A 125,497-nucleotide genomic window follows, 5' to 3' on the forward strand; every position below is an offset into this window, starting at 1 on the left:
GCTATGCTCTTGCTAAGGAAGCTTTGCATGTGGTTAGCCTAATTAAATCTGAGTACAGACTCATCCCAAAAGCAGCAGTCAAACTCCTAGCATGCTCCTAGCTACATCTTCTCCCTTCGTTCTTTATGCGAGTACTAGCACGTGGGAGTGCATGGAGAGCTGGATGAACGAGCCATTGGGAAAGTAGTCTTTTTTACCCTTTTCTTTGGGGGGATGGGCCTAAATGTGCTAGAGTTGGTGCAGAAGAGATGGCAGGAACACAGGACGATGAGATATCTCTGGCAGTGCCAGCCTGCACTTAGGTCACGTTAAAGCAAGACCACAGCCTGAAAAGAGGAGGAGACAGACTCAAAGACAAATTTCAGAAGTGATGAAAAGTAAGTCTCCAAGGGACCCAGAAGGGATTTACTGCATCACACAAAGACTGAAAGTTGCTGAGGAAAGAGACTTATATTAGAAAGAAAACAAGTGGAGAGACTCACTGCAGTGGTACAGTGGGCAGGGGAGTGCTGCATGTGTGTCCCCTTCATCAGGACTGGAATTTAAGTCAGAGCATGAGACTTTTCCCTAGAGCGACCAGGGCTGGCAGGAGCCAAGACTAGCTGCCAGCATGAAATCTAGACAGAAGCAACTTTAAATTGAAAATCTCCCATATTTTTTTTAGAAGGACTGGAATAGACACTCATACAGTTGTACCGCAGCTGTCTTGGCACTACAGGTGACTTGTTCCGGAAGGTCACTTCTAAACTGTTTATGTGACCAAGAGTACATTTCCCCTTGAAACACATGGAGAGAGAGAGCGCTGCAAATTAAACAAAGCTTGTCATATGCAAGAATGATAAAGCCTTCACCAGCTCCACACTGACATTTAATTTTAGCAGTATCACAGGAGGGACTCTGCTGTGCTCTCTGTACTCCAAAGGACATTATCACAACAACAACAACCCATCATGTTTTAAAATGGCTTTCAAAGTAATTAGTTAAATATTTAAAAAGGATGAAAGTGTTTCTCTACCAAAGAAGAAAGCATCAAGTTTTTCTAATTTAAATAATTAATTTTTTTTGGACTATCACCAGACTGTTTCCAAGGGAATTCTTGCTGGATGACTCCTGTTAACATTGTCAATTTGGTGAAGATGAAATAGTATTATTACTATTACTAAGATCTTGCAATAATAATAATTAAGAAAAAACTTGGGGTTCAAAATAGTTCCCTAATCTATGGCATTAATAGTTTGATCCAAATCTACGGGAGCTAATCAAAGAATTTCTAACAGCATATTAGTTAATGATGTGTCTTTCAAAATGTCAGAGAAATGACTACGTAAGCCTATTTTCTGCAAAAAAGAGAACTGCAAGTTCATATGCAACGTATTCTGCTATCAAATATTAAAAAAGAATATCTACAAGTTTCAGGACAATTTACATGATAGGATGAAACCTTTACATGTGAAGGAAAAGAAGTCAAGTATCACATTGAAGATAATATTGGATACTGGTATGGGTTAGATTTCTTTTTATTCATTTTTCCTCTTGTACCCGCATACAAACATCAACAAGTAGAGGACACTCAATTGCAAGACAAAACTGTTTTTAAATGGAGTCATGTGAAGTCAGTTGGGTTTTTTCCTCACATTTCTCAGTGACCTTTCTTGTAGCTGCATTTTTCTCTTGTACTGCGTTCCCATTTGCCTCTCAGTGCACATTTCATTCATCTTTAGTCCGCAGGCATTCTAGATAAGGCTCTGCAACCTCAGAGGCTGTCTTCAGGTGTTATTTTAAGAAGATACTGTCTGCCTGTTTTACCAGCTGATAAACAATTCAAGAACATGGTTTAGCAGCCAGGATCAAAATTTGTACTGAACTGAAAGGCTGCTCACCTTTGTGAGTCAAGGGGGTGGAAGGCACCAGCAGAAGAGACAGAGAGGAGAAGCCAGGAGACAAAGCAATGCCAGCAGTTCCCGCAGCTCTGCCTATGTGGCGCCAGACATGCTGCACCCACTGCTGGCTTCACACGTGCATGGAGAGGTATCAGAAAAAAGAGGAAAGCAGATTCTTCATCTCATTCTAACTAGGAGAAGTGACCCAGAGGAAAAAACATTTTTATTTACCAAAACAGTCATCGATTTATTGCACAGCTTTTCTTTCTAGAGTGTGTTTTTTCACCTTTCCTTAAATTTTAGCACCTTTTCTTTGAGCTGCAATCCAGCAGAGAATCCATGTGCAAGTGTGCTCAGCTTTGAACGTACACACAGCCCAGATGGTTTATAGGCTCAGGATCTTTAAAATGGAAACCCTTGTTTCAAAACACTCCCTGTAAAGAAAAACCCCAAACCTCTACAGAAGAGTCAGCAATGTCTTCTGCAGCAGCAGTTACCCCCTTCAGTCGCCTGCCACCCAAAGGATCCCAGTGGTGGGTAGGGAAAGCATTCAGGTCTGTGCTGTCCTACGAGCTTTTTCTAGTCCCTCAATTATATCCATATTCACGCAGCTTCTGTGACTGCAGCCTCCAGGGGCTGCACGAGCACATGTTCCTGTGCAGAGTTTAGACATAAGGGGGATGGCATGGACATTGGCAGCTTGGCCTTGCAGCTCCACCTTCATGCAACAGTATGCTCTAGCATGGGCCTGACCCCTTTGGCAGCATTCAGGGAGAGCCTGTTCTGCGCAGATCTACACTCGCAGAGTGCACAGCGGCAGCTTGTCCACCTGCCGTCATGGCACAAGGCACAGGGCAGAGGAAGCCCATGCAGATGCACTGGACATGGGGGCTCCTGAGCGCCCACCACAGCAAGCCTGCCCCCAGCTTGCTTGTCTTCCCACAGCAAAACCCAGTGCATAACTAGTGCATGCCCTTGGGCACAGGCACACTGCAGTCCTCACCTGCATGGAAATGATGGCAACCACCATGGAAAGGGAGCCCAAGGATACCCTGCGCCCACTTGCATAGGGGTTGCACCATGTTACGAGCTAGGTGTGCAGCTCATGTCTGCATGGGTCTCCCTCATGCCAGATCCTCTCCTGGTAGAGAATGAGGTGGACTGGTATCTACACTGAGGTCATCGGTCAGGTCTGCACTGCAATCATTTTTGAGTCCAAACACAGTAGACTCTGCCGTCTTGTCACCTTTTCTATAGCAACCTTCAGTCACTACAAACACCAGTAATACCATTTTAATTTTCTGTTTACTAGTGATGTCCCCAGCTATTTGCCATTATTGATGGCAATGTAGATAATTGAAAAATAATGGATATTTTAAAATATTTCAAATAGGCCAAATAAAAGCTATTCAAAATCTGGTATTGAGGAATCAAGATATCTCTGCAAAATACTAAGAAGACATCCGGCTGCAGTATGCATCCAGCTCAGTCTTTTCCCTAGGCTCTTGTCTAGCATTATGTTTGTGTTTGATTTTATTCATTTCAGTAGTCCTACTCTACCTAGTCAGGCTGTTAACATAAGTTAACAATGCATGCAAAGTATTTGCTAAAGTGCAGGGCTAGATTCCCACCAGGAGATTTTGCAGAAACGGTGGAGGATTCTTACAGCTCTTGCAAGCAAAGGCAGGGTTAGGCCATGCACATACAGCAAAATTCAGGTGCCTCCCCCCAAAAATTGTCATCACTGTTTACTCCGCACCATTTCTGAAGTAATGACATTTGGCTGCCCTGGTTAATGTTTTCTAGAGGACGCTTTGCTTTCATAATGCTATTTAACAGTATAAATAAGAGGGAGCTGCTGGGTAGTCAGGGTGAAGACAGCAGGATCCTTGGAAGCTGTTGTAAGTAGTGATTTTTTTGTTTCCTATAGAGACTTGAAAAACGTATCCTTTTGATGCATGGAATTGATTTCACGTCTTTTCTAGAGCTGTATCTTATATTGAAATCTGTCTTAGCAATTGTTCCAGGAATAAACAGGCTTGTTTGGCCACCTGGGTATAAAGGACATTGCCACCACAATTTAGGCATGGAGTTGCCTGTACGTTAGGTGGCTGGCAGGGAAATTAAAAATCTAGTGGCCAGAATGAGGTGTCTAGTTCCCTTGCAGGGAAACAACATGATGTCTGAAGCTCCCAAATCCTACACACCTAAAGGTGAGCCTTTCTCGGATGTACCTCCTGGCTGTCTCTGCTACAGAAGATCAGCTGTGCTCCATTCAGACCCAGAGGACGGGTGCTTGGAGCTCTTTTTTGATACACTGATGATTCGTTTTAAGTAATCCTGCTGATTTTTATATTCAAGGCCTACAGGAAAGATATTTGCTTAGGGAATGGGGGATGTGAGATCCACTGTTGGAGGGTGCACTGCCCAGGTGAGCGCTTCACACACCAAGCTGTCTTGCAGAAGACAGATGATACTGGAAACAGCTCTGATTTTAGCCCTGTTTCCTAAGGAAACAGAGTTATGCAACCCTACCACCTGTGTGCTTTGCCAGTGTCTGTCTGTCATGCACCCTCTTCCCTTCTACCAAGGTGTTTTGGACTTACTGACTACATTCAAGCAAATTTGGCAAAGGGCTCAATGTTTCATAGAAACTAACTTCCTAGAAGTTCCACACAGTTTGACAGAAGAGCTTCCTCCATGCAGGGAAAAACAATTCACCCATATAGTCATATAAACTTCTAGAGGACACTGTAAACTTGGCTTCCATGTTTCTGCTGCGCAAGGAATTACTTTTAACGAAACAGTCATGGCTGTCAGGTTCTTTATTGAACCCAGAGCCCTTGGCTTGTGCTTACCATCTTCTCAGGGGACTCAGGCACAGAGACATCAAAACTCTGACTCATGGGAGAAGTAGAGAAGTAACTGTCTAGCTAATCAGACTGGAAAAGCCCCTGAGCGTGTCCAGGCACGTAAAATGAATCACCTAGATTGTTTTCAGGCCAGCCAGGAAAACACAGGTGCATTTGTGGTGCTCCTCCAAGCAGGCAGTCCTGACTTTCTGCATTACTTTCTCAAACACAGATGTAGTGATTCAAGTCTTTCTTTTCTTACTTTTTGTTTGTTTAGGGTTTTTTTTTGTTTTAGGTTTTTTTTTTTTTTTTTTTTTTTTTGGAATATGGCCATGAGTAGCTATGATTAGTTGAGCAAACACCGCTGGTGGCAGTGGGGCCATGTCTTGATGTGCCCTGTGTGCTCACAGAGTGCAGCTTTCACGAAAAAGACCTCTTCAGTTTGCATCGTTTGGACACAATCGAGAGGGAAGCAGCACCCTCTGGTGAGCACACGTACAGACTTGCAGACAGCCTTTCTCTTTCATGCCTGCATATGTTTTTGAGCACGGCAGTTTCCATGTTATCTAATATGAGTTAAAGGTAAGGACCCCTTAAAGGAATATGGCATATATATTTGCCTCCTAGGATACTCTACAGGCTGAAAATTTTCTTCAGAAGTGTCTCCCCAAATCACAGAGATAAAAGTCAGCCCTAAAGTGGACAACTTAGCTATAGCCACAAAGAAACAATTTCTGTCAGTCAGAAAACTTAGTCCAGCCCACTTCCTGGTCATCTGGTGGAATTATTTTAAGGCAAATCCAGCTAATCCCAGTTTTCTCTGTTTTCTTTCTAGAATATACTGTCAGAAATAAGCACTGCCATTCTGGGTTGTGTGATAGGGAAGATGTAATAAATTCAGCAAATGTTATCACCAGATCCATTACATATAAATTGCTTGAAGTGTAACTATCCTCCAAGTCTTGGCATGTTCTTGCCATTGTCTGGTTTGATTGAAAGCTCTTCATGAAAGCAACCATTTCTTGAAAATTACAAACATATTGTCATTGCATAACATAGACAAAGAAAGCAAATAAGGCAGAGAGCTGAACTGGCTTCCTTTCAGGCTATTCAGCACGTCAGTGTAGAGTTAAAATTCAAGAGCACTTTGCTTCTACTCCTGTGTTTATGGGTAATCTGACAGATTGCCTCTTAGCAAAATGTTCTTATGGAGGTGGTATGAGTAAAGGTCTTAAGATAGGAAGCTATCTTCAAAATTAGTCTCTTCAGACAAGGAATTGCTTAAGCACTTTTTAGCACAGTCCTCTGCTGTTTACTTTTTAATAAATTGTTAGCAAGCATGCTTGGTGGGAAAATCCCTTAGTAATGAAGACCATAGGAGAATCTGGACCTTGTGCTTCATACTGAAGTGGTGTCTATTGTTGATTTATCACTGGCTGATCTTCTATTAACCTAACAGTGATAGTAATATCAAGTAAAGCAGTAAATATCAAGTTTAAAGCAACAGCTCCCTGTCTTACTCTAGTTTCAAGGATACAAATTCCACTGTAACTTATAATAAACTTTATGGTTCAAGGAGAAGCCTAAAAGAGTGACCCGCCTGTATCTTCAAGACTTAAACAACAAAAAAGATCTCTAGAAACAGCAGCTGCTGAGTCTTTCATAATCTCAGGATTTTTAAATCAACTATTATCAAGATTTTTGTGAGGGTTGACTCATGAGTCTTGAATGTTAGTGATTTGCCAACAGTGAGTAACAGATGGATGATTCAGATTCAGATTGTATTTAATTATCTGTGAATTCAGAGCTATAATAAAATGAAATTAATTCCGTGAAAGTACATAAATCAACTACAAAATGCAAACATGTCATAACTACATAGAGCAAAAATACAAAGATAATAAAAAAAAACTCCAGAAAAACTGTAACCAATATTTTAGCAAAGTTCTTACTGCAAAACCATGCCTTACTCATTAGTTATAATTTTGAAGCCAGGTCAGTTAAATTTCATGTCTACTCTGCATTCCAAATAAATAGAAATTGGCACTTTTATATGTAATAGAAAATTCCATCTATATGCTGTGTTTTGTTATAAGCATAAAATGTGATGAGATAGGGAACAGGTGGTGACTTCTGTTTAAAATGAAATATTTCTTTCTTCAGTATTCATGTTTTTCTTAATAAATTATGACTACAGCTGAGTAAATAGTTCACAGTGAACAATTTATCCAGAGGCAGCTTCTGAATCGGCCTGGTGGATATGTGGAAATAGATTAAGCTTAGCTCTGATGCTTTTGTTTGGGAGCTGATTTCTTTTCAAAGTCTGACTAATACATTGGCTCACTGATAGCTGGTTTTAAATATTCAGAACTAGAGCTCTTATGTTGAGTTACAAGTGGCTAGATATATTGAGAAATATAATTTCAATGTCAGAATCAGAGGAGGAGGTAAAATTATAATTTGAAACTACTATGCACAGAAACTGAAAATGTAGTTACCAAGAACACTAGCAGTTCTTGCACTTGTCAATAACACTGCAACCAAAATGTGAGTAGGCCTGCCTTTTAGAAATACTTACGTCAGTTATGTAAATGTTTGAATATTTGACTATAGCTCGGAAATATTTTGTTATTCTTATGCAGGTCCAGTTGTAGCTGGATATTCAAATACTAATACAAACTTCTCCCTCTGATGTTATGGAAAAAGCAGGACCATGGTTGAAGTTCTTCCTGATGACAGTCTTTCAAGTTGAATATTGCCAGAACAGAAAGATACTATTGGTTTTATATAGCCCTTCTTGTATAATTTTTAGCAAATGTGGATCGTTATCTCCCAAAACACTTTGCAAATCTCTCACCATTTGTATGCCCCAGGTTCTTCTTCAGCAATGAGGCCCACAGGGACATTCACATCCACATTACATTTCCAAGCTCCCTGCATAAAAGCTAATACAGTGTCTGCTCTGCAAAGGAATGCAGATACCACAGCCAAAAGCAATAGGTTAGGGTAGGCGTATTGTCCTTTGACTAGTAGAGCATCTGATTAAAAATAAGACCCTGTTTTTGTTATTGGCATCAACTCCTTTAGCATCATTCAAAATGAACCTGTTCCAGTGGTTTGATTTGTCTACTAGGCGAGCACATTATTCAAGGTTCTTAGTGTTACATCGCTTGTTTTCAGAAAGAGTACCTGTTCCTTAGAGACATAGGGCTTTATATTTTGCTTGTTACTAAAAAGCAGCCAAACCACTTGGCCTCCCTTGAAATAGAGTGCCTTGTCCGTCTGACCAAAAGCTTATTTAAGAGCTCATCCACAAATTAAGTTTGGATGTAGCTAGTGATTGCTGCCTACCTGCATGACTTTCCTCTCTTTCCCTTTACTCTCAAACAGGCAGACTTCTATGATCTAACAGAATCCCATCTAACAAATGGTGTGTTTTCCAACAGGACGTCCTCCCTGTTCTCTGGCCTGCTGAGGATTCTGTGTATTCAGCTATTCTATGCCGAATTTTGCCTGGCAGTCAGGCTCCCAAGTAGATGTTCAGTGTGAGGCTGGCAGAGAGAGCTGGGGGAGACTTGCTGGGAGGCCTGGGGAAGTACAAAACCACCTGGCAAGATCTGGGGAATGGGGAAATGAGCACAAGTGAAACTTTTGCAAAATCTCTTGTTCAGTGGGAATGAGAAAATATGTATTGCAAGTTGATTTGTTTACCTTAGTAATAGATTCTCTCTTTTTTCCAGAGCACTGTAATTCAAGAAGATGAAGACCACATTTTACATGTGTTTGCTACTGGTTGGGCTTCACGCTACTGCCCGTAGTGAGCTCCCTCCCAACCACGATGGACATGATCCAAACGAATCCAAGCACCACGCACATCATGCAGGTGAAGTGATGGCTTGCCTCAAACTAGTGCCAAACAATGCTGACTTTGCATTTCAATTTTTTAAAGAGGTTACACTGGAGACACCTAATAAGAACATTTTCTTCTCTCCTGTAAGCATCTCCACTGCCTTTGCAATGCTGGCCTTTGGTGCTAGATCGACCACTCAGACTCAGATCCTGGAAGGACTCGCCTTTAACCTTACAGAGATGCATGAGAAAGAGATACACGAAGGCTTCCACCATCTCATCCACATGCTGAGCCATCCTGAGAGTGAGGTCCAGCTCGACATGGGGAATGCCATGTTTCTAACAGAGAAGCTGAAACCACTAAAAAAGTTTTTAGATGATGCCAAAGCTCTGTATCAAATGGATGCTTTTACTGCTGACTTCAACAATCCTGCAGAGGCTGAGAAGCAAATCAATGATTATATAGAGAGGAGAACACATGGGAAAATTACTAGTTTGGTCAAGGACATAGATCCACAGACCGTAATGCTTCTGGCAAGCTTCATTTTCTTTAAAGGTAATTCAAGTCATCCAGTGTTCTTGTTCACATTATTCATCCTATCAAATGATTTAATCTATCATCTTCCTCATTTGGAAGTTACTCTGAGGAGAATTTCAAATGCTCTTCGTTGGGGCAGAAAAAACAATGTCCAGCTTTCCACTCTTGACATGCCAGAGCAGCAAATTGCCACGGGGCAGGAGAGCAGGCAGGGACTCTCTCATTCCCAGAAGGCAACCAGGGAGCAGACTTTGCTGCTGCTCGGAGATGCATCCTCCCGTGCAGCCTCAGCTTGCTTTTTAGGGTTTAGCCAAAACTCTGGTTGCTCCACGTTCTTTTAATTTTCAGCAAAGGCACTGAGACAAATGAATGACCTAATCCTTTTAATGTCTGTCTTTAAAGGAGTGCATGATTGAATGGATTGAATGGTCTAATTTACTGTATCCCACATATTCCTTTTTTTTTCTATTGAAGTCCTTGAAATGTATACACACTACCATATCTATATGCAGAAGATAGTAGTGATGGGCAGGGAAGTGTGTTTTAAGGAACAAAGTGGAAGCACTGAATTTTTGATGTGGATTAGGTGTGCTGTTAACACTAACACAGTAGAACTCAGATAGGAGATCCTAGGTTAATTTTATCCTCAGATTAAGACTTACCATTAAAATCAATAGAAATCAGGCATATACATTATATGAGTGCACAGTTGATGTCAGGTAAGCCCTCAAATGACTTAAAAACAGGCCACTTAGATCACCTGAATAATGGTAAGAAGTACAAAGAAAATGCCTAATTTTTTCATTACTGACATCTGAAAAATAAAGTGAAATTGGCATCTAACACATTCTTTTGATCAGATAAAGGATTCGTGCCTTACTGTGACACACATTTTAATAAAGTAAGTAAGTTTGAGAGTTCTGATTTTAACAAATGAAGGAATAGGTAAATGTTACTTGTTATATAAAACTCCATTTATGATGGGATGGGACATGGGATGTTCAGTTGCATTCTTTTCTCTATCAGGCAAGTGGGAAAAGCCTTTTAAGCCAGAGCTCACTGAAGAGAGAGAGTTCTTTGTGGATGAGGAAACAACTGTGAAAGTCCCTATGATGCACCAAACGGGCATATTTGACTTCTATTTTGATGAGAAGCTGCCTTGCACTGTAGTACGGCTTCATTACAATGGGAGTGCTACAGCATTTCTAGTTCTGCCAGAAAAGGAAAAAATGAAACATCTAGAGCAAACTCTGGTCAAGGAAACTGTCCGTGAATGGTCAGAAAATCTCCTCCAGAGGTAATCTTCTGCCAACCTGCTGCAGTGGCTCCTAGATTTATAGTCTCTTTTCTTTTTTTTTTCTTTTTTTTTTTTTTTGGAATGCAAACACTACAAAATCACCTGGATTCTGGGAACAGAGTGGGTTATTTTTGGCTTTTGCACCCTAGCTGTAAAAATCTTGTGACTGGCTGGTATTTGACTATTCTGTTGTTGATGCAAAAGTTGGAGTGACTTCTGGCTGCCTGTGCCAGAGCAGAGACCTGATGGGCTCTCGGGAGCACAGAGTAGCAAACTTGTATTGGGGTTTCTAAAATAGTCCATTGACTGAGTGGGAAGGTGGCAATTTTAAAGTAAATCTCCAGTACTGAGGTTTTAGCTGTGTTTTACCTCACATTTGTCACTGACACACCATTACTCAGACATATATCTAAACCTAAAAAAAGGTAACTTAAACAGTTTGTAGTAATGCACATGTATGTAATATGTCATAACCAAATAGCTTCTTTTCAGGGACAGCAGTACACAGCAGTTATTAGGACAGGCTAGTGATTAATTGTGGGTTTCCAGATTTTCTGGCACTTTGTTTTTGAAACCATAAAGGTCTAATGAGGTTCTGATAATTCTTACCATTGACACTAACATCAGCTAACGCATTTTATGACCTTGCTTGTCTGGGAGGGAGGAGATCTTAGCACCAGTAGACAAATAATGTCAAGTCAATATGTGCACAATTTACCAAGCTCTTCCCTGATTCACAGTAATAAGTCTGTGCAGTTTGCACCCATGATTCTTGACACATCATTATAGAAATGACACTACAGATAATAAAGGCATACTATGTAGCAAATTAGATAGGACCTAAGAATGTGATACCTCAAATATCAAAAATAAAAACATGCAATTCTCAGCCGCAAAATCAGGAAAATCTTCATCTAAGTTAATCTTTGGTGCAAGTTCCATTAAGAACAACATAGAAATAAGACCTCTATGTGAAAGACTGTGAGAACAAAACGGCAATTTCAATTCTAGTATTATGGTGATACCAATGTTAATAAACTTAGTCCTGTTATCTTCTAGTGCACTGGGCAGCATTGCATAAAAGCTGCAGCAGCAGGTTTGGATCCTGTCCACTCTCTGCTCAGCCCAAATTATCTCAGGGAGAGACAGCAGAAGACTTGAGTTACCTAAAGGGTAATTACTACAACAGGGGACTATTAGGCCCCTAGGATCCCCAGACAGTGCACAAAGAGATATGCAAACAGCATACTCAGATCAAGCAGCCTATATATAGGCAGGAGATGGTGAAAATACCATGAGCAGCAACTCAGAAGATGCAGTTTGATCTCAGGAGCTGGGCAAAACAGATCCTTCAGCCCAGGGTTACTCCAAGCACTGGTGTGGGTGAAGGAGGTCATGCAGTATTTGATAAAGTGCAGGACAGGGAAATCAAGGCCCTTCCTACAGAGACAGCTTGTCTCCACCTCAGGGGCTTGTCTCCACCAGGGCTAAAGCAAGGCCTGGGCAAAGGTGGAGGAGTGCAGCAGCACCTGCAGAGAGAGAGCCAGGGCAACAGCAAGGAGGGAAGGGAGCCGGCATTTCTGCTCCATCTGCTGCTCACTGCCAAAGGCAGACTTGATCATGGCCAGTCAGTGGGAGAAAGATGACTGGAGGAAAAATTAGGAGAATATAAACAACTGACTACACCAAGGTGCAAACAGCACTTACCACCCCAGCAGATCCCTTTCTCTGCCCTTTTGCCACCAGTTCGCTCTGCCCCCCTGCACCCTCACACCCTGCCATCCCTGCACACAGACACCACAGCACATCTCAGAGACCTGTGGGGAGGATCACGCTGCCCAGGGCAACTCTGGGGGGTGGTGCAGAAACCCGTCATGCCCTGGGAGCAGCAGACTGCCTCCACAGGGTGACCAAAGTTGCAGGTGGTGGGGACAGACCCATGTGGGGCAATGACAGGGCCGTGCCAGAACTAAAGCTTTGCTTTGAAGTGCTTATGTTTGTTCCATTTTTCCCCCAAGCAGAGCCTGTCTGTACCCCATTTCTGGTCCCCTCTTCCTTGAAAGGTCTGGGCTGTTGCCTCTCTGCCTTATCTTTCTGTGTTTGCACAACAGGGCTCATGTTATTGCCCTCTGCAGAGTGCTCCAAGATTTACTAAAGAAAATGCCAGATAAATATTGGTATTATTATGAATAATAATGTCTGTATCTCTATGAGAAGCACTAGCAATTGGATTATGTTTACTGTACATTCAGGACTATCCTGGGGTTTAACAGTCAAAAGAATTAAACAGCTTTCCCACTATCATTTACCTTGATGAAAGACCTTTCTTACCGCTGTATGTGCTTCTTTTCTTTCAAACAGGACGATAAGCCTGTACTTGCCCAAATTTTCTATCTCCGGAAGCTATGAGATAAAGAACACCCTTAACAAGATGGGAATTACTGATGTGTTCACTGACCGGGCAGATCTGTCTGGCATCACCGGAGCCCCAGAGCTGAAAGTTTCCAAAGTAAGTCTGCATTCGCAAGCCCTCTCCTGTCCTCTCACGAACATGCAGCATAAACCCATCCATGACAGGTGTTCAGAAACACCAGGCAAAAATAGTTTCTGGCTTCATGGACTGCCTGCTGCTGGGGGCCAGGTTCACCCTGGTGCAAGTCTGTGAATTTATACCTGAGAGGAATCCAGCCCTCAGTGAGTGTGGAGTTCAGATTAGTTTGCTGCACATCTTTTTTTCCAAAAGTGCTACCAGCTGAAGTCTTGCGGGGTATATCTGAAAAATGAGAGGGAAAGCAACCTACCTGTTCATCAGGAGAAGCAGCTAATGTTATTGGGAAGGCCATAGTGCCCATCCTCTCACCCCAGAGATTTAATTTTGGCAGTGCACAGCTGGCTTCCCATGTGGAAGACCCTGTGCCACCAGGAGCGCTGGGGGTGGCAGCCAGGGTGCCCCAAGACCCACATGTTTCTGGCTCCTGAGGGCAGGCTGGTGAGCACAGCACCCTGGCAAGCCAGAGGAGTGCAGCGGGCCAGGCGCAGGGACTGCCAGCACCTCCCACGCCCCAGAGCAAATAGGAGGAAGTGGTGAGAGGAGCAGCAAGTAGAAAAGGGAGAATCTCGAGATTAGAGGATGAAATCTGGATAAAGAGGCTCTTCTTCTTTTCTTAACCTGTTTCTGGAATTCAGTAGAGTATCATTTTTAGTGGCAGCTTATCAGTATTTGCCGAAATCATCTCTTTACTTCCTCTTCAGGTGACTCCTTTCCTCAGATGCAACAAGGCAAATAAAGGCATTAACTCAATGCAAAATGCATGCTGTTCTTCTCCACTTATTTGTCTCAGACAGCATGACTAGCCCTCAGATACTACAAAAGTATTTTGCCACCCTTCAGTGCAGGGTAGATTTCACTGATGATCTCTTACAAGCAGAGCTTCTGTCCTCCATCGAAACTCTGGGACAGAGGACAAACATGTGGAACGTTTTTGCTGAGGAGATTTGCGTAGATCCATCTTGGTTTTCCTTTGAGGCAGCCACAACTACAACAACAAAGCTCACTTCTCTGTCCACTGCCCCTACCCACTCCTCCGCAGTCGATCCTTTAAAGCAGGGCTACTTTAAAAGCAATCTGGTTCATCTCTCAGCTGCCTATTCTGGGTCCAGAACTACTGTGGGTATTTTCTTTCTTCCTAGGTTATTCATAAGACTGCGCTGGATGTTGACGAGAGAGGTACTGAGGCGGCAGCAGCAACTGCTGCTGAAATAATGACCATTTCTCTTCCTCCAACTATTGAATTCAACCATCCCTTCTTCATGCTGATTTTTGATAGAGCTACAAACAGTACACTCTTCATAGCAAAAATAGTTAACCCCACTGAACATTAGCTGAAGTTATGTATGAATTCTGATTGTTATTTCTGATTAAAGAAAATGTGAAACTGCCTGATGTGAATTATTTCTGTTTGTACCAGTTTAGTGTAAAGTTCTTCTTTACCAAACTTCTTCATTCCATGCTGTTATCAAAAATTGTTGGTAGTGACCATGACACCAGCTTAAGAGGACACAAAGAAAATCGAATCTGCTCCTCAACCCGAAGAGTTGCAAGCAGATATTGCCAATTAGACATCCTTAGATAGCCTCTGTGAGTAGCTGACTTATCACACATGCATCCATCAGTGGTCAGAAGGAGAATGTAGCTGGATGGGCTGGTGAAGTATTATGGATGGCAGTTATACAAGACCTGAACTGCTGTGGGCTGAAATTCGTGGAAAACAAGTAATGAGGATCTAGCAAACTGTAGGTGTTTCAAGTGCCATCCTTTTACAGTCACCGAGGGTTAATAGGGAGCACCCAGAAAGCCAAGTTGCCTCACCAGCGCATGGTGGCAGGCACTGAGTTGGAGTTTCGGGCAGCGCAAGGGCTGGCTGGTGACTGCTTCCAACAGACCTGCCTTGGCAGCAGTACCATTGCCCTTTCTTCCTCGCAGCTATGTTTTTTTGGAAATAGATGAAATAGTGTCACAACACCCATCCCAGCAGGAATCTCAGAGGGAACAGTAAATGGCTTGGGAGGCTCACACAGCCTCAGTCCTTGTGTGCCGTCTGTGAAGAGCGACTGCGATTTCATCAGTCTTGTGCATGTGTAAGAGAGAGCAAAGTACTGTCTCCCCTTTCACAGGCCAAAGCAAAACAATGAATTGGTCTCAAAGCCACCTTTCTACTCTATCTTCCTTGTAAAAAACTCATGTTAACTCTCACACGCGCTGGTTGACAGCATTTTTTTGACTAAACACACATAATCTCTGGATAGATACGTGTATGAACAACTCTGGGATTCCTGCCATCGACACTTATAAGAGATGCACATGTGCTACATCATCTTCCTGGCTCCTTCCTGCACTTGCTTCCATCTGTTTGGATGGCTCTGTGGCACAGATCTCTAACATGCATGCAGCCATAATTCATAAGGCAACCTATCTGACAGCACAGCTTTCTTGTCTTCCTGAAAGTCAACAGCACAGTGCAGCACTGATATACGGTCAATCTCTTAGCCATTATCACTCCTACTGTTAACTGTTGCTGGAGAACTGGCTTTCAGAAAAACGACAGTAAAAACTAGTGATGAGAGAGGTCAGTGAGGTGAGATCCTCAGCTATGTATTTCTTGAATTCCCTGGAGTAACACCAATTTGCACCTGTTGCAAAACTGATCTATTTGATTTTAGTGGAGTGGCTCTAGCTTTATATCAAGATATGTGGTAGAAACAGAGGTCCCAGATGCACAGTTATCTGTGGCAGCGACAAGAGTAAATATTGCTACCTCCCTTGTAAACCATTTTGGAGTAGATCAAGACATATATATATAAATACTGCATAATAGGAGGAAGATGGTGCCCATGTGGGCACCATTTCTGGGAGAGATTTGAAGATCAAGAGACTCCCTCATATCAGTTAAATCAGCTTTTACAGAACAGAAAGCCATATTTTTGGGAGGAAACTCCTTTCTTTCATGCCCTCAGTATCCTCATGCTCTCATAAACATATGAACCATTCAAAAGCAGGATGTAGGAATTCCAGTTTTTCTCAAGTATTGCTGGAGAATGATCCCACAGTGCTGTCTGATGGAAATACAGGGGAGAACTGGAGCTCCACATCATGTTCTCTCACTGGTGAGTCCATCAGCTAATCCCTTGTGCTGTATCTCCTATATGATCTCTGCACACATCAGAAAAAGGTTGGAGGGGTTGCAGGGACAGCAGGAGATATGATATCTCTGCACTGGCCATAGGAAGACAGAGCAACGGCAATGAAGGGTGTCTGCCATCCCCACAGGGGATTTCCTGCCAATGTCAAGATCAGCATTCAGGAGCCATCTGCCAGACTCGCTTCATCAGGCAACAGCTCCTGGTTTATTGACATCTTGCCATGATTTTCCACTGCAGAATTTGCCAGAGACAGTGCTGAAACAGAGGCAGGCACCACACTTAGCACAAAAGAGCAACAGACAGTTTGCTCCCTGCCTACATCCATGCTGTGCTGTGCTATTTGTTATGTGGCCCATTCTCATCTCTCTCCTCCGCATCCCCCAAGTCCTACTCTTCTAGCCCTGCTCTCATTGCAGCAAGGAAAACCAAATAGATTTTCCTTATTAAGCTTGCTCTTTGCATTTCCTCTCTGCACCAGATCTTTTTCACAGCTTCCCACTCTCCCTCCTGCAAGCAAATATTTTATCCCTCCCACCTGCTCGGCACTGTTCATGCGGGAGAGGACGCTGCCAGCTCAGCTGTAGCACCGTCTTGTCCTCCTCCCTGTGCCAGGTGCACTCACCCAGCAAGACAGACAGACAGACAGACAGATAGATAGATAGATAGAGGCTACAGAGCCACGCTGCCTCCTGCAGATTGTCACTTGGGCACCCATGGCATGGAGATGCTGGGCATAAAGGTAGGGCTTCAGGCTATGTTCTTTACTGAGCTGTTGCAATTTGGTGCAATGAGCAATGCATGGGTGTGAACGAGCCAAAGTGATGCATCTTGGGAGTGATGAAGGACCAGGCTGATTAGGCACAGACACAGCTGACACAGTTATGGCCTGTGGGGATGGGACTCACAACTGTGCTTGTGGCAATCCAAGCTTTTGGCAAAAAGGAAGAGAGAAAGCATGGGCACCTGGCAAGACAGAAGGCCCCATTTCATTCCCTGCTCCAGTGGCCATGACATCTGTCGTACCCCAGCAGGTAGCCAGTCCTGAGACAGCAACATCCCTCCTGAGCACATGCCCTGGAAAGAGGCATTTTGGATACAGTTTGCTCTACTCTTGCATTTGTCCAAGGCTGTACCTTTACTTTCCACCCCACTGTCCTTCAACACACCTACAAAGAGGAGTCAAGAGAGAAATCCCCACATTTACACTTCAGGCAGGTGAAATCTGGTAGTTCTTGTTCAGTCAGCATGCAGAGGAGAAGGAGATGGGTCAGCATAGGCATTAACTCAGCAAAGACAGCGTTGCTATTGCTTGTAACATGCTACCTGCTTAAGCTTGTTAGCTTATTAAGCTAACAACACAGGCCTCAGGTCTCAGTACTTGTCAGGTTTTGCTTGGACTTGTCTTGACCTGCCTGGGGCTTTGTTTTAGCTTGTTTAGCTGTAACAGTAATTATCCAACAATCAAGTGACTACTACCTAATTTATTTAAATTTTACTTTAGCTTTATACAAGTGTATGGTATAACACATATATTGTTATATATGTGTATTTCTGTGACTAATAGGTATTAATAAAGAGTAGTTATTCTACATAGAATGAACTATCTAAGGTTCTAGAATAAAATATAAAGAAGCAAATGCATGGTGAGATGATAGCAGAGGACTTGGAAGTAGAGGCACGGGATGATACTGGAGGTCTCAGGACTGTAAACAACTCAGCAGTTCCCAGTCACCAAAGGAATGTAGTCTTGGGAGCTGGATAAAACCAGTTTTGGGGATAACTAAGTGAACAGAGATGAAATATCCATCATATGTAAAACACACCATAGACAGTAAATTCAGATGTAATGTGGATCTGCAAACTAATGAAAAAAAAAAGCAAGGTGTAGAGCATGTTAGAAAAAGGCATAAAAATGATCCAAGCAGACCCCGGAGCAAAGAGGTTGAAACCATCAACACCATACTCTTCCTGGCAAAGGACTGATGACTTTCCATACCTCCCCTGCCCTCCAGACTGAAACCTTTGACCTGAGGACCCAGCAGGGCAGTGGAAGGGTGAGCGTAACACCAGAGAAAAGGGTGCATACTAGAAAGGGTGTTTATATTAATTTTAACTGTACATAATTTGAACTATAAGTCTTGGTATTGAAAGCAGATTAATAATAATTCTTAGACAAGACAATGTTAAGATTCTAAATATACTAATGGTAAATTTTCATCTTTGTATACAAGGCACATCTTTTTCCCCATAACATGGTTTTGAGTCTAAGAAATTGGTGGGAATTCAAGCAACCTACTCCATTACTTGGAGGCAACAAATGGGAAACATCAGCAAGCTAGTCCCCAACATGCCTGAGTATAGCCAAAGGGCAGAGCAGCTCTATGGCTTTCTTGTTCTCTATATGCAGTATGAAAATACACCTTACACACGGTAATTTCTGAAATGAACAGATTTGGAGCAGGAACACTGCCAGAGCCTTGGCCTTGCAAGAAGAGAGAGTGCTGACAGAAAACACAATGAGATTCACAGATGTGAACCAAACATGACTAAAATCTCTCTTTCTCTCAATCATCCATAATTACCCCAGGATGGTTAGAAATTTAGAGATACCGAGCAAGGTCCCAAGACTGCAGAAAATTGGAGCTTTCAGCACAAAGACACCCAAAGACACCAGCACCCACTAACCCACAATTGTCTGTGATCTTCCACATGTTTTAATGAAACCTTTTCTAATTCCAGCAGCTCCCTCAGTTACATGAAGTCAGAAGGGCATAAATACCACAGTGAAGTACCAGTGACCGCAAACTTGCCCAGCTGGTCTCTCTGGCAAAAGGGAAAGGTAGTGCACGAAGTAGCCCAAGGCACCCTGGGGCTGTGGTGCTGAAATTCTTCTTTTGGCAGTAAACAGGAGGAGATAGGCACCCATGGACTGATAGGGGATGAAAGGGAAAGTGCTGGAGGGAGTTGAGCAAAGAGACATCCCTGGCTGGCAGCCAAGTGTCCATTGCCCTAGGAGGACCTGTCTTCTTGGTAAGCTGGCTGCAGGATTTCCAGCTCTTCCCTGCAGGCTGTCCAGAACTGAGGGGAAAATCAGCATGGGGTCAGTCACATCACGGAGGGGTGAGACTGGGATGGCCATGGGGAGGAGAACCCCCCATTACCACAGCTCCCTACCCAGGTGCAAGGCAACATGAGCCAGGAATGAGGCAGCCACCTTCCAGAGCCAGGGAAGGGGAGAGGACCAAAATAGCATTTGCACCCTGAGACCTTCCAGTTGACAAGCTGAGAGACTTCTCTCCATTTTGTGAAGGTGGTCAGAGAAAACCTGTCCAAATGACAGTATTTTGAACTACTTCTTCAGTCTAGAAGCTGAGGAAAGCTGTATAAAAGGCTTCTTATGACTTCTTTTTCTTTGCCTTCTTATCTTATCTAATACACTGATACTGTTATTCAGTCACTAGGTATTTAGCAACTTGACCAAAAACACTTATTTTACTTTGCTGAATAGTCATAAGAAATAAGATTTCATCATTGTTTATTCTGTTTTATCTTTGGTAAGTGAGCCAGTCAGTGACAAATCAGTGCAATGTATCAGCATGTCACTGTTCACTGAAGTGGGAAGATATCTCACCAGGAGTAGACGAAATCACAGCTGAAGACTCTAGTAGATTGTTTTCTTCATGGTTACATGGAAAAAATATTTTAAAGTGAATATTTCAAACATTAAATGACTACAGCTACACAGAATGATCTGTGACAAAACCTCTGTGTGCTCATTCACATGTATCAAAGTTAACACACTCAAGTCCAGCTTCTAACTAGAACTGAAGCCAAAAAAAATACCATGTTCACCAACTAAGTTTAAAAGGCCATGTTTAGACACTGATAGCAAAGAGCATTTCTAAGGACAGGTTGTTGTAGGCTAGGTGTGAATGTGGCTGTGTGAGTTACTAGTTCCAGGAGTGCAACATGAGATTTTTGGTTGAGTTTGTGAGTGTTCTTCAGGCAATAGGAAAATATGGATTTGAAGTACTTTTTTTCAGCTTGATCTATTTATATCTATTATTTTCTATCCATGAGTTCACTATTTTTTTTTTTTTTTTACACAGAGAATGAATAAAGAAGCTATTTGCCTGCTAAATGACATAGCTGAGAGATATTCAGACTGTCCAGCATGTTGAGATAGTTGGCCTCAAAGCAGGAGAGATAACTGTTTAACTAATGTAACATGCTTGGCCACAGGTAAAAGTCTAATGTGACTTAATATTTACATACCAGCTTAAGCTTTGACCAAAGCTTTAGCGATTTTCTTCTAGAAGAATTTATGTTTCCTATATTCCTTAACTATATCCTCAGTGGATATAGTAGTAGAGAAGGATATACTTCTGGAGCCTGAGTCATACTGAACAGTAAGGGTGATCCTGTCCCAAGCTAGCTCATAGCCATCAGTCAGAAAAACCTGGCTGACTCAGCAGCCTTTCCTAATAAGCAGATCTTGTGCATAGTCTTCATCATGAAGAATTTATCTAGTCACAGGAGAAAAACTTCCTAATGATTCCAGGTTTTAGTGAAATACAAATGTCAGGTTCAAGAAACACAGGGCATGTTTAACCGGGCAGCTAGAGAAGTGCTCCGCCTCCCCGGTTAGTGTGGGGAGAGTGAGTGGCTGTGCTCAGCCTGCTCTGTCCCCAGTAACCCGGGACTGGCGTGGCTGCGCATGGGCCTCCTTGGGTCGAGAAACCATAGGGGTGTCCCTACAATGAAGACTGGGAATAAACAAGAGCTCTGGTGGATGCAGCCTTGGGTCTGTGGCTCACAACCTCGGCCAACTAAGCAGGGTGCCACCAGGCCGTGATGTACGAGCCCCGGTGACCGCACCACCGTGCCCGTGCCAGCCTTCCCCGAGTAGCACAGATGCAGATAGCAGAGGAAAGGAGAGACTCCCATGAAGCTGGAAGTACTAAGTCAGGAGTAAACGTGTTTGGTGCCACCCTCGGAGTCATGATTGCCCCTGCAGGAGAAGTGTCGACTTTCAAACATCCCCTTTAACCTGATTTGAGCAAAAGCAGATATTTAGGATACGTGACAACCAGAAGCACCAAATCATTGCAGAATTAAAACCAGACGCTTCAAGAGAGCCAGTGCATTTTGTCTCAGCTTAATTTTCTGCCTATCATACGTATCAAATTAAAACCCATGCCTCTTACAGGGCATTTGTCAACAATTGCTCTTTAAAGTGCTTCAAGAAGAGGCCAGTCCTAGTCCCCATGTAGATAGGAAGTGACAGGGCCAAAGCCATACAGCAGGGTAGCACAAAATCTGGACATTTTTTAGATCACTGTCATCATATTCTCCCAGTGGTTTATAACAGAGACCTGTCCCCAGCACAGATGAATCTCTGACTAGATTATAGGAGAAACAGTGGGCATTAGCAGCTGGCTCCCTCCTGGCTGCATCTGCCCACAGCTGAGCAGAGCTTGTGTAGCTTGTCATGCCAACAAGCTCTCGTGGAGTAAAGTGTGCTCCACCAAGGGATACTTTCTTCTCGCTCCCTTCCCCACTTTGCTCTCGGGGGGTTGCAGTTTACCAGCACTTGCTGCCTGCACAAACCCTGGCCAACAGATGAAGGGACAGAGTCCGGGTCCTGTCAGCTCCACAGCCATTTGCTCCAGATGGGCTGAAACCTCTGCCCTGCCCAGGCTTTGGAAGGGTTTCCTCTGTACCAAGGTGTGCACTGGGAAGGCCCTTAACTGGGCTGCTGTGTTTGTAAGAGGAGGAGCATAATGGAGGTTAGGGTCAATAACACTGTACTTTAAACTCATTCATGTTTACCACACATGGTCTTCAAGAGCATTCAGGGTCTGTGTTTTACAGCTGGAATAACTGAGGCAGAGATGGCTATTCTGGGCACCTGCTGTGGTGCTTACACTCCAGAGAACAACAAAAGATTCGGATCATCTGTTCTCCAGCCTGCCTGCCCTAAGCAGTGAATTTATGCTGTCTCCCAGGAGGGCCTTGGTTATACAGGAAAATAGGATTTAGCAGCCTTGGTTCATTCGCTACAGCCTTGCTGAATTGTTCTCCTGAAATACAGCACCACAGCTTGCACATTGGATGCAGCTGGAGGGATCTGCTCCAAGGCCACATGGCCTGTCAGAGATGAGCAGGCTGCAGCTCCCATTCCAGCTGCTGAGCTCCCTAACTAGCCTTATTTCCAAATGGAAGTCTGTAACACCTTCCCTCATCACCGAATCTCTACCATTATTTTTATTTAGGCACCAATCAATGGTGATTGTCTCTCTTGCATTAAACTCTTTGCTTTCAGGTCTGATTTTAATGTCTCTTAAAAGTTCTCATCCAAAGTTGTCCTTGCATTTAGTTATGTTCAGTGCCCTTGTATCTCTTTCCTGCAGATGTACTCTACAGATGTAGTCTCACACAACTACACACACTCAGCTTGGTTGCGTGTTTTGCAGTTACAAAAATATTAGTTATTGCAAGTAAACAAATTTACTGTATAGGAAATTGTGGCTAAGACACCTTCAATGCATGGTGGAGATCATTCTATAAGAAAATGCTTTGTTAGCTTGTATCTTTTTTTTTTCAGCCTTCCAGGATAAATTTAAGATAACCCTAATGTTTGCTTTGCAGCTAGTATGCTGACCTTGCATATCTCTCCCACCCCCATGCTCTCTTTTTTGATTTGAAACTGAGAGATAAAACTCCTTTGCACAGCTTATTTTTCTTTTCAGCAGAACTGAAAATGAGAAGACACATTTATACTTCGTGAGTGCTTAGGACCGAATTTCCAGCCAGGCTGCAACTTTTGTTTTTGCAACCTCATCTGTTCAAGCTTGTTTGCCTGCAGGATTTCAGTATGACACTGCAGACTGGCCTTGACACCTGCATCTATCACGTCTGCTTGAATCAGATGTGCTGTTGCCAACATAAGCTGCAGCACGTGCATAACTAATTACTAAATTGGTCCTTGCCTGAGCAAATACAGTTATCCCCACAGCCTGCTCAGCAGAGGAATGCAGTTATGTCATTATACAGCTGCTTCATACGGAGATGGTATACACCAGTTCCTCTGAGCAGCACAAGCTGTACTGTTACAAGCACAGCTGTACTGGTATAATTGCTCCTACACAGGGTCTCTTGCTGGCTCGGCTCTCTCTCAGTGAGAAGTGGAAACCCATAACACCAGAGCTGGTCTGGGCACAACTAGGATGAGAGCTGATCTGGTAAGTCAGGTAAGTATGAGCATCACACAAACAAGAGCAGGGGACAATATGTCTGCCCCTGCAGTGCTAGCTTGCAGGGGGAGCTGTGAATTTTTGCATGGCTTCACAAGTTAAAAGTTTGGTAAAAAATACAGGATCAGTTGCAGTAATTTGCAAAAATGCTTATCTTTGATGAATAAATCCACCTTTATATTACAATTGTATGTACAGAAGAACAATGTTCTGCTATGAGCTAAAGGATTATTTTAAAGCAATATAGTCCTAGAATGAAAATTTTCTGTACAGAAATTTTATTCCAATGTAAAACATTCTTTTTCATTTGTCACTTGGCAAAGAGTTTAAGGTCAACCAAAAAGTCACTCTTATGCTAGAGTAAAAGTCCACACAAAGATTTAGGGTAGAAAAATTTTTCCATCATAGTTCTACTGGATTGTTTCCTCATGTAGACAGCCCTATGCCAGTTAAATTATACTGACACAATGATAAAACATATCCATATTGAAAAGACTTAAGTTAATTTTCCTCTTTTTATAATTGCAATGGTCTGTATTTTGCAGGTTTGTTTCTTCAGAGAGGAAAAATGTCAGTTCTGTCTTTTAATGTTCTCCTTTAGTGCTTCTGATGTGTCTGCCAGAGGACTTCCACCTTCTGCAGCCCACCATGTTACGCATTACCCAGGAAGAATAATTTTATTAGGTATGTAATAGCAGGAGTTTGAACATTTAAGCTTTTTTTAAGCATTTAGTGCTCACATACGGTCCACATTACTCACATACAGGTCTGAGAAGGAGTTGTGACGTGGCCTCCAGAGCGTGTTAGAAGTACAGAGCACAAACTCACTTGCTTACACAATCTAAACAGTATGGAGTACAGACAATCTGAAGTATTACCAGATCTGATCTACTACAAATGCTAAAGTATGTCCAATGACTACATTCTCACTAGGAAGCGTCTACAGAACACCATCGGGCCCAAGCTTAGATCTTCCAATAAGGACATGATGCAGCCAAGGTATGACAGCTATGGTCAAGCTGAAGACAGGAGTTCGGGTGGCAAGTGTATGAATTATGATTCTCACTATACCAAAATATGTTCTGCAGTGCTCTCCTCCCTTGATAGATAGTCCTGAATTTCATGCTGTTACTGTACTGGCTTTTTCAAGAGCACTTGTTTTCTTGCTGGTCAGAGAGAGCAGAGTCTTGTTAAATATAGTCACTCAGCCAATAAAATGTAGTTGAAATACCATTTTCACCCTCCTTTTATCTTCTAGTAAACAGAAATGTTGGCTGACAAGAAGTCTGACCACAGGACTGGCTTTCCTTTAGAAGGACAATGGCTGGAGTTTGAAGACACCACTGCTCACTGAAAAATAATGGATGATGAATTGTAATTTAAACCTCCTGTCAATGCAAATGCTTTTATGGTCATTACAATGCCAAAATGAAAAATGAATACCCTCATCAAAGGCAAATTATATGATGCATAAATCTCACATTCATTCTATCATTAGCCACTGACTGTGGTTACTATCATTCAATACACAGTGGCTTCATTGGGATCCAAAAATTGTTTCCTTATACAGGGAGCAAAATAGGTGCTTTCAGTCAAAAATGACTAAGAAAGAATAAACTGAAGACTCTAGATGAGACCTTCTGGGAGGTAGGAAGGATGCTTTGGATGTCTTCAGTGGCTTATTCTGATCTGGCCACAGACACTAACAGGGAGTGTCTGAAGTTAGACTGTTCCCATGCTAGAAACACCACTCCATTTAAAGAATATATAATACAGTGTATTACAGGCTCTTAGAACCTTCATTGCAAAATCATGGCTGCAGGAGACTGGGAATCTTTTCAAGAAACAGCACATAGAGCAATGCTGGATACACTGACTATGGTAGTAGCATAGAAAAGCAAGATTAACCTATATCCATGGATCTTTACAGATGCCCTGATGGTAAAGGTGCCTTAAGCTGGCCCATGATTCATGTCCTCTGGGATCACAGCCTCCTACCCTAAGTGAGTTAGCATTCAAAGAGACTGGGCTGCCAACACTAACAACATGGCAAAGTGCACTCACTAGCCAAGGAACAGAGCCTTCAATGGCCAGTTTTGCTTCATAAAGTCAAAAAGTCTTGGGTCAGAAGCAACCAGTTTGATTATCTGTTCTGGCTATCTCTATGGCAGAAGCTGCAGAATTTCACTGACTCATGTCTTCATCAGCTCATACATTCAGTATGAGAATACTAAGCATAATACAAAATTCCAAGAGTGATCATTACCAATCTGCTCTAAATGTGAAACTCTTTGACTTTGGTGTGTTACTGCAGGAATCCCCTCTACTAACATCTTGATGTACTAGCTGCTTGGATTAGTCTCAGAGAGCACCTTATACAACATCTCAGTTCAAGCATGGGCAAAATAAGAGAAGGACAGTGATGCACAGAGCTGCCCTGAGACTTTGCAGCTTCTCTCAGCGTGTTACGGCTCAGAGATGTTTGCCAGGAAACACCGAGGCGCTACAGAGGCTGAAGGACCTGTGAAAATTCAGATAGTGACACAGCCTCTTCTCCTGGGCTAGGATCTCTAGCTAGCCTCTAGTGCTGCCAATTGGCCAGGCTGAAATTAGGAGCAGTTTCTTCATGGGGAAAGTTTTAAGTACTGAAAAAGTGACAACCGCTATATTGTATCACTAAGAAATGTAGTTGTGATCTAAAGAAGTGAGTTTGGGTGGTGTGGGCTTTGGTGGTCCTACCATCACTGAAGCACTGGTAGAAGAGACACGGAAGCACAGAATACTTCAGGCTGGAAGAGATCTCTGAAGATCATTCGGTCCAACTCTTCACTCAAAGAAGTGCCAACATATAGCAGCTTGCTTAGGGCCTTGTCTAGCCAGGTTTTGAGTGTCTCCAAGTATGGATACTATTTCTGAGTTCTGTTCAATAAAGTCTCAGCTTTCTACTACCTTGACTGTTTCACTCTTCTTCTTCCCTCCTTCCACTTGTCCTATCACCACCTAGGGTGTAGATAAATGCATTAAAACTATTCAGCTTGCACATATCACACTGCTGTTTGTTATCAAGTAGGTGAATATTAAGATTGCTTTTACCTCCAACACACTGATGGGCTTAACTTACCAGCACAAGTATAAATATACAAAAGCTAAAACATGTAACTTTATTTGCATATAAAAATAGTTCTATGATCTACAGAATCGGTGAAACCTGATTCCCGTAGTGTCTCTCTGGTTTCCGTGATGACTAGCAAAGACAAGCTCATCAGCTCCTCCCCCAGTGCAGGCTGTAAAAGGCTCTCTGTCCTAGGGCAGGTGATTCAACTTCAGGACATTGGTCTGAATTTGGTATAGTTATGGTTTGGGTTTTTTTTGGTCAAATTTGGATGCAAATAGCAAATACTTTCAAAATGTATAAAGGGAAATGGGGGAGAGGGGGAAGAGAGAGAGAGACAATGAGGATGAGACAGAGAAAATATGATCTCACTTTCCTTAAGAAAACAAATTGAAAATGACTTGATCACAGTTGCAAGGTTGGATGGCACTTGGGCAAGAAAATATATGGAGCTGGGAAGACCAACCAAGTGCTGTAGTTCTTTAAAGGGAGCCTGTCAAAAGAACCAGGAAACTTCCACACAGTTCCTGCTAGAAAGGAAAGAGATTCACACATTCTCTCCATTTCCCAAATATATTTTTTTTCTGATAAAAAATGTTATTCCCACTAGCAATCTATGTGCACCCTTAAAATTTTTTCTTTCAAGAAATGAGTAAGGTTGCTAAGTGACATTAGCACTTAAATCAAGGAAATGAATAATTAACACTTCACATCTGGCACGGCCCACATATTAAATGTAATATAATATTGAGATATAAAGAAAAATCAAATTTAATCCAGACACAGCTTACAGACAGGGGTTATGGTCCATATAAGTATTTCACTATTCAAATATCTATTATTTTTCCATTTACACTCACAAAAACTATACTGCTATCATATGGCAACTTCATGTAGTGTCTGAGGAAAATTTTCTCATCTTCCTATAGATTTCTTTATTTGCCTTTCCTTCTCTACTTCATTTTTATTGTTTGCAGGCAAACTCAGACACCATCTTTAAAAATCTCAAAAGTGGGACTGGTCACAAGATTAGCAAATGGAGGTATGAAGAGAAGCACATGGATATTGACTTGTCTCATTGAAGCCCAGGTTTCATAAAGCGAGTAAGTAGAAGTTTAACTTTACACAAACATACTATGTCCTATGTGAAACAGCACATGCATAAATACTATGTGAAAGCACAGCCAGGCGGATACATACTCTCTCTATGAAGCTAAAAGTTGCCTTTGAATAACCATTGCATGCAGCCTACTTGAAGCCCACACTCTGGCAGTACCAGACTGATGAGGTTACTGTATTTGATGCCCAGGTTAAAAATAAACAACAACGACAACAACAAAAGCAAAAAAGCAAAAAAAAAAAAAAAACTCAAATCCAAAAAACAAAACAGAATAAAGAAAAAAAAACCAAAAAACAAAAACAAACAAAAAACATTAAAAGAAACCCAAAGCAAAACGGAAAAGACAGCTGTTTGCTATCCATTCTGACCAGCATGGCTAATGCCAGTTTGCACACATTTGATACTTTGACTCAGTAAATCACAGCACATTTCACAAGTGCAGGAGAGCATCTTTTGCCCCTCTTTTACAGAGGCCAAAGGGCACAGATTTTTTGTTTGCACCAAGTAATTGCTTCAGGCCAGACAGTCAAAGAGTGCAAATCATAGGAACCCAACTTGATTCTGCAACAGCAAGAAGATCCATGCACAGTGCATGTAAACATGGAATTTGAATAAGGAATAGTGGAAAAATACATTGCATTCCAAGTTCACATGATCAGAAGTCATTGATGCAAATATTTTCTGCAGCTTTGCAGATAAAATTATGACTTCTTTTTTACGCTAGACATACCAATCTCTAAGATGCTTTGTAACTCCTATCTTTGAAAATGATTATTTTAGGAACTTAAGATAGAAATGCACTTGCATTTCACATCAGCTGGAGAAACTTTGAGATGCCCTCCCAGAAGGACAGAAATATCTTGCAGTGAGGGTTGTTCAGGTTTGTTTTCTCCTGCCTGCTGGAGTGCTGCTTCAAAACACAAATGGCGTAAGACACAGAGAAGGGCAGAAGTCCAAAACATACAAAATTCTACTTCTTCCCATTTGGGAAATAAAGGTTCTGATGACACCTGCTGGCTCCATGGGGACAAACACCAGCCAGCACCTGCTCCAGGTCTGGAATGCTTACATGTAAAAAAGCAGGTCAAATAAATTATTGAGAATAGAACTATTGCTTTGCTATCAGTCAGTGAATCATAGGAAACAAGGCAGGGAGTGACTTTAAAAGCTCATTTACTCTGTTCCCTGGAATGAAGCATGTTTCATTCTATTTCCCTCATTCCCGACAGATGTTTGTTTAACCTATTATTGAAAACTCCTAGTATTTCTCTAGACACACTATTCCAGTGTTCCATCATCTTCACATTCCCTATAAAGTCTTCCACACTAAGATATCCTATTAACAAACAATTATCATTTTAATTATGCAGTTCAAGGACAATTAGACTATGCTTGACTACGAAGTTGAAAATATAGAGGAGATATTTCAGCCCTGTGTTATGAAATCCTACTGTTTTATTGCTTTGTCCATCTGGTATTACTAAGCACAATAACCCACTCAACCCACCCCAGGTGAGGTGCTGAAATACATACATTTCAAAGATGCTTTCCCAGCAGGAATCCTCCTAATGCAGTACAAATAATTGCACAAACCCAGCTCTCTAGGTAAACAGTCAGGCCTATAAACAGTGCAGGTATGGCGCCATCAAGCTGTTTGTAGCCAGCTGATTTCAATTATTATAAGCACCATTTGAGTGTGAGAAGCAGCAGCCACCTTGATGAATCACCTGACAAACTAAGTATGTTCAAGAGATTGCATAAAGACTATAACTGTTGTAACTGTTAGAACACATTAGTTTATATTTTATGAGTAATTTCATTGTGATATTTTGTAGAAAAATAATACAAAGCCTTACAGTTCCTCTCTATTTATCTCCTGCATTATTCCTGGTACACTTCTACTTTTAGCCTAAGAAAGGTGTGAAAGGTTAGATCACGTTTAGCTAATAGGATACCCAGCCTCAAATATTTTCCTAAATTAACACTTTTTACCTTAATTCTTCTCATCAGACTCTGGACTGGACAGAATTTCTGGCTGAGCTCAAACAGCTACATCAAGCCAAAGGTAAATATCATGTGTCTACCTGTGAGAAACCAAATGGGTAGCAAATAGCTAAAATAATTATAAAAAAATCACAGGCCATTGAGTGAAATGTATTTATTTGGTTACTACTGGGAGAGGCCCTTGTTTGATGCATAACAAGGACCACAATTCTAAATATTTCTCATTGGGATCCTGGTACAAAGACACTTTACTATATCACCAGCTTCATTCCTAGAACTCTCTCTCCTGTTCCTGGGATCATGCCCAATATACAGTCATTTGAGGCTGAGCTGTGGCTGTGTTACACACCAACATGGTGTATGAAACAGTGGCATTACCTAAACAAGCACAAAAGTTGTAGGTTAAGGACCTTGTAATTGGAAGGAACTATAATTAGCATAGGGAACCTATGAAAAGTTCAAATACAAAATACTAAGATGCCCAGTTGCTCCACTCTGACTGAAGCCCTCCTAGAACAGACTGAAGTTGCTAAGGAAAATAGTATTACTTTGGGGAGAGCAAAAGCAGCCTCTGCAGTGGAGGTGTTGTCAGCCCCAAACAAAGAACTGCAAAAGGATAAAAGAAGTTTGTAACAGCGATCCTCTGAATATGTGGAAGCAGGAGAAGCTGTGTCTGCCTCTGCAGGGTCCAGCTCCATGCACCCAAGACTCACAAGACCTCTGGCCAACAGATGGGTGAGAACCTGGACTACATGTCACGGCTCAGTTTTGCAGTTGTACCTGCATCCAAAAAGCTTGTTTGTTAGAGGAACAAGTCTTTATTTCAACTGCTGACTTCTCAGCTGCCTATTGCCCAGGCTTAGCACTGTGTCAACATTGTACTGGCAAAAACTAGCAAAGATGCAACTGGGCAACAATATATGTGTATTGCTACTGCTTATTTTGGTTGCAGGGGTGGTTTTGCCTTAAACTGATGAAGAATGCAATTTTGCCAGGGTGACACACTGGTAATCCTCTCCTAGTAAATCATTCATAGAATAGGTATAGTTTGGCAGAGTGTTACCCATATGTTGTGTGGTATTTTACTGCTCAGAAAACTCTGCTGAATCCATGGGGCTACTGACAACATAAATAGTATTTGGTGGGAGGAATAAATTACTCCCAATAATGTTACTCCCAATAGTGTGAGAGGGATACTCTCAGCAAGGTGTCACCAACCACGAAAAACTAGCATGGGCTTCGTGAGCGACTATGGAGGAAAACAATTCTCTCAAAACTCTGTATACAACCTAATATATCTTAAGCAGCCTCCTTTTCCTTCCAGATAAAAGATGTGTTTTATATCATGCACAAAAGATTTAACTGAGCTATTCAAAGATTTTAGGATCTCTTTAAACTCTTTTTTTCACCATCATCTATACATACTACTTCATTTTTTGAGTATCAAATATCAGTGTTGTTACCAGCTTGACTCAGGCAGAGGTTCCAGTGCCAACCATGCATGTCAGAGTCCTGGAGTGAGGACTAGGATGAGGCTCAGTGCTAATAACAATGCTAATTTTGATGAGAAAGCGCAGCAGCTGGGTATGTTTGATATATACCAGGCTTTCCTTGCATTGTCTCCTTGGGCCTCACCCCAATACAACAGTGAGCAGAACATGCACAGATTTAGCACCACATTGCAGTAATGCATTTTTTTCTCCCATATCAGATGCAAATTTCTTCCATGCAACGATTAGAAATTGGAATTCTAAATCCAGTTGAATTGACCACAAAAAAATATAGACTAGAAACTAGAAGAAAATATCTAGTCACCAGAGAAATGAAGTTCTGGAGGCATGACAATGGACCTTTTTATGTTCGGAGAAGGGGTTGTATGATGCTAGGATGTAGCCTTAACTCAGTTACCCAGTCTTACATTCCCCTGTCTTTTAATACAGTGTCTATACTTGGGGCCTATTATGACAAGGATTGTTTCTAAAAGGTAAAACATTTTTAAAAGATTTAAATCCCTAAAACAAGACTGAAGCAGAGTTTAGGTGCCTAACACCAGTGACCCTTCACTTCTATGTTGAACCTCTCAAGCGCCTAAAACGCAGAAGTGCCCTCCAGTAACCTGGCCCTGGAACGCCTCATTCTTCAGCTGGTGCCAGAACTGCTGCCCCTGTGGCTGGACCCAGCAGCACAGCTCCACCACCTCAACCCAGCGCTCAAGCAGGCGTTGCTCCGGAGCACCGCCACCACCGACTGATAGGAGCAGCCTCCACAGCAGGTACAGCAGCAACAACTGCTTTCTTCAGACAACACAGTTTCTGGAGAATGTGCTGGCTCTAGTCTCTCTTCTAAGAGGACTGGCCTAATTGCAGGGCTAGGGTGCTGGAAACATCCCTACAAATGCACTGTATCTGCTTGGTGCCTCCCTTTTCCTTCCCCTTCCCCCTGCCTCATTAAATACTGATCTATTCTTTTGAAAGTCACATATTTAGACAGGATTGGATACTGCTTCTGACATGAAGCAGCTTAGAATCTGCCTGTAAAATACTTCTCACAGATGATTGAATATGTGGGTCCAAATCCTGTCAGAATGAGGAAGGGCTGGTGCAAAGAGTTTACTGTTCTCCGGTTTCTCATGAAAGATATAAATTATTTACTGGAATATATCCCTCCCTCATTATGCCATTTATGGGAAACACAACACTCAGTGTTTATAAATCAGTTAATTTATAACAGAAAAAACAGATTATTACTCTTTGGAATAGCAAATATTTGTTGCAGACCTATATGGGGCAGTCACCTTCATCAGTTTTTTAGAAGTAGTTGAATGAGAAATGTAACAGAGGAGCTACCTAATTGGTAAGACAAGTTTTACATTATGTCATATTGCAGAGGGGAGGATTTTTGTATTTATCAGATATTCTCTAGATGCAATGTTTAATTTAAGCAGTACTAGATTTTAACCAGCATTCTAACATTTTAGATTTTTCTCATGCTATGATGTCTTTGAAAGAAAAACACATTTGAGCAAGAAACTTCTTACTTTGAGATCTTAGGCTACAATTATTCCTTAAAGTAAAACCAGTACTGACTTCTTTGTTTCTACCGCTGTATTTTGCTTATATATTTATTAATGAACTGTCTATTCTGCTTGTAAAGTGTCATTTCTAAAGTTAGTAATAAGTTTCACTGAAGTCTAAAATTACAAGCCTTTCTATATGTGCAAAAATATCTTTCTATTATTGCCAAAACTGTTTTTCCTCATCCCAGATGACATGCTGTTTTTCTAACTCTGTTATTAATAATGAATGACAAAGTTCCTCTAATTCTAACTTTGAAGTGTTGCAATCCTCAATTTGCAGTGAATCTTTAGTGTAATTGTGAGGTTCTTATTCCTGTGATGTTCATAACACACCCAAATCATTAGTATTTGTGTAGTCTTGAGGAGGCAGGAATTTTTCGTTGAGCATTCAATTGTGTGGCATGTAGCTGTAAATAAGGATTTCTGGGTTTGTCCTGTACTTTCAGTCTGAAATCTATTTGTGTGAGGAAGGCAGAGCCATCTGGAAGGCAGCTCATCACATTCCCCATTTGGTTCCCTGACATCTCCAGGTATGGGATTTGGTGGGCCTCCTGAGCCAAGTGCCATAGCCAAGTACCCACACCTCTCAAAAAGAGATGCAACAGTGATATCTGCCAAATGCAACACTGCCAGATACTGCAGAACATTTGCACGAGCCACAGAAAAGGAAGGGAAAAGCTGGTTCTCTGCCATGTCTATTGAGTGGCTAGGCCCAATGCTCTGTCAGGAGGACTCTAGCTATTGGAGCAAGCCTTTCCTCCGTAACATAGTACTATAAAAGGCAAAAATCTCCCAGTCCCTGTCTCTTTGCTAAAGCTGACCCTGCCTGTGTCTCTTTGAAGGAGGGAGGAACCTCTCTGAAGGAGAGAGGATTCCCTTGAACCAACCCCTCACACATACACATTTTCAGATCCAGTGGAGGTCATTTGTTGCCAAGACAGGTACAGGACTCTGGCAGGAACAGCACAGCACTCCCTTTCCACAGAAGTGGGTCTACCTAAGGAGCAGAGGTACCTTGCAGTTACTATAATGGCTCTTACCTGCCTTGCTGTGCTGTCAGGCAAGGGAAAATAACTACCCCAGTCCTGCAGATTTTGTTGGTGCATCGTTCGGCCAGTGAGGCAGGAGCCAAATTCAGGTAAAACCGTTGCCTATTCCAGCCCTGCAGAATCAGACCTCCCAGGTGCCACAAAGACCCCTGCACGGGATCTGAGCAGTGGGGCCACTGTCTGGAGCTGAGAGAGTTGTTCAAGTGAGATTTGGGGATTACCTCAAATGCAGGATAAACAAGTATGAAGATTTTCATGCTCTGCATCTTCAGCCACTAAGGACATTGGGAATCTCACTGAGAATAAAGCAAGAATTATAGGAAAAAAATATTCACAACTGTAGTAAACTGTGTATTTTACTATGTTCCCTGGCTGACATGCACTTGGGATGAGGCGTAACATTCAAGGATTTCACTGTCTCTTAAGTCATTACAGCCCATCTGTGTTACACCAAGTACAGAATGTGACCTCTTATTTCAAAAGAAAATATCACATCACCTGACTGCCAAATACAACCTGTGACTTCGCACCCAAATGGACTTACATCAATATACTTTTTCAGGACTAACTCTGACAGCCTGAATCAGGCAACTCTTACATTCAGTTGACCTCTGAGTAAATGGCAATCAAATAAAGCCAGGTTTCCCCTCTGCCAAATCATAAATTATACAATGACCATAATTTGCTGTTACAGATCCTTAACTAGAAAGTAGTTAATAGTTGCCATGTGTTTTCTAGATAGTTAAATCACTTACTACTTTAATGATGGTCCATATAATCCATCTTTCCATCTCTTGTATCTGTTCTCATGGCATTGCTATGCAAAAGCGTTCCATGCAGGCTTGGTGGTCTTGAACATCCTGTTTAATTTACAATGGGAAAGTGCCTCTCCAAATATTGTGGCCATTCAAGATTTTTCCCTAAGTGAAATTCTACACTACACTGTATAGGAGATAAATTCATGTATTGTTTTTTAATGTTTCATCTACATTTTTGTATAATGTCTGAAGTCCATGCTTAAAGGACAGCGGGCTCTGTGAAAGAGAAAGACGAGCACCTTTGCAGGTTATGACTGAAATGTGCAAATTTACACGAGTGAAGTTTGATGCTGAAGTTTCCCTAAGGCCTTCTGGAAAATGTGTCCAGTTCTCTCTGAAGGTTTTGTTGGAGAGACCAGACCTCATATTAATTGTGTGCAGAAACCATAACTTATTTAAAATACTTTATTTTTATGCACAGAAAAACTGTTTCACCCTCATGCTATTTGACATTGAAACACGGTATTTTCAGGTAGGAAATGGCACTGACAAACCTGCTTCGGCATTTGCTGAACAGAGAAGTTTAAGAGAACAGGGAATCCTATGATGTGTGGTCAGGGAGAATGATCTGCATGGAATATTAAACAACGCATATCAGAAAGATGAAAAGAGAAATTAAATGATGACGGGCAAGCATTCTTCATAATGATATTGCATTCTCTGTCCTGGGTCTCATAAACTTTTCAGTGCTTGGTAAGTATAGGTAGTAATATGGAATTTCATGTGGACTTACTAGAAAAAGATATATGAACCAGGCTGTTGACAAGAGCACAGTAACAGGTACAGCATCTTGCTCTATGTAGATACTGAGGTTAGAACTTCAGACTTGCTCTCTTGTCGAGCTAGAGGCTGCCTCTGTTGATCCAGCCACATATTAGGATGATACCAATAGGGATTCCAGTTAAAGGTGGCTGGGCATGATATCGGCCATAAGGTTTCCTTGCGTTTTATTGCGTACAAAACCTAGTATGTCTTAGCAATATTTATCTAGGCTCCTGCAGAACTTCTGACACTGCTTTTGGCAGTGGACTGCCAATCAGGTTCACCAAAAAAAATTTCCTGTGCCTAAATTCTTCCTGGTTCTCCAGGCTCACAACAGTACACTCCCTCACAGCTTATACACAAAGCTGCAGATGTTTTATTGTTACTAAACATGAACAAGATAGTTGTTGGCCCTTGTAATTTATCATTTCTGCAACAAAACCTAGTGACTGCAGTCTGACTTGTGTATAAAACACACAGATATTTAAGCGTCTGGTTTTAAATAGACAATTTTTAACATAATGTACTTTAACACTCAAAAAGTAGATTGTTTTCTGTTTTGGCTTTTATCAGACTCAAAAATAAGGTAGTTTTTGTGCTTTTCTTAAATGTTTTTTTCTAAGGAGTTGAATTGAATCATGTTGATATGGCATACCATTAATATAAAACCGGTAAGGTAAAAAATATTAGAGAGAAGCATTTCTAGAAAAAGGATGGAAACAATTTGAGTCTGGCAGGCTGCAAGCATTATGAAGGAACAGATGGAGCCCATGAGAATGTGCAACCATGATTAAGACACCTAACATGGGGAACCCAATGCACCCACCAGTGCCAATGAAGTGGAAAAAGGGAGCTACTACGGGTCTCTCGGCTCCTCAACGTATCACCATCTGCATTTTCTAGGAATAGTCTGTTTCAGAGTTCTCCAGGGAAAACATCATTTTCCAACACAATTTGCCTAGAGATCTTCTGCTTACAGATGACATCAGTTTCACATGGAGTGAGACACGTGTCCAACAAATAGATTCACCAGCTCTGAGCTAGATATCTTACTTGAAAGTCCAAGTTTGATTTTGTTATAGAATTACAAGTTAGAACAGGACAATCACTGAAATTCTTCTGGAATGAACTACTCATAGCATATAGCTCTATGCAGCAGATCACAACGTTTCTTTCAGATCCACTTACTAATGTTGGAAACTTCTCTCTCCCACTGATTTAAATTTGACTGTTTAGGTAAGAACTAGGTCTTATAGTGTCTACACTGAAGAGGCAGAAAGACCACCTTGCTACATCCATGACCTTTTGCATTGTGACAAAAAGTCACTGCAAACAAAAGTCACTGATGGTGTTTTTTCCCCCCATTTTCTTTACTAGGAAGAAAGCTCACTACTGGATACCAACATGAAAACAGGAATTTATCTACTTTTCTTATGTGAAGTATGTGTTGAAATCAGTAAGGCTGACATCAAACCTAAAATTCCAAAGGAAGAAAAAGAAGAGAATTTCTTACAAAGAAATAAAGATGTCAATATTTCTGAGGAGTGGGATCAGCATGAAAATGTCTCTAAACCTTTTGAAAAGCAAGTCCTTGAAGAGTTCACTCTTTACAACTTCACTGAAAAGACTGCGAATTTTGGATTTAATCTCTATCGAAAAATTGCAATGACACATGACAAAAATGTGGTCTTCTCTCCCCTCTCTGTATCAGCTCTTATGGCTACATACATGTTTGCAGCCAAAGGGGAAACACACAGACAAATTGTAAAAGGCCTAAACCTCCATGCTTTGAATGACAGAGAGAATCAGCATTATTTACCAGCCTTGTTTAAACAACTGAAAGATAACATCACAACGAATGAAGAACTACTTCTTGTGCAAGGTACTCTTTCTTTTATCCAAAAGGACTTCAGGCTCAGGGAGTCTTTCATCAATTTGTCTAAACAGTACTTTGATATGGAATTCCTGAGTGTGGACTTTCAAAACACCACACAGGCAAAATTTGTTATAAATCAAAATATTAACAAAAGGACCAAAGGAAAGATCCCAGAGCTTTTTGAAGACCTTGACCGCCATAATAAACTGCTGCTTGTGGACTACGTGTTCTTTAAAGGTAACTACTAATTTTATTTTGCAAAATGATTATTTATGAGAAGAAACAGCACTCTGACTTCAGTTATATTAGAGGAAGTTTAAATGAATTCAGATGTCCTGTTTTGCCTCCATCTCCACAGAGATTTACTTTCTTCTTCTATTATGTTTATCTAATAGTAAATGATTTTTTTATGATAGAGAACCCCAAATCTTCTATGCTTTCAGGGTGATGGAAAGAAACAGCCAAGACATGCAGAACGTGTTCTGTAGATGGGGGGTCCTCTAGTGTCAAATATGCTATGCCCCTCTTCCTGCCGTCGAGTTTTGACTGCTGGCTTAGCAGACAGACAAGGGACTCACAAAGGAGGTCCTGCTTATGGCAACGAGCAATATCTCACATTTTACTCCAAAACAGATAGCCATACAGAAGCCAGTGACACCTGATCAGGTAAAAAGCAAAGAAGAGGAGCTAGAATGACCAAGGGAAAAAGAGGAATGCTGTGCAAAGAACCCACAACCACAGCCATTATGCGTGGAAGCAGTCCAAAGCAGTCAGCAGATACCATCCAAGGAAATTCTGCCAAAATAAAAACACACACAAGAGAACAAAGTAAATTGTAGCCATACAGCCTCCCTAGGGATGAAATTTATTCTTTTGGATTTATAAGTATGCAGTTTGACAAATGCCAAGGTTCCTTTCCCTGGCAGAAAATCAGAGAAGACAGATAAATGGTTGTGGCTGAGTTTGAAAGCAAACGTAGAGATCAGTATCATTAATACAGAAGAGGTCACATTCCAGAGCACCTTTTAAGACAGTTCACTGCAAAAGATTGTGTCCTAAAAACAGGATGTTGAACAGCTGGTAGAGATTTTTAGATAAGGTGGCATGTTAATAAAAGACGGATGTTCATATGGCATTCAATAAACAAAAGGGATATCAGTTCTGAACTTGACTGGCAACTAATCAGCCTCAGAAAAGAGATTTTCCTGCTTTCCTTGGCAAATGAAGTAGTTTATTTTGTGCATTACTGTTTTTTCCTGAGGTAAAAGAAAGTAATGCATATATACATTAAATATATACGCATAAATATACTGCAGTTGTCATCCACTTATCCCAAACGCAACTGATAACCACTTCAACTAGCTACAAGAAGGATTCTATGCATTTTTAAGGGCTTCTGAATATTGTTCTGAATCAGTCCGAATGCACATAATTATTTCATTTCTTTCTTTTCTCAGGCAAATGGCTCTATCCGTTTAATTCTAAATTCACAGAAATTGAGACTTTCCACATAAACAAATACAGAAGTGTACAGGTACCCATGATGTTCAAGTCTGATAAAGTTACCTCAACTTTTGATGAGAATTTAAGATGCAATGTGATAAAGCTTCCCTACAAAGGGAAAGCCCACATGCTGGTTGTCATCCCAGAAAAGGAGGCAGATTACATTTCACTTGAAGACCATTTGACCACAGAGCTTGTGGAAGCATGGCTTAGAAATATGAAGACCAGGTATTGCTTCTTGTTCTTTGACATCTGTTGGCTTTAATGTCTTTTATGCCTATTGCAGCAAAGCCAGAAAGCAAAATACAGATTAGTTGGTTTTCCTAACTCATTTAATAAACTGGCATCTCTGTGGCATTAAGTATCTACAGTGGAAAGGCCATTTTATGATCTACCCATACCTATGGGCAACTGTGGTATGAAAACTTCTACTATTAGTGCATCACTTAAGTCTGTGATTCATCTCACTAAGAAATGTCTATGTCTCTGAAGGCACAGTCAATTTAGTCTTTCCAAATTCTTCCTTAAGGCGCTAAAGCTCCCTAAATTTAGCACTTCCAGGCAAACTGCAAAATAAACCAATATATACAGTGTATTTATGAAACCTTTCCTATCAGTGGAAACCCAGTGTAACAGGATAAATTTAAACATGAAAATGTAAAAATAAATTTTTCCTGTGAAATAAGATTCCCGAAGTGACAACCCTTTCCACTGGTTAATAAATTAGTGTCACCCTGGTATCAGGGCACTGGAAGTGCTGGTGGAAATACACAGAGAAAAAATGATTTCTATCATCTTTGGCAACTGACAAGTCAGAAATGATATTCTGCCAATCTCCAGCAGAGACTCTTTAGTTTTTGCCCCTAGTGGAGGACATTTGGATAAAGTTTAATCCCTGAGTAGTCTGCAATCAGCAGTCATCTGCTACCTAGTCTAAGCTTTCGTTGATTTGTTTTTTAAACAGAAAAGTGGATATTTCATTTCCCAAGTTCAAACTGGAACAAAAATACAAAATGAAGAAATTGCTTCAAGCTCTAGGAATTAAAAATCTCTTCACACATGCAGCAGATCTTAGTCATCTCACAGATCAAGAATATGTAAAAGTTTCACAGGTAAGCTTTCTAAAATTATTTGCTATTTGGCTTGTAATAACGTCTAATAGGCCCAGCCAGATAACACATCATATAAAGATATAGTGACACTACTAGGAAAGGACTTCCTCTGCAAAGTATATGGAATGTACACGCTTTAAGCACAGTATGGATCCCACTTCAAGGATGAGGTGTGTATAAGTAAGGGGCAGTTACGTTTCATATGTGCTCAACACCTTTCTTAGACTCGCCCATCACAGGAAGAAAGTCTTACCTCAAGAAGCACATAGTTTACAGAGAAGAAAAAAAAAATTAAACAGAAACTGAAAAAGAAAAGCACTGTAAATGACAGTCATTGTAAATGACAGAGTAGGATTGATAACCTAGGACCAAAACTCTGAGAGAGACTTTTTTTCAGAAAGAATACTTCTAAACTACTGCTGTTGTTGCTACACGTCTTCCTACACCAACTTATTACAGAACCCTTTGACTGTGATTTGCCAAAACTGCTAACCGGTGCTGTCATAAACAGTTCCATACACATTTTGAAAAACTCTAAACCCTGAACTAGAGTTGTTCAAAATTGTGCTGGTTATGTAGTCTTAAAAAAAAAAAAAAAAAAAAAAAAAAAAAAAAACCTTTCTGAGAAAATGTAACATCCTAAGGAAAAACATTAAAAGGATAAAATTGCAGTGAGGTTCAGTTTATTAAAAACTTCTAGAAAGTACAATGACAATCTGCAGCACTTTCCTCCCTTCCCTTTTATTATATAATTATTCTTTGCTGTTTCTCAACAGTTAATTCCGATACTACAAACCAATCATGCTTCAACAGTAGCTGCTAACTGACATTAGAAGCAATATATACATCAGTTGACAAAGTGCCAGAGGAATAACCTTTCCCTGTGAATCATGCTAGCCTGCTTTATTACTTCAGCATATTTAGCACAGCGCTTGACACTGGCAAGTCCTTCGAGTGTCTTGACGTAAAGTCATTTCTAGAATTAAGAGTTCTGGAGTCAGGAATCAGTTAGCTGACCAGACAGTTCACCAACAGAGACCCAAACACAGGGGATGTTCTCAGAGATATGTGCAGGCTAAAAGAGCAAAAAGGGAAAAGAATCTGACCTTGCCAGACTGTCTCAGAGTGAGTTCTGTGGGAAAGGACAGTCTTCAGCCCAAACCAGGATTGTACCCCAAAGCTGTACATACTAATAAATTTTAGAATTAAAAATATAGAGGAATAAAACAAGACTGCTGCATGTATCTAAGCTGCCACAGAATGAACAGTGAATGCTATATCCAGCCATTCAGTGTTTGTGATTAATGAAAATGCACCTCCCACTTTTGAGACAGACTTGGGAGTGCATGCTAGGTGTAAAAGAGGAGCACTATATAAGTGCAATAGCTGCTTCATGTTACCAGCTGCAAGAATAATACCTCTAAGTGATGTCTATGCTCAGAAACATGGAAAAATCACAGTGATACCACTAGAACTAGCATCTGCGCTGTAAGTATTGTGGTCATATAGCTGTATCAACTCATCTGCTTCTGAGGTAGACAGCATATGGGTCTAGGTCTACCAGTAATAGACAGTGCTAGATTGCACAGACCTGCCTATTTTAATCTCTAATAGGGGCTGACTTCAGCTGAACGTCTGGGACTTTGAGAAACATTCTTCATGTCAGCATTTATTTCTGCCATTTATATTATTTTTATATTGCACTTTAGGTTGTCCAAAAGGCAGTAATTGAAGTGGATGAAAAAGGAACTGAGGCAACAGCAGCTACTGGGTCAGAAATAACTGCATTCTCAGTACCTCCTGTCATTAAAGTGGATCGACCATTCCTTTTTATGATTTTTGAAGAAACTTTTAGCACATTACTGTTCATGGGCAGGGTGGTTGATCCAACAGAAATGTGAATAAAGGTAATAGTTTCTGTTCCATGGTATATAACAGGCTTTATTTTTATTTTCTTCAAACTGTTAATTTACATTAGAACAAGAAGACAGTGAAGTATGAAAATGTGAAAAGCTCTTTTGCATCTCAAACTAGTAGTAGGTCCTCCTATTAATATTTTATTAATGCCCAAGTCACAAGCTTGCTTCACTAAGATACTAAGTGACAGAAATCTGTTCAAAAGTTACAAGTTATTTTCTGAGTTTCCTGAAGTCCCTTCTAGCAGCCATCTATGAGTAAGTATAAAATCAGATTCTGGGGTAAATTTAAAATATTGTATTGTACCATATACAGGTATTGTATTTATATATGCGAGATCGGCAAAATATCAGAGTTCAAATGCATTCATCTTTTATACATTTAATTCTCCACTGAAAAAGGAATCCATCACTTTTCACATAAATATTTAAGTAAAAAAAAGATCATTAAAAAAAAAGAATCAAGTTGTAAACAAAAATTCTTAAGAGGTTTGCATTTATTTTTAGTGGAATTAGAAAGTGAACTATCAAAATGTGTCTTGTAAAACCTACCATGAACATTTAAGAAAAACACAGAATTGATCTTTCAAAATTCAACATGTTAGTGAGAAGTCTGAATGAAAACCGAAGATTCAGATGTCCAAAAACTCAGAGTGCTCATTCCCAAACACTGCGGTTTGATATTCCTCAATGTTATCTTCTGTTGCAATGACAATTAAAAGCCTACTGACATCAATGTTAGCAGACTTTTGCCGCTTATGAAAACAGAAGCTAGACCAAGCCCCAAAAATAGAATTTACAGCCTCTGTCTGGAGATCTTTATTTTATTACTGTAGAACTTGTGCAGAAATGAACTCTGCATCTTTTGGGAGGGTGGGCTTCTTTCAAAGTGCTTATTCAGAGTATCAAGTTATCTCATTTTCTCAGGGTACATGACATGCCTGCTTTTAAAATACCCTTTCTACAAAAGGCAAAATATTTCTGAAAGACTATTTAGGTATTCTTTACCTGGAAAATTTGAAGCTGTACTACTTCATAACGCCAAGCTGGGCCTCTCCTGGAAACAGAATTTCCACATGTATTATCATTTAGATACCAGGGAGAACTACGTAACAGGACTCTGCCTGAAAGACAGACTGGTAGGAAAAAAAACATGCCTCCACAAAAGGGGAATAAATCTATTCACAGAGTTGATCCTAAAATAAGAAAGCTACTTCCAGAATATTTCAGACAAATATTTTTAAGAACTAAATGTAATTCACCTTATTCAAGCAGTGCAGGGATTTTAGCACAATCCTTAAAGAAAGAAAAGACGCATCTTTTTTAACATTTAGTAAATTTTAATTAAAAAGTAGGGTCTTATATTAAGTTTGAAACAATGCAAAAAGCTATTTCTGACTATATAACTAAAAGATCTAAGCATTATTCTGCTTGCTTATACAGCTTCCACAAAACAGCTGCCCAAAAGGAGGCAGAAGATTTTTCAAAACCACTTGGCATAGAAGCTTCAAAGGTATCTGCAAACGCAGACAGATGAATCCACAAGAGAAGAATTTTCACAAGGCCCAGAGAAGATATATTTGCATTACAGGGAAAAGCTGATAAACTTCAACAGCTCTAAAATAATGACCTCAGTTACTATTAGAAGTCTACTCACAGCAATCCAGACAGCATGCAAGCCAGTCACAAAAGGATTTACCAGGCAGATTATGGCATCAGAGCAGACTACTAAGGTGCGTCTAACCTAACTCCAGATTGCGGCACGATTGTACCAAAGAGAAAGGGGAGAATCACTCGTCCTGCCAAAGAATCATTCCTCCTATGAGGAGGTCGTTAGAGAACCACAAAACTATCATTGTGCAGCTGTTATTCTGAGTTGCAGGTAAAAATACTACTAAGGCGGCTTCAAAAGTAGTGTTGCTGTCCAACAGAATTAACAGGGAACTCAAGGATGCGAACAATAAGCAACCAGATAAAAGACTGGGATTGGAGATGCGTAGTGCAAAGGACTGACAAAAGTCTAAATAAGACACCAGGAGCATGGTACAAGGAAGATGTGCAGACCCAAGAAATTTCTAAATAGAGCATTTAAAAATTTTATAGCATGAGTTTCATACATGGCTAGGGTTAGTGAGTGGAGCATTTGTGATTAACAATAAATAAATCGATCAGCTAAAAAGTGATAGATGACAACCAATAAGAAATGAATGACAGACTGCATACAGAACTCATCACATGCTTATGAAGGGCTTGGATTCAAGTTTCTGAACTTGCTAACTGCTTTATATTACTGTAATAAAGGCACCTGAGTGCCAAATACAGTTTTGAGTCCTGTTCTGTGGCTGGGTATTGATTGAGCTTGGTGCTTGGAAGAAAGAGGACTGAGAACAGACTGAGCACACTCTTGCGGCCCGCTGTACCTGGCATATTGAGTCAGTTGTCTCTGCGGAATTGGCAAGTATGTGTTTTCATTAATGAGACAAAAAAGCTAAAGATGGAAAGAGCCAGTATAGGAGGTTTGTGTATCTGCATCAATATTGCATGTCAAAAAAATCATAACACTCAAAGATGCTTTTAAAGAAATCTGTGATTTACAAGATCCTATGCCAAGCTGCAGAACAAATGCTGAAAACTTGAGTGTTTCCACAGAATCCAAACAATGCCTGTGAACAGAGACTGAGACTACACCTATATCCAACCACAGTGTAAGAAGATAAACAGAGAGTAAAACAATGCTAGATCCAAAGAAACATTTTGTACTTCATACAAGACAGCATAAATCTAGCATTATTTAAAATAAATACCTTCTATAGGTAAATATCTTTATTTTAGTTATAAAATATGATTGAGAAAAAAAATATTTTTTTCAAGAACATGCATGTAACAGCATTGTCCTAGGTTTTATTTTGAGTAAATTATTCTTTTTTTTTTTTTTTTTTTTTTTACATTGTAAAAAGTAACCACACACGCATATGCATTCACAGATCAGATCACCTTTATCATACACCAATAGATTTAAAAAACAGGTATTTCTGATATCGATATAGTTATGCTGCTTTCATTCTGAAATAGAGAAGCTGACAATAGCTTCATAGGCTCTTTCTCAAGTATTGGCATAAACAGAACTTCTTAAAATAGAATTGCATGTTTTTCCACAAACAAATTTTGATAGAAACGTTAGCATTAATACAAACAAATGCAGATGACATCGCTGAAGCATGACAGCTTGCAGTAACAGCTAATTAAAAACTGGAGTCATCATTATAAATTATTAAAGTGAAAATACAATCTGAAATACCAAAAATTAAAACAAGTAGTTATACAACAAAACTTGTGAAATACATTTTTTTTTTTTTTTTTAGTATCATCTGGAGACATCTGCTTTCAGATGGTGTTGAAACTTACATGGGATTTTTATGAACTTAGTACTTGTAAAAACATCTCTAAATTCACAGCGCAATGCTACTAGAGGTTTTTCTTTTTTCTTTTTTTTTTTTAGCTTGATCAACTGAATTTTGGTCTTAAATTAGATTTGAAGTTTCTTTGAAATGTGGGATTACTTTTTCATATTTGTAACAATTTGTTCTATTTCTTGCACAGAACACGGATGCTAAGAATTGCTAAAATTGTAACTAAGTCCAATTAAGTAATGGATATGTGTATTCTAAACCCAAGAATCTGAACTACAAAGGCATAATTGAAGAAAAAAATCCTGTCTCTATAGCTGCAGTAGTTAAGAGCACATTGCTAAAGTTATATTTCATAACATTTCACTACAACATTGGAATTCTGCAACCATTACATTATTTATATGAACATATTTTACAACTTAGGATTTTATTTAAAAGATAAAGTTTTTAACATTGCAAGATGCATTTAGTCACTCCAGGCATTATAGAGTCCCATCTGTTGCTCCTGACTTATCGCACAAGAAGGTTGCTTCCAACAGTCTTTGGTTTCTTCCTTTTTCTGTCAGAAGATCTAAGAGTTTGATTTTCTGTTTTTTCTTCATACAAAAGAAGAAATACAATATGTTGTTGCTATATTATTAAATAACAAATCATAATAAAGTGCTATTGTGTGCAACATTTTAATGTAAAAGTTAGCTGCTCTACTTTAAAAATTGCTAGCTGCTCTAATGTACCCACTGAAAAAGCAAATGGACCCATCTTGAGGGCATTCTTCACAGAAAGGTGCATTTCTCCAGTAAGTTTGCTACAGAAGGTGGACTTTAAGGTAATGTAGAGATTCTCCTAAGTGGGAGAGCTAAGGTACTAGAAGTAATCTAGTCATAGGTAGAAATAATGCCACAAGTATCTAGACTGACCCATGGTAAAAAATGACAAAATCCTGGGAAAGTGGAGAAGGAGAAGAGAGAGAAGTTTAGATGTCCTTATAGTGTTATTTCAAGCTCTTCTACTGACTACGATGTGATCTGGGCAATTTCTGCACTTATCATAGCCCCAATCTTTTAATCTTTAGAAATGCTGTTTTTGTGGCTATGTCAACTAACCAATGTTTGTCAGAGATCTTTGGAAGAACAGCGCTTACTTTCAGAACTCTCTGGAAATATTGGTTTCCATCAATATTTTAGAATGTGATTTACAAAGGAAGATACTGTTCTGTTTCAATCCTTAAAAATTGCTGATGGAACCTATTGCGATAATATACCGGCAACAAGATATCTGTTAGCTTCACCTTGGAAATGGCACCCAAATCACATTCCATTCCCACTGGACTTCAGAACTCTTACCAGCTTATTTAAGGCAGGAGGAAAACATGATAAGAACCCTAAGTAACCAAGCCAAAGTGTAGCAGATCTGTGGCAGAACTATCTCATCTCGTGCTCAACTTCCTAAGCAGTTATATGACTGGATGAACGACACTATTTAAGGATACTAATGCAAATCATTGTTACAACATGGTCACATATCAACATGGATATATTAAAGATCAGCTGTGGCCATCTTATAAAATATTGGTACCAATTATATTGTTAAGAAATTGATTCCAATGCCACAATAAAACTACTTCCACTTTTTACAGGATGGAACCCCTCATCCTTGGTTAACTTGCACTGTTTTGATTGAAAGTGAAATAAAAATCAGGCACTATCTGTATGTCTATAGACAGGATGCAAAATTCTTAAATGCTGTCTATAAAGCTGGATTTTTTATTGATGAACGTATAAAGTATAGAAAAATGCTAGCTTTTTACCACGTGCATACTGGAATCAGTTATATTACACTACTGTAAAACCAAGCAAAATAGTAATTCTTATCCTAAAAGAAAATATCTTAATCTCTTAAAAATGAAAACATAAAAGAAGATAATAAAGCTCAACAGCATAAGAATACAAGATTGGACTACTTTATGGAACTCAGTGTTTATGAATCATGTCAGTTTCTGCACACGATGATCCATGGTCTAACACTGTCAACTCTTTCACAGAAAGTCATATCAGTACATGTTTTGTCTACAAATTGACTTAAGTAAGGTCTCTTATGGGCTGAAATACTTAACCAATGCTCTTCCTGATTCTTTCATATTCCGTAATGTGCTTAAAATCAGATGCTCATCTCTTCTGTGATTACACCACTAAGTTGTAAGGGTGCAACTTCAGCATAATTCCTGCATTTTCTATTTCCTGAGTATTATGTAAGGCCTATTAAATCACACCAAAGCTAATGGTCATTTTCCTATTTACTCGTGAGCACTGAATCAGACTTTATTGAGAATTTTTTTTCTGACATATGTATTATTTTAAAAATGATAGAATACTTTAATCTTCACCCACATCTCTGATGTAGGACAAACATGTCTGAACTCATAAATATGGTAAGTAAAAACCTCAGTTCTGCACCAAATTTACTTGGTTTTTCTAAAGTTCCTGGAACAGCATGAATATATGAAAAATAAAACAAAAAATGTTCATCCCTATAAGCTGCATTACACTGTCAAAGGTGAACAAATGTGCATATGTACCAGAGAAGTTTTATGGAAAAAAATGGAAAACCATATTAGAAGTTATCTTATTTATATTGCAAAGCCAAAAAATTAAAAGGTAGGACTTCCCAGAATTTAGATAGCCAGTGCAATGTTATATCAGCACACACCGAAGTTTACATGATATAGTCTAAATACATGCTCAGTTTTTTCACAAATTTCCTGCCTTACTGAGTGCATAGAAAAGGTGACACTCATTCATGAGCATCTATTCAGTACCACCTCTTGATTTTTCAATGTGCTTTGCAGGTCACATTTATCATATAATTTTCGAATTCTTCTCTCAGTAAGGGTTGTTTCTGTCAACTGCTTATATATTTTGATATTGGGTTTTTCTTTCACTCACTGAAGTTGTACTGAAGCTGTTTTTTTCCTTTTTTTCTTTTTTTTTGCGGGGGTGAGGACATATGGATTTCAGGAAAGCTTTTGCTTTTCAACTTTTTCAGAATGAGGACAGAACTTCTGATCAAAAGGAAGACAGAAAGAGGTACATCAAACCATAGTTATAGTCAAAAAGAATATGAAGATGAATGTATTTGCCACTGACCATTCCTAAAATCAGTATCTCTTGATATCTCCTTGTAGAGCTGCTCCAGTTTTTTTTTTTTTAATAAAAACAATTAAGTACGGGCCAGGTTACAAAAGAGAAATTTAATCTACAGTGCAATAGGCAATATACAAGTTTGGGAGATGTGTGTTCCCGTAGGAACATGGAACATTAAAACTCTTATTTTCAAAGCTAAATATAGGTCACTCTAAGCCTGCTGCTCTTTCTCCAAAAATGTTTTTCTTCCCCTGGTGTATCTTCTTGGCTTCTGACACTACGTAGTTTAGGGATTTTCTGAACTAGAGAGAGCATCTGGATCACTGTGTTTAATCATATATCAACTTTCAAATAGTCTCCTGTTAAAGTATTCATTTGGGAATATTACACAGAGACTTGAAGCTGGGTCTCCTACATTCCACTCTCCTGCCTGAAGCCAAAGGTACAGATCGTTCCGTCTGGGTCTTCTTTCTGTCCCTTTGTAGTCAAACAAAAGAATATCAGTTTCATTTTAACTGACAGATGGAAAAAACTTTGAAATTCAAAAAAGTTTTATGAAATGGAAAAAATGTCTAATTAATCTGACTGCTTTATGACTATTAATCAATTTATTTGCACAAAATCCTTGTGACATGAATGAGTAATTAGAAATTGCTACAATGGCAGTTACAAAAAAGTCACAAAATTTAATCTATTTTTCTGGTTTCGAAGAGAGTGAATAAAGGAACACAGTATTGAGGGTGAAATCATAAGTTTTTGAGGACCTAATTTTTCAATTTTTTTTTTGTAGCACTATATTGTCATTTTATGGATTCGAGGCACATTTCCCATTTACTTATATTACCTTGTAAGTGTTCAGCACATATTCTTATCTAACTATTGAATCTGAAATCAGTCACTTTGAAATAAATGTCATCTAATGATCAACTATGACCAGTCTGAAGTAAGTCTGCGGGTAGCACTTAGAATGCATTAGACTCTGGCATAGATAGAGCACAATTTGACAGGGCAGCTTAGAGTACTTAGATGTGAAACCACAGATTCACCACATACAGTCCACTTTCATTCACTACTCACCTTCTAGTTTTTGCCACAAAGAAATTATAGTTCTAGAAACAACAGGCCACTATGCAAGCTTGACTTCTTTCCAGAACAAATTTATCTTATAAAGTGAAGGAGATAAAATTCCAATAAAAAAAAAACACCCACTATGCAGCCACATAGCAAGAGACTTCATCATGATGTGACGATATTTACAGGTGGCTAAATGCAAGCTGTTCAGTGAAATGTTGAGGTTTTTTTAACTTTTGAATGTTTGATTTTACAATTTAGCAAGTATTGTGGCTTTTTTTTTATTTATTTAAGGAACCTGAAAATATTGAAGTGGAAAATATGAGTTCATACAGATACTTACTGAAGTCACTAGAAAGGACCACTGAACAAGTATCACTGTCACTGTTGTTTCCTCTTCATACCAGACAGACATGTCCTCCTCCTCCCCCACTATGTGGTACCAATCTCCGTATTTCAGCTCCATTATGTTTACCCAGCAAGTCATAACTTCAGATTCTGGATTCTCTTTTCATTCCTGATCTATCCTACCTATTCAGACTTCTAAATGCCAGCTTACATTTCCTCATCCTTTCCAGCTACTAGTTCTAGTTTCTATTCCATTCAAGTCAGTACGTCCCAAACAATCTCCCTTTTTTTGTATATCTGACTTCCTTTCTTCATTCTACCTTAGCTAAGCAAGAAAATCACTGAGAACACAGAAAAGTCTTAGTCTGGGCACCCAAAAATTACAGCTAGTTCAATGATAGCAATTCAGGACTAGAAGCTATTGTGTGAAAGGAATCTGCAGGGAACTATTTGCTAAAGTCTACAGAGTTTTGACTAACTACACTGCACAGAAATAAAAATTTTCTAACACAGACTCTTACAGTTTTATCACAGGAGATAAAAACTCTTCTTTCATTTTGTTCTTGCAAAGTATTGAACAGTTTAGGCTGATGTTTACAGAAAACAAACCTGAGGTAGACAGCTAGCATTATTATTATTTTTTTTTTAATCTAAATGCTTAATGCAAGGCAAAGGCAGCAGCCTTAATAAAAAACAACGCTACCAGTTCATGATAACTCTCAAAGATTCATCATGAAACTGCTACATAGTAATTCATAAAAATATATTAACACATAAAAGGAAGAAAAAGAAAAATTAAATCATCTAACGTTATATACCTTCTATTCCTCCAAATATGGGCAGACAAATCACAGTGACTGTAGTTATTGTATATCAAATGCAGTAACCTTCACTTTGTCCCCTTCCACCCTCCCCATAACATACCAGCTGAATCTGAACATATGCAGGGAAACAGAATGTGAAAGACTAATTAAAAGGGAACATAACGCAATCTTCAAAATAATTGCAATTGAACACATCACATTTCTACCCCACTGTTTGTGTATTTCAAAAATCTGGGCATGGAAGTATCATAAATATGGGCTGAATTTTACAGGGTTCTTAAAAGTTCCTCTGAAGATGTATCCGATCAGCTTGACCTAACCCTTTGACATCCACTTACATGCTCATCTTTCGTGACTGACTGTCTTTATTTCCATTGTTCTTTTGGTCAGCTGAGTTAGCTGAATTACGAGATGAAGCTGCGAGGGAGGAACTGGAAGGGAAGGCGGTATTCCCATTGTTACCAGTGGAACGAGTCCGGAATGAATCATCTGAAATAAAGAGTTACAGCTTAGACAAATTTCTCTGAAAAAAATGCATGCAGAATGAACAGAATAAGCTGCTTTTTCTACTGCAATAATGCTTAAAATTTAACTTTCTATAAGGAAACTGTTTCAACTTAACATTTTAAATATATTTATAAAAAAATGCTAAATAAAAGTAGAACTTATACTATTTGGGAGAAAATATGAATACATTTTAAGCTATGAAGAGACTGAGATTTGTTTGGCCAGTCTTAGGTACTTAAAATTCAGTTATTTAGTCTAAGCTAGTTGTCTAGTATCTATTGGTAGCGAATGGAAACGTAGCGAATGTGTTCCTCTAGAAAACAGTTCATCCCATTCTAATCTTTAGTCTAAGCTAATCATTCACACTCCTCTACAATCGATGGAGAGACACAGGCATTTCCAGAAAGCAGTTTTTCTCCTCTAATTTAGGAGATGATGTACATGGTCTCCCTTTCTTCACATAAAATGGGTGGAGGCAAACTGAAAAAATAACTTTTTTACTATATCCAAAATGCCAACGAACAGATTCCAAATTCATGTTTACCTTTACTACTTTTAAATATAACTTTAAGCATATGTGTAAAACAAACAAACAAACAAAAATCAGAAAAATAGAGTAACACTTACTAAGTGCTCAAACATACTGGATATCTATTCTTATAAGTTCTTTAGAAATACGGTATCTTTCAGTATGCCTGGTTAATGGTACCTCATATTCAGCACCATCACAAGAAACTAATGTACAAAATAACATGACAGCCTACTTACCACTAAAAGATAACACAGAACTCTTTCCCATTCCTGATACAGAAGGTGTATATCCTGTAGCAGCGCTTCTACTTAAAAAAAAGTAAAGAAATAAACTGCTTATTACAAAATGTTCTTTTAATTGTATAATTTCACATTCCGTTGTTTGACGATATTTAAGCTTCTTTCTGAGTTTATACAAATAAATTGAGAAAGTTATGCCCAAATTTCTTTAAGACATGTCCAAATTCAGATCTGGCACTTCATACTGAAAGAAAGAAATAATATATGATGAAAGGTAACATACATTAACATAACAAGAATTCACAAGAATTTGTTGACCTCAATTTGCACTAAAACAGCATTGCTTCCTTCAGTACAAAATTGCATACCTTTCCCAATTAAACAGAAAGCTGAAAATTTAGGCCACAATTCAGTGAGCACATTACTACATGTGTAGATTCACACATATCTAATTTTCTAAAAGCTGTCCATTAGATAAGCAATTAAAATGATAACGATACTTAGGACACTTGTCTATGTTGCTGTATTTTGGATGTAGTGCTTGAGTACTGAAAGACTGGCTTCGAACCAACTTGGATTTCTTGCCTTCTTTGCCTAAAATATATAAGTAGCAAAAATTTTTAGTATGGAAATCATTGCATTTCCTCAGTAATTAACATCTTTTTGTATCACTTTTTGTTAAACTATGCTAGCTGAAGGAACTGATACAAATACTTCAATAGCAATAAATATTCCTTGTGCCACCTGTTACGTACCAAAGAATAAAACAAAACTAAGAAGTGTAGAAAATATATTCAGTTCTAGGAATGGATCTTTTTCCTATGTGTATTAGGTGAAACTCTGGCCCACAAAAGCCAGCAGTAGCTTTGCTAGATTTTAAACTGCTTATGGGAGATGAAAGCATTCTAGAAGAATTTTTAAAGAGTTCTTACCTGCTGATGTACCGGAAGAGCTTCCGGGAAAAGAAAGAGGTACATTTTTTGCCAATGCTGATGACGTTTTACTGTCTCTACCTAAAAAAAAGCCTAGTATAAATACCGATGTTAAATAGCCTAACTTTAAATAAAGGAAGAGAACACAACATATCACAAGTCCAGGGGTAAACAGTAATAATATCTAATCCAGTGCTACTAGCACTTTGCAATTATCACAAATCACACTGCAGCTTAACAGGAAACACCATATATTAATAAAATACATGACATTTTTAGATCTAAAGCCAAAAGTCTTCTTTCTAATATAGCAAGGCCAGTTTTCATAAACATGCTTAGAAATACATTAAAAAAAGTATTGCCGCTTTCTTAGATTCTAATATTAACTGCATGAAAAGTGTCTGTGTTCTGCTCCCTTCTTTCCCTAAGAATAACCCTGCACAAATAATATGTACATAAGTATATAAACTTACGCTTCTTTTCAAACATCTTATCACTAATATTTGTGGATCTTCCTTCATTTTGCTGCTTCTCTTTTTCTAACTGTTCCTAAAAAGTAACAATAATCATAGTAATAATTTAAGTATTACACAGAAAAATTTAAAAAATTAGCTGTATTTCAGATAGATCAGAAGTTTTCAAAAAAGAGCATGTTTCCAACTCACCAAAATACAGTTAACTTCTACTCTCTTCTACAATTAGTGCAGAGCTTAATGAATATCCAGAGACCCAATTAAATTATAGAGTGAAATGAGGGTACATATGCTACACAAAAATCGTACCAAAAAATATTGATTTTATTTATGAAGGAACCTCAGAGTTAAAGTTCCCATTTATAACATTTATTAATAGAGTTGCATCTGGTAGAAGGTTTTCGCTCTCTTTTTTTCTTTTTTTTTTTGGAAAAGTTGAAAAGACATGGAAATTGGCGGCTGACAATGGAAAATTATTTTGCTACATAGCTACTCTAATACCAGAACATACTCAGAATGCCAGATGGGGCTAAAGAAGGGCACAGAGACACAAGCTTAATAACAATAGGCTATATTTTTAATTCAAATGTACAATTCAATGAAAAACAATACCATTTGGGAAAAAGTTATCACATATGCTTAAGTTTTTTCAGGCTCTAAAATTAATATCTGCAGTTGCTAAGCCTTTATGTAAAACAAAGCCAAGTATTATTATTATTCTTCAATCTTAAGAAATTTATTTGCCTTTCTGTAATACTAGGTAGTCTTAGAATACCTTTTGAGAGCACACCCATAGCCAGAAGGCAGTATGAACACAGCTGTTTCAATAATTTCAAGCCAATACTTACTTGGTGAATAGATATCACTCCAACTTCAAAAAGCTATTTAATATTAGCTTGTTTTCTGTGCTACACTCTTAATAAAATGTGCTAAGTGAACCAAAGTTGTTCTGTTGTATTATTTCATTTCACTCTCATTAATATCCAAATAAGAAAAGAGGTAATTAATTCAGGTCAAGGTTGCTGAAATATAGTTTCTACTAAGTCAATTACTAAAATTAAGGAAACTTATTAACACATTCAACATTACCAGTCAGACACACCTAACTGGCTTCAATGGTCCTCATCAGTTCAGGACTACATGTCGCTATTTATTCTATGCCTCCAGTTCCACAAAAGCATGCCTTTAATAGACAGTGCTTAACAAGACCTTTGTGATAGCCAAGATACGCCCATATCAGTGTGATACATCATAGAAGTATAGAATTTCATTTAAAGTCTAGCTGTAGAAACAGGGTGAAAAGTAACGTTATTTTAACTAACAGCTTCCAGTATTTGAGCTAACTCGTGCATCTTTAGAATACACTGCAACACAGAGCTCCCCTGGGACTATTTCACCGTAGACCCAGCTGCTTTGACTATAAAAACATTAGTTATATCTACCTAAAAACTGCAGACTAAGTTCAAGTGTTTGAATTTGCATGCAGTGGCCAAGAACAAAGTTTGAACCTCTGGCTTGAGATGATGGGAGATGGCAGGATGTAAACAAGGTAGAGGTAGGTTAGTGTGCATTTCTGGTTAGATAAGGCCCTGGGTAAGCTGTTCCAGTAGACCCTGCTTTGAGGAGGAAGGCTGAACTAGATGACCTCCAGGGATCTCTTCCAACCTTAAGTATTCTGTGATGCTATGATTCTAGCATGGTACAACTAGAAGGTGAATATTTGGAAGTATAGGGCTGTAGCAATTTGACACTGACCATAGGTTCATGCAACACAGATCCAGCACTACAGATGGAATTGAACAGACGGCGGAATTAGATAAGCTATGTAGGGGAAAACTCACAGGGGAACTTGGAGACTTTTAAGGGAACTTATCTAATTCCCATCTCACAGACAGGTCCTGCTCCACATTCCCAATTGCTAGAAAATTGCAAAGAGAAAGATGATGACTGGCTCAAGTACACATTTAAGAAATCAGAGCAGTAAAACAGCTCAGGAATGCAATGGGCGAGTTCTAATGCATTCCCAGATGCATGCGCCTGAACTAGTATCTTTCCTGCTTAGGAAGTCAGATACCTCAGGAACTCTGTCGCTCATGCTCAGCAGAGCTAGTGCAGAGGTCTGAAAGGGTGCTTAACCTGTGAAAGAAGATGCCATGACCTGAGAAAATCAACTGCCCAAAAGAAGTTTTTCTGTGGTATCTATTGATATCAAAGAGGGCCACATATGTAGTTTCTGTAGCAGTCCAAAAGAGTAACAATTTTTCAGACAATCTTGAACCTGTTCTGGTTCACTATGGAAGAGTTCTATTGCTACAGATGAGAGGAACTGTGCTAGAGTAATCTGGCCTCTTCTAAAGACCATTAGTTTCTTAGCTTCTTACACCTTAGCCTACAGAGGAGGAAGAATGGAAGACTGCAGTTTTTGAAAGTAACCTCGGCTGTGTGAAAGTGTTGCAAGCTACATGATGAAGTGTCTGCTGCAGCTTTTGCTTGCAGCTCTGACTGATGACAAATAGTTTTTTAAATCGGAAAAGCAAGGAAACATTAGCATTCTGCAGACTCCTCTTCCAAGTCGTAATTATCTTGTAGCTCCTTTTGCTCTAAGCAGCCTACACTATGACTCCCCCCTGCCAGGCTGCAGCTGTCAGTGGCCTTTTTCTCTTTCTTTCATTCTCTTCTTATTTAACAGGAAAGCCTGCAACACACACAGAGCCTTCTACAGCTTCCTTGGCACAAAAGAAGTTACGATATTAGTTTCTTTGCCTATGGAAGTTATATATGAATTCTGAGATGTTTAACTATTCAACTCTTTATGTCACATAGGTCTGACAAATTGCTAAGCTCCCTCAAAAAAATTTCAGAAAGGTGTACTGAAGTATTTGGGATTTTTAGAACTACAGAGGTGTCAAGTGAAAAAAAATTTGTAAGAAATTCCAATTTGCCTTTCTATTTGAAACAGCGCATTTGGGTAGCAGTGAAAGGGAAATTATATCTTATTTTGAAGGAGTTAACCCTAGTGTAAAGAGTAAAATGAAACCATATATTGATTATGAATTCACCAAGCCCCTCCACTGTATGCACTTCCCCTACCTTAAAATTATTTCCCAATTAATATTAAACTGTCAATTATTAACCAAAAAATGATAAAATGTACTCATAAAATATACCATTTCCAAAAGGAGAAGTTCTTGTCTCTCTTTTTCTTGGTCCAATAAATCATTTTCATAAAATCTTTTCTGAAACTTCAAAATAAAATTAATAAAAACAAATATCATTACAAGAAAATGGGAATTAAGAGTACTTAGTAAGTGTTAAAGCTAGGAAATACTTACACCATCTACAGAGATCTCCATTCTGTCCAATTCTAACACTGTCTATAAAAAAAAATATTATGTATCCTTAGTCAACAGCATGCCACAATTTTAACTAAAAACCTTGAAGCCCATGCTTGTATTGCTGTGTTATTAATGCTTACAGCTAAAAACTGTCAGAGTGTTCTCAGAGCCCCACTAAAACTCACAGTGAAGGACTAATAGACCATCCATATGCAACTTAATATACACTCAGAGAGCCTGGGCACATCATTGGCTGGAGCATGGATTCAGGAAATAAGCACTCTTGGGTAGGTGCTCATCCAATCCCTCCTGCAGACTGGCCCTATCAGGAAGCCAGCTACTTTAGCTACTTCACTTCATGACATCTTTGAGACTAAGCATGGGCATTCCTTAGAGATAGATCTTTTTGTGAATGTCCACATTGCAAAGATGCTGTAACATTTCAAAAACCTGTATATGTAACTAAGGAAACACTAATTCTCTTATATCAACGCACTGTATCTTCTCTTAATTCTTCAAAATAACAAAAGAGACATTAGAAGCCTTTAGCCTGCTGAGCCTACATAAAAAAAGAAAAAAAACCACACACACACAAAAACCAAAAAACCAGAAAGCATAACTTCGATCATCTTAAATTTTAATAATAAACCCAACATAGTGTTGCTGGAAAGGAAAAATGCTTACTCTTTTTACAATAGTCAGCACATCTTTGTCTTTCTCTTGACACAAAAGTTTCCTTATACACAATTCCAGCTGCTGAAGAAAAAGTTTGTCAGTGGGAATCTTCAAAGTAGATTTAACTTTTGGCAACAAGCAGCACAGCTTCATTCTATCAAAAAAAAAAAGTACAAATTCAACTTGCGATGCATTATTTGTATAATTTCTTTTTTATTGCACACTAGCATTTGATTTAACAAAAGTTAAGTTCTAAAGAGTTAAATTAAGACAAACCATGTAATCAGCAGGTGTTACTCAGAAATTATTTTAAATTGTTAATGTGTTATTTTCAGACATACTGTAACATTTTAGAAAACTTCTCCACAAATTGGGACACTGCAGTCCCAATTTGCAGTGCCTATATTTGAAATTCAACCAAGATTTTAAAGTGTCTTTTTTTTTTCATAGAAAGATAAACAGAGCTGTAGATTTTCCAAATGATCTACATACCTAACTCCTTCAGATACCTAAATACCCTTGAAATATGGTCTATCGGTACATAAGAACCTAACACCTCACCAAAAATCAAGTGAACGTAGTTCCATACAATTGCAAGGATGAAGTTGCACCAGATAGACTAAACTGATTTAACTGTTTACTGGCTCCAAAAGGAATCGAGTCTGCTCTCTCCTACCCTATTTCCCTGCTCTTGGCTGGAGGCTCCCTCTGCTTATCTTGTGCTGTCTCTGGTACTGGCTGCACATTTCGTTAGCTGATTAAACCAAGCCTGTTCATGCACACATGTATGTGCAAACAGTTCCATAAAAATGTATGCATTGCTTTTTTATAATATTAAAAAACAAAATTCTTCATGGATTAAACAAAAGATTTCATACATTTAATAAAATAAAAATCACTGCATTTGATCAGGCTGCAATAGCATCTAATAAGGAATGCCAAGAATAGATTAAATATATATATGTATATATGTATATATGAGATGATATTTCCATACTATGTATTCTGTCATTCTCCACTGGCTTGTGATCGGAGATTTCCTGTGCCTGAGATAGTAACTTTGTGTTTAATAGCTGTGGAAAGATTCACCTTATGTGAAATTGCCTCACTTTTTCATATCTTCAAAACATTTTAGCCTTCACAACATCCATATTAAAGAGTCACACCATTCTGCAGAAAGCTGGAATAATATCTCCCTAAGTTTGCTTTAAAATCACCAACTAATATCTAGGACTGACTTTTCCACTTCATTCCATTAAAGACTGTACCTTTTTTTTTTTTCCCAAAAAAAAAGAAAAAAAGAAAAAAGTTAAGGAATAATCCAGAAAAGAATTATGACAAAAACAATCATAAGTTATCTCAAGTTTCCATTAAATTTTAATACTGTATCAATAGGGTTTTTAATTAAAATGTTGTTAAGAAGTAATAAACTACTCAGGATTATACACATTTATTTCATTGTTTTACTACGATTCTCTTAACATGATGATATGAGACATGAATTTTATCCTATAAGCACAAATTAACTCAGTTCATGGGTTTGGGATGCTCTTGAACTGAACTAAGTTGTAGTAGTTGTATTATACACACAGTCTATTTAAGCACTGTTTAACTTGGTAATAAACTGTACTTACTGAAGCTAATGCACGCATCTATGTGCAAATTATGTTTGTATAAACTGCTACGCAACATCCGTATTATATGTTTAGATATATAAATGACAACAACATGAATTATACATGTCAGAAATAAGATTAAAAGCTTAAAATTACACAAAAAGCTTAAAATAACACAATTTTCTAATTGTAATAATTATTGAACTGCCCGGTCCCAATCTGTTTATGGAAGAAAAAAAATCGCTGCAAAAATAAAGGAAATATAAAGAATATATAAAGAATGAAAAAAAATGTTGTATAAAGAAATAAAAATTCTGTATAAAGAATAATACACTAAATCCTCCTATATTCTTCTACTCTTTTTCAATTTATTTTAATGAAGCAGAAAATTTTTTACATAGGGTAAAGAACTACGCTAACTTGTTAAGCTCTGAACACTGAAAGAATTACCTGAGTGTTAAACTTTATGCAACATGATGTTGAAATGGATGGAAATAAACGGAGACTGGAAAGTTAAGCTTGCCTCCCTAAACCCATGAAACAGCTCATTACTTTCCTCTCACCTACTGCTATATCTCCTATATCTGTGCTCTTTTCTCATGACTTCATACCTTCGATCAGTCCCCCAAACAATACCCTACACTCAGATTGACCTACTTATCTCATTTTCTAGCATCGTACCCATAGTTCTCTGCACATTCAATATCAGTCAGGCTGAAGGCTCTGTGCCTTCCAGATGAATCTACCTTTTTATCAGGTAACCAGCTCCTGCTGTTTTTCAAGCTCCTGTATTCCCTGTCTCAGCAAGGAATTCCATGGTTTTTGTTACCCTCTGCTCAGAGGTTTTCTACCAGTTCTAGTGAGAAGCACTGAACCATCGTGGTAGTACACGATAACAAGAGACAGAATATCATTTGGGGAGACACACCATTCTGGCTTGCTTTTCCTTTTCTACCCTTCTCTTTTCCTTTTGATGCTTACATGTTCAAGATCAGCTCTCTGCACCAGCAGCCCTTGGACACAGCTCTTTCCAAAGCCCAGAAATCTGCTTAGGAAAGCTCACGTATTCAAAATTGGTAATCCAAAGAGCTAGGGTAATTCACCATCTCTGTAGTGGGAACTGCATACTTTCTCTAGCTTTCCATTCCTCCTAAATCCATAATGAACACTGGTACGTATGTGCACAGTTCTCTAACCCTGGACCTCTAAGAAACTTTAGTTGAAACCTTTAACTAATTTAACCTTTTGTAGGCATAAGACTTTTTTCCCATTTTCTTTTTAACATTTACCAAATGGATAAACACAAACCAAAAGTCATTTTCTTAATCCTATTTATCTGCAGAATTATCACTTTAACCTCTCTCTTTTATGGACACAAAAAAAGGTCACAAGTTATATTTTGCTTTTAAGAGACTTTTTGAACAATGGAAAAAATGTATTTCTAAGCTTCCTTTTCTAAATGCTTTGCAGATACTAACTATGTGAAATCCTAAGAGAAATTTTACATGCATCTGTCTCTTAAATTTTGTGGGAAAAACAAATTAATGTCATGTGTTTAACTTCTATTACTATTATGTTAACATTCACTAGTATACTTAATAGGCAACTTTTTCTTCTAGAGGTCATGGTTTTTAATCTCTCTCATTTTATGTTTTGAATGTTTTATAATATTTGTCATTAAAAAAATTACCTTTTTACTCAAGTCCTATGACTTAAACAAGACAAAAAACATAGCAATATTTCTTAATGTGTTATATAAAGCTTTTTTCCTGTATCCTGTTTCATACTCTTGGTACAGTACCTCACATTTGCTACTGGATCATGTGTAAGTTCAAGCACAGGTAGAAAGAAGTATTTACAGAAGAATGATTTGGAAAACAGTTCCATAATGAATTCACAGGTATCTAAAAAACGAAGTCTGTTCCAGTAACTTTTTCCTTGGCCCAGTTCTGAAAAATAATGATCCACATGTATTATCTATAAAGTTTTCACTGTCAGTTAGAAAACACTTCAAAGGTTAACCTTTGACTGAAACATGATAATCGTACTTGTCACAAGGCACACTTGCAGCCTATCTCAAATCTTCCTTTAGGTGGAAGCCTAAGCCCACTGAATTCAGTGAGAATTTCTGTCAGTGACTACAGTGAGACAAGAAACTCAAACACTGTCATTTTAACCTTTTGGGGGAAAAAAAAAAATCAAAAATAGCAAGTAAACTAGCTAATATGTTGAACATACCCCTGCGTGCCTTTGAAACCATGTCACAGGTGCACTAAAACAACTGTGTAAGCATTAAGGATTGTTAATGAGAACCTTTCAACCTTCTATATTATCTTTAGAACATACAGCATAGACCAGAAGGTCAACCTGGAGACTTCAGACATATTCCTCACATATTCTGAATATGTTTTCACTGGTGATACTGTGAGCCAGATCAGTGGAACTGAAAGTCTTCCAACTGTAATCCTACCACCGGTGCTGGGGAGTCATGGTGAATAAATACAACCATAATTAGATCTTCAGTCAAAGTTAACTTGCTTCTCTAAGCAATCAAAGAAAAATTATCTTACGTTCAATAAGTTTCTGAATGACCTCATGCCTCTGTTCTTGTTTGCGATTGTAACGTAAGTAAACACAGAGAGTTCGAGCAGCTGCTTTTTGGACTGGCAGGACATTCTTGAAAGAAATAAAGGAAATACAATTAAACATAACTAAAAGAATATGACTAAAAATGTGCAATAATTTTTGAAGTAGAAAAAAATAGCTGAAAACTAGCCTTCCTAACTTTATAAATTTTGAAATAATAAAGAATGTGTTTATCAGATTAGTAGAATGCAAAATCTATATATCTGTATGCATTTGCACATGGTAAATCAAGGTAGAAAAAAGGTATAGCTAAACTTTAGAATTTGTTTAAATTGCTTAAAGAACCCAAGTTTTTTTAAATAAAGTAGACCAAGTGTTTTAAAAAATATTAAAGAATCTAAATCCTAGTGATTTCAGGTGCTTAAGGAAAAATTGAGGGAGCTCCAAAATCACTTCTGAAAGTGAATACTATGCACTTAAAACACATAAGCACTTTTTCTAACACTTTAATACTACATTTGCAGCCTTACTAATGACTAGGGTCTTAAAGTGAGATGCTAGGAATTTATTTTCCTTTTTTGCTAGTAATATAACCTTCACTGCTTTCCTCACTTCAAGACTAATAGATATCACAGATTCAAAATTATTTCATGTTTGTTCAGTAGAATTTTATTTACAAATATAGTCATTTAGTATTTTATCGTTACTTTTTATAATCCAAACTTTTGGCAAATTACAGATTTATGGCTGCCAGAACTGCCCCATTTGCAGGTGCAACTACTTGTAAAATGCTGGTTGCCTAGAAATTTGCCCCTGAAATGTTTAAACATTAGCATGTTTCATTTAAACATAATTTCTTATACAACATACTTTATCTTAACTTCACTTCCAACAATGCATTGTATCCCTATATCAAAAAGAAAGACCGTGACTTATCCCATAAAATATCATCCTGCCAAGGAGACTGGAAGAATAGACATATTAGTCAACTAAAATACAATTCCCATGAAGCACAGCAACAACCTATATTTTAAGAGAAGAGTTGTCAAGGAAAAATGCATGTTATTTTGGTGTGTATCAGCATTTATAGTTTCTACTGTAATTCAAAATCACACTGATAGAGGTTATATCAATATAGGGTATTATTCATTCACTTTTTTTATTCAAATATTGGAGGCTAAAATAAAAAGTATTCAGCTTTGTTTAAGAATTTTAATAAAGCTATAAATTAAGTTTAATTTATGTTTTAACTTTCAGCTACTGTTTCTATTGATAAATAAGGAATCCTGATTCCTCCTTTTATGACTTCATCTGTACAAGAGCGTAACTCCATTTAAACATTACTCTAACACACCTCGGAATAAAACTGGCATAATGTAATAGAGAATAGGGAAGTTTAACCAATTCATGAGTAATCCACTTTATTCCTTCTGCCCAACTTGTTAATTAAACTTTTTTTAAATGTCTTAAATTCATCTATTTTTGGAAGGCACTTTCTATATTGTGGATGTTTGAAAACAAAAGTTGCAACATCTTCTCTTACAACAGAGAGTTTTACTCCTGAATTAATTCAATAAAACTTCAAGCCAGTAACTCTAAATGAGCATTCATTTTCTTTCATAAAGAATGGAATACAATGCAAGGTAGTCTGCAGAATCAGGAAAAAGAGAACATCTCAGAAGAAAGAACTCTGATTTACTTAGAAAGAAACTGATGAGCAAAGGGAAAGAAAGGAAATTTGGGTGGGTGGAAAAAACAATTATCTCTCCATCCAAATTCTGCTCTTCAAATGGGGAAAAGTAAGTTCTCAGAGCATTTTCTCAATCTTAGATGAAAAAAGAACATCCTGGTACAGAATATACAATGAGAAATATTACCTTCAGATTAATATATAACACATAAATAGTGCTATACATAGCAGATATCTGGTACTGATTTTGCTAAAATATCATAAACAATAGAAAAAAAGACATGAAGGCTCACGTTTGTCAAAATGATTGTTAACATTCTATGAAGAAAACGATAATAAATCTGATCACTTGATATGATATGAGGGAGACATGCATATTTTTGTAGTAACTTCTCGTGAGTTCTCCATTTTAAAGAAGTTGCTGCTCTCTGTTCTGCTGTTGTTAATGCAGGTATCAGGTCAGGGACAGACAATAACTAGAAATAAAAATATAAGCATTAAAATAATTTTACATCTCCAGCCTGCCTGTCACATTACTATGCTTAAAAAAAGCAAGTCACAACAGTGCAAGGAGGAAAGAGATTTTAAGGGGTCGGTTAACTGGTCTATTCAGACAGGATCAACTATACTGAGACCATTTCCAGCAGACGTTAGGCTAACTTGTTCTTAAAAAATTTTGATGATTGGCATTATACAGTCTCCTCTAGGTAGTTTGTTTCAATAACTAACTAGTCAAAAAACTTTTCCAGTACTCAACTAAATATATCTTCACTACCTGTTAAGCTGATTACTCCTTATCTAACCCCTTCCCCAGACAATGGAAAACTACTAATCATTGTTCTCTTTGTAATAACCTTTTACAGGTATAAAGACCATTACCGTATCCCTCCTTGGTCGTCTTTCTCAAACCAAGCAAACCCCTTTTTCCTCTTAGACTCTTAAACTTTCCAATTATTCTTCTCGGCTCCCCATCTGATTTTAGTAGGAATTATACATCTTTCTTAAGTAGGAGGTAAACACTTTATCGCAGTCAAGCTAAATCCCACTAGCACTAAGCAAAGTGAAATACATACTGCCACACTTGGCATGTCATTCCTATTACATGTGATATAAATTTAAAATGGCAAACATCTGACCTATTAGCATATTAAGAAGATTTCTTTTTCTTTTTTGTATGGACAAAAATCAAACATTTCTGTTCTTGCATCTTTGGAATATCTGATTGTCTCTACATTTAAGAATCAATCCTCAAAACAGCATCTTGAGGCTGGGGATGATCTTTTTTGTCCCATTTTACAGCTAAGCAAATGGAGTCACTGAATAAAGTACCATCTAGAGCCACACACAAGTAAATTAGCAAAGCTGAGACCTGTATTCAGATCTCCTAAGTCCTAATTCAGTACCCTTTACCTTTAAGAAAGGGACTTCTTCCTAGCAGAAGCTGCGTATGAAAATAGCATCTGTGGGCAGTTAGGTATTTACAATCACTTTTTGAGCCTGAAACCAATTTTTAAAAAATAATCCCAATTTAGATTCAATTTAATGAATGTGTCTCAAAATTGGATCTATTTAGCAACTTTGTAGTTAATTAGAAAAAAAGAACATGGATACTAAAAAAAAAAAAAAGAGAGAGAGAGAGAGAATGTTTTAAGTCTTCCAAAACCTTTTTATATATTAAAGGCTATAAAGTCAACAAACAATCCAAAAACCACAGAAGCTTGTGTTTCTCCCAAGCAGGAACTAATTATAAAAGCCTTTTTATATAAGTACTTTCAATGATCCTCAGATGTCTGAAGCAACTTTGCTACTAACTTCCTTTGCATTTAGAGAACAAATTACAAAACATGAGGATACTGACCTTGCTTTCCGATCCACTGTTTTCTCCTCCGTTAGTCATTAGTTCAAGGATTTCAGGGAGGTGACCTACCAGTGCATCTAATACCTATTCAAAGAAAGGTTGCATGAATCACGTTTGTAAATTTTTCTCTCTCACCAATAAGCCCTTTCTATAAGCCCTGATCTTTGAACCATACATAACTTCTTTATCTCTCTTCAGCTGGAGAAATGAAAATAAAACAAAGCAAAAACCTGGAACACTATCAATGACCTATTTTAATACAGTATCAAAACCAAACCTTTCCAAAGAACTTTATAAGGTAATAAATAATAAAATAATTAATAAAATGTTTAAAATAAGTATTAAAAAAAGCTAATAAAAATCTCTGTGGGTTTACTAAATTCAAACATCTTCCTATTTTCCCCTTTAATCACAGAAGGCTTGCATCTTTATGAAGAGTCTGTGAAACAGAAGTAAAAGCTATTGATCATTTCAAACAGTCAACGCCTTGTCTTATTACAGTTATTAAACTTCAAGATAATCTGCCTTAATGTAACAAACAAAAGAAAGTTCCAATGAGAGTACATTACCTCCAGTGACTCATCCTGTAACAGTGTTACCAATTCTTTATGTATTGTATACACACCAGAATTTAAAAGCTTAGCAACCTAAAAATGACAGTAAGATAACAAGGTGAAACACACTTCAGCTCCATGGAACCAAAACAGTTATATTACATGTGCTTACTTTTCAGCAAGCATGAAGAAGGGATGCAGAACAATTGTTTAATACCAGCCTTCTAAAGTTCTGCATTTTTCTACTCATCACATTAAGAAAAATGCTTTTATAAAGAATATGTGACAAAAACTATTGTCTATCCATGAAGCATGCTTTTAGGATTAACTCTATTTAACATGCCTTTCAAAAGTGCTTTAAGACTGCACTGCAAGGCCAGAGAAATTCATTCCAGAATATTAAATATCCTACTTCATGCTCCTTCGAAGAGTTAACAGTCATTCAGCTATATAATTTACAAAAAAGAAAATACAGAAATTGGCTTAGTCAGTTCTGGACTTTAAGTTTCCCCAACTTTCCTCTCTGAAGATTTCACTCCTTAAATCAAGGCTTTTCCATTGTGATTAATATGTCAAACAAAGAAAACAGGAACAGCAAAAGTCAATCTCCAAACTATAAAAAAGGTTTTACAACAAATATGAGATATACTTGAAGTTTTGAGATTTTTGCCATATGTAGTATTTAGATACAAACAAAGAAAATCGTTAAAAGTATGAGCCAAATGAAACTAAGAGCTTACTTCCAATCAAGAAAAAGCTTTTGGGAAATGGCTAATGAATTGAGAAAAAAAAAATCCACCTATAAGTGAATGCCATAAGTTACTTGTATCTGGCTGACATGTGGCTGCCTAGTTATGGTGATAAAAATAAACCAACCAGCAATAACTATACATTAGTCTAATTTTACAGGTCTTCTTCCTGAGCTAAGATAACTTATTTGTACATAAACAGTACCTTAGAAGTATTACGCATCTGATAAGAAACATTATGTAAACTAACATGCTAATTTTACAATTTCAGCAATTAATTTAGATTACCACTTATTAAAAGAAGCCATCAAAAAATAAACAGACAACTGGAAATCCATTTGCCTTCTTTAAGATGGTGGAAATAAAGTTACCTTAGCTTCATTTACATTTACATTTCTACTACTGATTTAAATGCTTCCAGCAAGCTACTTAACTTCTCATTTTCTCCAGCTACAGAATGAGATAAAAAGCTAGCTCCAGGACTGAAACATGAAGTTTCTCAGCAAAACACTATGAATACCTTGGACAAAGATCTCCCTATATGGATTATTAAAATCAGGAGAGTAACTGTATATTCATTTCTGGAATTCACCCCATACAGCCAACAGCATCTAAGCAGTTGTGCATTTTTGAACTTTTAAAAAAATAATAGAGCAGAGCTAATATAAAACTGAATGGAATAATAAAAATATGTATGCTTTTATATCTCCATAAATATCATAGTAGTTACATATTAAATTTGAGCAATTAACTTCTATTTGAAACATACAAATATTCTCCACAGACTACCAGTATAGTAGCAAACTGTACAGTTCTAAAGAACAGTTTCAGGACCAGAGTGGCAAGTTCCTTTCTCCTGCTTGTCTCACATTTTCTTGTCTTCTACATCTATTTATCTGCTTTGTCATCTTTTCCTTAATTTCTTCTTTCAGGCAGTTTCTTCTGTTCTGCATTGTGAAATTAAAGAACTCATCCTGCCTTGATCCTTATCCGTTCTCTGACCCATGGCCATAGCACTCAAAATCTTCATATATTCTGATTATTACAATCACTTACGTGATTATGTAGCACTTGATCATTTTAAATTTCTTCAAACTTTTGTTCCTTAAAAACTCATCTATCAATAATAGCCTGTTCTAGCCAAATGTCAAGCCACTTAAACAGATAAATGTGTGTACATAGGCTATAACTGTGTAGCAGAAGAGACTGAATACATTTGATGAGCTAAACCATGTTAACAAGTTTTCCCAAGTCTTTCTATTTCAGTTTAACAGTCACAATTGTAAGTTTAAAGAAGAAAACAGTATAAAAGAACCTAAGCAATAACAAAGAACCTTTGTAGACCTACTTCATAGAAGCCCATGGCCACAGTGTATCTGACTGGAACTTCAGGGTCATGACAAAGGCAGAAAAATGTAGAATACAGTTCCAAATGGAAGTTCTTTGGATCGACAAAAACAATCATGGCCTGTGAAAAATAAGGTCTTTTATTAACTGTACAGCCAAGGGTCACACTATCAGACATTATCAGATGTATATATTGAGTTACAACCAGAAAGACACTTGGAGGTAACAAGGCTGTCATTTTAAAGAGGAGGTGCAGCATTTCTGATGACCACGTGAAAACACAGATGTCAGATAACTTCCAGATTTCAAGACCCCCAATCTGGATTTACAGACATGCTGCAGGAATTTTCTGAACATTGATTAAAGTCACAAAATATCACGCCTTAATTTTATAAATATTGCTAATAATTCTGTAAACCAGTGGAAGCTGCAATAGAAGACTTCAGAAAGAAATAGTGTTTCAGTAAGTGGCAAAGCAAGCATCTGAATTTCAATATAATTGCGTGTGTAACACACCTTGCTTTTGCTCAAATAAACCAACAGATGTCTACCTACATACTTGGTGCTTGCCTTTAAAAGGCAGCATAAAAGTAACTATCTGCTAGCTCTCGGAACAAATACATTTGCTTTAAATATAAATGCAATTATCAAAATACAAATTAGAGTACTAGGTTTAAAGGCCTTAAAAGACTTTTTGCATTCAGGAACAAGAGTAAAACAGGAACCTAACCATTCATAGTCAATCTTAACTCCCTGGAATGCCACAACACAAAGCAAACAGAAGATGAAGTTTCAGAGGGTTTTAAAATGGGGGCTCTCTTTCACAGCCATTTTCTCAATGCCTCTGTGCTAAGAGTTTTGAGAAAACATAAATAAAAGTACTCTCTTAGTCCAAACTTTCCAATGTTTTTCCTAAGGCTTTGCAATGAGGAATCTTTCAGTAATCCTTCTGGACAATATCTACTTTAAGCCATTTACTTGAACTTTGCATGGGAAGGCTAGAATAGAGCTAAAAATTTATAACGTGGTAATAATTTCTTTACATTTCCTGTAGTCCTATTTAGGGAAATGTGCACAATACAACTTATTTAATCTTAAAATATCGGCTTACTTACTGGAAAATTGTAAGCACAGTTCTTCCTCACTGAAATGTATTTCTTTTCCTGTTCCAGAGTTTGAAGTTGTAGTTGATTATCATTGTGTCCATTCTCCTGCTGTAAACCCAACGTGCAAAGTTTCTTGTAAAATTCTAAAAATCGTAAGTGCTGCTCAGGAGTAAAAATGCCTCAAAAAAAGAAAAAAAAAGATAGTTGTTTGCTTTTCTCATTACAAATGGTATCAATAATGTCCAAAAAGCAGATCTTATTTATGAATCCATCAAATATATCCACTTTTATTCTCCCCTCCTCCATCAAGTCTAGTGGAGTACCATCAGTACGCACTACACAGAAAAAATAATTACAGAAAATGAAATAATTACAGAAAATAAAAGCTAACTACAAAAGATCAAGTCTTAATTTCTGATTACATATTATCTTGAAATACTCAGCATTTTTAGCTGCAGGACTGTGAATGTATTTGGTTGTCCTACTAATACTGATTTCTTCATGACTGAATTCTGTGCTCTTCATGGACCTCAATGACATAAAAAATATATGCATGCAGGAAGTGGAAAAATTAGGCCATGTTTCTACACATGATAAAGAGGTATATGAACATGTAAGGACAAAACTGGAAAACTCAAAAAAAAAAAAGGCACGCAAAAAGCAAGATGACGCCAAAAATTAAAAGCAATCATTTGATAACTACATTAGTAATAAGAGAAGGACCAAGGAACGACTCAGTTTGCTACTCAAGAGAGAGGAGAAAGCTATTAGTCACTGATATCAAGAAGGCTGAAATGCTTAATGCTTTTATTTTTTTTATTATGTTTTCATCTCAGAAATTCACTAGTATCATCAACTGTGATCAGCCCAATTAGTAACAGTGACAAAAAGGAAAGATTTAAGCCATAAATAAAGAAGGAACAGGTCAGCGAATACTTGGACAACGAGAGGTTTTCAAAATGTGCAAGGCCAGATATGCTTCATTCAGCATCTAAAGTACTGACTGCTGAAATCTTAAATGAGTGGATGCCAGACTGGAAAAGGGCTGAAGTGGTACTGATATTTAATAATGGGAGAGGGGGAAGGAGATGCCATAAAATTATAGATCTGTCAGCTAAATTTCCATTTTTGAAAAACTTGGAATAATCTACTTGTAAGCACCTAAGAGAAAACAAAAAAATCAGTAAGAGTCAACATGTCAAGAGCAAAACTTGTCAAACTAATTTCATTTCCTTCTAGTATTGGATAACAAGACTGGTGAATGCAAAAGAGGCAGTAAATGTCACATATCTTGACATTCTCATAAGCAAAATAAGAGGTCAGGAGAGAGAGATGAAAAACCTATGAAGTTGCTGTAAAACCGCTTAGAAAAGCAGCTAAGAGAAAGTTACTCACAGTTCACTGCCAAGATAGACAAATCTATAAAGAAGGGTCTGTCCTAGTTCAGGTACTGCTCAGTACTTTTATTATTTTTTGGATGATGGATTAGAAAATATGTTTATTAAATGTGCTGATGACATCAAGCTAGGAGGGAGACTGCTAGTTCTTCAGAAGATAGGCTTAGGCTTCACAAATTGGAGACATGGCCTTAAAACATTAGACTGTTATTCTATTAGTACAAAGGTAAGGTACCATGCTTAGCCAGATATACATCACCTGCTCAAACCTAGGAAAGAGAAAGAGTGGCTAGGTGGCAGTTGTATCAAAACAAAACAAAACTTTTGAGCTTCTTTTCTTTTTGAACTTCTGTTCATAGGCTGCAGATGAACAAACAATGTCAAAGTGTTGCAAATGGTTGCAAAAGAAAAAAAAAAGCAATTTTTGTACTGTGCCTCAAAAAGGGTATTCAGAACAGAGGTGAGCATACGGTTAATATCACATTGTGTTTTCAAAGGTTTCCAGTTTCAAAAGTTTAATCATTCAACTCGCTCACACTCTCGAGAATATCCAACAATGTATCAAAATAAATCAGTCAAACCAATAAACCAAAACCATCATATTTCCATCTCTGTCCCTGCCTAAACATAACAAAAACAATAAACAGGTGGACAACTTTAGAGGAAATTCACAAAATTCAATGTTTATGTAATAGATGATTTCAGACTTTTAATTCCCTATTTACTATTAATTCCCTATTTACTTTCCTAAACATCATTTCATTGATACATTCAGGCTAACTGGATATTTTTGAAATATTTCAAATTTTCTGAGCTCCTCTTATTTTTAAGATTTTTTTCTGAAGATAGTTAAAACATACCATATAGTCCATTACACAGTTTCCCTAAATGGAACGATAAAGAAACTAGAATAGATTCATCTGCTTTGAAGGATTTTTCACAGAATGATTTCACTAATGGGAGAACAGTTTGACTCCTATCATCTGAAAAACAAGTAAGATTTCTCAAGTTAGTTATTGGTCATCAAACATTTAAAAAAGAGGACATACAATGGGCTTCCATAATAAGTTGTGAAAAATATCTTTTAACATGCAGGAGGTAGAGAGAACAATCAGCATACTACCATAATATGGGTCTTGATTTTTAAGACCTTACCTGCTGTTCCATTTCTTCTCCATATGCCTTTTTATTTATTTATTTATTTATTTATTAAAGGAAGGGCACCCACCAAAGAAACCCTTTTGACCCGCAGCATATATGTAAATGAACAGTCACTAACTTCTCCTTTCACCAAGATATGTATTTGGAATTTATGGAGATAAAGAGAGAAAATGACTATAATTGTAAAAAGAGAAATCTGGGTCTGTTAAAAGCATATTTTTACAACCTACTGAAAAGAGGTTGAAAGTCTTTTGGTAAACAATAAATTCACAGAAAAACAGAGTAATTAAGGGCAGAGGAAAGAAATGAAACTAATTAGAAATGAAAGTCAAATTGAGCAAATAGTGCCATCCACTCTGTCTCCTTACAAAATGAAGGAGAAAATGTTCAAATTGAAACATTTTGACTTGTGTGACATTGTATTTTAAATGGCTGCATTTTTAAGGGATTAGGATTTTTTATACGGTGACATAACATCCAAATTCAGCAAGTATTTGGGGTTGAACAAAATATTTAGGTTGACCTGAAGCAAAGTTTTCATTTTGTGGGAAAGAAACCCTAGCATATAATTTCAGATCACCTGCAAAATGTTCATTTTCCAGTTCAGCCATGAAACCAAAAAATACACAAACCAAACCTCTACAAACACACTCCTTGCAAACCTATAAATAAACCCTGATAGCTTTTCTCAAGCTCTTTTTCAAAAACTAAACGCGATAATTACAGTAATTTATTTCGTGGGGGGAGCAGACTGGGAGGAGCAGAGACGCACAAACTTCATAGCATCAACGTAAAGGCCCAATAATTTGAAAATTAACCTACTAGCGCTTACATTAGTAAGTATGATAACAGCTAAAATGTCCATTTATGGTATTCTCCCCCAACCATCTTATTTCTTTATGTACTTCTCCATATGGCTTATATGCAATCATGTGTATTTTAGTAATTCTTCAACAAGTTCCTGTAAAGTAAATATTTGCTCCTCACTCATGTATCAGGAAGGAATAGCATAGTCAGTAAGACAGGAGTGGGAGTGGGAAATGTGGTGCAAAATACAGAGTCGCTAATGAAGATAAACAACTGAAGAATCTGGAGAAAAAGACAGTATAAAGTGAAAAGTGGCAAATAATGAGCAGTGATCAACCATCACTAGCTCAGAGATTCCTTCTTTTTCCTTTTTGTCATATATGCTGCAGCAAGGATCCCTCACCTGCTTTGCTCCTTTGTACGTCTCCAGTGGTACAAAAAAGGTGGAGAATAAATTGATACAGAGCTAGAAAAGCTGTTTGTTATTGTCTTCTACGTACCCTTGAAAAATTCAGGACAGGGTAGGTGGTTGGAGCACAAGACATTCCAGCTACCCAGAACGTCCCCTTACACTGGAAGTAGTTCTCAAAGTTTGCTCCAACCAATGCTGAAGACAACCTGGGATGAGAATCTGAGAGCCATGAATGTAGGCATCCCACCACCACTAAGCCAAAAGAACCACACACAACATGGAATTTCCCCTTCCTCACATGATCATACAGACACTCATCCTTACACCTGGGAAGAATGACTTATACATGTTGATTAGGGAAAAGGTACGGTGCTGGGAAAAAACACAAGCATTTACATTTTTTGCTTTAAATACAATGAAAAGCTTTAGAAGATACACATACCTTCTCATTGTAAAGAAAGCTTTCAGTGCCAAATACACACAGTTTTAAAGGGATTTAAACAGCAACTGCTGGTGTTTACTGTATCTTAAAAATGGATCAATTGCATATAGTGCAATTTGCAGGCCATGAAGAATTATTTTCTGTTCAGAAATTTACAAATGCATCTAACATATAAAAGTGAATGCTAAAACTGCAAGGTTTACTGATACACACGTAAGTATCACATCATTGCCCCGGCCTGGCTTCTTCAGCTCAGAAAGCAGGCGGCAGTCAGGACTAGCTTTACTTAATTTAAGAGATAAAAACAGTTAATAATAAAAGAGCACAAAAGTTCTTATCTGTTGCATTAACATATTGTCTTATGCATATTGGTAGTATTAAGTAAATGACAACACCACAATATTCTCATCAGTTATAAAATAATTTTATTCAATTTAGTCTCATTATATTAGAAACCTGGAATAAGAAAATAAGTGGATTTATGGACAGCTTTCTTAGAAATTATTCTGCACAAAGTATTTAAAGACATGAAATACACAAATATAAAGGATAAAAACTGTAAACCAAAAAATGAAATATCCTAAAAATTCAGATAGAACAAAAAGCATTTAAGCACATTTGTAAGATGCATTAAAGTCTTAATAACTGGGCTTGTAAGTCTAAATTAAGCTCTTACCTGCATCAAACATTTCAAGCAGATTGACTAATGTCTCAAAGGCTGCAAGACGTACACTGTTGCCTTCATCTCTTGCCAGTTCTACTAATTCAGGAAGCACCACAGTTTTTGTTAGTTCTGTCCTGCAAAGTAAGGCAAACAGTGAAGAGAAAACATACAATGAAACAATGCTTCTACAAGAATTCTTACTTATTCAAACATTCTTTGAGTGGCCAACAAAGAAAAACTGACAAAGCTGTAAGAAATCAATCTCAGGACATTTCTCTTCATCAGCCAAAGAAACATGCAAGTTTAAAATGCAAAAATTCATCACTAAAAAATTTATCCCTAAACAAGGTTTCAAATTAGCTCAAAATAAATCAGACAAAAATGCAATCTTGAAAAACTCAAAGAGGTCAAGCTACTTCTCTATGTCACTTAGAAAAGCCATTTGATGAAATATTCAGAAAGTCCTCAGTGCAATAGAAGAATAAGGTCCAAAGTGAAAATGATTAAATATGGGTCACGTAGGGCCGAACTGTCTAGAATAATCTGACATTTCAAAGATGAGTCTTCTTTACAGAGATTAAGCAACCACCGCTTAGTGAACATGAGGTTTCATGACTAGTTCAAACACTACTTTTTTTCAGGCTTCTGTTAAGGAAATAACGAACAGGTTTTGTTTATCTGTTTTGATTTGCTAGTTACTAAAACTATCTGTGTGACAGTCCTGACAACTGGACATCAGCAGCAGATTGCTATACTAGGGACTGACTTAGAAATCAGAGTTTCATCAGATAAGTGACTGAGAGGGAATAAACTATTCTTGGCACAGAATCATCTGCAGGGTAAGACGACTGACACAAGTAAGATCGAAATTTACTTCTTGGAGCAAGACCACAGGTTCTCTACAAGCTAGCAGCCAGTATCATTCCCTACATCCCAGAATATTACTGATTCCTAATTGCTTTAAGAGATTAGGAAGATCTTTTCTGCAGTCTTACTATCAAAAAGAATTGGGATGACATAGAATATCCACTTTTTTTCTGTGTCACGCTTATTTTTTATTTAAAGAAATGGCAATTTCTAGCGTTTGAAGTTGCACACATTGGAGTTAAGAAGCCCACTTTGTTCTGCTCACATGTACAAGCTTTTGGACTGCTTATCTATTAGTGAAAGCTGCTGTAAGCACGACATCTCAAGACAGTTCTTAAAGGAACGGGACTTTGTCAATTTACGATAGTCAGGGATCTTGCCCTTAACGTTTATACCACCTAAAAAAATACATAACTGCAGGGAAACACTGTGATAAAATTAGACTACATGAGCACTAACCAAGACGACAAAATTAAAACTTGGTTTGACACTTTGAGCAACTGTGTACAAAAAGAAAGTTTAGACACAGTCAATTTCTGTCACAATTTTTAAAACAAAACTTGTCGCAACCCCTCGGATGGCAGATTTTTACAGAAATAAAAATGCGAAAATATCCCTCCAATCAGACCGAAGAGGTAATAACTATCCCTTCTGTAAGTCAATGCAAACAATAATACTTTCAAATGTTTATAAATAATAAGCACCAGCCAAAGTGATTTGCACCTTACAGAATTGATTATTAATGTTACCAGCAAATCAAGCTGTAGCTTAACAGTTTTATTTTAAACAGATGATTAATAATTTATATAAAATTGCTAGAAAATTACATGATTACATAAAAATTACATAAAAACATCTAGTAATTACATCACTTAATAGTAAAAAGAAGCCTTGGGACTGCTGTCACAGTATGCCTTCAACGTTTCCATAAAAATGTGTGTATTCCTGGTTATTTAATTGTCTTTATTTTCCTACTACTTACTCATTATCAACTTACAACACTGCAACAGTTTATGCTCTGAAAATATCCAGTTTCCCGTTTCTTATGAAATTAAAGATTAAGGTATCTAAATCATCAAGAGGTGGCCAAGGCAGAAACTATCAGAAAGAAAGCAGTGTATACAGAGACATAAATGCTAACAATAAATGTTGGGGAGGAAAAAAATTAAAGAAAAATATACAGAACCATACAATGATTGATAACTATGTATTTAGTCCTGTTAAACCACAATTTTAAAACTGGGTAAATTGCCAGTGATACCATCAATTGCCACTACCTAACACCTATCTCTTTTTAAGACTTTCAGCTTACAGGTATAACATATTCAATTTAGTTCATTTTAAAGACTGTCAACAGAAAGAAGGAAAATTTACTTTCTTTCCAAGATTGTGATTTACTAGTACAAGATAAAGCCACCTTGTTACAGATGAAAACAGCATCTTTGCTTCTTCTTTCAATCTACAGAATATACTTAGCATAACTTGAACACCATTTGGAGGTGGAGTGAGAAAAAAATACAAGTCCACACTTCCTTCCTTATTTTAACACCTGCCTGTACTTATAACTATCTTAAATATAGAACAAAAATACTGAAAAAAAATCCATACAGATTCATACAAACTGTATCATTGTTGCAATCAATTTGAGCACTTCCTAAAAACTACCAGCAAAAACATTTTTTGCTCCTAACTAGACTGAGTCACAGGGCAAAGAAATCTGAAAGTATGGGTACCACTGTACATTTTAGAAGACAAAAATATTTCCAGGTATATTTGAAAGGAATATTCTCTAACTATATTCATATCCTTGATAAGTTATTTTACTCAGAAAAACATATTAATATTATTTAAAAATACATATTTTGCAGTATTGTCTGTCACAAATAATTTTCAAAGCCAAATTCATCATGATTGCATCTCAACTCTTGACTGTAGCAGAGGTTAACTGAGAAGGTTAGAAGAATCCATGAAAATGCAGACCATCTCAAATAAGATAACAAAAAAACTCATGAAACTGAATAAAAAGAAATGAGAAAGCAGGAAGGAAGGCGACGAAGAAAGAAATGAACACGTAGCCTAGTAAGGGTCAGGGGAAAGAAGAGTAGTATGACATCCCAGATGAAGACCCAGAAATCGGGAATTAAAAATTAAAACAAGAAATATTTTCCAAACGTGTTTCTGTGGATTTCCATTCTGGTGGCATGAAAAGCACATTTAACAGACTTCAACTGATACAGTAGTTAAAACTGGACCTCCTGCCTCCCTTCAAAATTTTGTAGAAAAAACTCTGGTCACGCCCTGAAGATAAACAGAACTCTCTCTTTAGATTTAATCTCCCATTACACAGAATTGTTTTTAAGATACATAAAGATACACATAAGATACATATATACAGTAAAAATGAATTCAATTTCAATTCACCAGCACTTCAGTTTAATAAAATAATCATTGAATTTTCAGTGTTATAAATAGCAACAATATCAGCAAATACTATCCTCTTCTTCTGCAGTCAGAGATTCTTCTAAATAGAAAGATATTTAATATGGAAAATGTTAAAATTATTTACTGACTGTGCTAAGTTACCCTTTGGTATAAAAGGAAGTAAATATGAAAACAAATGAATAATTTTACTCAGGTGAATAATACCATTTTCTGTTCATATTATTCATGTCCTTTGAACTTCTGCAGAACAAAGACCTTACAGAAGAGCTGCCTAAAGCACCTGCATAATATTACTCCGTATTGCAATAAAGGTAAGTTTTTTCCAGGAATCAAGAAATTCCTATTCTTTGTGATCTTACCAAAATAATGTAAATTAAGAACATGACAGCAAGCCTTAGTCCTTGCTGTGAATGTTGGTTCTCCTATAGCCGAGGTAAATCATATTGTTTGCAGGGATTTCTCTCTCTCTCTCTCTTTTTTTTTTAAAGTAACTCAGAATCTAGACCACAACACAATTCTCCATAAAAAAAGATTAATTCCCACTCAAAAAATTGGTAGTGGCATAGGAAGGGATAATTTCTGCATCAGTACTAACAAACTGAAGTGCATTTTCACAGTAGCTTTCAAACTTAGCGTTCAGTTTCAGCCTCATCCTTGAGCAGCTCATGAATTCACACTTTTAAAAGCCAGAGGGACCACTAAGATCTTTTAATCTGTCCCCCTGCACAACACAGGGCAGGGAACCTCACTTGATAATTTCAAGTCTATAACAGTAGGTACCGCTCTTTTCTCCCTGGAAAAAGAACTAGAGGACAGACCAGGAATTTTAGAATAGTTGTTCACTTAGAGACCAATCCTGAACGTGTACTTAACATGTTCTAATTTTTTACATTAGAATACAAGTTCCAGAACTTCTTCTATGCCTATATGTATAATATTGAGTGTCTTCAAGGTTAGAGTAAAAGCTGATACTGAACTGAAATTTGCTTTAAGTACAAAAAAAACTTTTAGCATCCTTTTGCAAAAAGTAGCACAGTAATTATTAGAAACTGCTAATTCTTGCCACAGTTCTCATGCATTTTTAAATAGGTCTTAATCTAACGCCTGATGACATCAATAGATAATTCAAATGATTTCAATAGGCTTGATATGAACTCCTTATTTACAAAAAAAAAGTGTTGTTCACATGGTTCAGTAATTTTAGTATCACATACAAACAAAAATCTGAGAATAGAAAACTGCTAACTGCAACTCACAAGAACACATCTATATGCCCTAAATTTATTACTGATTATGCATGAGTTAAGTTAGAAATCTTAAAAGGAGTTTTTAGGTTACCATTAAATATTTTAGAGAAAGATTTTGCATACAGTAGCAGTCATGCAAATTGTACTCACCCTATTCCTTGAGCTATATGTTCCAGTTGCCGACACATACAAGTTCTAACTTCATATTCTACGTCCTGGCACAGTGATTTTACCAACGGAAGAATCTCTCTTTTAACACTAAAAATGTGAATATTATTCATTAATTTACAGAACAAAAATATATAAAACCCACTTTGTAATATTCAAATTTTACACGCGTGTTACCTCTAACTGCAATTTTTTTTAATAATTTATCATATGGCAAATAGTGATGCAGAAAACTGACTTTTTTGAGGCTAGTGATTATAAAATACTGTACTTCAAATATAAAAATATGCTATAAAGAAGCAACAAAGGATTTCTTTTCAAAAATATTTACAGTCATAATTTGCTCATATTTCATCTAATACTTTTTTAAACTATGAAAATACTGGCTAGACTTAGAGATACTGTCCTCATTTAATAACCATCTTTAGTAAAATTTTCAAACAGCTACCTTAAGAATACAAGGAATTATATAAATAGAAATGCAAATTCCAATTAATTTTGTCTTTTCTTTGAAAACAGAAAACATAGGAATGCTAATAAGAGCTTGTTTTATTGAGATAGAAATCATGATGGAATAAGGCAGCTCCTCTGATTCACATATGGATTAATCTTTTCCTGTGTATACCAAAGACATTCCAAATCAGCATTTACACGCTGCTGTGCGTCAGTCTTCTGTCATGTTCCAAAGCTTTAATGCAGAACTTTTCTTCGTGAAGATAAACACAATCCATGCAGCTTGAGCAGATTCTGCAGGACCTAATATCCACCCCTGATGCATGGGTCCTGTAGAAACTCAGCTGCCAAGTAAAAAACAGGCTCTTTCCATAAGTTTCTTCTCTTTTCAGATTAATCAGTCCAAATTTCAGGAGCTACTGAGCAGTTTATCTCACTGTAAAGCAAAAAACGGTGATCCATATACTCCCATAATTATAATAGCCCTTAGGCTACTGTAGGATTATAAAATATGTAGATTATAAAACACGTAGATGAAGCTAATTCTAAGCTACAGTACAACTGACGAAGGTAGCAAAATCTTCCATTTCTTTCAACCCTCTTTGGCCCGTTCTTGAGGTTTACAACAGTACAGTCTTTGTGTATAGATACATATATACGTTGTTAAGTCCAAACAGAAGTCAAGAGACACAAAAACATCCAAACGTAGGAAAAAAAAGAAAGTGTCCTGAGGTAGAAATTAGTGACACTTTGGGGAGAAGATTAAGTTGTATTCTGCCATCTTGCTTGTATGTATGGCATTTAATACAATGAGATATCACTCCTGACCAGGCTTTTGCATTCTACTACAATAAAAACAACAGAACAAAATAACAGAACACATTCAGAGGAGGTGGCTCACCTGATGGTCACTAATACTTCATCTTTGGTTTGCACGTATCAAAGAGATACTTAGGAATAAAATTGAACGATCCGTAAGAATTTAAGATTAAAAGCTCCAACACTGCAATGACTTTATGCAAGTTTATCCTAGTATTCATGTTAAATCAACAGCAGATACAGAAAAAACTATTTTAAATTCTGTTTAAGTAAAAACAAGACAGTAACTTGGCAGATTCAGCCATTGTTTCCTTTCATTGCCCAAGATTGTGTTATGAGTATTCATAAAACACCTCTGTCCAAATCCTTATGTTGTTTTAAAACTCAAAGAAAGGGTATGAAGACAAAGAAAAAGAACATTTTCAAGCCAGTTTGCACATCCTCCATTCATCCCAGTGAAAATGAATTTGCTTCTTATAGCAACTATTTAGCCTGAAGTCTCAAAAGTTGCACCAAGTCTTGGGAGTTTGGCACTTTAAAATACTCTGAAGTAGCAACTACATTCAAAAAAGACTTGCTTTTAGCCAGCTGTTGGAACAGAGTGTAGAAAAAGCAATGTTTTATTTCAAGGTCATGACTATGCCAATGATCTATACAAATACCCTGGAAGTCATGTGAAATATGAAAGAACTTTTTACTATAGTATAAATTTCATGAGGAAAAATGGTGCCTTTCTGAAGAAGAATGTCAAGGTATGTTTCTATATGGCTAACTCCTGAGGATGGATACCTCTCCTGAGCCTACATCACGATGTCCCCCATAATGAATCTTATTCAGCCTGTGCCATATTCTACACATGCAGATCAAGATCTCTTTTCACCTCCCTCAACTGCACTGAAAACATTCTAATAGAGGACCAATATATCTCAGAAACTCATAAAGGCGGTTTGTATTTCTAAAAAGTAAGAACCCATATTAAAAAAAACAAAAAACAAAAACCAAGATAGGGTTATCTGAACTTATGCTTAAAATTATAACAACTTTTTTTTTTTTTTTAAGATTTCAAGTGATCTGGAAATTCACTTTATTTTCAGGAGAATGAAATATCATATAATTAAAAGCAAATCATGACTTTTCCAGATTTCTACAAATTAAGATTTTGAAGCTAAAGATTTGAAGGCTTTGGTAACTTTCTCAGAAAATACTATTTCACCATGATCATTACTTCTGCATGTCTGACAAGTATATTCTACATAGCAAAGGTATAGATATCTTCTTTTGGTTTGCCTTTAGTTCTTCCCCATTGAAGAAAAAAATAAACTCATTTCTAAATGCCTTGTCAAATGGTCCTGTTGTTCATCTTTTCTATTATACTGAATTCTTGCATTTTGGGGTGTATGAAAATCACCATTAGAGGGAACTTCCTGAACTAGACAGGGTTTCTGTGAGTTTAGTTGCCCTCAGTAGATTTCTTCCATAATGAAAAGGACATAAACAGAAAAAACATTAGGCGAAAACACATTAGGCTGGATAAGCTGTCTAAAGAACATATTATCTCAACCGTTTTCGTCAAGTAACTTATTCAGCTTTACTTTCATCATTACTTTCATGTTCTGCATCATTGTTCAAAACCACAGACAATCTAATAGCTGGATTAATATCAGGCAAAAGCAGTGGCTTCTAACATGTTTCTATATACTTACGGACAGAAAAAAGATGTCTACAAATTCTTGTGAAATTTGGGGGGTTTTTTAAGAAAAAAAAGAAAGAAAAACGAGGGTTCTTAGGTTTTTCTCTTTATGATAAGAAATCTTAAAGTAATGAAGTTGAGTTTTGTCTCCCTAAGTTGTAGAGACATTTGTCATTTGGCTTATTTCCTAGTAAGAAAAACAATATTAAACAATGATGTAAAAACGGTACCCAACTTGTAGAAGAATATATAAATTGAAGTTGCATATTGATGAATATCAGCAAGTGTGAATATGCTAGTTACATACTGAACATTTTTTATCATTAGTTACTACCTGGATAAACGGACCTGTAAGAAGAAAGTATTTAATTATTGCAAAAAAGTCTAGTTTTCTTGTAATAATTTTTGTCCCCTAACAAAGAAATGTTGATATATATTATGGAATGAAAATACAGGTACAGTCTACTCACATATGAGCTTCAAATTTGTTAGCTAATTTTCCCATGATTTTACAACTGACTAAGCGGGACTGAAGTGTTTGAGAAAGCTGTGCCTTGGAAACAAGTGCATTCAGGATCTATATGAAAGAAAAAAGAAGAAAAATTCAAACAGTAAATAATGTATTCTCCTCTTTAAAAAAAAAATCTAGTAAAACATATATCCCAAATGTCATCTACCCCTTTCATGGAACTAATTAGTGTGAACAATAATAATGCATATGTACATCAACAGCCTACTGGAAACCTGTATTTAACATTCAGTGCTAATTATAGTATATTACATCCACATCTTGGCCCAAATTGCAGTTTATGATTCACATCATGGCCACAGTTTTACATCTGTCTACTTATGCCTTTATTTTGAGACTAAGTTGTACATGAATATTTATAGCTATTAGCTGTGAATTTTGACAAAAAAATGTTAAATCTGTCCTTGCACAGAAAAATAAAACAAAACAAAAAACAGATAAAGAGGAAAAGAGAACCTCTCTGAGGTTCTTTCTCATGAGTTTTCCTAGGAAACACCACGTTTGATGTGGAGTTTGGAGGCAATGATCCCTCTCAGTTATGTGTACTTGGGGATCTGTGGGGAAGAGGTTTCATTTCCATATAGATGCAGAAACCTTTTAGCTTATACCAGAGCTGTGCTGTCATTTGTTGGATCACCTCTATAGTACCAGAGATAAACTAAGAAGGGACTGTAAAACACAACATTCAGGGATGCTATGTTTTGCACAGAAATGACTGGGAAATCCAGACATTGAGTCAGAAAGAACACTACAGAGAGGTATCTCCTGTAGCTTGCCACAATTCTTCACTCCATGTCTCCTGCGGAGCTCCACAAAAGGATAATACACAGGACAGGAAAGTGTAACAATATTCTAAAAGCAGTTTTCTCCTCCTCTTACCAGCAGAAATTTTGAAGAGAATTTTTCCTATTGTAAGGACATCAAGATCACCCAGGCTAGAATTAGTACATAGGTATGTTTCTAAACTATAGTACTGCATGTCATTAGTTATCTACAAAACTATATACTACTTATTTGGTCTTTGAATTACGATAGCGCACACACACACAATGTCTAGTAACTCCAATTACTGACCCAGACACAGTGTCTCCCACCTGAAGTGACCATTGTCAGGGACAGGGACAGGCTTAGTTTGACCTTTGTTCTGATTCAACACACCCGTTCTTGTGTCCTTGGAATCTAAGATTGTCCTAGGATTTTAACTTACAAAAAATATTAAAAAATAGAATATCCTAGGTTTTCTGATACAAAAAAAGTCAATTTTCAGATGGTTTCTGTCCAGCTGCTGAATCAACATTGCTTCATCAGTTGTGATCTTCTCAAAGCAAATTTTTGTGGAAGTTTGCAGAGAAGGACCTGGGGATCGTGGTGGACAATAAGTTGAACACGAGCCAGCAGTGTGCCTTAACAGCAAAGAGAGCCAAAAGTATCCTGGGCTGCACTAGAAAAAGCACTGCCAGCAGGTTGAGGTAGTGCTCCTTCCCCTCTGCTCAGCACTGGTGAGGCCATGTCCGGAGTGCTGTGTCCAGTTCTGGGCTTCCCAATACAAGAAAAAAATGGACATACTGGAGCAACTCCAGTGAAAGGCCACAAAGATGATAAAGGGAGTAGAGCACGTGTCATATGAGGAGAGGCTGATAGAGCTGGGAGTGTTTAGCCTGGGTGAGAAAAGGCTCAGGGGAATCTTGTCAAAGTTTATAAATATCTGATGGGAGGGTGTAAAGAGGACAGGGCTAGACTCCTCTCAGTGGTGCCCAGGGACAGGACGAGAGGCAAAGGGCACAAAGCGAAATAAAGGAAATTCCACTTCAACACAAGAAAACACTTCTTTACTCTGAGGGTAGTCAAACACTGGAACAGGTTGCCAGAGAGGTTGTGGAGTCTCCAACCTTGAAGATATTCAAAACCCAACTGGACATGATCCTGGACAACCTGCTCTAGGTGAGCCTGCATGATCAGGGAGGTTGGCCCAGATGATCTCCAGAGGTCCCTTCCAACCCCAACTATTCTTCCATTCTGTGGTAAATGTTTTCCTACATTCTACATAAACATCAGGGGAAAAACTAAGTTATATTTAAAAGACATCTTTAAAATTACACTACTAACAGATTTGGAGCTGACAAGATTAATTTCTCCTTTTTTCCTCCTAACTTTTCACCTTTCAGAAGGTTCTTTCCCCCCCCCCCCCTTTAAAACAGTGCTGGCTTTCATTTACCAGCTAATTTTAATGTGTATTTCTATACTACATAAACAATAATATATTTACAGCTCCCTATTGTTCTAAATTACAAACAGAGTAAGTTAACCCTATCTAAAAACTTTTAAACTTAACAATCAAATATGAATTCTCAGCACAAAACTGAATAGATTAGCAGAGTAAAGAGGAGGTACATTACGACTTAGTGACAGTATTCATTCCTTTTTCTTGAGCCATCCAGTGGAAAACTATAGTGTTTGCAGGACATTAGATTACACAATGAGAAATATCTCTAGCAGTCAGTCCCATTTAGTAGAAATGCAGAATTCTGTCTAGTAACAAACAAAATGTCTTTTCTTCATGAAGAGACAGAAGGACATACTACCCTGTAAACTGAAACAGGATACATGAAAACATTTCTAAGAATACTATGTGTAAGGCAAGTGTTAAAATATATATAGTATTTATCTGGTGAAGAACTGAAGCTTTTTAAGGTGACCTTCCTGTTTGGCCTCAGCACATTCCTCTCTTATAGTATGTTACACAAGTGTCACTGCTTTTCATAGGTGTAGAACTGCCACAAATCTCACTGAAGTGAATGAGACTTGTATGGAACTCCAATCTTTTGAAAAACAGAACAACATTAATCTTCTCTGAGTGTAACTGGGGAGAATATTATTACCTCATGTCTGATAGTCTCTTTGGGTAAAACTTCTATTACAGCAAGAAGAGTTTCTAGCCATGCATTGCTGACACCTGCCAGTAAGAAACAGGTTATATGTTATGTTGTACATATACAAAAAGTATAACCAAACACACATTGATTTTACAAAATTAGTTCTCACTTCTTGCATTTACCTCTTCAGGGAGCTACATATCTAAAAGGCACTAAATTAGCATTCAAGACTTCGTACACTCACAGCATATATTAGAAGCAAATTCTGCCCCCATTTTCTTGCCCTAATTTTGGTGTAGGTAGGGGAAAATAATTATTTTGTCTTAAAAACATTTTCTTCATTTAGAAGATGCATATTCCCTTCTTTTGCAGCTAAACTTTCTACTTTTGCAACAGCAGGCCATTTTTTATTTTGTAACCTAAAAATAGTTTCAAAGAAGTTACGAAAAACAAATCACCATAGAAAAAATGTCAATCATTCTCCCTCTATTTTCTTAGCCAAAGAACTTTATTAATTCAGAACTTTGGACTCAGTAAAAACTACAGGATTTAGTCCTCCAAACAAAGTGTTTTTCTTTGCTTTAATCAGTATGAAGAAGATTTTTATTCTAATACCAGTAAGTTGTCAGCATGCCAGAATGTTCTATTTCATGCAAGTGTAGAAAAATAAAGTCCCAGTGACTGCACTCACTCCTTTACACAGTATTGTACAGTTGCTAAGGAAACAAAACATATAGAACTAATCAGTCATCAGCATAGTTGTACAGCCCTGACCTGCATCCCTGTGTTCCAGGTTCTGTAGAATGATGTGTAGAAAGGAGTGGGAGTACGTATGAATGGACACTGATTCCTCTTGCAGAATAGTCAAAAATGAAACAGCAGCTGTTAACTGCATTTCCACTCCTGCAACATGCAGCACTTCCTGTATAATTACAAATTATATCAATTTAAAAGGATGAGCCAGAAAGTTATTGAAAGAACACTCAAATTTTTACATTCACTTTTAAGAATCAGTATGCAAAAATCTGGGTAGATTACAATACTGGTTGCAAAACCATTTTCTCTTAATAGTCATTACTTAGAAATATTCAAATCTCTCATTTTATAACAGGAATCTCTTAAGAAAAGTGAAGTTAATTATAATTTTTTTTGTAACTTTCAGTTTCATCTATGCTTATGTATGGATTTTCCTACTTTTATAAAACAAGATGTAAAAACAAGCCAGTTAACACTTACTTCCTCTGTTTGAGCATATGAATTAGAAAGAAGCACTTCCTTCACCTGGAAGGTGATACTAAAATAGTAGCAGCAATTTAAATTTCAGCCCTTACCAACTGGCATGGAACACAAATAAAAATGTATATATATTCTCTTAAATATAAAGCAAAATGTATTAGGATATTTAGCCAGATAACTGAGCATTTACTGAGGTTTAACGTGTAACAACATAGTTCATTAGGCTATCTTTAAAAATACCAGTTCAAAAGTTAAATAACAATAATATGGAAATTAAACTTGACTAAATTTCTGGGAGGAAATAAAAAGCATGTTTCACTTTCAGAGATATGTGCCAAAAGCTTGCAGTATGTACTTTATGACATAGTAATCATCATGAATATGTACATATCAGTTACATGAGTGTTTCATTTGTTTGTCTAAATGCATCTTTCCGCCCCATGAGACAATTAAGTGCATTAGTCTACTACTAAAGCATTACACTCATTTCATGAGTGATTTCCAACTTGGTAACTTCTTAGAGCCTACATTTCCTATTTGATACTCTATGTAGGTGGCTTTTTTGTTTCTTTTCTTGATGTGCTTGTATGAACAGTGTTTTCTCAAAATCATGTTTTAAAGATAATCTGTTTTTTAATTAAAAAAATTATCCTAAACTAAATTTTAAGAAAATACCCACTATATACATATTATGCAGAGAAGAAATTATGCAGAGAACACCTGGGAAATGAATTAGTAGACTTTGCTTACTTTATCAGAGTAAAACAGTAAGAAGCTTTCATTAGACAAATGCCAACCAGTTTGTATGTGCAAATGTATAAATTTTCAGTTTATCTAATTTTAAGAGAAAATCATTACTTATCTCTCAAGAGCTATCTACAAATGTTTATACCTGAGTATACAACAGCATTCCCCCCTGCCCCCAAAAAATATTGTGCCGCTAGCCAACTAAAAAGTGTAACAGAATGCATTCAATAGCCATGGAAACTGCGCTGTTATCTCCATGGACTGTCTCCACTCTTGTTCTTCTACTGTTACTACAACAGCCATAGCAAAGAATAAGGCCACTTACTGAATTTGTAATATGAATGTTTCTGGGATCAGAATAGCTATGCATATTGCTCTAGGATTTTGATATACAACTGTTAAAAGAAACAAACAAAACCCAAAAACCCACAAATGCACTCAGTGAAAGAAACCTCCAAAAAATCGGAAGAACCATCCACACACTGCAGATGCAAAGACATCATTGCAGGTTAAAACATAACAGAGCTGAACTCAATTTTATGTACATATTCACTTTGTACATAATGCAAACAGGCTTACTTACCATCAAATAAAGTTTCCAAATAGTCTCCTCCACAGATCCACACAACTCTGAATAATCATGTGTGAGAACACATTCTCTGGATGTGCCTCCTCATGGACCTCAGGAGACATTGAAATGTAAATTTCTAGATTGCTTACACATCTGCCTGCATTGATGTTTGCACTCAGAACGGTACAGTTCTGCATATGAAAAATGCATGGGCCTCCCTTCTCGTTTCAGTTTCACTGACCTCAAGCTGTGCAACCTAAACTCACGCAATATAAATTTACTTATTTACAAAGTAATGCATTTTTCTGTACATGGAATCACCACAGATTCTCACTCTGGAGGAGAAAAGCTTTTCCTCCCTATCCTACTCAGACAAGGACATTCAATGGAATTTAAGGGTACTAACATGTTCATGAACTATCCTAATGTCTACAAATTAAGTTCAGGCATCAAAGGCTGCAAAATTTAGAAAGCATGGCTTATTCCACTAATTGGAAAAGAGAAAATTCAGTTCTAGTTTAATACGCTGCAGCAACAGAATTCTCTTGAAAGAATACTGCAAGCAGAAATATAGTCTATCAGGTTAGTAATTGTGTTGATATGACAGAGATTTTCATTTAGGACTGGAAAGACACAGAAATAAATGGGAATTACAGAAGCTCCAAGATATAAAGATAGACCTTAACATTACTGTGTGGTGTAAGACAGGGTGAAAAGTCACCCTAGTTCCTCCTAAACTACAAAATGAACTAGGAATGAACTAGGAAAAAACAAAGTTATCAAGGGGACGCTGATATAACAGGAAAATAAGTAATTGTGAAAACGAGTTTGGAACAGATCAGACAGCACTGAATAAGGCCTGATGCATACGGTTCAGCACACAGTAGCCACAGTTTTCTGCAATCAAAACATTTGAAAAAATCTCTTATTAAAATAAAAATAATAACAAAAAAATCAATCAGGTATTTGAAACCTCCCTCCATTGCTTCTGGTAGCAGTGAGCAATGATGGAAAACAGGGAAAATATTGCTAACATCATTCGAAAGGAACCATTTGGTGCACAACAATAAATGCTGGGAAGCATGTCTAAGCTTTCCCTAAATCTGCATTTCAATGACTTCCAAGGTTCACGAGGAGGTGCATGCAAAAATCTAGAGAGTGGTGATCTCTGTGCAAAAGAATCCGTATCAGATGCCACTTCATTTCAACTGTAGAATTTATAAAAATACTTCATAAGCTCAATCCTATGTTAGCTTCAAAATGATATGTAATGTGCTTGGGTTTTTTAATTAGCTTATTCCAAATATTGACACACAGTTTAATCATTACTTAGATCATGTTTATTTAGGTATGACATATCTGATTTTGCTTATCACAGCCCTAAAACACTTATGGCTAAATATATGAAGGGTCTTTGACATCATTTTAATCTAATTGGTTTAAAGGAAGAAAATAAGTTTGCTTATATCCATTTCTACGTTTTTTATATAAAAGTAACCAGATTTATCAATTTCTCACAAGTGAAAGTAAAATTTTTAATCTAGACAGCCAGGACATTTCTCACACTTATCTTCTTTAATCTGTTTTATCCTCAGCTCTAATAAAAGTAGTATTTATTTTTGCTTTTGGGTTTCTGCAAGTATATAAGAAGTAAGCTGGTTTTCTTACCCTGTTATATAGTGACAATATCATCAGATAAATATCGTCCTGCGACTACTATACAACTTACTTTTCACGTACAAATTTGAATTCATAAGTGATCTTTCCCAATTTATAAACATGAAACCAGTGCAGTAAGTTAACGGTCAGCTTAGTTCCCTGTGATGTAAGACTCTATTTGCAAGATCATAATTGCAAATGAGCTGGATCATGCCTCTATAGGCTATACAAAATTTCCAGTTAACAGTCAGAACTATTTCTCCAATAAAAATAAGGATAAGAAAAGAAATAATAGGTCAAGTGGCTAATGATGCCAAACACCATTTTGCAGTCAAAGGCACTGAAGGCCTTTGAACAGAGGCATTGAAATCATTAAAACTGCAGCAAACATGAGTACAACAGAACTATTCTTCTGCTAATGAGAGTAAATACTAAGTAACAGCACCATAGAAGGATCTGCTTTATAACAGTATCCATAGAAAGAAATTTCACTCGTATTCACTCCAGAGTTTTAATTAATAAAGTTTAAAGCCAAAAGGAACACTTCGATTTAGACTGACCTCCTGTATATCAGGAGCCATTATATTTTGCACTTTTATTTCTGCCTTGATCCCATTAACTTAAATCTCATTTAATTTATCATCTAGAAAGGCATTCAGTCTGGATTTAAAAGAAACCACAAGACGGAAAATATATTTCTTTTCTTGGATATTTGCTCAAAGGTTAATCATTATCACTATTAAAAATGTCTGCTTCATTTCTAATTTTTCTCTGTCTTCAATTCCTAACTCTTGTTTCTTCATATACCTTTCCAGTTAAATATGCTTTCTTATCAATAAGGAACATACTTTTACAAAATCACTAAGTACCTCTTGATCTAAACATACTGAGCTCTAACTCTCACTGTACAGATCTTTTTCCAGGCCCTGATCATGCTTTTTAATTTTTCTCCATCCCTATATAAAAAAGTCAAGACATGAACCAAAGACTGTATTCACGAATTAGACTTTAAGAGTGAGAGATAGGCCACGACTACCACTTTATTTCTTCCCAGAGTCATTTCCTGCTTGTATATGCAAAAATTCTTTTTGTCCTAAAATCATAGTGGAATTTTTACTTTCAACAGCTTACCATCAAGACCCATTAAATTTTTAAGAACAAAATTATATTTTCCTTTTATACTAATGCATAAAAACATCAGAGTTTACTAATATTTAAGAAACCCTGACAGAAAATGGCTTTGATAGAAACAAACATCTCAGCTCTGTAATATATGCCAAATTACAGTTAAAAATATACTTTTCTTCCATTTCAGGAAGTACTCAGCTTTCAAAGCAGAAAAAAAAACAGAGACAGAAATGGATTCAGTATTTTAAATAGTAACTTTTCTTGAAGCCAATAAGTTGGTTTAGGAAAGAATGCATGAGAAAGTGTCAGAATAACCTATGGCAGTAACTGCAAAAACTTAGCTCAAGTTAAAGGTTTTCAATTACTCTGCATCACCAAGTCACTATTTTCCTCAAAGCATTACACTTTTTTTTTTTTTAATAAAATGCCTATTGACCTGCATTTTAAAGTACAGAATCTTATAACTACAACCATTTCAATGTTTTCTAAACAATCTCTCAGTCTGTACTACTCCTCAGTTCTGAAGACAGCTTTTTCTCAGCCATTTGCTGAGTTCAAAGAATCAGTTAAGAGCTGGAACAACTCTTCCTGAGAGACAGAAGTCTCCTGGGATCACAGAGATCTCAGGAGAGGATATCAAGTTGAAAGGCGACGTCTGATGTTACAGAGTACACCTACAACATGGAACCAAAAACTCTTCTGCTGAAAAGTATGCAGTAGAGTTTGCATTTAAATATCCTACAGAGAAGTATTTGCTAAGTAATCATGTTGAAGACTTCATAGGTATTTGTTCTTCATCTTTCACTCTAACAACTCCTAACAAATGAGCAAAATAGAATTCATTAGTTTTTCCAAAAATACTGAATTGCATCTCAAGCAGCCTCTTGCTTAAGACTGGGAGAGATTTAAGACTAATTCCACAGGCAGTAAAAAAACAATTCTTCATAATATGGTATTTTTCTAGATTTCTTTTATCAATATAATGTTAAAGTAGCTGGCTTAAAATCAAAAAAGCAGAGAGGTATGCTTCTACTACTGAAAAGCTGTGTGGTACAATTAGTTTCTTTAAAACTGCAACAAAGGAAATAATGAAATATATGTGATAATTTACTGGAACAAACAAGTACCATCATTTTTGCACAGGCCCACTTTTCTATTTGGTCATCACCTCCACAATGGAGAGAAAACTGTATGACATAAGCACGGGACTCTCAGACACGTCATCTTTGTTATTATTACAACGTATACTATCTTACACTTTACAATGAGAATCTGATAGATACAGCAAGAAAACACACAGCAACTACTACAGAAGATCGTTTTTCTTTTCATCCTTAAAGTGCTTAGACAGAGAGGACAACATAGCCTAGGAGATTCTTAACAGAACTCAAACTTTCAGTTCCACTTCTTGAAGATCATCAGATTCAAATTCAGCTTGGACTAGTAACCAGTTAAACTCTTTTTCGTCTTCCTGAAGCGATCTAAATACTCTTCTTAACCATTAGCTGGTTGCAACAATAAAATGACTTTCCTATTAGCAAATGGTGCTGAAAAGAGGGATTTTTAAACCACATGAGAAAAAAATTACACTGTCCTAGTGAAATCATGAATGAATCACTCCAGTGAAAATGCCAAAAGCAGATCTAAAAACAGACGGGGAAACTGAGTCTGTCCATGAAATTATAAAAATAACACAACTCAACGCTTCAAAAACAAATTTCCTAGGATAAGTCTTCATGATTAGTTACCTCTTTTCCCATACACAGCACATACATTCAACAAAACAGCTGCTTACAAACGTAAGGTTCTTTTAGCTGCAAAATTGTGTAAATATAATATAGGTTTAAACCAGTGATCAACTGCAGGAAACCTGACCACAGACTGATCTGTTTCAACGCTTTAACTACAAGAAAACTTTAGAATTGTGAAAGTGAAAAAAAATGACTCCTAGGATTGACCCATCCTAAATAGTTTAAACAGCTGATATTGAAACAGCATATTCTGAAATATGAACAGTCCACTATTTATTAAAATCTGGAAATAAAATCTTCTTAAGATATAGTTGTCTTTATATAGCAGGATCCTGATCCTAACAAAGACAAATAGGTAGAGTAGTGAAACATCTACAAGGATTTTGTTCTCACTCACTTAAAAATGAACCTTGAATACTTACTTCCACCAGTTTTCTATCTAATCAAATTCACTGCATTCAAAACCCATGCAGATTCAAATTGAGCAGTAAGTTTCCACCTGCCTTTATTTGAGCATGAATTTGGGGAAAAGGGGAAGCAAGTGACAAGAGATAGTAATAATAAGAAACAGCATCCTCCTTTACAAAATTAACAGAAGAATGAGGTGCTATCTCAGTACTGGAAAAACACTTGTTTACTACAGGTGATAGCTCTTCAGCCTTAACAGTATTTCCTTTAAGAATGAGTCAGCAATAGTAGTCCAATTTACCAACTACCCCAAAGCCAAAACAGTGCAGAACATCCATTAGTTATTTCTGGACTTAGAAAGAATTTAGTAAATGAAAGGGAAAATGCCGCAACAAAAACAGATGCATATATGCTCAAACAGGACTGAAGAGACCAAGGACTAACTAGAAAATGATTTTTTAATTAAAACCAGATTGATCTAGTGACATAAAAACAGATAGAGAACTGTTAATGCTATTGGCAGAAGAGTGACAATACCCTGTTCCAATGAAAATCCTCCAATTTATCATCATCGAAATAGCTTCAGAGTCACTAGGATTTGCATCTGACTGTGTGTATCTACTAGGAATTAAGATCTGCCTTTGTGACGCAGTATGGTCTTATATTGGCTGAAACGGCTCCTTAAACCACACCTTAAATGAACCTTTTCATTTCTTCTACCAAGGGGTCACACCTGGGGCAGGGCAGAAAGAGGGAGATACTTATGTCCTTTAAACTATCCTTTATCTAAATGTAAATATCGTTAGAAAACGTAAACAGTATTACTTCTGCTTTCTTCTCCTGTTACGACATTTTTCCAAAAAATATAGTATTTACATAAATTCAGTGAATTAATGCAGATCTGCTGGAGATACCTCTTCCTAAGGAGTGCCAAAAAGATATATTATAATTTCAGTTTGTAATAAAATTATTTGTGTTTTTTCCTCTTATTAAAATACTTATACTAGCAGAAAAGATGCATTCAAACCTCACTGAACACAAACTTACTCTGATTTTTGGCAAAACCCGACGAAGTGTTTCTGCAGGATTCTGTCGCATCAGGACTGGAAGATTTGCCACCACACTTGTTCCTTGGATATCCTGGCCAGAGCTTACAAAAATACATACATTTTAAGCATTGATCTTAAGATGGCCACAAGCTCACAGGTTTTATTAAAAAACACACACAATGTTATCATATAAGTCGAAAGACTCTTTTTTTAAATCTAAGATACTATGTAATAGAAAACAATATTAAAAGACTATCAACCATAAAAGCTGTTCTATATTATTTCTAATATGAAATGTTCTAATTTTTAATGTAGGTTTGGGAAAAATGCAAGACATCTGAAAGACCTTTTTTTCAAACTGGATCATCAAGGCAGTGGTTTTGTAGAAGCTTTCCTATTACAAGAGTAAAGATGATAAAGCACAGGAAGGGGACAAATAGAAGGAAGCACAAAAAATAAAAACTGCACTCAACATACAAAGTTATTGCAGAGACCTACAGTTTTTGCTTCTTTTTAGGGAAGATAACCAAATGTATGTTCATATTGTCAAGCACAATTAAAGAAACATCAAAAGCACACAAAAGCTGGAGTAGATTAAGTATCTTCTAAGTTTCTTCTCATTCTGTCTCTCCTGCAATTGAAAGAGACAAGAAAAGAGGGGAGGGAAAGAGTAGGCACCAGCGAAGGACAGACACGAGATGAAAACAAAAACTTCCAAAGTGGATGAACTTCTAAAATGGAATAGGAAAGCGAAAGGTTATGGTTTTTCTGGATACCAAAATTAACAATAAAACTAAATATTAAAATGCACTTTTTCCTGTTTAAATGAATAAAACCTGTTTTGCTGAGCAAATTCAACTATTCAAACAGCTAAAATGCTTGTTTTTAAGCATACTAAACTCAATTGTACATTATGAACACATGCAAGCATTTTTCTTAGTGTGACGTTACAATTAAATGTACAATATGATTATACATATATTTTAAAAAGAAATCCATATTGAAACTACTTTTAAATACTTCCATATAGCACACCCTATCCCATGGTCATTCTGAGTTTTCTTAGCAGAAGTAGGTACATATAATAGTCACCAGACAGTGACTGTAAACGACCTTCCACTCTTGTTCTGCCCCTGCAGTACATCGGGGTATTCACATTTAAGATGCAAAGCCTTCCTGCAGCATTTAGAGCTGAATATATCATCGTACATTCCACTAATGTTCTAAATCATCCTCAACATTTATGTCTTTTAGAAGATTAAATGAAATTATAGTTATTTACAGGTACAGACAAGCAGTCCAATTTAGCTCTATTTTGTTAAATGCATATGAATGCACTTTTAAAAATAAGGATATGTTTGCATAATAAGTGAGAAGCAAAAGTAAAAAGCTTTGATTCAAATCAATGGAGAATAGAACACCCTAAGAGAAACATTATAATGTCCTGCTGGAAAGAGTTTTTATTATTATTTTGCATAGTACTTCATAATACTGCAGTAAAAATATTCAAACGCTAATTAGGTATCACTGGTATTAACTTAATAGTGTTTAGCAACCTACATTTCAGGCGTATTTTTGAAAGACAGAGTATTCTTCAGTATCTTTACAAAGGTAATTTTCCACTGTAGAAGGCAGTATATCCTAGAAAACTAAGCACAGGCTGGAAGGCAGCAATTCTGGAATTCAAATCCTTGTTCTGTCTTTACCTGCTGAGTAGTCATACACACAACAGTTCACTTCTGTATTAGGTATCTGTTCTGTAGATGAGCATACTTACCAAACTCAAAGTACAAACTATCGGTCCGCATAAGGGTCTTAACATGGGAAAAGCTCTGCCCCAGCAAAACCTTCCCGTTCCAAAAAGGGTCAATCTTGCTATTGCATTTATATCTTGTTTGTGCACAGATCTAACATAAAGGTGCCAGTACTTCCAAAGCATGCCTAAAGTTCAGCATATATGATTGAATTAACCCAACCTAACTTTAGCTTGTGTGCGTCTACCTCTAAGATAATTTTCCTTTGTAATCAAAGGAGAGAAACAGGTCTTGGCAGGGAACAATTTATCTCAGCAAAAACAGGTCAGACAGACTGTACTCTGCAAATGCCTGTTTCCCTCTACTGCCTATATAAAGGCAGACAGAGCCTAGCTCACCTGTGGATACCTGCATTGTAAACGAATGACAGATCCTGCCCACACAAATACATTACAAGCTTTAGTCGGGTTATGCTTACCTTTATCACTAGGAGTAGTCCCCCTGGTTTCCGACATAACAACATACAGTACCCTCAGAAATGTCTGCACAATTACAGCAACCAAATTAAAATAACTGATCTGGGACAGAATCAAATATTCCTAGTTTCCAGATTTCAAGAGCCACCAACAAGGGTATACCATCAACTTACTAACAGCATTAACTTTGTTCTGAATGAGTGTTATCTACCATGAAATCCATGAATCAGTGTTTTTGTCTTTTATTTGCAGGCCATGTAATTCTTAAATATTACAAAGTTAAAAACACAAATAGAAGAAGAGTTATCATAAATTCTACAATGAGTAACACGGGATTAGCAAGCTGTGAACCCCACACTGACATTATCACACAGTGCAGGAATCAGGACTGCAACATTCTGACCCACTAAGGAAAATTTGGGAAACATATCCAGAGCAGAGACTCCACATTTATTGTTTCTGTACATTTAAAGTAACTAAAAGCAAATAAAAACTATAGCTGGGGATGGAGGTTAACACAGACGTAAAACTAGGTAAAGTTGAGAACTACGGTTATAATTGCAGCAGCCCAGAAGTATTCTTTCCTGTTAAATGTGGCTATTTCAAATTTTCATAAGTTACTTGGGTCGTCTTCTGGTTGTCGGAAGATAGTCTGAAGCAAGGTTAACAAGGTCAAGGTTAGCAAATTCTGAGTTCCATTTCTATCTATAACAATGATTTATCATGTGACCTTAATACCAGATAATTTAGTTGAAGGATCATGACTTCAGTGTCTCTTCCCTCACTTTCCATTTTCTTCATTTTCTTCTGTTATCAGAAAGACAGTGGTACTTCAAATCTTGATCATTTTATATGTATAATATTTGTTATGTATTTTCTCATTTTCTGAGCTTTCAGAAAATTATACTGAAATACTTAAAAACTTACGTGGAAATTCACAAGAGAGTGTAATAACAAAAATCTTAACCAAAAAATTCAACAACCTAAAAGACAAGACAAATCAAAGATACGTAATTTCAAGGCCAAGGAGAAAAATTTTGCAAACAGCATAAAAATAATCCACATTCCCTGTATTTTTTGGATAGGTATTATCTTTTTCTTCTGCTTTCTACTTTACTTTTGGAACACAGATGAGTGATCCAATACTGCATTTTTTTTAAATACAGTGTGCATTACAACTGAAAAATTGTATCAGTAAGTCTCTAGTTTTTTAATCCTCTGTAATAAAATTAGACTACTGATGCAAAATTAAGCTAATGTGATTTTCTTAAAAAGTATTAGGAGCCAATTTTCTGGCTAGTTATGGTCTACACCAGTCTATTTTAAGTGTTGTCTGTAAACACAAGAATGTTGACAAGTTTTTATGGTCAAAGCTATACTAAAGCCATTTTTAAAGCCATTCAAAATCAGGGAAAAGTGACTAGAGTACACATTTTCAGATTGATTTTAGTATTGATATCCCTACAACCTCATTTTGCAAACATGTATGAGCTCTCTCAATAAAAACATGGTCTCTCAGTAACATCTAAACTCAGTAAGAGGACAGTATTGTGTCACCCGTTGTAAAAGGATTTAAATTAAGAATTAATCTATTTACAGCTTGCAATATTTTTGTATTATTCAAAACTATTTTATTATCTAATTTAAAACAATGAACGTTCAAGCTTTTCATGTTTATGGCACATTTGAGTATAACATGCTAATTCCAACAAAGTTTTAAAGTAGAATTGGGAAGTCTAGAGCCCCCAAAGTGGAAAACAGTCACAGAGTGGATGAAGCTCAGAACCTCATAAAATTCAACTTGCAGCCTCATCAAGGAAAAATGTGTACTTTTGTACTATCCAGTGATAAAGCAAAAAGTCAAAGTAACTTGGAAAAGGTATTTTACTTTATTCATTTTGCATCAAAATGGAAGAAATTAGAACTGCTAAAAAATGCAGTTTTATGATTAAGAAGTGTAATGAAAAGTGGAGTGTTCCCCTTTAAACCAGAAATGCTTAGTATCTGGCTTGCTGCCAATTAAGAATTTGAATCAGGAGGCATTTCAACACCTACACAGCCTGTAGTTTTCCAACTGCGGAAGATTTTTCTTCTATTTCTACCAAAGAAGCTGCACCGTGGATTCTCTTTTCTTTAAATATTAAAATCTCCAGGATTAAAGTGAATTATTGCTAAATAGTCAGATTAAGACCTTTTTGGACTCAAAAGCATAGCAAAATAAATACTGCATAATTATTTCCTTCAGAGTCACAGTAAGCTGAATGTTATAAAAAAATCCTATTCCTTTATTAACAGTACTAACTATAGAACTCCAACGGAGCTGTATACCTAGAAGCAATTTAGCTCTGCCTCCTTTGTGTAAGCAAAATCCGTATAGATAATATCATTTAAATATGAAACTTCAGGACTCATCTTCTGAGTTCATCCTACAGGACGTTCTAGTGATTTAACACTCCTGGGAATCCTCAAACAGGTAAGGAAGGACCCTCGATCTGGTGGTACCAGAACTGATCTAACTACAAGCTTCATTAAAGAGCTGATATTTCAAAAACACAATTTTAGCTCCAGGTCTCTCCCTCTAGCCCTAGCATTTATTTTTATTGTTTGTTTTTTCTGTCCTCGTAAAATACAGTCTACATTATATTTGAGATTATCATCAGCCTGGAGCAATAGCTCCTGCAAACCACTTACAAGCACACAAAGGACTAGAAGATGATTGGGAGCAGTCAGTATGGATTTGTCATGGGGAAATCACGTTCGACCAACCTGACAGCCTTCTATAATGAGATAACTGGCTTGGTAATATCAGCAGTGCAAGGTCTAGCTGGCAGCCGAGTCACTCATTGTGTACTCCAGGGGTCAACACTGGAACCAATACTGTTTAACATCTTCATTAACGACCTGCATGATGGAACTGAATGTACCCTCAGCAAGTTCGCAGATGTAAGAAACTGTGAGGAGTGGGTGATACGCCAGATTGTACTGCCGTTCAGAGGGACTGCGACAGCTGGAGAAATAGGCAGAGAGGAACCTCATGAAGTTCAACAAAGGCAAGTGCAAAGTCTTGCCCTTGAGGAGGAATGATCCCATCCACTAGTACAGGCTGGGGGCTGACCAGCTGGAGAGCAGCATTGCAGAGAAGGACCAAGGAATCCTGGTGGATAGCAATTTGAACATGAGCCAGCAATGCACTGTTGTGGCAAAGGCGGCGAACGGTATCCTGGGCTGCATTAGGAAGAGTGTTGCCAGCAGGCTGAGGCAGGTGACTATTCCTCTCTATTGAGCACTGAGACACCCCAATTCTGGGCTCCCCAATACAAGACAGACATGGACATATTGGTGCAAGTCATGAAGATGAGAAAGGGACTGTAGCATCTAATATATGAGGAGAGGCTTAGATAGCAGGGACTGTTTAGCCTGGAGAAGAGAAGGCTCAAGGGGGATCTTATTTAATGTGTATAAATACCTGATACGAGGGACTAAAGAAGATGGAGACAGATTCTTCTTCGTGATGCCCAGTGGAAGGACAAGAGGCAATGGGCACAAATTAAAATACAGGAAATTCCACTTAAAGATAAAACTTTTTTTTACTGTGAGGGTGCTCAAACCTTGGAATAGGCTACCTAGAGAGCTTGTGGAGTCTCCGTCTTTGGAGATCTCGAAACTCTAAGTTCAGGACAAGGTCTTGAGTATGTTACGCTAGTCGACCCTGCTTTGAGCAGGGATTTGGACTAGATGATCTCCAGTGGTCCCTTCCAACCACAACTATTCTATAATTCTAATATTATATTTAGCATAAGTGCTTCCAGGCTTGAAACCTTTTCAACAAGCTCAGGGCAGGCAGTAAGATTTCTTATTTTTTAAATAATGATGATAAATAATACTCCTAATGCTTTAAAAAAAAGAAAATCAAATTTGAGTTTAACTTAAAGGAAATAACATGCATCTTAGTTCTCTGAAGACATATTACCAGCACATTCAGACCTACTCAGTGTCTGTATCTGATACCATAAAGATTAGCACAAAGCTCTGTGGACAATAACTAGATCTGTTTTAATGTTCACAGTATATTTATCTTTGGGCCAGATACAGACAATTTCTCTTACATTCAGTATGTGTCTCTTACATGAGCAAAGGCCTGCAGCATCAGGGTCTTATTTGAACACTACATTAACCTTTAAGGACATTTTAAAAACATATTCTGCAAAATAAAAAACAAGAAGTCCCCAGAAGTCCCTGGGTACTCAGTTAGGAACATTTGTATCTTGAAAGGGAATGAGACTAAAACTGCTTCCTCTATAGCACAGAGAAAGACTAGTCAGTGAATATTGCCCAAGAGAACGTTACCACAAAGGAATCAGAAAAAAGAATAGATTTACATGTCTCTCCTTTGTTGGCACTAGCCTACAAAAATTTGACAGGAGCAGAATACAGCATAAAAGAGAAGAGTAAAGTACTGTGTTTACCCAAGCTCAAACTAAAGCAGTGTGTTTATGAACTGACTTTTATTTAATGCTGTGGCTAACTGCCTCAGTTCAGCGAAAATTATTTGCTAAAGAGTCATTGCTGAATCACCCACTTAAGTCTCTGCTTTGCATAACTTAGCTTTACAAACCTAAAGGTTCTGATGGATGGCTACAAAGGATTACAATGGTAACTAAGCACCCTATAAGTGACATTATTTTCAGTGTAAGATTTCAAAATGCTTTGTATTGGCCTAAATCTGCATTTGTTTAAAACAAAAGTAAAATTTTACTGACTTCAGTGAGGGAGGGATTTGACTACACAGAAAAGCTTTTCAGAATTCTATTCTTAGTTTTCACAAAATATATATACTTTGGTAGGCTTTGAAAGCACAAATCCAGTGGGTTAGAATGCACTCACAATACATTCTAAATTCAGTATTAGACCTGATACGGGATCATTACTACAGAATTTCTATCTTGCCTTATATATTAAGGTTTAAGGAACTAATCATAGTGATTCCAACTATATTTCAAGAAAAAAATTCCTAAGAAAGTAGTCAGCACTGAAACAGAGTGCCAGAGGTTGGCGAATCCTCAGAGACATTCAAAATTCATCCAGACAAGGCCCTGAGCAACCTAATCTAACATCAAAATTTGATTCGACTTTGAAGGTTGCCCTGCTTTGAGCGGGGCATTGGACCAGCTGGCCTCCAGAGCACCATCAACCTAAACTATTCATTGATTCTAAGATATTAAATTTAATCTCCTATTTATTTAAAAGCTAAGTATCTTACAGGATTTACTCTTTTCCAGAATTATACAATACTAACTTTCCTTACAGGATTTCAGTTCTCCTTCCGTATGATATACCGGTTGCCAAGGCAAGATAGAAGAGCAGAAAAAGATCTCTGTCAATAATACAAGAGTACATGGCCCATAGGGCTTCCTTAAACAATCTTTACTTTTAATGGGAAGATTTTTGTATAGCAATCTTTCCTATACAGAAAGGGACACTCTTTTTCTAATAATTTGACCCAGGATTTGAAACTGCAAAGACATATACAATATTTGGGATACATTTTTAAAGACAGACATCAGATGTATCAAAGTGCTTACACTTCTGGCTTTGTAAACAGTAACTGCTAGAAAAAAAGTCCTTCTTTCCAAAGAAAGCTAGTATGCGAATTTAAAAGATATTACTCATTCATACACACAGGCACATACAGGTAATTATGCAGCTATACAATATATTGTATTAATTATACTTTATATTATAATATTATATATGACAAAACAATATTTGGACTCCTAAGCTGTACTCCTGCAATTTTTGTCTGTTAGAACATCCTTTAAAGGCCACAGTTAGCTGGGCACAACATATATCAACCCCAGAACTAATTTAAATTGTCGCAGGAGCCACTGGACCTTTTCTGTATGTACTAACATACATACTTACATTTAGGTATACAAGCCTTCACATATACAAAATATATGAAAATATGCAAGATTCTAGAACAGGGAGACAAACTAAGCTCAGGACTGTGATGGGGCCAAAGTCACATCAAGTAACTTTGCCCTTTAACCCTTCCCATCCACCCCCCTATTACCTGTCTAGCCAAATCAAATAAAAGAGAAAAATCTGCACTTGTATTTTTAAGCTTTTAAAATGAAGTTTCAAATAAGAGAAAAATCTTAAACTGTAACACCTGATTAGTTTTCATTTTAAGTTATCAGAAGTCTTGATAATATCCCAGCATGATTGCCTTCTTACATATGACATTGCAACTCTTTTCTATTAAAATTCTTTGTCTTCAAAACCACTTTCTCCTCCTAATCTTCAAATGTACGTGACATCAGTCATTTTATAGCACATCTGAATTAAATCTACACAGTCTTTATATTAAAGAAAGAAGAAATTAATCTCATCTTAGCACATTCTGTGAACATGCACCACTACATACAAAACTTCTAGTGCAATTAAAACAAGAATGGAAAACCAATAGTTAGCTGCTCAGTTGTTATGTATTCATAGCAACCTTGTTTACCAGGATCAGTTTGGTCAACTGAAGTTTCTTATTTCTGTTTGCTTGTTGAAGAACTGTGAAAGAAAGAAGAATCCTAATTCACACAAATAGTTCTTTTTGATCCTGTGCCAAAACAAATGTACTACAATCACACAATAACTTGATTCTTCCTAAGATCATGAGTTTCTCTGGGTTCAGACACTAATTACTATGAGGAAACATTAAGCTGCTCTCCCTTGAATTTTAAGAAAAGTTTAAAGAATACAGAAGTGCCTCAAAATGTGTTTTTCTTCACAAATATTAGTCTAGTATCAACATTACTAATCTCCCAAAAGGTAAATGCTTCCTTTGCCTTAGACGATTTATAACGCATACTGCATTTCTTACGGTCTCTGGTTAGAATGTTCATCTTAATGTTTTTCATTTTATGTCTAAATTTAATAAGTAAGACCAATCTTTTGACTCCAAGATCAAGATAATGCAATTTCCAGATGACGTAACACAAGTAAGCTAGTAGCCGATATTATTTTTCCCCTCTGCCTAGTCATCATTCACTGACTTAGAATTTACAGTTTTCACTTTCAACAAGAGTTGACATTCCACAGCACATATTATACTTAATAAGAACTCGTCTGAAAAAATTACTGACCCATTATTTTTCTACGTACGAAGTACAAGGAGAAAAGAAAAAAAAAAAAAAGAACACAGATGCTAGCCAAATGCTAAGAAGGTAAATTACTTCTGCTTATCCAAATCTATCTTATAGCTTAATTTAGACATGGGATTTCTTTTCATTCTCCAGCCTTATCTGTTGCATCAATATATTTCATCCACAGTGGTAACTATTTGTCGTGCATGAAAGAAACAAATGCCTTGAATGGCCTAAGATATACTAACATCTAATTAGAGTTTTTTTAAACTCTTGGGTCTTATAAATGTGGCATTTCATACCTAACAGATCCAAAAGCTTCTACATCATTACTTGTGTGTCTTTTAATCATGTATTCTCATCCCATCTGACCATGATATATTCCACGCTGCCTCAATTCTACAATTCACAATTTTCTTACTAGCCCTAATCTAGCATTTGTGGAAGTTGATGAGAATCTTCTTATGAGAAGTTTTTAAAGGTTCTTGAGCCAGAAAGCAGTATCTGTACATTTCAACCTCTCCTTTAGAAGAGCAGCTTTTAGGCCTAAACACATGTCTAATAGAAGGTATCACCTTCCTTCACATTTTCTCTTGCTATGAGTCTCTTCAATCACTTATTTAGTACCTGAGTATGCTACACTAATTCTATCAGCCTATCGCTAGAAACTCCTCTGCATAGCTGTAGGAGAAATACATCACAGCTTAGGAAAACAATTACTGCTCTGTTTCTGTATTACTTCATAAAAAAGCCTTCTCTATATAAGCAAGAGTTTGTTTTAAGGTAAGGACTATGGCAAAAGCCTGAAATTACCATTAGCCTCTAAGACTTAAAATACTAAAGTTTTAAGCCATCTTTCAAAAAAAAAAACCCAAACAAACAAACAAAAAAAAACCCTTTGTAGAAGAGACTTTTTTTTTCCAGATTCGGAATGACAAACTCTAAGTTGCTGCACCAACTACTGGAACATAGGCAAATCATACATAAATATACTTGGTATACCCGTTGACCACGCATTTTCAAAATTATACAGAAGAGGGGACCAAAGAAAATGGAAAAATAAGAATAGAGACATCAGAGACATGCCTAGTAGAGACATTATAATGAATGCTAAGTACAGAATGAAAGGATGCAGAAGCTTAAGTCAGTGAATAAATGAAAAGCCAGACGGAACAGATACAATAAAAATTGCTAAGGACAGACTACACTCATGGGTTTGAAGCTATGTTCACATAGCGTTTTCTCCCCACATTCAAGAGAAAAGAAGTATTACATATGTATCTCTATATATCTATCTGCATAATATATATATGGTAGATAACAGTATAATATAGATATATTTTAGATAGATATTATATATAATAAACTGAGCTCCTATTTCAATTTGAAAATTATGTGTGTAAAATTGTGAAAAACATAGCTGAATTTTCAGAAGCTCTTTTGAAGCATTAGCTGTTGAGGCAATTATTTTTTTCCCCAAGCAAGGATATCTGACTGTGACCTTAGAATGACTTTGAATCCATAACACTAAGATTCTACCAAATTATTGTTGTTAAGCTCAAAGGTCCTGGTCACCCAAAAGAAACAGTTCATGAAAAAAAAAAAAGAAAAAGAAAAAAAAAAAAAAGCCATGAACTTGCCCCTCATATAAATTAGCTTCTAGACAGCTTGGAATTGGTAAGCTTGGCTTGTTCTATATCTGTTCGTTATTCAAGTATTTCCAAACAGTATTAGAGATCTACTTCAAATTGCAGCAGTTACATGCATCAACAATATTATGTCAAACCGACATAACTACTGACTGTAGTTTTGTTTCCTTACCCATCAGAAGCAACCACAGGTCAAGGGCAGCTTTCCCACGGAAACATGTGAATAACTAAGAATTACTCCCATTTCAAGCTATGGTTGACTCACGTTCAGTCAAACAAAAAAAAGGTGCTTTACTTGGTTCACATTCAGTTTGGAAAGTAGGATGAAATTCAGCTGGTTAATTAAGATGAAGAAAGTCAGACTCAATTCTCAGAGAAATATATGGGATTCCTTCAATTGACAGCACAGGGTTTGGAGTAGACAGATAATTAAATAAGATTATACAATGAACATAAACAAGTCTTTTAAATTTTCAGCTCTCTGGCAGAATATTTTCAAATTGTAAATAAAAAAACTTATAATATTATAGATACAGATAATTAATTCATCTGTGTTTAGACTCCCATTAAAATGGTTACAAACACAATGCCAGGATCTTCCCACCTACCCAACGAGGTTTAGATAATTACAATCCCAGGCCTTAGTCTTAATTATGTTCTCTACCTTCAAAACCACTACTATGATCTTAAATGGTCTTTTGTTAGACTATTTTTTCCTCACATACTCATATTTTAAATTATTTCTAACAGTACAATTATCCCAAAAGGAGTTTGACATTCTGCAATGGAAAGAATAAATAAAGCATTTACCAGTAATTCCACCCACATTTACTAAAATTAGTTCAGAATCATCTTTAGAAGAAAAGAATATCTCTTGCCTTTGAATGCATCTTAAATATGCTCAGTTGTATAGATCCTTCACAGCACACCAATTTAAACTACCTGAATATCTGGCTTATCCATTTATTGTTGGTATCAACATCCTTCTATTGACATCAAAGAAACAGAAAAATTACAGTAGGGTAACCATTGATACAACACCATTTCCAGACTGCATTTTTTCTTCCTTTGTGTTTCTGTTATTGTTTTGTTTTGTTTTTTGGGTTTTTTTTTTTTTGCAAGCAAAGAAGCACCTCACTGATAACTAAAAATGTATCAGACAATTACTGACCACTAAAAGCAGTAAGTCAGTAAATCATTAGTCTAAACTCACTGTGGAGTATTAAAGCAATGCATTACTTTCATGAAAAATACTTTCACAAGTGACCTGACATGGCATCCTTGCAAATGTATATATATAGGTAGAATTTATCTTAAAAATAGCAGCTGGTGCTTAGAATTCCAATGTCATTTCAGTGTATCCAGAACTCTGAAGTTCTATACGTACATCAGAGGGACCACAGCATCTGTACATGCATCATACAAACCATCTCAACTGGCATACAGTCTTTTGAAGACCATGAGTTTAAGGCAAACTCTCAGTCACAGGGAAGACTGCATGACAGTAAAGGTAAAAAAATAAGACTTACATAGTTATAAGTGGAGGAATAGCATTTTGGGGGAAAAAAAATCAATTTTCTGAACTCTAGACTCAAAAAAGCATGAGCAACAGAATAAAAAATTACCTTGTACTTCTTTACTTCAGCAAAAGCATGTAAACTGAGTCCTAATGAGAAAAATCCCCCTCTTCATTAAATCAGTAAGTTGGGCATTGGAAAAGTAAATACTTTAGGTCCTAAGAATTAGCAATAAATAAATAAATAAAGACTCAAAGATACTGATGTTCATTTTCTTGACCTAACTACTTTCTGATGCATCTGTTTCAAATAGTGATCAAAGCGCAAGAAGATTTATCCACCCTTAAGAGTTAATTTTCCATATCAGTCTGCACTTAATCATTTATCATAAATTTACGGTTCAAGTGTTTTCTTCATGTATAATATAACAAGCATAAAAGATTCAAAAGAAGTTACAAGTAAGCCTTAAAACGCACCTACAATTGGCCTTATATGGAGAAACAAATTAGAGATAAACCATGTACTAAAGAAATAGCTTAATTTTAAGCAGTCATCATTCTTTTCTCCACTGACTTAGTGGTTTGTACTTAACCCAGCTGTAAAAGACAAGAATAAAAATAAATCTTGACCTGAAGACTATATCCTAAATAACTTCTAGCTCCCCAAAATGGCAGAATAAGAGGTACCCTAATCCAGATCTTTTCAGCGAAATTATATAAAGGAGATTAACTGTTTATAACATAAGAATTTTGGCACAAGCAGCAGAGGCAGTGACTCATGTTTTGCTATTTAATATGGACATAAATCCTCCTCCTCAAAAAGCTCAGCTACAATATCAGCAGTGAAAATGGCATCTTTTCTGCTTCTCCCTTTAAAGCCAGCATTTTTATCTCCATGCCTGCACAGCAATATAAGTAATGTTACCATGTAAACATGTCTACTAAAGCAGAAGTCCTTCACTTTTCTCTTTTGCATATGGTTATTCTGTCAGAGACAATACAATCAATTCATATTCTCAAAGAAAACACAGTTAGCATTTTTAAAGCATTTAACCGTCCCTCATCTCAATATAACTTAGAAATACTAATGTATTAAGAAAAGCAACATCTCTAAAAGTTTGAATAATTTCATATCCATTTAACATACAAGGAAATTGAGTAACAGAAGCTGGCAAGCAACTTCAGTAGAAACTAGAGAGCACACATTACCTTGGAAACTCAAACCACAAGCTAGTCAGCTGCAATTCTTATGTAGTACAGACAAATAGTAAATCATCCCATTCTGCAGACATAAAAGTAAAATTGTTTTGCACATAAATCTTTTGTGTGTGATTGAGTGCAACAAGGCTTCTCCTCCTGTGCAACTCCATTCATATCAGTCGAGCTATTACTGCTTGGACTCAGCTTGAATCCAACTTTCCTGCTATTCAGCTGGTAAGGGGAGTCAAGGTGGAGTTATATAGGCAGCTTTGAACAAGTACTATTTAATCTTAACATTAGACCTGCAATGCCTCTAGTGCTTAGTATTATTCTTCATTGTTAAAAAACGGTTAACGGGGGAAAAAAAAGCTAGTTGATACCCACCAAAATTAATCTGTTTTCACTTACAGAAATGTGAATTCACACTCTTTTTGTTCAAGGCACAATTAAAAATTTGTATACAAAACTATTCTCATGAGGAAAAGCGGGGGGGGGGGGGGTGCTCCATGACTTTATGCATGTATCTCTCCCCTCGCTCCAGAAAACCCTGTGGCAATTTTATGCAAAGTTATAGCAAATAATATCCTTCTGCTTTAAGACCTATTGGGGGGGGGGGGGGGAGTATTTTATTCACAATAAAGTGAAAGATTTAACAAGTGGAAGATTTAACTTTGAAAACCTATGAGAAAAATGCCTTAGGAGAAAATGTCTTTATTGATCTATTTGCAAAGCCAGAAGAACTTTCCTGAACTGAGTGATTATTGAAAAATGGACAAGAACAAGAAGAATGGATGAATAACTTAACTTTAAATCTCTGGTGCTGGGCACCTTAATTTATATAACTTACAGAAAATGTAAATTTAAAAAAAGAAAGTCTGAAGAGCTACAAATACCTTACTAACTACTTTTGACCTTAAAAGTCAATAATGGCAAGATTCCTAGTTACTGCCTTCAGCCTGCATCCATACACACTTTAAAAATTATACAATTCCATTCATACCAGCTAATCTATCCCTACTTATACTTAGCCTGAACCTGACTTTCTCATGCTATAGTGAATTTAAAGCCCATAGAAGAACAGTATGGCTGGAATTACACAGGAACATCAGGACTAAAAAACACATTGTCACATGTTTCTGTAAACACAGAGAGAGCAATTTTGGAATTACTCAATGAGTATGGAATATTCTCTAGCCATAGGGTTTGTTAGGCACGGGGCAGGTATCTAAAATCCATTAGTACTTAAGGAGTAGGTGGCCAAGATCTTCTCAATGATTGTTAATGAGTTCGAGGGAGTACAGCAATTCCATTCAGTCCTGCTGTGAACTGATATGACTGATGAGGAATGACTCAGCCTATCTGCACAAGAGCTGTTCCCATTCTCAGGACCCACGGCCACCCAACAACACACAATACACAAACTGCTCCTGACACAACCACTATCAAGATAGACAGGAAGTTTGATGCTTTTTTCCCTTAACATTAATCCCTCCTACGTTAACACTTTGGAAACAGAAAGATGCAAAAACGTTGATTTGAATGCAACAGAAGCCAAGTAAGCATAATTTAAATAAAAATATCTGCATCATCAAGAGTCCAGTCAAATATTAACATGGATGTGAAATATCTGGTATATTTTCCTGCTTGTATGAAAATATCAGCTGGAGGCAATAAGGCATGCCTCAGACAGACGTATCTAAGAGATTTAGCAGAAGTTTCCAAGTGGTTCTTTGTCTCTTTTCTCATTTTGTTTTATTATGACTCATAAAGCAGAAAGCCATTTTTCTCCCTTAGACAGTGGTGCTATCTGACAGACTATAGGGAATAAACATTTGATGGGAAAGACTTCGTGTTTTTAAAAGTGTTTCCATCAGATCAGCGAGGTTATTCACAGAGAGAGGAGAAACTTCAAAAACTGTAGTGATTGCGATAGCCATGCAAAACTAGTAATAGACTGTTTTGAGAACAGTTATGCAGCACTTCCATTGCTATCATATTCAAATGAAAAGATTTTTGCTACTTTTGAATCATTAGGGTATCTTTAAAAGTGTTTCTCTGAGGGAATAATTCTATCTTTGCCTAGAGATACCACTTCTAGCATCAGTTTTGGAACCTGGAGCTAGTCACTTTGGAATCTAAAGCTACTGTCTTTTTCAGGCACAGAGTCCTATAACAGTGTGTAATTTAACAGTTGATTCTCTAGCCATAATATGGGTTTTGCCAGACTATGTCAATAGAAGTCCTCACTGTAGAAATGTGGGTGCTTATAAAAAATTGCTCCCAATCTCCTTTTCTATCTGTCTTCAAGACCTGAAGAGAACTTCCCATCATGTTTTCTCCTGTTTTAAGATTTCTGCTTAAGTAATGAAATAAGCCTGGTTTCTTTTCTGTGACATTAAGCTTCAAGCTCCAAGACTTGACAAAGAGCTAGTGTCACTTTACCACAATGTTGGCATTTAGACCACCAGCTGGTGGAACAGAGGAGGAGAAAGAAAAAGCATTAGTAATGCTCAAGCTAACTTATTTAGCTAACAGCTAAATAAAGCAGCTCTACAAGCATACCCCAGAGAACAGGATTAGTTTTAAACCTCAGTGAAACTATTTCATGTCTCATTCCTAATTATTCCTGTCGCAGCATATCAGTTAAGGCACAGGCATTGATCTAAGCCTAGTCCTTGTTCCTGAAATTCTCAGAATTTCACCTCAAAAAAAAAAAAAAAAAAAGCTTCCCCTCACATAATAACAACAAAGCATGGAAATGCGAACTAATACATAACGGAGTGTTATTTGCCTCACCTTGTGGAAATCCAGAGGAGCATCTCAAAAAGCTCTAAACTGAAATGTTTGCAGAGGCATGTAACAGCACTAAGAACCAAGAACCATTGTTCTGAAGGGTCTCATAAAAGTACTTACACAAAAGACAAGCACTTGATTTTGGGGATGAGTAACAGTGCACGCTACTACCCTGATACTCTCAAAACCGGATGTCTAATACTGCTTTTAGGGGAAGAGTAGCTACCACACTGTTAACTGCTCCTGCTTCTCTTTGTCTCTGTGAAGTAGTCAAAGAGCAGGACCACGGAAGCATCACCCCATGATGCGAGAAGGAATCCCTGTGCCTTAAACTGGCCATGATGATTGTCCTCAAAACACCAGGAGTTTGTAAAAAAAATCCACCAGAAACTCCTTTCAGTCATTAGCATATTGCAATCACTATGTTACGGGATAAGTGTCCCTATGAAAGTGTTCTCGGATTTGCCCTAAATGGGCAGCCTGACCTACTCTTTGAGGAGTCTGTACCTTAGATTCATTCTAACACAAGACATTACGTTTTCACCAACTATATCCGCCTGCAGGTTCCATTGGATTTATCTTCACTTCCTGACCTGAACTAGTGCAGTACTAGTACATTATCTCTTGCCAAATCAAGCAAAGGATACAAACATAAATTAGTAATATTGAGCAGCATAAGGATAAAAGCTTCTCACAAGCACAAAATGTTGTTGTAAACAGTGGGAGCTTTGTAAGGAAGGTAATATAAAGGGGAATTATTAGAGTTATATACTTTCACATTAATTATGTGTCATCTCAAAATGAACTGTGCAGCTGTTAAAGTCATTTACTAAACGCCAATGCTCATCTAAACAAAAACAAAATAAACTCACCCTCCTGCTGGGCAGCATGCTATCCCTGTACGGGATTTGTCATGTAGAAACAAGGAAATATTGTAAATATTTAGCTGGAGAGTCTCATGAAGATCTTTTTTTAAGAGAGTATGATAAGGTTTTCCTTGGCTGATAGGGCAGGCTTTAGACATAAAAAAACCTCACAGCTTATTCAACTGTGTTTACTATTGAAAAGGGCATCCACAGTTACCTAGTTTCTCTTTTATTATATCATGCAAGCAGATGCTCTGAAACATAAATCTAATAGACATCTCCAGAGGAAAATTTGTAAATGCATAAGGAAGAGCTACCATTGATCTGACACATCACAGCACTCTCACAGACTTCCAGAAATCCATTTAATGCCAGAGGGCTCAAATATAACTATAGCTGATACCTTATACCCTCCAACCATTTCAATCAGTATTTGACTTCCAAGACTCAAGATCAGCCGAGCCTGACCTAAACCTATTCTACTATTGATCGAAAGGTGGTTTACCACCCCCTCCAGCTGTGACTTCCTCTCCTCTCATGCACCCCACTTATGCTAGCAGGCGTGGTCATGCAGTTGCGCATTTTGTTGGAAGTGATGTAACCAAAAAACTCACAGTTAATTATAGGTCAAATCAATTCCCTGATCTTGCTGAGACTGCAGGGCTGCAATGGTATTACTGCTGGCATGCAAAAAGTAGTAGAAACATGCAGCCAGGTATGGGAGAAAAGAACTACTATTCCTGATATAGTGAGAGCTTCAATCATTTTAACCTGATTGTGAAACTGTAACATGAGACATTAGCTCCATTAGTACCATAAACCAGCCAAATGTAGTGCTAAGGCTCAAAGATGCCATTTCACGCATTCCTATTCCCAGGCCACTACCCACTTCTCTTGTGCTGGCACAATGTTTCTTCAGCTTCATGAGGTACTGAAGCACAGAACTGATCTGGTTTAAAACTAACCACTATTTTCATGGTTCAAGTTTGGCTCAGATAAGTATCCAATCTGCCTGTGCAGGTGTAAGAGAGAACGTATCACAGAGCCTAGAACGAGCAGCTGGGGAAAGGACTGGCCCTGCCATCTTAATGTATTGATGAAATTGTGCCCTGAAAGTGGGAAAACTGGAAGAGATGTTTTTCTCTCTCTTCATTTTTTGAGGTTTCCTAGAGCACTAGCTTAATCTCTGCTCTGTATAATGTTTACAGCTGGTTCTTCAGGTGTAGAAAAAGGAAAATTAAAAAAAAAAAAATCACAACATCTTGTTAGTGGTTTTGACACATAGTTAATAATATATAATGCATAAAAAGATCATTAAAATTTGAGAATACTCTAGTTGATTTTGTTGCATCTTATTAAGCCATTTTTGATCATCTTTATGCAAACATGCTAAGTTTCTAGACATTGAACTCTTTCCAATTTACCTAAAATATCAATTGTGTCTTTAAAACTATGCTAAATGCTTTAGAGGGCTTTTGTGTTTTCTACACTGAAAGATAGGATCATTCCAAATACAAAGTACAGTATGCTCCCAAGAGGGTGAATAATTCAATCTTCCGCCTTAATAACTCATTATTACTCTGTTATTTTGAATATGACAGAAATGTCAAGGCCTGGAAGCTTTAGCACTAAGCAAGCACAAACAAATAGAAGTGGCTGAATACAAAATAATACAATATGCTCAACAATGTAAAGCCACTGGGGAAACCTATTAGAAAAGTCTTCAGAAAACAAACACTATACAGTGCGCATGCCAGTAAACATCCCTATATCCAAGCCAGATTCACACCAGACAAAGAATGCATATTTTGCTATTGGCTTTATGCCATAAAATGGTATGTTATAGTAAGACAGAAAAGAGTAGGTTACAACATCAACTAGACATCAACAAACATGCAAACTACGACCACTGGCAAAAGTTCACAGCAAGAATAAAAAAATCATTGTCCCTGAGCTGTTTATTGCCACTGCTTTGCCAGAGGTCACATTTCGCAGAAGAGCCAGCAGAATGCAAAGAATTCAGCTGCTTCAGTGCAAGATCCGGCAGCTTGTCTTAATCTGCTGATGAAATGGTTTTCAGCTAAGTCATCAGAATTGACACCAACATGGATTAGATGCACACAACTATTGTGCTCTCCTTTTTTTGCTAGAGGGGCAGCAACATCTAAAGCACATGCAGAATACAACTCTCCAGTCACTCCAGTTAGCCCTCCAGAATTCATCAAGTACTTGGGCTTAAGTTCTAAAACTTAGATCCTAAACACTTAGATATCTCACTCTCTTTAAGCACCTAAATCCATTTGATTTCAACAGGAAGTTCATAAACATCCCTGACAACCTGGTCTAAGAGAGCCCAGTTCCTCAACCAGAATCAAGGTTAACTGAGATTAGAACAAATGACAGCCCAATTTGCTACCACGTTCTTATTAAATCAGAACTTGCTCAGTCTAATTGCAGAACTAATTAAAACTGATTACTCTGAGCAACAATGATCTAAGGCTGCAGTCCACCCGTGCTTATGTCATATTAAAGTGACTCTGACCACCAAGAGAGCTATTGAGCCCCTTCCTTTTGCTTGCACAACTGTTTATATATACACACAGAGTGAGCCAAATCAAGGAGCTGATTTAGCTGAAAACTAATCTGACTATAAATTATTAGTTTTTAGATAGATCAATTCATCAGTCCAGCTCATGACACAGCTTTCTGAATAGCAGTACTGGCAGAAAAGAGAGACGCCTGAACGCAAAGTCATCCTTCCAAAAAAAAAAAAAAAAAGAAAAAAAAAAAAGAAAACAGATAGATAGATACTTGTTAGGATTATCAAAGTTGCAATTAGTAGTTTAAAATGTAAAACCCAAATATGACATGTAATGAGAGCAAACAAATTAAAAGGAAAACATATCCCTATGAAAGTAAGGTCCAAATCAGTATTAATATGTCAGTGTCCTTTCTGTGTGCTCAGTATACGTGTATAATGAGAATACAACGATCAGGAATTTACAAAACATATGACAAGATATCATGGCAAGATAAAGACTGTGGAAATATGAGATAATCATTAGATGGATATGAATACATGCTAGATGGGCAAAACAACTTTATAGACCGTGACATCAAGAACTAAAAGAATACGTCAGAAACTCTGCAGTATTACTGTCCAATTAGCAAGTAAAACAAGAGGTCAAAAAAGAAGAATGAACTGATGAAACAGATATGAGCTCTGGGAAATTAATACCTCCTCATCTATGCAGTGTAAGAAAAATCAGTCACAGGGGGCGGCCAAAAAAAACCCAAAAACAAAAAAAAACAATTGGGGCATCAAAAACCTCAGACAGTAAAAGGTTATACTAATCACTCAAAGTAGGGTGCCAATGCCAATGCCAAGGCGGTTTTTTTGGAAGGCGAGGAGAAGGGAAAACGAGGAAAGTGGCTGGGGTTTTTGTTTTTGTAGAGAACGAAGGCCATTACCACATGAGGACTCTCTCTGGGCTTTCATGTAAGTTAATTACTAAATATTGGCTTTGCTATATCAAAGTCTTTATTCGGTATTACTCAGCTCCATTGTGCTGTACAAGCAACACTGTTTTAAAGATATCCCCCTCACTAAATTAAAAATCTCTATCTTGTGGATTAGGGCTATATAAATAAGTGACAATAAAGACAACAATGTGATACCACATGAAGTTTTTTATATTCTTTGTAGATATTTAAGGTGAGAGATTTCATTTCTATTTTTGTTCTTGGGTTGGGGAGGGGAACATTTTGTTAAGGATATGGGTATAGCATCATCCTCTCCAAACTGAACACAACACAGCCAGCATGGACAATTCATTTCAGTCTCGCTAAAGCAAATTTTATAGTGGGATACTCGGAAAAGACAGTGTCCTATGGGATAATGTCAAGGAGAATCCCGTATAAGGGACAAGTTGAAAGAAGGCAAACAATGCATCTGCGGGAGAAAATAAGGCATGAAAAGACCAGGCTGACATTACCATCAAACAGGAAAAAAGCAGGGGTATTGTATTATAATTGATAAAAATATTGGAAAAGACAAAAATACATGCATATATGCATTATATAAAGGATACTACTTGTGTTACAGACAGCTTTTCAGCTCTGTTTGTTTATACTCCACTCAGTGCAGGAAAGGCAATGCACTATTGAACAACAAAAGCTTCCATTAGATTATTATATAAATATATCTGGATAATCACAGCAAGTGATTGCCTTGCAAAAAGCTTTTCAAGCAGAGATGAAGCTACCTTTCAGCAATAAGGACTACAAAGAGGCAAAGTAAGAACTTCATCACAAGGGAAAGAATATTATGTCTCCCAGAAGAGCTGTTCAGGTAGAAAGAAAGTAGATGAGGATGTCAAGAAGAGTTCAAGGCCAAGTGGAAAAGCAATTAGTAAGATGAAAAATATGAAGTCAAACCTTTTACCCTTTAACCAGGCAATGATCCAGTAACGACACATTGCTGGAAACACGATCTTTAATCAGGAAAGGAGCAAAGAGATCTGCTGCTACACAGAAAAAAAAAAAAAAAGAAAAAAATGAAGATGACCATGCTGATTGCTGCGAGATAAAAAAATAAAATAAAATGATATGCAACCACACTGGTTTCTCTAGATTTCCCTAGAGCCAAAAGACTACTCTGATTACAGGGACTACCTGCAGTAGCAGAAGTTTTAAAATCCTTTACTTAATAAAGAAAAAATTGGCATAAAAAACCCACACAAATAAAACTCAGTATCAGAATACTATTAGTGGACAAAAAAACTTACCTAAAAGTAATGCCACAATTAAGGCACTGAAGAAAATATATTTTTAAAACTGACGACAGGCATAGAGTACAAGGGCACTTAAAATAGCAGAATAAGCAAACTGGGAGGGAGCTGCAGCTGGTTCTCCAATTACTAGGTATTGTTTAAAATGCATATTCAAATCAAAATCCCTTAGAACATTTGTACTCAGAGATGACTTCTGCATCAGAGTTGAAAGAGATCTACGTTAGAAACCACCAGAATTTAAGCTATTCAAGTAACTGCAAATAGCTACTTTAAAGAGGAAGATAAAATGAAAAAACCGAACATGATAAATATTAAAATATCTTCTACAGTATTTGCTAAAGACTATGAAACTTATCTTTAAGTCTTCTTTTCAGATAGCCCAAATGTATAAAATATGCTCAGACAACTCTGTTATCAGTCTGTGATAACTGCCCATGCCCTAGAGCGAATATGAAGTCACTGACCAATTGCTCTTATTAACGTCAACACTAAGGGAATCTTGCAAAACCAACTGCAGGGAAAAAGATGAAGTACAACTCATTGTTGGTGAGGGCCATATTAGAAACTCAGCAAAGAAATATTTGTACGTCCACACAGGCATCCTATTCCATCCAAGTTTAACAAAATGACAGTGTCTATTTTTATCTTGCCTATATATTTAATGTAGTAGAAAGTATAAAACAACTACTACTTAAAGATAGAAAATAAAAGGACTAAAGAGTAATAGCACAAAAATCTGTATGTCAGCATGATGGTCAGCAGTGTTTCACCATAATACTTTAGGAAATACCTGAGTAGATAAACAGCCCTTTCAATATCATTGAGTTCTTCATCAACTGTCAATCTTTCTATTTCTTCTGGTGTCTGTCAAGTGTGAAACAGAGATTATGAATTTAAAATGCCATACTAGTTCCTCGTTTTAGCCTTCTTAAAACAACCCCTTCCTCCCCACATTCAAGCATAGTTACATGAGTAATTTGAATTTAATCCTTGAAATCTCTAGCCAATTATTTCGAATTCAGTCAAATAAATCCTTCACCAGGAAGAGATGGGATATAACAAAAGTACAGTTTCATGTCAGATACTCTCATTATTAATCACTTAAAACACAGCATAAATAAGTCACACACAAATTAAAGGCCTAAGATAGTCTATTTTTTCCAGCTTAACATTCTTACACTGAAAATATTAAATTCCTGCTATACAGAAGTCAAGACTGTATATTCCAGCATAACTGGAAACAATCTTTAACATTCTGGTGCTGTAAAAATAAACTGCCTGGTCAGTTGGCAGCGCATTAATACAAGCAGAAACGATTTCAAATGGATTTTAAAGCAGCATTCAATTTTGAAGTATATACCTTCAAGCTCCTGCGCACTGGCCTTTCTATAATAGTTAGTTCCTGCAGGTCTTCTATGTATCCGAACAAATTGCTTTGAGTAAAATCCATTTTGGAGAAGAAGATTATTGGATGCATGTAACAACTAGAGCCTCTGGCAAGCGACGCTCTCCCGGAGTCTCACATCGCACTGAAGGAGAAAGCGCTGACACCACGCAACACCCCCTCCGAGTCTGCGAGCAGCGCCTGCCTCTCGCTGCCGGCAGCCGCCGAGCCCCGCCGCCAGCAGCGGCCTCGCCTCGCCTCGGCGCGCACACTGCGGCAGCGGCCGCCCGCCTCCGCCACAGCCTCCCGCCGGCAAACTTTCTCCGGCCGCGCCGCTCCGCGCCCCGGGGCGGGCAGGGGGCGGCTCGCCGCTGCCCGCCGTCACCTCGGGGCGGCGGAGCGGAGGGAGAGTTTGCAGCCAACTTTCCTCCCTCGCGGACTGCCCCTGCGCGCCGCGGGGGGCCGGGGGCCAGGCCGCGTCGGGGCCCGGGGGAAGGCAAGGGGGGCGGCGGGGGGCGGCAGGCGGCCGCGGATCTTCCCCCAGCGCAGGGTCGCTCCGCGCCGCTCACGGGAGGCGCCAGGCGAGGGAGCGGCCCCCCGGCCGGCGAAGCCTCCCCGGGCGCCGTCTCTGCCCTCCCCGCCCGGGGGAGGGAGGGCCGCCGTGGTGCAGTGTCGCTCCCCGCCCCCGGCCCGCTCCCTCAGCGCCGCCCCCGCGACGCCCGGGCTGCACCCCGCCCCCGGGCAGCGAGTGCCGCGGCGCCCGCGCCGGGACGACCCCGGCCCCGGCGCCTCAGCGCCCCCCGCGCGTCGCCAGCCGCGCGGAGCCGCCCCCAGCCACCGGCACCGGGGCCGCCCCACCGCCGCCGAGCCCGTCGCCGGGGCAACGCGCCGCTACAGCGGCCTCGGCGGGGCAAAAGAGCTTCCCGAGCGCGGCAATATGCGAACGCGCTGGGGGCGCGGGCGCGACGGCTCCTCGCGAGGGCTGGGACACGCCCCCCCGGCGGCCGTTATCCGCCTCGCGCCCCCTCCCCGCCCCGCGCGGCAGCCCACGCCGCGGGGGCAGGCGCGCGCCAGCGGGCTCTGCGCCATCACGGCTGCCCGCAGGTGCTTCTGTGCGTGGGTCCGCGCTCCTGGCACAACCCGGCCTCTCCTGCCGGGGGATGCGTCCTACTGCCGGGGGCCTCAGGCAGCACAGCCAGCCCCGCTCGACCTCCTCCCCTTCCACCGCCACCCGCAGTGGAAGGGGCCCCCCTTCCACCGCCACAGCCTCCATGGGCTCCCCTTCCACTGCCACGGCCTCCACAAGGCCCCCTTCCACCACCACAGCCTCCATGGGCTCTCCTTTCACCGCCACAACCTCCACGTAGCCCCCTTCTGCTGCCATGGCCTTCATGGGCTCCCCTTCCACAGTTGGGGCCCCCTTTCCACTACCGTGGTCTGTGTGGGGCCCCCCTTCCACTGCCACGGCCTCCATGGGCTCCCTTTCCACTACCGTGTCCCCCATGGGGCCCCCTTTCCACTACGGTGATCCCCTTGGCTTGAATAGTGTCCCTTCCTTCTGGGTCAGGTGTGCCAGGACACCTTCACTACGTCCCGTTCCACTACCAGGACTATTTCAAAACGGAATTACTCACAAGAAATCTCCTCTTTTATAAGCCTTTCTGATTTTAATGAGAAGTCCAAAGCAGGTTCCTCCCCTGATGAATGCTTTTAAATTAATCTCAAAAAAAAAAAAAAATCTTCTGACATACTTGGCATGGAGTCTACAATGAAGACTCATTTCCACTCTTCACCTTTTTTCTTACCTTTGCAGTCCTTTCTTAGGGGTTTGTTACCCCGCAGTTAGATGTGTTTGGAAATTGCTCTGAAAAGCTTGTGATTTTTACTTTACCTGTTACACATTCCCAAAGAACTAATCTGTAAATCAAATTGTTCACAGAGAAGGTGAAAATTTGGGAAGTCTCAGAATGTGCTGCAATGCCTAAATCAGCTGGGATATGAAAGACCTGGTTTGGAGGATACACTAGGACATGCCAAAAAATGGTTTCAAAGAAAGAGTGTGCACTCTGGACTAAGTGCTAGAATCTTCCGTGCAGTATCCAAGCCAAGAAAAGGGGAAAAATTCAGTAGAATATTTTTGGATTATTTCAGAAAAGGAAAAAAAAACAGTAATACATTCTGAGTCAACTCAAAATTCATTCTGTTTTTTCAGCTTTTAACTTTTTAACATATTTTTTACTTAGACTAATCTTTAACAGAACATTTCATTTTGAAATGAAGAGCTTCATTAAAGAACAAAATTAAATTAAACATTTCAATCTATTGTTTCCCTTTTTTTCTGTTAATTTAATATTCCACAAAGCATAAATGCCCTTTGCCTACTGTACACTATGTAATCCATGCACTGCATAATCACAGTTCTGCCAGGACTTGGCACCTAAATTGAGTGTGCAGAAGTTTGATTCAGTCTGTTCACTACCACCAAGATGGCTCTTTCTTGCAGTTCACCAAACCTTTCAAAAATTCAGTTTTGATGTTCCATCTAATGTCTTAACCGTACATTCCTCCCCTCATTTCCTTGTTTCATACTTAAGCCACTATCTCCTTCTGTTAATGACCACAGTACTTTGACTGCAGTAGAAGCATGACTGAGATTTACGTTTTTCAATTCACAATCTAGGTAAAGTTCCTGATGTGGAAATATTGCCTCAAGAAAATGAAATGGACAAGAGCTTCTTTGCATATAAAAGTCCAGATTCAAAGGTGAATGTTTTGTTAGTGCTTAGCTTAATAAATGTTAAATGCATTTTTTTTAGATTAAGATACTCCAAAACAAGATTTCTTACTCCATTCTGACTCCAAGGAAGAATGTGTCCACAAAAAGCTACTCTTCAAAAAAACCAAAAAACAAACAAACAAAAAAAACACCAACACCCTCCTCCATGTGGCGGCAAACCTGTAAGAACGTTAACCTAAAAGAACCACACAGAAAAATCTGTCTAATTAAGAACAGTTCTTGAAATGTAGTATATACAAACCTCAGTAAGATAAAAACATTATTTAGCATATTTTCCAGTTAGTTGCTAAGAAACTGTTGCTTCATTGTCCTATTGTCATTTCCAAAAACAATCTGATTGTTCTTTTGCTGCTTCTGTCAACTCATTATAACAGCTATATAGTTAAAAAGGGTATAAGGGAAAACACTGGAACGTACTCTTTGTGCTTTCATCACCTGTGAACCGCTCTCCAATATTCTTTCCTGTAACTTAGTACTCTCCAATAAGATCTAAGACACAAAAAGGGTTTAAGATTATTTTATATGTACACAGAAGATACCCTTTTTTATGCAATATGACATTTGTAAGATTACAATCACTGCATTCTTTATTCTAAGAAAAGTTAGCTCTCCTGCTGTGTCTAATCTGCTGTCCTGTCTCCAAAAGGAGTTAACAGCACATGCATGAAGACAAAATAACAAGAGCAAATATATAGTGCTATTTTTCCTCATACCTTGCAGGTATTTGTAGAATTTCTGATCTGGAGTGAGATATAATAGCAAACTGCTTTACGAAGTTTAAGTGATTTTTTTCTATTTTTTAAAAAATACACACCTTTTGCACACATTTACTAACTTTTGAAGTATCCACATAAAACAGTATTTATTTACATTTTAGAAATCAGAACAATAGCAAAAATCTGAATGGTGTCAGTATTTAAGTATGGAGGCCTACACAATACTATATGGGGAATTTTCTCAACCCTTAAGAAGGAGCAGGGAACTAAAGAAATCTCTGGAACCAATTACATAAATTAAACAATATTGGGCATAGGTCCAAGGACTGGAGCTCCATACTGTTTACATTGCCAGCATGGTCCATGAGGCCAGCACGACTTCTCCCAAACAGTCCCTTCATTCAGGTCAGGAGTTAGCACCAAGCCAGACAATTCTCCACAGGAAGTAAGGAGACAAGTGCCCTATATGGGAGGTTAAGGGGGTTTACAAGCGTGGATATGGTCACACCAGACAGCCTCAGAGGCAAAGACCAGCACACAGTTTATATTCCTAATACAGAAGTAGCCAATGAGTCCAGTTCCTTGCTATGACAACAGCGAACACGGTCTGTCATAAACAAGACAAACTTGATATTAAAACTAACCAGTTTTTGCCTTTGAGTATTCTTTACTCATTGGTTGCCATAGAAACTTCAGATTTCCTACCTGAAATTACTGTTGGCCAGTTTATCTACTTTCTTCATATGCCAGCATTGTACTTTACTTTAAAGCATTCTTCCTTTCCTGGTATTTAAAGATCGCAATCACATCTCCTCTAATCCTGGACTAAACAAGCTAAGCTCAGCATTTAGTCTCTCATAAAACAAGCTCTCAATTCTCCTGATCACTCTGATTGGCCTCTTCCCACGTGCTGCAGTTTGACTTCACCTCTCCTGAATTAATGTGACCAGAATTGTATATAGTATTGTCAACAGCAGTTTGAGGAAGTAACGCCTTCTATGAAGAATGAATAGCTTCAGGAATTAGCTTACCAAATATACTGCATTGGCAGCTCACAGTTACCTTGTGATCAATTGATACATGAGGTCATTCTCTTCCACAGTCATCTAAAACTAATTAACTCCTGTCTATAATTATAGTCTAAATTGTCAGTATTAGCCTTCACTGAATGGTCCTGCACTTTGTATGAATAAATTCCATCCCATTATTTCAGTCCTCAAAGTCCTTGCAATCTGCCTGATATCGATTAATAACTGTGTCAGCAGCAAATTTTTTATTGTGTCACAGTCATTAATGAATGTTTGAAATAAGACTAGTCTACAAGATTAATCTTTAAGAAACTCCTTTAGTAATCTCCACCTACCCTATAGCTTAGTCCATCAATACACACACCAGTGTGCTCCCACAAATGAAAAACGCATTTCTCTCCCCTCTTTAACCAGTTCCTTTCACACCACAAAATCATCTCCTAATCCTTGTAATTAATCTTTTCTTATATAGCAAATATTTTGAGGGTGTCTAGATAGATTATCTCAAATATATTTTCTCTGTCCAGAAAACCACTTATCCTATCAAAACAAAAACAAAGCAAACAAAAAAAAGAGACTAAGTGACCTGGCCTGATTTCCCCTTAGTTAGCCAATACAGCATTTTATTTCATACCCCTTTATCTTAATCATTTCCTTAATTATTCTTTCCTTTAAAATGCATTCTAAAGTATCTATTGTTCATCTGACTACATTTGCAACTATTGTAGGTTTTTTCCCCTGTCTTATATATAGGCCTCTCCACTATTCTTCAGTTATACAGAAAAATGTTCACCTTGATGTATTTGTACTTGAAAAAGTCTTTGCTATTGTAACTACAGCTAAATGTACCAATACTCTTAAAATGCACACCTGGAGATTATCTTGTCCTGCTTTTCTGAGTGCATTAACTGAAGAAGTACTGTATCTTTGACAAAGCTTACTGTAAACCAAAAAAATGCCTTACAGAAATAAGTAAGCAACTCAGTTGCAAAGTTAAAAGAAAGAACAGAGAGCAAAAAATAGGCAGCGCAGGCAAAAGAGAAAATACATGTTTTCAGGTGAGGTTTAAAATGGAGAACTGATAAATTGAAGGGACATAGGAAAAATGTTCCAGAATGCTGTAAAAGACAGGAAGAAAAATCCAGGCTAAAATTCTCCCATAGTTAACAATCCATCTCTCAAGGTTATTATTGTTATTTTTATGGCTATATGCCATAATGGGTCTTGTCAGTCCTAGAATGATATTCCAGACCTTTTAAATTTAAGAACAAAGGTCTTGAGTTCAGGAGAACCAAGATTTACCTTTCCACTTCAGGACCAGGAAGATAGGCCTAATCTGACATGTCAGAGAAAGACAGAAGAGCAAATTTTACAGTCTGCAAAGCAGAAGAGGCTTCCAGTACTCCATAGGCCAGTGTTTCCATGTTTTCCCTGTGTAAAACGGGCCATAAGATTAATATCAGTATAAATCATGATATAATTATGTCATTTTATTAGCAGTAGTGGCTATTAAAATTACTAGTTAAGCAGATACCAATCTACCCACAAGAGACAATGAAAAAACAAGAGATATGCCAAAGAATTATGTGTTTGATTACTAGGTGAAAACTTACATCAGTTGCTCACATGCAGATTCAACTGTTCCTGCCACTGAATTTAGCTAGCATATTACTGATCCCAAGATTAAAGGTATCAGTCAAAAGATCTCTAGCTTGACCTGCCTTAGGAGAAATCTTTTGTATTTTATAAGACTTCACAATATTAATAGACAAAACATATCTAATACATAATCCTGCACAGTAGTGGTCTATGATCTCTAGGCTACTGATCTGCTAAACTGTAAATTTACAGCTGGGAAGGACAAAAGGCTCTGCTGTCAGTTAAAGTTCCATCATAAAGATGTCAAATCACTCAAGCTTTCTTGGGCCATCGTACATATTGGCTTAAATTGTTTGGAAATTGTTCATAAAATATCAAACATGTACATACTGATATGAGTTATGCCAACATACAAATGGCATGATTCATAAATATTAGTAATACATATTATTATCTTCAGTTCACACCTTCCTGGTATTTAAATATATAACTTATCTGAAGAAGACTTGGAGGAAAAAGCAGACTTCTGCTTGGTTTGTTGTTGGCTTTATGACCAACAGCTAGCTTTTCACTGTCGGTAATGGAATTGTATTTATAGACTCTGTAATAGCTGACTTCCTGCTAGGACACAAATGCACACTTCTCATAAACAATGGCTTGTCACAACACACATAAGCTGCATCACTTTGGGGTTATAGAGACTTTGTGATAACTCAGGAAGATTAATGTTATCTTTAAAGCTAAGCAAACATTTAGCTCCCTTGGTTATGCCTTTTCAAAGCAACTCAGAAAATTAATGCCTCTAGTGCAGCAAGTTCCCACCACATCCGGAAGAAGAGTTGCTACCTCTACATAGATACACTGTACTAAACCTCCATGCGCATTGCAAATATACATGTCCCTTTCAAATTAAAATTTAGGGACTGTGATTCAGTCCCTTAGTACATAAATAGTATATAGAGCAGAGTATATACTGATCAAGAAGAAAAGTGAGCTGCATCCAAGAATGAATTTTCTGAGGAAAAAACTCAGAATACTCCTATGCCCTGCAAAAGTATTTCCATAATTAAATTAAAAAGCATAATTCAAGACAATCTGGCAAGTATTTACCCTGTTAATTCTTTATTTCAAGACAGAGCTACGAACTCTGAAACCATGTAAGAAAGGATTAATTGCTAAGAACTCACCTGATCACTTTTTTCCCCCAATCTTTAATCAGAATCAGCTGCACTAGCATTTGAGCATAATCAGTTTTGCTTCTGCAAATTTGTTTTGCAGAAACAGTAACACAAAAGGAGATAAAGTGTAAAAATTGTAAACTAAGAAAATTACTACATCTAAATGTGAAGCTACACAAACTATAGGGAAAGATACTTTAGTTAAAGGAATACATTAAGACTGCTAAAACTCTCCACTGAATTTCAGATTCCAACTTCTACCAGCCAGCTAGCACTATCAGTCATCAGTATCTCCAGCTCAGTACTCCGTAAATGAAGTTTGCTAGATTAAGTCTTAAAGCTACTGTATCAAATTCTGCTCCCTGGACTCACTTCAGGACTCCCATTGGTGTCAATTCATTTCTTATAAAACCTGAAAACAAAGCATCAAATGCTGTTTAGTCTTGCTAACATTAGTATAGGAACTGGAAGCAGCTCCTCATGTTATGCATTGGCAGATTTGCATTAAGAATGATTCCCCGCAAATGAAAGTGTCCTTGAAAACATTTAATATGCTTATTTCTAACCTTTGCCATAAGGTTAAAAAAATTTAAAAAATCTGTTTATCTTCTCAGAGCCAACAGGCACCTGCAGACACAACACAGAAAAAATAATTGTAATTGCTGCTGTAACTGTGCCTTAATTCACAGCCCTGGTCTCTCTCACCTAGAAACCTCCTGTTTATTCTCTCTTCCCTATGTCTCATAGCAAAAGAAACTGTTCAGACTATCTGCCAATCTTCCAGCAGAAATACACACCTTCTATTATCATAGTATATAATTTATGATGTTCTTTTCCTACACCAAGATCAAGTTGCAAAGAGCGCCTGATCACACAGGAGAAAATACCATGTTGTGACCTCAGTGGCAGCTTACTGCTATAGTTATTTGCCACTTTGTCCCAGATTGCATTTTACCCACAATACTCTTCTAAACAAGGAACAACACAGGAAGAAACACAAGTAAGCATGAGTAAAGAGGCCTTTATTGAAAGAGCAATGCTGATAACATTCAACTCCAGCTGCTGATTTTAGAGTTTAGATTTAAGAGGCCCTTATGCATCCTTTCCCAAGTAAGATGCACACAAGAGCCTATACAAGTGATGTGCAAAAATGCTGACAGTATTTTGAAAGAAAACTTTCAGTTGCTAGAAGGGAAACAGATGCCCCTGTTCCTCCCTTGCCGAGGCTGCAGCACTACGGCTAGCCTACACGCCAGTGACTCTCTACGCAGGCAGCACCGTAGCTGCGCGTATTCACGGCAGATAAAGGCGGCGCCTGCGGGCACCGGCACCGACGCCGCCAGCCCGGGCGCAGCAGGCGCGCAGGCAGCGGGAACC

General features: G+C 37.5%; 3 protein-coding genes across 14 annotated transcripts; 2 read left to right on the forward strand and 1 right to left on the reverse strand.

Annotated features, from left to right (window-relative positions):
* Positions 1 to 3,726: 3,726 nt before the first annotated feature.
* On the forward strand, positions 3,727 to 14,352 carry LOC112995104 (alpha-1-antitrypsin-like). Its single transcript, XM_026119864.2, has 5 exons — positions 3,727 to 3,781; positions 8,473 to 9,137; positions 10,146 to 10,416; positions 12,778 to 12,925; positions 14,107 to 14,352. The coding sequence occupies exons 2-5, from the start codon at positions 8,492 to 8,494 to the stop codon at positions 14,296 to 14,298; spliced, it is 1,257 nt and encodes a 418-aa protein (XP_025975649.1). The 5' UTR covers positions 3,727 to 3,781; positions 8,473 to 8,491; the 3' UTR covers positions 14,299 to 14,352.
* A 17,440-nt stretch (positions 14,353 to 31,792) lies between these two features.
* Positions 31,793 to 44,213, forward strand: SERPINA10 (serpin family A member 10). 4 transcript variants are annotated; one of them, XM_064512142.1, is made up of 6 exons: positions 31,793 to 31,880; positions 36,691 to 37,426; positions 38,647 to 38,920; positions 39,657 to 39,804; positions 41,514 to 41,711; positions 43,164 to 44,213. In XM_064512142.1, exons 2-5 carry the CDS (start codon positions 36,718 to 36,720, stop codon positions 41,703 to 41,705), a joined length of 1,323 nt encoding a protein of 440 aa, XP_064368212.1. In that variant the 5' UTR covers positions 31,793 to 31,880; positions 36,691 to 36,717; the 3' UTR covers positions 41,706 to 41,711; positions 43,164 to 44,213. The 4 variants fall into 4 exon arrangements, with proteins under 4 accessions (XP_064368212.1, XP_025975650.1, XP_064368213.1 ...); XM_026119865.2 differs by lacking the exon at positions 31,793 to 31,880 and adding an exon at positions 32,368 to 32,461; XM_064512143.1 differs by lacking the exon at positions 31,793 to 31,880 and adding an exon at positions 32,368 to 32,461 and having other exon boundaries at positions 36,691 to 37,195.
* A 422-nt stretch (positions 44,214 to 44,635) lies between these two features.
* On the reverse strand, positions 44,636 to 117,517 carry PPP4R4 (protein phosphatase 4 regulatory subunit 4). 9 transcript variants are annotated; one of them, XM_064512134.1, is made up of 26 exons: positions 116,779 to 117,517; positions 116,209 to 116,282; positions 115,070 to 115,148; positions 93,231 to 93,333; positions 85,458 to 85,605; positions 84,690 to 84,763; positions 81,752 to 81,858; positions 78,302 to 78,409; positions 73,608 to 73,729; positions 70,970 to 71,092; positions 68,722 to 68,891; positions 67,608 to 67,727; positions 65,526 to 65,603; positions 64,957 to 65,040; positions 63,392 to 63,574; positions 61,393 to 61,498; positions 60,624 to 60,771; positions 57,216 to 57,360; positions 56,529 to 56,570; positions 56,364 to 56,438; positions 53,197 to 53,272; positions 52,724 to 52,804; positions 52,292 to 52,385; positions 51,789 to 51,859; positions 50,852 to 51,002; positions 45,889 to 48,747 (listed from the first exon to the last, which is right to left on the reverse strand). In XM_064512134.1, the coding sequence occupies exons 2-26, from the start codon at positions 116,249 to 116,251 to the stop codon at positions 48,642 to 48,644; spliced, it is 2,637 nt and encodes an 878-aa protein (XP_064368204.1). In that variant the 5' UTR covers positions 116,252 to 116,282; positions 116,779 to 117,517; the 3' UTR covers positions 45,889 to 48,641. The 9 variants fall into 9 exon arrangements, with proteins under 9 accessions (XP_064368205.1, XP_064368204.1, XP_064368203.1 ...); XM_064512133.1 differs by having other exon boundaries at positions 115,070 to 115,151; XM_064512135.1 differs by lacking the exons at positions 45,889 to 48,747; positions 115,070 to 115,148 and adding an exon at positions 44,636 to 45,726 and having other exon boundaries at positions 116,779 to 117,511.
* Positions 117,518 to 125,497: the final 7,980 nt, after the last annotated feature.

Source organism: Dromaius novaehollandiae, chromosome 5 (genome assembly GCF_036370855.1).
Source record: "Dromaius novaehollandiae isolate bDroNov1 chromosome 5, bDroNov1.hap1, whole genome shotgun sequence".
Classification (NCBI taxonomy): domain Eukaryota; kingdom Metazoa; phylum Chordata; class Aves; order Casuariiformes; family Dromaiidae; genus Dromaius; species Dromaius novaehollandiae.

Coding starts and splice junctions, on each gene's coding strand:
- SERPINA10 (XM_064512142.1), top strand. CDS start 36,718: ATGAAAACAGGAATTTATCTACTTTTCTTATGTGAAGTATGTGTTGAA. Junction 37,427..38,646: donor GGACTACGTGTTCTTTAAAG/GTAACTACTAAT, acceptor TTCTTTTCTCAG/GCAAATGGCTCTATCCGTTT. Junction 39,805..41,513: donor AATATGTAAAAGTTTCACAG/GTAAGCTTTCTA, acceptor ATTGCACTTTAG/GTTGTCCAAAAGGCAGTAAT.
- LOC112995104 (XM_026119864.2), top strand. CDS start 8,492: ATGAAGACCACATTTTACATGTGTTTGCTACTGGTTGGGCTTCACGCT. Junction 9,138..10,145: donor AAGCTTCATTTTCTTTAAAG/GTAATTCAAGTC, acceptor TTTCTCTATCAG/GCAAGTGGGAAAAGCCTTTT. Junction 12,926..14,106: donor CAGAGCTGAAAGTTTCCAAA/GTAAGTCTGCAT, acceptor CTTTCTTCCTAG/GTTATTCATAAGACTGCGCT.
- PPP4R4 (XM_064512130.1), bottom strand. CDS start 116,895: ATGCATCCAATAATCTTCTTCTCCAAAATGGATTTTACTCAAAGCAAT. Junction 63,575..64,956: donor ACAGTGGATCGGAAAGCAAG/GTCAGTATCCTC, acceptor TTTTATTTCTAG/TTATTGTCTGTCCCTGACCT. Junction 52,805..53,196: donor TAAGATGTTTGAAAAGAAGC/GTAAGTTTATAT, acceptor GCTTTTTTTTAG/GTAGAGACAGTAAAACGTCA.